The 144,179-nt window shown below is 44.7% G+C and overlaps 1 protein-coding gene across 1 annotated transcript; it reads left to right on the top strand.

The window, feature by feature from the left end:
• Positions 1 to 25,732: 25,732 nt before the first annotated feature.
• Positions 25,733 to 113,919, top strand: TSPAN7 (tetraspanin 7). The gene is made up of 8 exons (XM_064407336.1): positions 25,733 to 25,893; positions 95,323 to 95,511; positions 97,997 to 98,071; positions 99,580 to 99,675; positions 101,437 to 101,592; positions 105,744 to 105,827; positions 112,375 to 112,447; positions 112,786 to 113,919. The coding sequence occupies exons 1-7, from the start codon at positions 25,813 to 25,815 to the stop codon at positions 112,441 to 112,443; spliced, it is 750 nt and encodes a 249-aa protein (XP_064263406.1). The 5' UTR covers positions 25,733 to 25,812; the 3' UTR covers positions 112,444 to 112,447; positions 112,786 to 113,919.
• Positions 113,920 to 144,179: the final 30,260 nt, after the last annotated feature.

The raw sequence follows: 144,179 nt of genomic DNA, 5'->3' as shown, positions 1-144,179 counted from the left end.
TGTTTGTACAGAGATATTTGTAATACATTTGAATTGCTATATTTATATTAATAATGTATCGTTAAACATAGGAGGAAAGTAATTTGAAATGCAGAATGAAGAGAGAGGTGGATACGAAAAAATTATAATGCTGTAAAATGTGGAAAATTGCAATATATTCACAAGGTAACTGAATTAGGTTTTGCAGAATGGCTTCTGCATACAGAACTTTTAATTTTCAAGTGTCTGACTTTGCAACTTGTTTCTTAACATAAATTTTTTGCATGCTTCTGTTTTGAAATGTAATTCTCCATTTTTTTCCCCTGGAGTGGAAAATGATGAAGAATAAATTATATGTAACTGTAGCAACCTTCTGTCCTTGTGAGAAGAACCTGACCTCCAGACACAGATACAGAAGATGGGACTTGCCTCCAGACCCAGACCCCAAAATTTGGTTGTTGCTGGAAAAGCTTTCTACACATGAAACTCTTACCCATCCTACCACTGTAGTCATTGGAGTCTACAGGACTTCCCTGAAATGGGATATCTGGTGAATTCACAGCTCTCCAGTCCTACTAAGTGGCTCTCCAGTGGCAGTAACAGGAGCTGAGGTGTTCACTCCACCTGCAGTACCTGTGGTGGGGATAGGCGTGTTTAGGCGTCTCAAAGTGGAGATAAAGAGCAGCATCTGAACCTGCTCCCTAATCATGGACTTCTGCTGCTCTATTACACACTCGAGGGAACCCCATTTACTCTCCAGAAGATTGTGGGTCTCCTGCTTTTCCTTCAGCCCCAGAGAGACCTGCAGGAGAGAAGAGGGTGTCTGAAACAGCACAGGGTGTCTGGACAGCAGAACTGAGCCCTGAGTGTCCCCTCCAGGCTGGGGAATGGATCCACCCAGCACTCCTTGGGCACCTTCTGGAGACAGGAGGGTCCTGCAGTGTGGGGAGGGAGGAGGGGAATTCTGCTGTTTCACATGGTGCCCCAGAAAAGAAGGTATTCTGCTGCTGTGTGCAGGGGCTGGCAGTGCTGTCTAATCACTCCTCATCATGGAGTGGTGGGATTGTTGTAGCAGCTGTTGCAGGGTGTGGTTGATTGGTGAGTTTAGGGGTTGCTTTTATGTCTTTGGTGCTGGTTATGGTTTATTTAGGGGAAGTGTTGGTGGTGTTTATTTATTTGGTGTTACTGGCAGCGGATCCTTATCCTGAAGCTTGGCCTGATTGAGGGGTTGTTGGTTATATGTGATTGTACAGGGAGAGGGAAGGCCCCTGGTCTGTCTCTCCTCATCACTGATTGCTTCAGCAGAGATACTGGGGCCTCCCAGGAGGAGTAGGATCAGTGGTTTTGCTACAGCCACAGCTTATTCTCAGAAAGCTGATGGCTGGCAAAGAAGCAAGTCTTTCCCAAAGATTAAAATTAAGGGTGATATTTTGGGGACAATACACTTCTTCACAAAAACCTAGTAAGAATTTCACTCTTTCAGACAAAAGGCTTTGCTGCTGCTGAAAATCCAGCTCCCCTCACCCCACGGCAAAACACTGAATATGTGAAAGTTTCTGGTGAAACATCATGATGGTCTTTAGCAATGGAAAGCACTAAGCAATGTAAAATGACAGGGCCCTTATCCACTCCTCCTGAATTAATCAGAAAGTGGTTTAGGCTTTTAAGAGAGGATAATGAGGAGAGAGTTGCTTATCACAGACAAAATGCCATTTGCATGGGTGCCTGACAGGCAAATCATCTTGGAAGTGGTGAGTGTTGCTGTGCCAAGCCCCTGTGCTGGTTTGTGTGATGCTCCCCGAGCCTGGAATGCAAAATCAGCTGCTCTGATGGAAACCACAACTCTGTGAACTATTTCCAGAAGACATTAATGAGATTTTGGTTTGTGTTTATCAGTACAAAATACAAAGCCCAAAGAAGATAGAAGGGGCAATTGCTGTCTTGCAAAAATATAGCTACATCCACAGAAACCAAAAGTTCAGGTTTACCAAGAACTAAAAAATTGGTTAAAAATTATTTTAAATGGGGCACCACATGATTTGATACAAGTCTGGCCCTGTCCTGAATTAGAATGTGCCAAGTTTGTCCATGGACATCCCTTCTTAGTCATGCTCCAGGCATGTCTACAGCACCACAGGTTGATGTTCCGTCACGTGTCCTCTTGGCTGACGAAGACCTGCTGCCACATTCCCAAAATGTGCACAGCTGACAGATGGTCACTTCCATGACTGTGCCATCCAGGAACACATTCTGACACAGAATTGTGTCCTGTTTAACTGCAGATGACATGCTCACCTAGTAATGTTCAGCCTGGAGATGAGTCTTCTCACCCTCTCTATTAATGGCATCCTCAGCCACATGTCACCCCAGCAGCTGAAAGCCTGACTTGTTCTGAAAGGAGATATTAGAACACAGGCTGTGCTTTCTCCCAGGGTGCTAGGACTTTATCCCAGCTTCCTGCAATCAGAGGGTTTGTGTTTCCCTATGCTCCTTCCCAACTGCTGTGTTTAAGTGCTGCTAATGATAGCTTCTGGTACCCTTGATGCTGGGCATTTTCATCAGCAGCTGTGCAGGAGCTGGAGCAGGCTCCTGGCTCTGCCGTGGCAGTGGCAGAGCAGCCAGAGTCAGAGGGCTTGTCTTCCAAGCCTCCTCAGCATGCCAGCTATGAAAGGCTTTATTTTTCTTCATGTGCAGCCTCTACATGCTCAGGGTAGAGAGCAGTTCAGAGGTGTCTGGGAAGTGGGCTGGACAGTGTGCTCCAGCTGGAATGACCCATGAATCCATCTCTGTGTGATGCTGAGCTCAGCTGGGGCTGAGGCCAAACCGTGACTGAGTCTACTCAGGCACCAGCATGAAGCTGAAGCAATAACCACTGCACATTTCTGCCTGTGGTACAAATAATTAATGCCTGACCCCTCGAAAAGTCTCTGGGAAAGTCCCTGCTGTTGTCTACCCTTTTACTTCTCAGCTGCCACATTTCAGACTTTGGAGCCATATTATAATGGACTTACTTGTTATACTGCCTATTAGCAAAAGGCCACTGTGACCTCTGCAGAAAACTATTGGAGTGCTATGAAAAATTCAATAAACTTAGCCATAAAATATGAATGGGTTAAAAATTCACAGTTCTTTGTTTAAATATTTTGTTTTCAGCAGAGCACAGAGCTGCCCATAGTGTGCTATTAAAATACAGTTAGGCAGAATATTATATACTGATGGAAAACCATAACAGCAATAGAAGAAGAGCTGTGGTATGGAACCAAATCAAACCATGTATTTTGTAACAGCTCAAATGCACCCTGACTCTAACTGATTACTACATTACTGCTGTAGCTGCTGCATGGACATGCTGGGAATGTATAAAGAGCAGCTTTCACTGTTACTCAAACCCTGCTCTCTGTGGAATGACAATTTCCCATTTTTCAATCTCCAGCACTCCTTCCTTTCTGTTCACATGTGCTGAATTATTCAGACCTATTTAACTATTTGTCCTACTGCAGCATGATTCATACCTCAAGACTCAACACAGTAACTGTCATACCAAGAAAAAAATACAATGCTGTCCAAGACATCCTCTTCTCAGCTGGTCATCCCTTCATGTTCTAGTGGAAAACCCTTCTGCTTGGTTTTATCTTAACAGCAAGACAGGCGCTTTACTGGTTCAAAGTATTGGGGATTTTCTTCTGTAGCTACTGGGTACAGTATACAGCTATTTTTGTCTCCTATTTTGTTCTTGTCTTTCCCATGCATTTCTCCTAACAAGCTTGGAGCCATACTGGCTGCCATCAGATCTCTTCATTTTTGCTGCTCTATAGTTGAAAGCTTTTCCTATTCCCAGTCTTGCCACTCTCAGTCTGCTCAGAACCACCCCTCTAGTGGAGAGAATAAAGCCCTTTCCAGGTATTTTGGCTTTTCTAGAACAAAAAATATTGTCCAATTTATTTGTTTTTTTCCCCACAGAAAATAAAAAAAAAAAAAAGACTTTTGGCTCTGTGCATAAATCAAGACAAGGGTGGAGCAATAGTAATATTTCTGGGTCTGCCTCTCTGGCCTCTTCCTCAGGGACTAGGTCAGAGGAACTGGTTGATGGCTCTGTGTTGCTCCCTGAATTTCTACATTTATATTTTCTTCCTACAGCTCCTCTGGAAAAAGATATTGCCTGAGGCCATGGCTTTTTAGCATCCTGAATCGTGCCTCCCCTGAGGCAGGGGGATCTCAGGGGCAGCAGCTGGGTTAGGAGAGAATCTGAGGAGACTCCTGGTTCTGCCTCCACTCTGGTGTAAACACACTGGCCTCCTTTTCCTCAGATTCAGCTGCAGCAGCTGTGCTATTTGTCTGGCACAGGGAGGTCACTGAGCCTTTCAGATATTACCCAGTGCTCCCTGAATAGTTATTGGCAGCGCACAGATTGGAGAATTTGAGAAATTATGGGCATTTCTTGAGTTAGCCTCTGTAGACTCACCAAAACTGTCTGCAGAAGAGAAATATCCTGTAGAGAAATTTATTACAACCTTTTGCTGTCTGAACATTGATCCTATCAGGTTTTAAAGACAAGCAGCTGAGCCTGCAACTCTCATCCATTCCCCTAAATCCTCCCTATGACTTTTGGAGTATGAGGGTTGGTTTTTTTTTTTCTTTTAACGGGCTACAAATGTTAGGACCCTGTTGTTCCTGTCTGCAGGAGACATGGGGAATGAGATGCTTCTGAATTCTTCACAGATAAAATGCTGCTCTTCTCTAGACCATGGAAATGACCAGCACACATCAGGCAGAGGATATATGAGAGTGACAGTGGGGAATCCAGCAAATACAGCTCCCCATGGTCCCTGCAGCTCAGGCACTGCTTTTTCTCCATGTTCCTGAGGGAGCAGGACAAAACTGGGAGAAGTGAAGCTCTCTACCCCTTTCCGTGAGCACACACACACAAAAATCCATGTCATGGGTCAGTGAAGACAGACACAGACCAAGCAACACCCATTCAGTGCCACCATGACTGACATATCTGACAATACACAAACCCTCTACTTGAGCCCTCCCCATAGAGTTCAGCCAAATCCCCAAAGATTTTCAGTCATAAATCATTAAAAAAACAGAATTTGTTTTTCTTAGCTTGAAAGGAAATTAAGAAATTGTCAAGAGTTTAGAAGACGGGAATTAAATGAGTTTTGGGGTCAGGTTAATCTTAAGACCAAGCTGTTTGCAGATAGACAGAACCTCCAGGTAGGTTTAATGTAGCAATGTGGGAAAACCACACCATTCAGGGCAAAGAATGGAAGGGAGGAGACAGGAACAAAGAAGGTTCAGTAGTGGGTATAGAGGATGGTGCAAAATTACTCTGTTTTCTAGGCATGCAAAAAGTCTCATATTTCTGTAACATCCAGCTTCAAGTAATAGATACCTTTTGCCATTAACACAGACTTTTGCAGACTAAAAGAAATAGATATGTTTTCTATATAGATTAAGAAACAAGAGTTAAAAATAACCCATAGAGCCAAATAATTCTGAAATTCAGTAATTAAATGACAGTACTTGCACCATACATTAATTTCGGAGCCTGAACAGTAATTAATAGCTTTCACAACAGCTGAAAGACTGCATAAATATTACCTTTTGTTTATGAATTTGAGAAGAAGGAGAGGGACAAGAAGTGAAATGCCCAAGGCCATTGAGGATTTATAGGAGAAGGAAGATGAAAAAGTGGCGATCTTTGGGCACCATCTCCCTGGTGAGCAAAGTGGGCTGTTCTTCCCCCCACTGGAAGGTGAGCACAGACTACCACCAGTGAGCAATGGGGGAATATTCCACTGCTGCTGGCTGCTTTAAACAGCTGCAGGAATGATAGGAAATGACAGTGAATTTTTTGCTCTCCAGTCCCAGGGTCAGATAATAACATCCCCATGCACCACCCCTCTGCAAAGGAAGTGTGGTTCAGTTACCAGCAACTCAGGACAGAGCTGGAATCAATTAGCTCTACATTAAAAACTACTTTTTTTTAGAAAAAAAATCAATGTTAAACATTAATTCTGGGAAGTAAGTTAACTATTACTCAAGAGCAGAACATAGTACAAAAGGACTTTACACACACAGACAAGGTTGTGAATATAAAGCAAAATTCAGGTCCCACTGAAGTCAGTAGGATCAAGATTTTATCTGCTTGGCTTTAATGAATTTAGTAATTTGTCCACAGATTCTTAGCCTGTAGAGGACACCATATGGTTCACCACTCTCATTATTAAAGCATAGGGACAAGGAAAATGATGGAGGGTTTCCATTTCCTAGGACAGGTTAGTAATAACACAATACTTCCATCACCCTGCAAGGAGGTGACATAAGTGCTTCACTAGCCATCCCTGCTAAACCACATATTTCTCCTTCAGCAGTGCTCTCAGAACTGTTATGGCAGTATTTATACTCTGCCAGAATCACTGTGCTGTGAGTAAGAAATGGTTATACAAGCAGACAGCCCAGCAGCTACATGTAACTGTGTGCTCCTCTTCACGTGCACTCCCAAATTTTGTTTTCAAGGGCTGGCCATGGGGCATCTCTGGCAGATTTCTGCCCTCACATGAACAGGCTAGTGGCCCCAAGCACCAAAGCAGAAGCTGTGCAGACAGAGCCTGGCTGTAATTGGGTTTTCTAATTTTAAAGCCATGCTACATTACCACTGGTCAAATTCTTCAGGGCGCTGAAATCGATCCTGCAGTAAAGCTGCACCCACGGATGCTGCCCATGTGATCCTGTTTAAATTGGAGCACCACAGAAAAGACAAACTATTGTGGTCTCTTTTATTCTGCTCTCTACAATGGATATTTTCCAGCCTGGTGGGTTGATAGGAGAGAAAAGCAGAATAATCCTTGACTGTCTTAACTGTGTCAGCAGAAGCCTCTGGTGCAGATCCAGCTACACTGGTGAGAGTTTGTGTTTTCTGGGATAGTTTGACTTGCCCATAAAATATAGCTTTTCTTTCTTTAGGAGCACAAAGAGCAGAAATGGTGATACAGCTACACAGCCAATAACAAACTGTGTTGCTCAAATCACTGTACCTGCACTACTGTGCAAGAAAAGTCCTTCCAGGGCCAGCACAGCTTCCGAGTGCCACGCATCAGCTTTGAGAAACTTGAGCAACTGCTTTAATGTGTGACCAGATCCAGCTGTCACTCACTCCCAGTTCCAAAGGTTATCACCCCCTTAGCAATGTGAGATGAAGGAAATGTCACCTCTTCTTTGGTGGTTCCAAATTTTGTTCCACGGCCTTAGTTGAAGGCTTGCAGGATTGGGAATGGGAGCAGTTGTAGGTGGGTGCACATCTCCTTCTGCTGGCTCTTAAAATGTTGTGACTTTGAACAGAAGGACAGAGCACACAGCTGGAGGCAATAACATCTTAAACTGCTGCAGCAAGGGTTACCATCTGACAAACCCCTTTGTAATGAAACTGTATACGTTGACTTGAGAAATACAGATGTTAACATCATCTGCTAAAGCACAAAAAAATAGGGAGAATATGTGGTAAATTTCCTCTGTGGGCCAGCATTGCCCCAGGACTTCTGTGGCTGAAACCAGGACTCAACCCTGGTGCTTTCTCTTTTGTGCTTTCCCTTTTCAGTCAGTCTCTAGCAAGGGAGGGGTGATGTTTTTCAAGCTTTCCTGTGCTTGCTGTTGAGGAGATCTGCAGACCTGGGGCTTTTCTGGTGCTCACCTGTGTGAGCAGGAACAGTACAACCCTGGGACCTGTTCTGATAGACACCTAAACAGAAAAAGAATGTCTCTGATTACCCTGACCAGTCTCTGGCTGGAAGGTGAGAGTGTAGAGCCAGAAGCAGAAGGGCCAAGAGCAAAATTGCTCCAGTTTAGGGCAGTCAGTGCCTTGTCCCAAAAGACCCTGAGTCCTGCTGAGTGACTGCTTTTGCTGTTACTGACATATTGCAGGGAAAAGAGCCTCCTGCTGCTTCCCAGATGAGACTCAGAGTCCCTCTTGCTAACTTTCCTGCTGAGCCCAGTGAGCTTTGGGAGCTAGACCCCTCTAAGGATTGCAGAGAGATCCCCTGCCAGCAGGAGGGACAGAGGATTCCTCTTGCTCGCTCCCTCCCTGGCTCCCCTCCATGCTGAGGTTGGCATGCCTCTCATATCAGACAAACCCAGACCTTCCTGGGCTGAGGAAAGCACAGAGCCAAAGCTGTTTTCATTCAAGGCACATTTTCCACCTCCTAGTCTTATTATATGGTGAGATGGAAGATGAAGAAAAAGATGAGCTAATGCCACTGCCTTTTTTTAAAAAGCTGCTGATCCTCCTCAGAAAAGCAGTACCTCTGGTGGAATGAGTCATCCAGCATTTCCTACTCATTTCTTAAATTTTCAATGGAGAGAAAGAGAGATGCTCAATCAAAGATACTGAATTAATATCTAGAAGCTTCTAGGGATGCCTTCTGCCCTCTCTAAAAGGCAGAGAGAATTTTCTTTAAGAAGGCTGGAACAAATGTTTCTATACCATGGGCTAGAGACCCGAGAAGCAGGCTGGTGCTGACCTGAATTAGATCATAGAGTCATAAAATATTCTGAGTTGGAAGACACCCACAAGGATCATCAAAATCCAGCTCCTGGCCCCACACAGGACAGCCCCAAGAATCCCACCATGTGCCTGACAGCTCTGTCCAAACACTTCTTGAGCTCTGTCAGGCTTGGAGCTTTGACAGCTACCCTGAGGAGCCTGTGCAGAGCTCAGCCAGGCTCTGGATGAAGAACCCAATACCTGGGTGCTTGTTCATGCTTGGACAATGCCCTCTCTGGAGGTGCCAGTGTAGGAGCCCAGCTCATGGGACCAGCCCAGGGCAGACCCAATGTCCTGTAGTCAGGGTGAGGAATTCTGGCTGCCAGAAGCCCACCCCTCTGTTTCCATCCAGTCTGCTACTCTTCCTCACAACCTGATATGAACAAAGCTAAATCAGGTGGCATTTACCAGTTTGCTGCCTTCCCTTGTGGCTCATCCTGGTCCTTTTCTCCCTTCTCTCTTACCACTGTTTTCCTTCCTGCTCTTCCTCCCACTCAGCAAGCTGCTTGCTTTCCAAGGATAGCTTTGCCCTGAAGGTCAGAGCTGCTGCTAGCAGCTGCTTTATTTCTTATTAGTGTTTGAGGAGTTCCCTCCCTGCCTCCTAGGTCTGCCTGCAATCCCTGCAATGACATATTTATAAAATATCTGCACCTCCAGTCTAACGACACAAACTAGATTTCAAGGCTATTGAAATAACAGGGTATCTTAGCAACAAATATTTATTTTAATAACAGTATTCCCAGCCATGTCAAACAAGCACCTACTTCAATAGTCAGAACAGCCTAGAACATTTTATTTTGTACCACAACCCACCTTCTGTTGGCTCATCTTCACTTTAAAGAGTTACTAAAGTCAATGCCATTGTCCCACAGAGGTTGTCCTCAGTGACTTCCCAACATTTTAGAACAATACCCAAAAGAAGCAGGTCACTGCACTCCTGCTAACCACCCACACAGATTTGATGTGGGGTTTTCCTCTCACTATCTTCTGGAAATTTCTTCTTGTTGCTGGCATTGATCTGCTCAGAGGAGTTGTTGAACTGATTTCTTGCATTGTTTGTTTACTGCATGTCTGAAGTCTGCAGCACTGCAGCTACTCCCCAGCAAGGATCACCAGGCTGATGCCTGCTCTGGTCACAGTCAATCCTTGACTCACATCCTCTCCTTGGAGCTGTCAGGAAGCAACAAGTGACATCCCAGCAAACTTCCCTGCTACTGCTCATCCATGCTGCTCACCCAACTTGCCAGGAGAAACTTTACCATCCATTTCCTCTGAGCCTTATTAGGATTCCAGGAAGGATTTTTCTTTAAAAGAAATTTCCAATTTCCTCTTGAAAATTAGCTGTAGTGGAAACATTCACACATCAGAAATAATGGCTAACATAACCACCTAGCTTTACTGTTTTATTGTCATTGTACATTTTGCAATTACCTTTTCCTCTCCCCTGCTAGCTAAGCCAAGAGACTGACTGTGACATCAAACCATAATTTGTATGGTCATCGTTATAAATTTATGAAAGCAAGTAATAGTTTGTCTTATGGAATAAAATAACACAGCATGAAATTAGAGTAGCTTATCTTCATATTCCTTGGACAGCACATTGTTGCTCCCTGATGGGTTGAAAGCTCTTTCTTTTGATAAACTCACTAGTATATGCCTTTGTACTCTCCTAGAGAGACATTTTAGTGACAGAAACATCCAGAAACATTTTCTCAGCATTGCCCTGTGGAGGATAAATCCAGCCCTTCTTGTCCTCAGCACTCACTGGGGTTCAGGTTTGTTTCAGGAGGGGAATACAGTGGTCATCAGAAAACACAGCCTCTGCTAGTGCCCAGTTACCTGGGGATTGTTGAGCAATGCTCTCTCCAGTTCTCTCTGTTTTTCCATGTTAATTTGTGTGTCAGCAGCAGGGAATCAAGTGGCATCTGAGCAGTTCTACTCCAAGGATCCAGCACAATCCAGCCTGGGCCAGTGGGCATTTTCCTGGCTCCTGGGGATGGTCCAGCACAGGCCAGAGAGCACTTGCTCAGCTCCTAGACACAGCTGCAGGTTCCTCACTGAATTGCTCCACTTCCAGGTTGACTTCAGTCCGTGTATTTTTTCTCTTCCACCTGCCACCCTCCTCCCCCAGTTACAAATGAATGTTTGTGTACAGCTCAAGGAGAAACACCTTTCACAGCTTCATAAAAATAAATGATGTCAGCCTGACACTGAGTTAGTCAGAAGTTCTGCTGAGGACAAAAGCTGCTCTAAAGCTGCCATCCCACAGTGTTTAGCAATCCCACCTGCGCTGGAGGGTGGACCTACTATCCCACAAACTGTGTGCAAGGACAGGGGAGCTGGCAATGACACCCATCTCCCTCAAACAGCCACAGGGCTTTAAAAAGTGTTATGACAAGAATCACTGTTTACTCCCAGATAGCTGAGCACTTCTTGTGCTGAAAGAGGAACATTGCTCACCTCTCATTCTTGCCTGGTAAGGGTCAAAGCCCAGACCAAACAGGTGGTGTGACCTGTGCTGCTCCCCAGACAAGTGAAAGGAGTGTTTTGGGCTGGATGCCAGACACTTGTGCTCTGAAAACAACTCTTCTTCTGATTCTCTTAGCATAACTTCATTAGTGACAAGGACTGAGAGTGAAAGTGACAGCCTCATCATTTGATTTGATTGCTTATTGTGTTAATTTGGTATGGAAGCACTTTGAAGCTATTAATCTATTGATTCATTTTTACTTGAGAACATAATTTGATTACTGTATTTTTTGCATTTCTATTAGCTTTATAATGTAAACCAAGTAGCATGCTTGCTTTTCTGTTTGCTCTATTATTCAGTTTGATAAATTATATAAAAAAAGGCCACTGAGCTGGTTAGGTTAGACCATTCCAAAGACAACCTGCCTAACATGGCAAAGGTAAGTCTGCCCATGTAGCTCTTCTTCCACATTACCCATATACAACATATACAGCTTTGCTCTGTCCAGCAGCACCCCCCACTCCCCTATTCATAAAGCACAGCTGGCTCCTCCAAATGCATCACAGTCCTATTTTCTGATGTGTGAGCCACACTTTTTGCAGCTGCATTAACCAACCTCTGCCAATGTCCCTCTAAGCCAGTACCAGCCCACAAACACACTCCAGTTTTTCTGGGTGGGATTCTTCTCCCCATTCACCCACAGTAGCTCCTCATGTATGCACACACAGCCTTATATATTAGGGCAACCTGAATTCATAAAAGCAGGCAGGCTGTTGGTGGTTTGGGCTGTTTTTAGCACTGCTGCTCAGCTGAAGCAGGGAGAATGAATGCAGGCTAGGCATTTAACTTGCTGCTCTCCAAACACAAAGCACTTTTCACCATTGCCAAGGTGTTCACTTCCAGCCTCAGATTCTAAGGGAATCTGACACCTGTTGTAAGGCAACACCTCTTGGGATAAATTTGCTTTTTATGGGTCTCAAACAAGGAGATGCCATGAAAGCTATAGTGCTGAGTGCTGCTTCATAAACTGGCCTAAATTTAGGTTTTGTTATTTACAGCTAGAGCAGCAATGCATTTCAAAGCACTGGTTGGATTATAGCTAGGAAATTGATGAGAGATCTGACCTTTAAAAATGTGTCTTCTTTGTCTAATGAAAGATAGACACCTATTCTTCCTCTCTCCTGTGAAGGCCAACCTTCACCCTCTGGGCTTTGCAACATCATCACCCTCAGTGATGGCCTGGGAGAATTAAATAAACTTCCCTCTAGAGACGATCAGTGTTTCTTGATCTTGGACACTGACAGTGAGTCATTAATTAGATAATCAGTTAAGTATAAAGCTGGAAATTAGCTGGGAAAACGAGGGAGAAAGATCCCCTCAATATTTGTGCCTAAGCAGACAGAGATCCTGCTCAGCCAGGCTTAAATCCATTTGTGTTTAAGCAAACATTTGAGTGGCCACTGTTTGTTCACAGGGAAATGTGGAGAGGGGTGTGCATCGGTGCTTGTTCATGGACAAATCCACACTGCAGGAATTGTACCAACGTGGTTTAACCCTCACTGTGTGGGCAGGGGGTGTTTGGGAGAGAGTGAGGAAGCACAGAGAGGTCAGGGAACAAAACAGGCAACACTTTCAGTCCAGACCCCTGTGATGGATGCCTGGCAGTGGTGAGGAGGAGGAGGAATCCTTGAGAAGTGGTGAAGTCCTTGGCCAGAATCAAGGTGCTTGTGGTCCTGAGCAGGAGCACAGGATGAAATGCCTGAGCAGGAGCTGGGAGGGTGCAGCTAAGTAAAATTCTTTTTGTGCACTGCCCCACTCTAGCTTTGACCTTAAAGATCAATGAGATGGACTTGTTTGGCTGGAGAGAGAGGCACTGATAACTGTTTAGTACATGGTTCAAAGCCTGACTCCTGTCTGGATGAAATGGACAGCTACCAGCCCTGCTGTCCAGAGATAAGTGTGCAAAGAGAATTGGGTATCTTGGCAAGATTTCTGCTGGAGCTGAATGCAAACTGCAAAGTAATTCATCACTTGCAACTCTTCAATCCTTATTACCCTCCTTGCTATCTTGAATCAAAGTCCTCTTTCTTCCGGAGTTCAGTTCTTACTTTAACTGAGATATTTTTCCTGAAGAGCAACTCTCCAATTTAGGGGCAGGCAATAAATTAATAAGAAGATAGGTATAAATCATCACTCGTGACTTGGAATGGCTCTGCAATTATTCAGGTCTATAAGGCTTAGTTAATGTTTCTAACTTAATATTCTGCCACGAGATGTAATTTGCCTCATACAGGTCATTTAGTAACCTAAGCATAGATGCAGAACTGACAAATATCTATTAAACCAGTATGTCCAGGTACAATGAGGTGGATTTGTCCATCACTAGGTATTATGGCAACACTAAGCAGATGATTTTTGGATAGATAGCCTCAGCTGTAAATTTAATTACAAGTTTGTTATTCTCTTATTGTTATCTGTCTTCCATTGAGCCACGTGCATCAAGAGCTCTCTCACATGAGATTTCTGGGAACAAACAACTAATTTACATTAAGTGGTTTTCTTAGTCATCTGCCTGTTATGTTCCCATCTGGATATCATTCCACACCATGGATTGGGCCTTTTGCTGTGGATTGGAAGTGGCTTGTTGTCACTCAGGGAGCTCATGCCTGAGGTATAAGATACCACTGAGGTCACAAAAACCACAGAAGGTTATAGCAACAATTACCACACCTCCGTAGTTATTTTAATTGAATTGTCTGTGACATTCCCAACACACCTCCATGTCCTGTTGTTTGAGTGTGCTACAAATGGAATTGCACTTTTCATAAGATAATAGCAATTAGCAGAGCTGTGGTTGGTGGTTATTTTAGGCAGCATTGTCTCTGGTGTTAGCCCTCAGTTTTCTTCTCAGCAGTTGTCATGGTGGACCTGAACATGGTCATAAGGTCCTTGACTATAAAACTGGTAAAAACTAGCTTCAGTCCAAAGTGACTTGTCATTAAAAAAAAGCTCTTTCAAGCAAAATCAGTGGGAAAGCACCTACTGGTTAAAGAGAAAAAAGATAAACAGAATTGAAAAGCAAAAGCTAAGAGGGAAGGGTATTCAGTCAAGACCTGACACTCTCTGTTCCTGATCTGTACTTTTCTTCACCACCTTTCTCTAGATAGGAAAAAGTGATGCACTTCTTGCTGCACCTGCATGTTACCCAGGGAGATAAAATTCCTCAATAAGAAATGAAACGCGAGGCTGTACGCTTTCAGAGCTAAGCCTCATGTTTTAAATTCAAACTCCTCACATCTTCAGGCAAAATAACATGCAGCATTTAATCCACAGACTTCTTATTCCCGTGTTTTGAATTAATATTAACCATGAACAATTCTGCTGGAAGAAAAGACTGAACACCAGTGTTGCAGAATACACTCCTGGATGTGTACAGGTTTCTGAAGAGGCTATCAGCATTTCCTGTTCTTGTTTTATTGTGCCTAACTGCAGGAAACTCCCAAAAAATCAGATAACCACAGAGCCTTAAAGTTCCCTTGTAATCTACCTTCCAGACTTAATTTCTCTCTGCCCTCTTTCTACTGCACTTTGGAACAAAGCAGGGCTTTAATAAGTGTTGATTACAAAAATGCCCTGATCCCATCCTGCTTAGATTGCATGAATGGCCTATTGCTAGACTGTTCCAAACTTGACCCTCATTCTGCATCCAAACTCAATGATACAGCCATTCATCAGCTTGATTTTGGCAGTGTTATACATGCCCTCTGAAACATTATTTTTGGCAGGCTCTCAAAGCACGAGTGACTTCCAGCATACAAATCTCATTTGCTGCATCGTCTCCTTCGTGATCCTTGATCAGCAGGAGCTCAGGACCTCGGCTGACTAGCACAGAGCCAAAAATAGTGTGGTTGTCAGTGCAAGTCTGAATGCCCACGAATCTGTGACCTCAGTGACAGCAGTTGGTGTGTGCATCTGTGCTGCTGGTTGTTGGTGTGTGCTCTGGGACTGCTTTTCTCCACCTGTGTTCATGTGAGCTGGTCAGCAGGAGGAAGGTGCCCTAAAAGCACTTGCATCTGGTCCCTAAACTAAACAAATGTTGCAGTAAGTTGATTTGTCCCCCAAGGCCTGTCTGGAGATGGTAAATACAAAGAGCAGGCCCCTCAATCAGGGCCTTTTTTGTGGTTAGAGAAGCAGTAGTAATGACTGTGCCTATTTTTTAAGCTTTGGAAAATTTTAGAAGCATTTCTATTGTTTTTGATAGCCTGGAGTTCAATGTTAGTTACCCCTGTGCTCCCAGTGGGAAAAGGGCAGCACAGGACAAGCCCGGAGATCTCCCTGCCACTCAGATTTTCTTCTTGGAGGACCAGTTCTCAGGCTTTTTCTAAGATTGCTGGATCTCAACTCTTTAAGTTCTCAAAGGCTCCAGCAGAAAGCACAAGGTGCCCTGGGATCCCTGCGTGCAAGGTGTGAGTGTCCCTGCACCAGTTCTTTGGGAGAGCAGCAGGAAGTATTTGACAGCTGCAGTGCCTTGTATAACCCAGCAATACCCACACCCCTGATCCCCTGAAGCTAAAGAAATGCTGTGGGGCTCTGCTCAAGTCCACAAGAGACACCACCAAACACCCCTCTTTAGACCCTCCTGCAGGGAAAAAGCTGGAGGAGCTGCCTGGACATTGGCACTGTCCTTTGCTCCCTCGGAGGGAAACCGCAGGACAAGAAGTGATTCAGCAGAAGATGATGCAGTGCAGGAGTGATTTCCTTGGCAGAGACCCCACTGCAGGTCTAGAGCTGCTGCTCTACAGCACCTTTTTCACTGGAAATGAGTAAAATTACCAGTGTAAAACCAAAACCTTCACCTCTCACAGAAGGCAGATACTAAACACGAAGCCAGCTCAGGTGACATCCCAACCTAGCAGGTAGGAGTCAGCCTCCCTGGCTGCAGCCCACAGCTTTGTTCTTTCAGCCAGGCTGACTGGAGTCCCTGTGCTCCTCAGTGCTCTGAGAGCTGATCCCAGCCCTTGCCAGAGCAGGTCTTTGTGCCCTTTTAATGACAGAAAAAAAAAAAAAGCACTCAGACTGCAAGTGTGATTCTTCACTGAGCTGTGCATATTTCATGCCAGTAAATAACTGTAGTAAAATCTATGTTCTAGGCCAGTAAAATCTGTTTTGTGATGATGAGGGATCAGGCTCAGTAAAATGTATCCAGAAATTAAACAAGTAAAACAGAGCAAACAGCTCTGCCCTATCAAGGTAATTTATATCCTGCTAACCACAAGAAAAAACCCAACCCAACATGCTCATGAGACATCTGGAAATGAAAATTAACTAAAACCAGGCTAACAACATAAACAAGAGAGAAATACAGCCTCCAGATCTGTGTAGCTGAGCCTGATGTATATCACAAACAAGATTGCTTGGGGTTTTTGTTTTTAAAAGAGCACAACAAATCAGGGAGGAAGTTTTCCATTTAAAGTCATAACTTCTCAAGTCAGATATTTGTGAAGGCATAAAAGACAGAAGCACAGAGGAAAAAAATCATCTGCCAAGAGTTCTACATGTATGTTGGTCCCAGAACTGATTGAATAACAATAAAACTTATTTGAGAATCATTTTGGTGGCCAAAATTCACAAATAATATAATTTACAATGTGGTGTATGACGACCTTCAGATTGAATTTAATTTAAAAACTACATATTATCACATACAAACAAAAATTTTGAAAAAATAATTTTAATTTTAATTTTAATTTTAATTTAAGAAATTACCATTGAGCAAGCACATGGTTTCCCTGCTGCAATATTGTCTTACTTACTAATGGCATTTGCTTCTCGTTGTGAAAAAATGTCTGGGTTTGGTGCATTTCCTCTAAATGTATGAGAAGGCTGTACATGCCACAGAGCTGAAAAAAAATCTGGGCATGGTTTTCACCTCATCACTGACCTTGATTATTCTCTTGCCTATCTAGATATGAAATCTTCCTCCAAACTGCAGTGGGATCTGCCATCTGTTTGATTCCCCTGCAGATCTGGGCAGAGCAGTTTTATGATCTGTTTCCATGTCTATAATAGAATTTTTATAAAGGTGGCAAATGCTGCTACTTAAAACACTGGGGGGATGTTGGCTTATTTTTTATTTTCAGTATTGGAAAAAATATCATTATGGAGCTTTCATTTGTTCATATTACCCCCACGATCCCACCAAAACAAACATTTCCTAAAATAATGATAAGCTCAGCAAAGCAGAAAAGTTCAGGTTTTGAATTATATACCATTAGATCTTAAACAGTACTGCCTGCCAAATCCAGACTCCACATCATTTTCAAGCACACAAGTAATTTTCAAATACCACGTTAGTTTTGCAGTGCTGACAGACTAAAATGATCTCCTGCTTAGAAGTTGACCCAATTTGACAGAAAAATCTTCAGGAGAAAGAAAATGTAGAACTTTGTATTTTATTTGATACCACTTCACTGACTACAGCAAAGCTCTGAATGTCAGTAATGCTATCCAGGCATTAAATGCCAAACCCTGCATCAAAACACATCCCAGAAAAAACCCAGAAAGATGTTCCTGGTTCTTTTACTCCTGCACGGAAATGGGGAAGTCTTTCCTTATGGTATCCCTTCCCTGGTGCACCCACCCTGTGTCTTTATTGTCCTGCACAGAAATAACACCATGCCAGGGATTCACAGGGATCCTGGGGGCCCTTGCTGTGCTTGTGAAGCCACCAGAACCCAGGAAAAGGCAGTTTGCAATCTAGTTTGGGTTTGTGTGACTTGTGCAGTCCCCGTAGCTCCTTTTCTTATGTACATCATGGAACTGCCACATGACAGCCTCCCTAAAGGGGTGTGAGGGATAGAATCCTGTGCAGGTCTGCAGGCTGGGCTGGGCTTGGGGAGGACTGTGGAATGCAAGGTGGAAGGAAACCATGAAATGGAAAAAGAGGAGAGTCAGAGAGACTTCATTTTCCAAAGTCTGTAGGTTCTCAGGCACCAAAGTGATGAGTAGGAGACTTGCTGAGTTCTCCTTCCCCACAGGGACACTCCACACAAGTGTCACTGGGACTGAGGGCACGCTTTGTGTCCCTCTCCCATGAGGCCAGCATGACAGCAGGGAGATGTGGGATGCTCTGAACCTGTGGTTATTGGGTCAGAAGCTCCAGAGAGAGCAGGACAAAGAAGGGGGGTTCTTCACAGATTGTTTCCACAGGGTGTGGTTGTGGTGAGGCTTATGCAGCCCTGTTCTTATGTTTTCTTTTGCTATATGAAATTGAGTATTGAATACAAGTGACATCATTAAAAATATTTCAGATGAGTCAATAAACTGTTTTTCTCAGTTCCTGAGTTAACTCAGTCTAATACAGGTATATTTCTTGGAGCTGTAGAAAAAAAGAAGAAATTTTAACAAGTACATACAATTTAGGACAAACGTGAACATCAGAGATTTCAAAGGCAATCAATAAATCAATAAAAATTGTATCAGCCTCCACTATGCAGCCTTAAAAAAGAAAGCCCTAGTTGATTCCCTATTATTTAAAAAAATGTGTATCTCCAGTCTGAGCCTGGATGCAGCAGGTCCCGTGTGAGAGGCCTGAAATGCAGGAATGAGGAGAGGAGAGGAGAGGAGAGGAGAGGAGAGGAGAGGAGAGGAGAGGAGAGGAGAGGAGAGGAGAGGAGAGGAGAGGAGAGGAGAGGAGAGGAGAGGAGAGGAGAGGAGAGGAGAGGAGAGGAGAGGAGAGGAGAGGAGAGGAGAGGAGAGGAGAGGAGAGGAGAGGAGAGGAGAGGAGAGGAGAGGAGAGGAGAGGAGAGGAGAGGAGAGGAGAGGAGAGGAGAGGAGAGGAGAGGAGAGGAGAGGAGAGGAGAGGAGAGGAGAGGAGAGGAGAGGAGAGGAGAGGAGAGGAGAGGTACTTCTGAGTTATCTGCCAGTGTCCAAAAGGAGGATGGGGGGAGCATGAAACAAGATGGTGCTTCCCTGTGCACCTCCCTTTGCCCTGGGCTCCTCCTTTTGCTCAAGCACACAGTGCTTTGTTCCCTGTGCCAGGGGGGCTTTGTGAAAGAGCTGCATGTCCTTCTTGCATTCCTTGAGCTGAGTCCCTCTCAGCTGTGTGTCCTTCTTGCATTCCTTGAGCTGAGTCCATCTCAGGTGGGTGGCCAGCTGGAACCCAGGCATGGCCACAGGCATGGCTGCAATGTGGCAAATGCAGCATTATGAGGGGAGTGCCCAGCCTAAAAGCTCCTCCAGAGGGAAGGGCAGCCCTTCCATCTCCACCAAGGCTTCTCACAGCGTTTTCCCAAAGGCTTGATTCCAGATGGGACACCTGCACCCCTCACCTCAGCTGGCCCCCAGCCCAAGCAGCCCACCCCAGGAGGGTCAGGAGGGTGTGCTCAGGGTCAGACAGGCTGTGCTTGGCAGACTGACACAAACTGAGACACAGCTGTGTCCTAGAGGAGCAGAGCTCCTCTCCCAGTGGCTGAGGGAACTGCTGGATGGCTGTGGAGGAAAGGAGGCTGCTCACTGAGGGAGCCTGACAGGGACGAGCAGTGGGTGTCTCCAGGGAACAGACTGCTCCTGCAGAAGGAAGGGATGTGGGCACAAAGCAAGAAAATCCTCCACAAGGGAAGAAGAGCTGCTTTGTCCACCTCCCAGCTCAGGCAAGCAACAAGCAGGGTCTGAGTGAGCAGTTCTGCTCCATTCCCCAGCATCACAGGGCAGGAATCTGCTCCACAATGAGCAGCTGGACTCTGAGCTGGAGCCAGAGCTCTTGTGTGCTCTTGTAAGAGATACCTGTATGCTACATGCAACAGGCTGTCCTTGAGAAACAAGAACTTTGCCTACACTGGCACTGATGTGAGCACAAGATGTGCTCTAAGTATGTCCTATTTCTTTGGTTGTTTTAAGATTTGTTGTCCTACACCTTACCTGTAATGAATTTTTTTTTTAAATGTTATTGCTTGATACAGCATAATTCTATTTACTAAAACATGCTAGTATTTTGTTGACATTTTTTCTCTTTTCATCACTAACAAATTGTTGTTAGATACGTGGCAGCTTTAAAAATCAGTCATCTTATCTTTTGAGGACAAGAAGAGGACCCATAGTTTAGAGGAGGAGAAGGAAAACTAGACACCATGTAGAGAGAAAACACATTAGATCAAAATCCGTGCATAATTCCTTTCATTATGTACATGATATGATTATGACATGTATGTGACTGAGGACATCCAGAATTCCCTTTCTGCTCAAATAGCTGCACAAGACTTAGGTTATGGTTTCCTTCCCTCTGGAACTCAACCTAAGATGCATACAAGGAAAAGCAAACTTCAGGGAAAAATGAAGTTTTCTCAAACCTGTTTCCAGACTGGAGTGGTCTCTGCTGAAAGGATGTGAACACTCTTGTGGCAGAGCTCTTATGGCTGACACAAAAAATCCAGAGTCTGCAGCTGGGGCAACAAGAGTAGGAGCACCCCAGGAAGAGGTCAGGGTCCTCCCCCATGTGCCACCCATGACTGCTGCCAGAGACAAGGACCAGGACCTGGCAGGTCCTTGCAGGTGCCAGGCTGAGCAGCGTCTTACCCAGCCCAGAAAACACCACACAACAGGAGCCAGATATTCCCACGTCAGCCAGGAGCCAGTGTCTGTCCTACTGGGATTGCTGCAGACCAGAAAAGCTGGGATTTGCTCTCCTGCCCCTGTTTCTTATGCAAACTCTCACAGACCAGCCATGACAATGGGTAACTTCTGCCAGCACTGGAGACCAGGACGAGTTCTGCCTGCTTTTGCTTCAGGGCAGACAAAAGAGAAATCTAGTGGAAACAAATCATGGCACAGTCAAGAAAGGAGAAGGAGGAAAATACAACCAGTACTGAATGCTTTGGTGTTCACAGTTTAACCCAGTGCAGCCCAACCAGACTCCTTGACAGAAGCTAAAAAACAGAAAACCATGGAGGAGGGGGACCTCATAGGTGTTTCTTGGCCACTCACACTGATTTTTCCTGAAGAAGAAATTATCTAATTCCTCCCAAGATTATTGTAAATTATCTACTGACCTTAAGAAAATGTCCAGGTATTCCAGGGACACACAGGCGAGAATCTGGTGTAGTTATTCACAACTAGAAAGAAAAGAAAAAAACAGAGAAAATACAGTGTGACAAACCAATTTGAGTGACTTGGCAAATGTGCAGGGTTAATTGTCACTTTATTGCTAAAGATGAAGATAATAAAATTGTATGGCTCCATTCTTCTTGCTGTGTGTCAAAACTCCCATCATTTGTAGACGTAATAATGCTTCTCCTGAAATAACACAGACCTGCTCTTTATATGCCCTTTGTGTATTTATATGCCCTTTGTGTATTTTTCTGCTTTCTGACCTCTTATCTTTTCCAAGTCCTCCACCCTTCCTCTGTAAATGCTGGTGATCTTAATTTCTCCTGTTATGGTAGTTATGCTTAGTCACAAATTTTTGTATTTTGTAACTTTGTATTTCTGTTCCATTCCCTTCAAGAGGACATCTCACATTACATTTGGAGTAATCAGAAAAGTCATCACAGGCCATGAGAAGTACCTGCCTACAAAACAGCTATAAACTTCCCTTTTAAATCAAGGCATTTTCTGAGAAATATGAAAAGTTATGAAAAGCTTGCTTGTATCAAAGTTATTGATAAAAGACAGATATTTCATGCCCACTCTGAAGGGAAATGGGATAAATGACACATCTTTTTGGCCTAACATTAACGCATAATTCATAAAGCATGAGGTACTTCCTACAAAGCATCCTAAAGACCTTCTTAGAAGGTTTAAGAAAGTTTCCTAGCATTGCTACTTCCTCTGCAAACAGGTACTGCTGCCCATGAGGGTCAGCACCACGATCTCAATACTGCAGAGCCATCCCACGTGTCCTTTATGTTGAATCCATGCTGAATATGAATTTCATCCTAACTCATACCTGTTGCCAAACTCTGAAGCTGACATCTGTGTGTGCTCCCTTATGCCTGTGCTGCAGGAGACTGGGCCTTTCTTTCCAGGTTGTGGCAAATGGAAATACCTTGGTTGCCTTTGTCAACACCACATTCATCTCCTTATAGACATTTTTTCTGGCAAATCATTCTCTGGCACTGGTTTTGTAACCCCACATCTCTTCCTTGGGAACCTATAAAGCCTGAGGCATCTTTAGAAAACACATTTTGGGGCCTGAGCCTGGCAGCTCGGTCCCACTGATGCATCTGCCAAAGCATGCAGCCAGCAGCCATGTGACAAATGTGCCACCAGCCATGTGGCTGCTGTGAGAGCTCTGCTTTTTCAGAGCTGAGTTATGCAGGATGCAGAAGTGTCAGTGGGACCTGCACAGAGTTGTCTGAACACACCTGTGACCTGTGAGTGCAGCAAAAGTATCAGAAACTTATTTTTCCTCCTGCTTCCTGCATTTTTTTCCACAAAGGTTGTGGTTAGTCTGCAATGGAGTGATGCAGGCTGTGGGCTCTGCCAGCTGAGGACAGCCACTGGCAAGTCACAGGGAGACAGGGAGAATGGGAAAAGGACAAAAAACCTCAAACCTCTGCTGTCCAGGAAGTGAGTGTGGATTACAAGCCTGGATGCCCAATAAAGGATAGCAGAGGTTGCTGCCTTTACATTCAACAGCACCACAGCAAACCAGTGAAAGGCCAGAATGGGCATGAAGGCAACAAAACACAACATTTCTCACCTGCTATAATTGCAGAAGGGTGTGAGACCTTTACATTTTACCACCACTACCCCCAGAAAGTAGTTATTTACCCATCAAATAGCCAAGGTCAGCTTCAGGTGAGGATGGAAGATCTCATTTTCACTTTCAATGCTCTGCCAAGGGATGAAGGAGCTCCTTCTAGACTGATGCTTTGCAAACAGACTTACTAAGACAGGATAGTCCCTGTGCATTATGAAGAAATACAAGCTTACAGATTGTAGAAGAAACCCCTGCAAACTGACAGTGTTTTAAAGAAATATTTTTCAAATGACACAGTTAGGCAAAAATGTCCTGTTTTGAATAACTACAAGAATGTTCTCTCTGTGGGGAGATGTGAAGAGCAATTATGTTCCCAACTTTACAGAACTGAAAATGTATTTTGCTTTAGAAAGGCTTGCTTTGATTTTGTTCAAGTAATACTTGAGAATCTGCCCTCCCAAATCTGCAAAACTATGATAAAAATATTTTTAAAAGGTAGATGTGTTTCCAAGCCACACATAAAGGCTAGCAATTGTTCAGTAATTCCATTTAAGCCTAAAATGTTTGATGGCTCAGTGCTCTTGTCATATTTTAATGGTATTTGCTGTAATCAGGCAGATTTTTGTTCAGCTCTGTTCAGACATTCTCATTTTTAATCCAAAATTTGCATCTACATCCAATAAAGTATATCCTCCTTGACTGCATGCCAAAAAACAACTCACAGCTCCTCCAAAGACAGCCTGGTGAGAAGACTGCAGGCTCAGGTGGAGATACCATGGAGCCTCTGGTTCTCAGTCCTCAGGACATCATCCCCTCCAGGGCCTGACATTTGTGAAGAAAGGAGATGTATTTCCTGATGTGGAATTTTCTTCTTGCACCTCTGTTTTCTCTCTGGTTCCCTGGTGCAAAATCCTATGGGTTTTAACAGCACTGTCAAGGGAGGCTTTGTAGGCACTCGTTCAGTTGAGATCCCCACCACATCCTTCGGGAAGACTCAGGGGATGTATCCCAAATTAGGCACTATGGGACAGAGTGACCTAAAATCACATGCTATTGGCGGAAAATGTGAGTCTTTGTCAAAATCGGCATCTACCAAAATACCCATTCTGATTGATATTATAGTTTGTTTCACGCTTTCTTAAAAACACCTGAAGGGGAGGGGAAGTATAACCATAGCTACTGAAATAAATGGCTGCTGTCCCCTGGGCTGTGACAGCAGCATTTATCTTTTCTACAGCCCATGTGTGAGAGGAAGGAAGAGAATTCTCCAGCTCGGAGCTATTTTCTGTCAAAAATCTTAGTGTAATTTTTGTACAGTGAATATTTATAACTGTTGTTAATGTCAATACAATTTTTTGCAGTTAGTGCACTTATTTACATTTTAATGGCCAAGCCAATAAAGATTTATGCACCTGTCATCTGAATTTTCCACAAAAGTGGTGATTGCTTAAAAAAACCCCAGTTTCTCCTGCAGAATACTCCCTCTCCAAACATCTTTTAGATGCCTTCATTGTTTTGGGAAACAGTAGTCTAACAGCTCTAAAAGTCATAAGTTAAACCCAGCAAAATCCTGCATCAGTCTTCATGGCAAAACTTCTGCATATTACAAAAGCACTTGCTCAGGAACCATTTTTTTCTCTCTGTTTTTCAAACACTGTCTCTTGAATGGCAAGGGCTGTTTCATCACTTTCAAATGTCTCAGCTGCACAAACTACATCACTTTTGTAGCTTGAGGAGACTCGCTGTTTAGTGTTGACCTTGTTTTGGTTTTAATGCAGTTAAAGGCATGGTTCAGGTCCCTGCTCTGTGTGCAGGCACACCCCTCAGGAGGGACACACGGTGCTCCAGCATCCACTGCCCTGCCCACATCACCTCCTCCAAAATGTGAAGTACATAAAAAACCCTGAAGGCATCCCCTCTGTGCCTGCCCACGGTCTGGGCACAGCAGCCTGGGCTGCCAAGGCACATGTGTGCCCTCATTCTGGCCATGCTTCTCCTGGGGGCAGCCAGCCCACAAGCCTTTTCTCTCCCCACCCAGAGGAGGCTGGTGAGACCCACACCACTGCTTCGCTGCCAGGGCTCTGCAGGACCAGCTCCTTTTCCATCCCCAGGCTAGCTCGGTTGTTTCCCTGCTGTCCATCCCTCGCTGGGCTCCCCAAGGAGGAGGAGCAGGCTCTCTCGGGAGCTCTGTGCCCTCCCCGGGGTGTGCTGTCACTCCAGGCAGAGCTGAGCCACCTCTGTTCCAGCAAGCTGAGGGTCTCAAAGACACAGAAAAATGAGGTTTCTCATCAGTTTCGCTGGGGTTCAATGTCCAGAGTAGTTTTAGCATAGAGCTCAGATTCGAGGCTGACATGAAGCCAAGGCCAGGCTCTTGTAAGGCACCGTCCATAGGTCACAGCTCTTACAGCCTGCACAGTCACCTGCACCAGAGCTGCAGAAGAGGCACACCACAGGAGGAGAGCTGAAGGAGCCCCGGTCCCACAAATGGCTTCGGGGCAGAGCTCCTGCTCTCAGCTACAGCCTTGCTCAGCCAGACTGCGAGGCTGCGGCCAGAGCACCGTCAAACCTGAGCTGCTTGCTCTTGCTGCGGTCTCCAGAGCTCTGAAGCTTGCGCAACAACACACATTTTAATCGTGACACTGAAAGATGTTTTCTCCCGCACGGGCAATTCCCTCTGCAGCTCCGACCACGCAGCGCCTCCATCCCCAAGCCCCTGAGCAGCCCGAACAACGCCTCCGAGCATCTTCCCGAGAAAACGGGGCGGCCGGGGGGGGCTTTCACCTCATCTTCCAAAACCTCAACTCCCCCCCTCCCCGAGATCTCCCAGTGAATGTCACCCCCGGCAGATGATGTTCGAGCGCGGTGTGCGCTGCCCTCGGCGGCCCGGGGCGGGGCTGGGGTCCGGGGGCGGGGGTCCCGGGGAGGGGATCCCGGGGCGGGGGTCCCGGGGAGGGGGTCCCCGGGCGGCAGCAGCGGCAGCAGGAGGCGCGGTGAGCCCGGCCGCGGCAGCCGGGCGCTGAGCTCACCTCCCTCCGCCCCCCCGCTCCCTTCTCCCTCCCCCTTCCCTCCCTCCTCCTCCGCCTCCTCCCGCGCCCAGCCTGCAGCCGGGATCTCAGTATTATGGCATCGAGGAGAATGGAGACCAAACCCGTGATAACGTGTCTGAAAACCCTCCTCATCATCTACTCCTTCGTGTTCTGGGTGAGTGCGGCGCGGGCTCACGGGCACGGCGGGGCACGGCCCGGCACCCCCGGCCCCACCTGCCCGGGGCTGGGGGGCTCCGGGGGCTCCGCAGCGCGGCTCGGCCGGGGGGGCTCCGCTGGGCGAGCGGGGACGGGGCATGTCCGCCGGAACACAGCTCTGCGTGCACACACACGCACATACATGAGCTTACACGTTCATACACACCCATTTCTATGTGTAAAAAATGATGGGTTTTGCCTCCTCTCGCAGCGAGCACATCCCCCCGAATCCCCGCGGGGGAAAGTTGAAGGGGTCTCCCTGAAAGCCTCCATAGCCTGCCGCCTCCCCGACGCCCCCCTGGCCGGCCGGACCGTGTCCCCATGGCCGGACTGTGTCCCTACCACCGTGTCCCCGCTGCCGGACCGTGTCCCTGCTGCTGAACCGTGTCCCTACCACCGTGTCCCTACCACCGTGTCCCCGCTGCCGTGTCCCCGCTGCCGGACCGTGTCCCCGCTGCCGTGTCCCCGCTGCCGTGTCCCCGCTGCCCGCCGCATCCGAAGCCGCCCGAGCCCCCCGGTACCCGCGCGCAGCGGGGGCTGCCCTCGCCCCGGCCGCGGTACCCGCGTTTCGTAACCGGGCTCGGGCTCCCGCAAACCATTTTCCTGACCCAGATGCATTAATTGAGCTGCCGCGATTGCCTGACGGGCAGCCCGGCCGTGTTTCTCAGGCGACCCCGGGGTTTTCGCAGCGCCCCGGCCTGTTAGTCAGCAGATCCCCGGCAGGAGCCGCGGATCGCGGCGGAGATCGGCAGGTTAAAGACCTTTAATGGCTCACGGTGACAACACGCGATGGTGGCCCCGCTGTGTGCCGTTAGGGACCTGCTCCGCGCATCATCGATACAGCACTGGGGCGGGTTTGTGGCTTCCCAGCCGGGGGAGATGGTTGTGCTCTCGGTTTGGTCGCTGTGCGCTGTGGAAAGTGCCCGTGAAACACACCGACTCAAATCTTCATCTTTCTGCTTAAAAAGGCATTCTAAAACAAAGAATTGCTTATTCATGGCAATAACGTTTGACATCCTTACAGTGAGCACAGGACTCCAGCTGCTTCAACTTCAACTTCATAGGCTTTTTTTTTTTTCTTTAAAACATAACCAAAACACATTTTGCTTATCCGTACTTATGGCAGTACCTCGGTGTTATTGGCTCCCTTGTACCCCCCCCCCTCCACGCGGTGTTTAGCATATTTCTCCCCCCCTCTTTTTTAATAATCTTGGTGGCAGCAGGGGTGTCTGATGACTGAAATGGATAGGAAGCCAGAATAATCTGTTGGGTTTTTTGTCGGCAAGTAGATTCTTCACATTAGTCTCAAGGAGGTGGCTAAGTTAAACACTTACCACAGTTTCAAGATTCATCCTTTCCAGTCCTCAGTTCTCAGCAGATCTGTAAGAAACCCCTCTTCATTCTGTGATGAGTGAGCAACTGCAGGAGTTCAGGCGAATTCATGGCATTTTTTAAAATTGTGTCTTTTTTTTTTTTAAAGTGATCATTGTATCTGCAGCAGCCCGAATAAACAGAGGACTTAGATCAGCATGCCCGTTGAGCTAGCACATTTCACCAACGCTAATCTCATTTAAAAAGAGAGAATTGTACCCTGAGCCAAGCAGCTGGCTGAGGGCATTTGTGCCTCAGGCTGTCAGGATGCCAGGCCAGGTTGACAGCTGGGACCTCGTGGGGTAAATGACACAGCTGAGCTCGGGTTTGGGCTGCAGCAGCGCGGCTGTGCTGGTGGGGTGCTCTGCTGTGAATTCTTTTCCTCTGAACTGTGGCTCAGGCTCCTGTGTCTCCTGATGCTCTCCAAGGGCATGGCCCACTCTTCCAGTTATTTAACATTCGACGGCTGCCAGAGTCTCTGCTTGTCCTCTTCCTTGAGCCTGGAAAAGGAGGAGAAAATCAATGGCTGGAGACAGAATCCTGCAGCCACAATCAAAGGAGAAGAAGAATCATGCTTGCTGTTGCATGTGGTTTCTCAAGGCACCAGCCAAGGGACACCTAGGCAGGTCTCAGTGAGAGAAGACAGCAAAGGATTTGGTAAAGGTCCAGAGCATTTGACAGCGGATTCTAAGTCTTTATCAGTTCTTCTGTGCTAAAAGCAAGAACAAAAAGTAATTCATATTTTTGTCCTCTTTCTGGGCTCTGAATCCATTTAGGATAAATAGGAGCAGGATACAGCTATTGCTATGAGTAGAGCAAAAAACATGGTGTGCTCTGGCTGTATACTCATTTTCTTTTTTTCAGGCAAGTTTGAGAGGTGAGGGATGCATGGACTTCCCTCTCCATTATTTTCTGGGGTGATTTTTGTACTCTTAGAATCTGCTGGCTCCAGAGTCAGTGTAACTCCACTTGAGTCCTTGTGAATTCTCAGAGCTGAAAATATGGGAAGGATTCTATTGGATGAACTATTTTAATTTTTTTTTTCTTGGACTGAGCTAAATACCAGAAGGAAACCATGCCAGCACCACAAATGGCTGGTTTGTAAATTTTTATTCTGACGGCTTTCCCACATTTTTTGGAGAGGTTGTAAGCTGATTTCTGAAGGAGAATGCTCTGCGTTGCTTAGCTGCAGTTTGTATGGGTTTTTTTTTTCTAGCTGTGAGAATGGAGTTGTGATACAACACAGGGCAGAAACCCGTCCTGTGACAGGGTGGTGTGTGGTGGAAACCCTTTGCCTGGTGGGTCAGGTGGTTACAGACGTGAGGGACTGTGGAGAAGATGCTTCTTTGCATCCAGTGAGCTGTTCTGAACCATCATGAAGGACTTCTGTGCGTTTCACATTGTTTATAAAATAAGAAAGTCTCTGTACACAGCATGTTCCCCCAACAAGAGATTTTTTGCCAGGTTTAAATATGAATTGCATTTGTATTTGTGGGACAGATGTGTATAGGTGAAGGCTTTTAGTGTAAACATTAAATGAGGCTGCACAGATTTCATGGGAGCTGCAGGACTGTAATGGGGAGACACAGTTAATTCAAATTTCATACTGCATAGCTTGTTCCTTTCCAAATAGGTTTTGCTTAATGTAACTTGTTATTTTGATAGCTTCTTCTCCTCCCCCTCACCATACTTCCCAACTTCTTTCCATAAATGTATCAACATGGTAAAAAAAATTCCATAAAGAGAGATAACAAGCTTTTTGTGTGCTCATATGTATTGTTATTCATAGAACACATTAAATGCCTAAGGTTACCACTTTTGGTCCTTAAGGGATGTAGTAATAAAAATTCAACAGCCATTTTTTTCCTAATCAGAATTCTATACTGAATGCATCTGGTTTGGAACTAGGAGATTAAAATAAGGTGATAAAAGCTCTGCTTGGCTGTTAGCTATTTTTATTTTTTCCTTTTGGGTATCATAAATTGCTTGCATAGAAATCCGAGATAGAGCCTGTCTTGTTTTTAAGAGAAGATGAATTTTGGATTAGAATTCTAAGTGAATTTTTTATAGGAGAGAGAAACCTTGAAGCACCCCTCAGTACCTTGTATGTGTCTAGTACTTAAGTAACCTTTGATCTTAAAACATGTGTATAATTAATATTTCACTGTAGCCTTCTAAATATGTTTTGTTACAAAATTAACTGCCTGCCTCGTTGTGTTTTGGGAGGGAGCTTTAAGGGTGCATGCACTTGTCCTTAAAGTTACATGGCTGAGGAAAATGGGTTTTGTCTTCCATGCAAAGCTTGTTGTTGCCCCAAATAGGCACCATGGCAAAGTGATTGCTTTCTGATCCCAGGCCCTGTGAGACACTTGGCACTCAAATGAGTGCTTTGTGTGTCCTGTCCTGCTGGAGCTGGGTTTTCTTGCTGTCGGTAAGTAGAGTTTCCATTTAGATAATGTTCCAAGGTGGGTCACTGATCTGAAGAGCACCTTCCAAAGTTTTTGGGGACTACATTAGGTTCTCAGAACTTTGGCTATGTGAAAAATCAGAGCTAAGCTAACTCACTCATAGTTAGTGGTAGTTTGGTTTTCCGAGTTTTTATTGCTTTGAAAATAGACCTGTGCCTCCTGTGACCCCTTGGAAGCTGGCAGGTGGCAGGAGAGAGGTGGGGCAGGAAAGTGTTGCTTGGCTGTGAGGCCACACCAGGGCTGTGACTTTAAAAAGGTGGAAATTTTGTGTTTTCATGTGGTTCCTCTACTTTTAGCCAGTTCCTCTGGGAATGTGGTGTCGCTGGTGAGGAGGTCAGGGGTTCTGGAGATGGCCCCATGAAGGGTGATGGACTCAGTGCCCCTCTGGCAGGGGAGGTGTGGGAAGTCCTGGTGAGTGATTTAAAGTGCTCCCCCATTTTCATCTTCTCAGAATTCCCCAAAAAGGGGGAATTGTGGGTGCTGGGAGTGGCTCTGCTGTGGGACAGGCAGCTCCCACTGTGGCAGGAGGGTGGAGGGGGCATTTCCCTGCCATTCCAGGGGCTCAGAGAGCCGTTTTCCAGGAAATGACTGAGACAAAGAGCGAGTGTGGCAGCCTGCTTGGGAACACAGATTTATGGCTCAACTCCTGACCCATCCTCAAATGCAGCCATCTGAGCTCTGCATTATAATGTGGGATTAAATTTGTGTGTCCCTTTGAGTTACTAGTGGCATTAGTCATCTCCCCTGTAAGTGTCCAGCTGGGTTGCTGAAATAACTGGTTTTCTCCCCAAATCTTCTTTCCAGTGCTTCTGCATTGGTTCCTGTGTGTTTCTGTTCTTTTTAATACCTCTTACCATGCCTGTATTTCTTTTATTTTAATTATTTTAAAATATATGTTAGCAGATGGTTTTAGAGGAAATATTTTGGGAAATTTTTAGCTTTCCCATGTGGCTTAGATTGCTCAATCTCTTGGTGCTTCCATTTCATTGCAAAGTCAACATTGCTATACTTTTAGAAAGAAGTGTTTTTACTCATATGTAGTTACCTGAAATCCCAAAAAAACCACCAAGCTCTCAAAAATGCACATATCCCCCTATCATGACAGATTTGAAGTGCTCCATTGCTCAGGCACAAACCTCATGCAGTGCCTCCTTAAGTCAGTTGTTTCCTGTTCTGTTCTCATAATGATATACATGAAAGATTAAAGATAATGGTGTTTTCTAGTAAGCATAGCCCAAGGTGAATTCTGTTGGCTAAATAAATAACTGGATTTTTAAAAACAACTAAGAAAAGGCTAGATGGTGTTTGAAACCATAACTCCAGAGTCAGCTTCGTAAATTCCTTTTTGGGATGTGTGCACAGCTTGGCTTAGTTTAGTGGGGTTTTGGTTGGGATTTTTCACGTTCTGAAAATTGTGTGGTGTTGGTACAAATTAGCATTTTGCACCTCATTTAATGGAATAATTGACTTTGCTGTTGGCTAAATGCTCCTTCTTTTCTATTTGTGGAGCTGTGCTTGCATCTCAGCCAGTGCCACCCCTCGACCTTGGAGTCTGCACAGGACAGTTCTGTAGTTTGAGGATGGGGACATTTTCGCATTAATGGGTCAGTTTGGACTGGGGAGGGGGATAGTGGGTGACTTGGAAGTTGTTTCAGCTCTGTTTGGGAAGGCACAGGATGCATTCATAACCAGGCAGTGGCAGGAGCCCTTGTTTTTCACGGGGAAGGGCATGAGGCTGTGGGGGAGTGCCACTGCATGTGTAGTAAACATTTGGCTGTTTAGTGTTCCCTCGTGCTCTGAGCAACCTGTTGTGTGCTAAACAGGGTAAATATAAATCCCAGGGAAAGGTGCTGGGGAGGCCTGGTTAGCACTTTTCCATGAAAACAGCAGTGGAGTCCTTGGATGCTGCTTCATTCCAGCCTTGCTTGTCAAGGAAATGGAGGCAATTATCGTAGGTAAACCAAGGGAATTTAAAATGGATCCAATAATCCGATTTTATCTCTGATTCTGTGACTATTTATCAAATCCCTGTGCTGTCAGGGAGGGAAATTAGGTTACCTGGTACCGTTGGTTGTCTCCATCTCTGGATTTTTATCATCATTTCTTCTGTTGTTGCAACTGTCCTACAAATTTACGTGCCAGTGAGTTAATAGATGAATATCTAGAAAGGCTCTTTGTGCATGTGAGCTTGCAGAAACATCTCCTTCAATCTTTCACATGCTGTTTAAGCCCAGTGCCCTGTTACAGAGATGCTGCCTTTGCTGTAGTGCTGAGTCCCTTCTGCAGCCACCAAATTTGCACTTTTCAGCCCTGTTGGTCTCAGTGCCTTGCAAACCTCGGTGACTGAATATTTAGAATAAAATGCAAGACTCCAGAAGTGACTGTGGGGAGCAGATGACAGATATTGTACAGCCATTTTTATTTGCCTGATGTTACTTCTTTAGGCTCATATCTATTAATTAGCTTTTAATCATCTCTCAGAGAAGGGATCCTTCACATGGGCAGAGCAGGCTTCTTTCCATCTTGGCTCTCTCTCAGGGTGGTGGGCAGATGGTTGAAATGTTCTGTCTCTATCGCAGTTCTGGGTTAGGAGAGGGAAGCATTTGAATTTCCCTTGCACTAAAGGGACTCTGAAGCATGGCACACTTGTGTCTTACTGGATTATTGTTACTTCATAGCTGAGCTGGTTCTTGGAGCTCTGGGAGGAGGACACAGGATTTTTAGGAGCTGCTGTAATGAAAGAACGGAAGTTAATGCTGTTAATACTAATTTTGCTCTAATTTCCACGTAGTGTTTTGAAAAATGTTTTCCAGGTGTGCTTTTTTCTTCTCTGTGTTTCTGGGAACAGTACTAAAATCTTTACAAGAAGCAAGCAGCCCCCCCTTCCCTCTGTGTTTCTTGCTTTTCTCTGAATTGCTGTGCTGAGTTCAGTTGGTGTCTGGTCACTGTGTGATGCTGGCAGTGACCCTCTCCCAAAAGCCAGGCAGGATTCACCACATCCACCAACAGCCTGGCTAATCAGAAGGTTGAAATTTTGTCCTGCTATCATTTATTACTGGGAAATATTTGCTGAGAGCTTTGAGGAAAGGTTGGATTTGGTTTGGGCTGAATGTGGATTTAGATGGATCAAACTGAAATGTTATTTTTCTGTTATTGTATTCAAAAAGGGTCTTTCAAAATAGTTTAATTGCTAGGAGAATGTGATGGGGTGAATAATGACGTGATGGGCTTAATCTGCAGAAGGCTCTGGATCTTGGGAGCAGAGTTAAGGAAAAGGTTGGCATGCTTGTAAGATTCTGCAAGAAATCAGAGAAGAGAAAAGAGAGTGAAACCCTGTAAATATCATAGGAAGAGAAGCACTTACATTTCCCTTAAACTGGGAAGAGAAGGAAGCCCCTGCAGTCTGACCCACATAACCACTCAGTGCCTTAATGCCTCTGAGCAGAAAGGATCAGCTCAGACCTGCTGCTGTCCCAGGATTGAAGCTGCCAAGGAGGCTGACAAGTTCCTCAGGATCTTGTTCCTGACCGGATTACGGGCACTGCTTCAGAGAATGCAGCAACAGGAACAGCAAATTGCACTGAATGCCACCAGCAAAGCACATCTGCAGCTCAGCACGCAGGAAACTCTTACTGGAAGGACCTGAGTACATCTCCTGCAACTGAGGATTCAGCTAGGCCATGCTGATTTAGTCATTTGATAAGTTTTAAAAACATTTGTCATTTGGACACAGTTTCTCATGGGTTGGCCTCTATCTGGAGCAACTTTGAAGTGTTTGGAGAGCTCCTTTTAGCATTTTTTGGCAAAAGAATATGAAAAATTGCTCATTTTGTGTGTTTCTGAAAGTAAATGGGAGCTATATCAAAGCCTGATATTTTTGATGGAGGTAGTCTTCTCAATGATATAAAATTAGTGATTTGGAAAATTATATTAAAAAAAATTTTTTCAAATAAATGAGGATTTCCTGAATATGCCAGGTAGCACTGACATTATTTTTTTTTTTTTTTTGTATCTGAACTTGAACTGAGGCCAGTTTGTGGCATCACAGGTTGTGTCATGGTATGTGCTGCATCAGTCCAAGGCTTCAAAGTTGTGTCTGGGGCTTGGAGCCCAACCAGAGGTGAAAGTCTGTGCCAGAGATGGGGACCTGGGGTCTGCAGGCCTGTGTAGCCTGCTAGGATATCCATCTGGACTGGGAATTTTGTCCATGCTTGGAGATAATACAGAAGTGCACGGCCCCTTGCTTGGACTGTCGACTTTGACTGTGACTCAGCCAAAGAAAAGGTGGAGGGCATTGTAAACAGATTATGGAAGCACATCCAAGTCAATTCCAAAAGCTATTCGAGATGGAGTATTGCTGCAGATTTCCTGCAATGGAGAACCCATGATTTTTGTTGCCTTCCCTAACAGTCTCCTGCCCAAAGCATTTTTATTACAACTTGCTGTGGCCACCCCTGCATTAAAAGACAGTCAACACACCAGAAATGTGTCACACTTGTGTCACACAAGTTGTGCCTTTCATTTTTGGGAGAACAGGTTAAAACAGAAGAGGAGACACTTTCCAGGTATGCATTAACAGAACAGATAGAAACTCAATCCTCCTGTTTCACTTCAATAGTACTTAACATCTAACTGGCTCTAATTAGGCTTGGAATGGGAACATAATTAAGTGCATGTCTGTTTCCCTTTGAAAACAAAGAAAGGAAACAAATACAGATAGGTTACCCTCAGCACCTTGATGCTCTCCCTGATGGCTGATCTTATGGCTGGGTTCATTTTCACTGGTGCAGCTGCCCTGTGCTGGATGTAGCATTTATTGCTCTGTGGTGTGCACTGATTGCAGACAGAGCATGGTTCCATTTACCTGCAGCTGATATTATTGCATGTTTTTGAATTTTTTTCAAATTTCCTCTGTTTTCAGGTCATTGATGCTATGCTAGAGCTCCTTTTTGGTACAGCTGAATCTTTGAGTCAGTTAAAGTTGATCCAGTGTGGAGTTGCTTGTTGAGGTCAGCTTGAGCGTTACCTGGAACTGAGTTCCACTTTATACTTCAGGAAAGCTGCTGAGTTAAATTGTGTGGGTTCAAATAATCTAGAGGCTTAAATTGATCTCTCTTGTCCCTGTATAACCTATAGGCCATCTGTGCACCACCTGCAGTCTTCAGGGGTTTGTTTTTTTCCTATGCAAGTGTGACCTAAAACCTCCTGAAGAAAGAACCAGGGCCTCAAGATGTTGGAGAGCTGGCTTTCAGGAATCTTTCCCTATTATTTCCTGGAATATACAAGCCAGCCTTTGGTATATTCTTTGCTTCCTGTTCTCACAAAACAGGAGCTGATGCAAAGGGATTGAATCAGGATTTTCCAAAAGAAGGTCACACCACTTAAAAAGAAAAAAAAATGTAGTGCACAGAGACGACCTTACAGGTTTATTTCTGTCATGGCAGGTAGGACTGGGGCCAGCCTTTCTAGGAGGCAGTGTGACCTTGCTGCAGTTCCTGAATATGTGCAGGATGTCTCTGCAGCTTTCAGAGCACTTGTGCAAAGCTCTCACTGGCAGGATGGGGCAGCTGCTGGATTTGCCCATGGCCTTGTAGATAAATAGTTCCTTATGGAAAAAATACATTCCTTTTTAAACCTTCCCCTACTGGTCTCCAACTTCAGTGATGCTTTCACTGGGCATCTTCCCAGCTCAGTGCCCTCTGTGCCTGCTCAGCACTGACTTCACCCACCCTCAGCTGTGTTTGCTGGCATTCTCACCAGAGAGACGTGCAAGACAGGGCCACTGGTCCTTGTCCCATCCAAGGTGGTCCCTGTCACAGCCAGGGGACAGCCAGCAGCCTCCTGGCCAGCACAAGAGCACTGCCAGGCAGCTGTGGGGTACAGGGCTCTCCCTCTGTACTCACCAGTGAAATTACAAACTGCAGGAGATGTGCTGGACCAGCCAGTGTGGTAATAAACAGTATTTCATCCAGCACTTGTGTCATTTTCAACAGAAACCAGCAACAAAAATAAAACCTCCCACTCCCAGGACTTTTGTGTTTTGTAAGCAACAGCTAGTTGCTTTGTGACAAGATGGTTGTACTCAAAATAGGTATGTCTGTGGTAGAGAAAATTTTCAGCTCATGGAATTATCAGAATGATATGGAAAAGTTGCCTGAGTTCCTGTGAGCTGGTGTGATATGCATGTAATACTCTTTAACACAAAACAAACTTGGTCCCTGTTGTACAGAAACCTGAGCATGCTGCACCATAGCTATTTTTTAACAGAAGTATCAGATTTAATGTGTTCCCTTCCCTCCTGCTCACTGACCTCAGATTGCTGGGGGACCAGGCAGAATTAATCCCTGTGCCATGAAGAATATCCAGTATTAAAGCTAGGAGCTTGGTTGTTTCTTAGAGCAATGCAATCCCCAAATGATAAAGAATATAAGTGAACCACAACAACTTAGTTGATTTCTTCCCTTAATTTCCAGTGTTATAACAGGTGTTAGACCAAAATTAATTCCTATTTTTTCCAGCACTATTGAATATGAAAAATATTTAAAATTGAAGACCTTTAAATCTGAAGGATATAGGAAAGAATTTCATGCTAAGTCTTAGCTCTTAGGCAATCAATCAAGTTATTAATGATAAAAGAATAAGAGCCACCTCATCAGTGATTAGCAGACAGTTACCCAGGTTTTCTTCTAGTACCATTAACCAGCTTATCAGTTGTGCCCCAATCCCAAGGCTGTGTGGCACTAAAATTTCTCTTTTGGAAACATATTTGCTCTACATCATGTGTTAGTGCAATACTGGTAAGCAAAAGAATATGAAATAAAAAGATATTTCAAGAAGAATTACATCAGCTCTGGTTGATGGGCATATGTGGGTGGACTCAGCTTGGTCCAAATGAGAGGTGTAAAATGTCTTAACAACATCATCTTGCTCTGCTTAAATTCAGTGGGAAACAAACATGACCAAATTGTCTCATGCAGTCAGGCAATGGTTTTTGAAACTGTGCTTAATATTCATGTTCAGTGAAACAGACAGTTACCCTGGCTTGGATTCCTCAGAATTCCCACAGACATGTGGTTGGGAGGGTTTATCATTCATTTGTGTGCTGGATATCTCAACAGGATAAACTTTCTTCCCCTTCCTCTGTCGAGTTAAATTCTGCCTCTGGTCTCTGGACTTGCTTTGGTTACCCTGTGATTTTGCAGCACAGCATCATTTTACAAGAAGATACATTATCCTCTGGTGTGGTGGTCCCACTGAAGTTGAGATGGACCTAAATTGTGTTTAAAGTTTTGCAGCTTCTATGAAAACAAAGCCTAAACTAAAAGAATACAAGAACAAAAGGCTTATCTCTGTGTTGATGAGATGGAGTAGTGTGAGACCACACAAGTCAGCTGGTGGAAGAATAAATGCTGAGTATTATGGCTGGCATCATAGGGCATGGCAGAGTGCATGTTATTTGGATTAAATTCAGAAAAAACTGGACCCTGACTGCATCCTGTATAAGATGGGATTTTTTACAGCATTGATAGCTGTATGTGGTATTTTCTCTATTCTTAAGAAGATTGTGTAATTACTTAGAGCAACACTAAACCTTTGGATTTACTTACCAGTGTTAATACTTAAAAAATACTAGTTGGCATGTCCATTTGATAAGACAGAGCCACTGGTGCAAGTCAGGCAATATGTCTAGGATGTGGCACAGCTGTGACTTAGTTATTTGAAGTCCCTAACTGTAATAATTATCATGTTGTAGCGTTCACTTTGACATCTTACTTCAATTGCAGGAGTAGAAAGCTGAAATAATAATTAGGGTTACCTGATGCTGCTTGTAGAGTATGGGAATGCTTCTGAGAAGTCTAATGAATTCTGCTTGTGAAGAGAGATTATGATGGAGCAGCTGGCTGTGTCTGAGCTATGAAATTCATACAACACAATGCTTCTTTATTCTGAATTAGCTTAGACAATGCTCTGAACAAACCTTGCAGGCTGCCCAGTGTCTTGGGAGAGGGAGAGGAGCTGCTGCTGCACGAGAGCAACCCCAAGGTGAGTGGGCTTCCACAGCTGGGAATGATCCACACAACTTTCCTGACATCACAGATCAGGCAAGCCCTTTTGTGGGGGAAAAAAAACCAAATTCCTGTCATGCAGGGCATGGTGGGGGATAGTTTTTCTTCAGGGAAAGAGCTGCACATTTCTGTAGCTGGAGATCCACCTTTATTTGGGTGATCATTTGACTGGGGCACAAGTGTGTTGACACACTTCCCCATGGAGAGGAGACTTGGTGTACCTGCTCAGGAATGTCCTCATCCTCTTTGTGCCGAGTGCCAGGGATCTGTTATCTCCATGGTGTGCTCCAAGTGTGGCAGGCAGGATCAGGTTTAAGTGGTGACCTCCAGTACAAGGTGGTTTGTTTGCTTTTACCCTGCTGTGGACATGAAGACACAGAGGAGGATTTTGCTAATGTGGAGTTCTGGTTTAAGACCAGAATTTTGTCATTTGTGGACTCTGCCAGGTCTTGTGAGTGGGATTGTCAAGTGCTTCTAGGAACTGGACTGACTTATTGGCTCAAGAAGTGTTTCTCCCTAGTTTACTCATGCAGTGGATATTATGACTGCTGCAAAGAGTTATTAGCAGTTTTCTTTGATAAATTGTAATCAGGCAGCTAAAAAGAACGCTCTGTGTGGGTTTGCAGCTCTCAGGACTCTGCTTTAGCACAGGGAGAGAGCACTAGCACCTCCAGGGGCAGAGGCTGTGCTGGGAGGGACAGTGGGGCTTCCCCAGCTCTCATTTAAGGCTAGAACTTGTTATAAGGAGAAGGATATCAGGTAACCTACAGCTTGGAGGAAACTTTTAATTTGGGGATTTCTTCAAGTAGAAGGGAGTTTGTTCATGCTGAGAGCCTATTCTGTAGCTTGTGCTTTCTCTCACACCCCAGTGAGACCTTTCTGGAAGAAATTAATGCTGGCTGCTCTTGGTTTTGTGTCAGAGTTAAATTAAGGCTTTTCACTAGCCTGGATTAAGGTGTATTTTGGTGTTTGGTAGGTGTAGGCAGTGACAGCTCATGGAAAGATGTGATCATTCATCCCAGTGTGCATCTTGAATCTGAGTGGGTGAATGACAGGCTGGTTTTCTTCTGATGGCCCTGTGCAGTTCTATCTAAAATCCCTTGTGGTGGCTGTTGCCCAGCTGGTCAGGGCAGAATGGCTTAAAGCAGTCACTGTTTTGTTCTTACCCTCTCCTATGGCTTGGTGAACAAGAGGGCAAAGGGCTCAGCAGGGACTCAGCAGAAGGCAATTAATTTCTCTGGCATTCCTGGACCATGCTGCTTTTAGGCAGAGAGAATTTTCAGGTTAGCCACAGCATGGTTTCTGTTTCCCACTTCTCCTTCCCCCTGAGTGGGTATCATGTAGGGACAGAGATTGCTCTGCGGCTTAGTTCATGCTTTGTTTTCTTTTATCACCTTATGTGGTGCAGTTTAAATTACACTTTTCAAATGGTAAATTGCTTGGGAAAGACTTCTTAATGCCATTTCTCCTGGCACTTTATTTCATACTTTTCATGCAAGTCGTACCAATCAAGTGTCTGGTGGGGCTGCCTGCTAAGCAGTAACAGATGGCCCATGCTAGTGAGGACAGGAAGGATCACAGGGGTAGGAGCCAGTGTTATCTACATATGTGTTTTGGATTGCATAATGAATGCTTCCCAGGAGGAAGCACAGCTGGCACTGGAATTGCAGAGATCTGATTTTTGATATTCTCGATTTGAAGTCTTGGCAATATGTGAAAATCAAGTTCATGTTGGGCTAGATCAATAATATTGAAATTCTTCTTGGATAAAATCACTGTGCTTGCTAGTTTTCTTTTTTTTTTTTTTTTTTTTTTTTTTTTTTTTTTTTTTGCTTATCCTGTAATTAAAAGTACTATATGAGAGAAAATACACAGAAGAGAGCAGCCAGGTCCATGATGTAAGCTTGCTTCCATGTCTGCTCTACCACAGAATGGCCTGAAAATGGAGTAACCAATGCAAAACTGCAGGAAGAAAACCGGAATTAATCATAGATGGTTTGACCAGTGTTTCCCCCTCTAGCTTGCTCTGGCATTAAAATTCTTGAGTACCATGCTAGGCAAAGGGCCAAAGAGGAGAGGGGATGTGTCAGAAAGTGTCAGAAAGGCTGCCTCGCAGAGCTCATGTTCTGGGCAAGTTTATTCCTAGTGCTGGGCTGGCAGCATCCCCTGTGCTTCGACCTGGTTTTCATCTCTAGCAGTGGGCACATCTCCAAGGGGGCAGGGAAAAAGCATGAATGAAGAAAGCTGTGATCTTAAACACAGTCTGGCAGGCCAAGCTTTGATTCTGCTGAGGTGGCCAAGGCTTAGCCACAGCCACCTTTGCTTTGTGTGTAGCATTATATTGGATGTTTGTCCAGGTGCCAGCTGGAAAAGGCCAGGAGATCCTGGACATGGCCACGTGATTAAGATTTGGCACACCAGGCCTTTCAGAGGACTCTTGGGGTATGTATTGGTACCTGTCTTCTCTTGACACTAAGACACAACATGAATAAAAATGTGAGAAACTTCTTACTGAAAGAAAGAACTTCTTACTATCAGAAAGTCATGGAAAATTCATTCCTTTGTGGGGGTTTTTTGTGGGTTTTTGGTGGGGGGTTTGGAGTTTTTTTGGGGGGTTTTTTTGGGGGTTGTGGGTTTTTTTTTTTTTTTGTTTTTTTTTTTTTTTTTTTTTTGTTGTTGTTGTTGTTGTTGTTGTTGCTGTCCTATAAGCTTTCAGTTTAGAAGATCACTTTTCATTTGGTTCTGACATTTAAATCCTTTTCCTTCCCCTGCATGGACAGAGGTGAGCAGTCCTTGCTGTGTACAAGGCAACCAGGGCTTGTGTCAGTCCTGGGATGTTGCAATCACAGAACCACAGAATGGTTTGGGTTGGAAGGAACCTGAAAGATCCTCTGTTTCCAATTCCCTGCCAAGGACAGGGATGCCACCTGCTAGACCAGGTTGTTCAAAACTCCACCCAGCCTGGCCTTGGACTCTTCCAGGACTGAGGCAGCCACAGTTTCTCTGGGCAAACTTCCAGTGCCTCACCACCCTCTGCCTTCTGTTCTCAGCAGCAGAATAATAACCTGTAGATAAAACACATTACAGCTGCCAAGAGAATGATGTGGAAGATAACCTAAGGCACTCCTGTCAGGATATGCCCTTTTCCTTGGGCAGCTGAGCAAGGGGAAGACCTTCTTGTCAGCCTGCCCTGGAAGGATTTGTCTCACAACTTGCCTTATGAATTTTGCACTTTCCCAGTGCTACCTCACTGTGTTGACTGTGGTTCCTGCTGTCTTGATGTGTGTCTTTTGAGCATAAGCAGAAAATGTAGGCAATGTGTCAGGAAAAACATCCATGAGGAATGCCTCTAAAATGCCCTGGGAGGGAAGAGGAAACCAAGTAAACCAAGTAAAGTGGTGGCAATTCCTCCTCTCCCCCTGGCCCATGTGCACAAACCTGCTTGGGTTCAGGGTAAAGCCAGATTCTGCATTCACTTAAAAGCTTTTTCACCAACAACCTTGTGTGTGGAGACAGGACTAGAAACACATGGCTGGTTACTCAAGGGAAGGAAAGGTAAGTTTATCTCCACTTTCTCCAGGAGACATGGAATATGTGGCTGTGCAGAACAGCATTTCCCCTTGATGGAGGTGGCAGCTGGGCCTTCCCTGGTTCTCCTGTTCCCTGTCAGCTCTGGAGTGCAGTCCCATGGCATTCCTTCTGGAGAACAGCAAAGGAGGGAGCACCTGCTTTTGTACACAAGCTGCTGGAAGGATCAAAGTGTTTAATGATATCTCTTCCTTGCACTTCCCTCCCTTAAGCTCTGCTCTTGAGAAATAGCTCATTAATTTGTTAGTGGCTTGATGAGAAAGGAGGGGGTGGAAAGCCACTAACTAATGGCTCTGGGCCAGGTCAGGTCTCTCTATGGCAGGAGGAACCTGCTCTTCCCCCCCTTGTTCCAGTGGGGAGATCAGGAGCTGATGGTGAGGAAGATGCTTCCCTTGTTATTCCATAGACTAGTTTGGCTGCTGCTCATACACAGGCTGCTATATATAAAATTTCTTCTTCATGAACATGACAAGTTACCAAAGAAATTATGTAAGGGCTGTAGGGCTTACACAGATTCCAAAGTTAACTGCCACATCCCTTCCAAAACTTCACACCAGAGTTTAAATGTGGAACCTGCCTCTCCTTTTCAAAGATCTGTGTGTATATCACAAGTAACAGGCAAAAAGATCTTTATCATAATACTTTGACCTGAGAAATCAGTCTTGCAGACAGATAGAAATTGGCAGGTTCCTTTTGTATGGGTTTGGCAGGCACTGCCAGAGGAAAAAGCAGTCCATCACCTCCTTAGGAAGGAGAATATCCTTGTCATAACACTATCCATTGCTGACCTTGTCTCTGACTCACTGTTACAATGAAATATCAGTTTTTTACCTGACTTTGAAACTGGCAAGAAAACCACAGGAGGATTGTAAAATATAAGTGTTTGGTTCCTGTTGTAGGAAGATGTGGATTTTCATATTACATATTTCAGATTGGTCAGAGGAGGTGAGGAGGCCTGTAGACCCAGAAGATTTTATTATGCTTTTTGTTACATCAAATAATATGTGAAAGATGATTCATATAGAAAAGTTGGAAGAATTTAGGTAACTTAATCTGATGATGTAGGTATTTGAACAAATAACAACTCTAGCATTGTTTGTTTTGAAACTCTCTTTATGAAGGGACATAGTTGCTCATAAATATCCCACTACTGAAGTTTTTTATGTCTGCTCCTGACATACCTGCCAGTGTTTCTGCAGCACACCTGGCTTGCACTTTTGAGGCTTCCAGCTTTAGGAGTAGAAGACAAATGGTGAACAGGTTTGTCTTGAAACACTTAATGATAAAATGGTATATTTGTATATATCTAACCTAAATACTAACATCAGGAATAATCCTGAACATCCTGGATGTAATCCCAAAGTTCACTCTGCTTCTGATGCTTCTAGCAGAACATTTATCCCATTTTCAATACTTCTCTCTGGCTAACCAGCAGGTTCCCTCTGATTTTATGACCTGCTCTACAGGGAATGCCTCATCCTAAACACCATGAGCTCTTGTACTTCCCCTTTTCCTTTTTTTTAAAAAGTGATGAAATCATCTGTCTCTCTCTCTTTGTTATTCCTTCCCTCCTCCCGCCAGTTTAAAGGTTTGCCACATGTTTTTGGGTTGGTTCAGAAAAATTTGCCTCCCCTTTGAGGGCTCCTTCTATTTGAAGCTCTGCCCAGCTTGTCAGAAGTCCAGATGTGGCACTTTTAGGCTGTGGTACAGTCTGGGGATCCAGGCCCTCACTTGCAGGCTGTTTTCCTTGTGCTTTTGTCCTTGCTCAGCGTTTTGGGAGGGATCTGCCTCTTGGGAACTGCTAAAACAAGAGAGGGGGCAGCTGCACTGCAGTGGCAGGGGATCCAGCTGCAGGGCATGGAGGGTTTACACCAGTGCTGAGTAGCACAACCACACTAAACCACACTAAATCCATCCTGTGCCAGCTGTATCTGGGATTTTAATGATCTCCCAATGAGGCTGCAGTTATTTACTGTGGGTGCTCAGTGTGGGAGGCTGCCCTGCCCTCATCAGCACCTGTGTCCTGAGCAGCATTGCACACCCTGCACACCCTCCTGCTGTGCCCTTCAGCTGTGTTGGTTTGGTTTTTTCCTACATTCAGCAGTGTGCAGGGGAGTGAAGAAAAAAAAAAAGGAAAAAAGGCTACATTGCATTTAAAAAAGGGAGGGGAAGGAGTGAGGAGAGGTGAAAAAATGGAAAATAAAAGTGTGAAGTGAAGTGCAGAAGCATACACCTTGGTGTATTGTGAGCTGATGCAGGGAGGAATGGCATCAGCTGAGGCACCAGCACACACAGGGATGTCAGGAGAGCAAACTGGGCTGCACCCCTGACATCTCTGTGCATGCCGGTGCCTCTCCTGTCATGTCCTTCACAACCAACCCCCCCGGACAGCACAGTCTCCTGTGCAGGGATGAACTCTCACTCGCTGTCGGATTATTGGCAGCAGCACCCAGGTATTCCCCAGGGGTGCTGCTGTGGGCAGGCTGCCTGTGGTGTGGCTCACACCGTGCTTTAGTGGTGTCCAAGTGCCTCCCCTGTGCCCAGGCAAGGCAAAGCTCATTCTGAAAGCAAGTGGAGCCCAGGGCTGCCTTGTGTGCTGCTGTGTTATCCTCCAGCAGCAGGCAGTGAGTGCTGCTGGCCTCGGGGTGCCAGGTGGCTCTGGTGGGGCAGCAGCCCCTTGCTTGCCCCCAGAGCAAGGGATTCCTGCCTCTCAACCCCTAATGCCATTGTCAGAGTTTCTCTAAGGCCATAATAACATGCAATAATGCCTTTGGGGTAGGAATTCCTCCTATCTTTCCTTCGGGCTTTTCTTCCTTCAGGCAGCTTCCCCTGCCAGCAGTGAGTGTGGGTGTTGGTGCTGATGGCTGCCTGCTCCTGGCTGTGTGAAATGTGGTGGTGCAAAGATGCCAAAGCAGGAAGGGTGGGCTGGCAGAAAGAGAGAAGGGGGATGTATGGAGCAGGAAGGCAGAAGTTAATGGAGAAGGGCAAAGGGAAACAGGTAACTGAGGTAACCAACCAGTCAGTTGTTGGCCAGTACAATAAGTTAGTGGCTAGGCAGAATAAATCAGGAAGGTGAAAGAGGAGATAAGGCTGGCAGGCATTCTGTTTTATGGCCCTGTTTATTGCTTTCTGGGACATTTCACTTCTGTATCGCTGGGTTTGGTGCTTCACTGTGGAGCCTGTTCATGTCCCTCTCTGCTCCCCGTGCCTCAGGGTGAGGAGCTGCTGCCCCACTGACCCCACTCTTTGGTGGGGGGAGGCAAGGGGAGATGGTGTGGGAGCAGGATAGTTTGTGAGATCTGTGCATCTCAGGGGTTGTGTTGGGATAGAAGAATCCTGGGAAATGGGTAGGGGAGGACATCCCTGTGCTTCTTTTAAATTTGCCATCGTGGCATAACACCCCTTTGTCTCTGCAGCAGAACCAGAGGGGGTGGTGGGAGGGGAGGCAGCGTCACACTGGGGGCAAGGAGGGAAATTTCCAGTTGTGTGGATGCAAAACTCCCATCAGGCCCTTTCCCAAACAGCTTTGTCATGTTGTCCCTCGTGGTGGCATCAAGATTCACAGAGTTTTCACCAACAAATCAACGGTGCCAATGGCATTGGCCATGAACATTGTCATTACAAGGACACGTGTGCCTTGAATCCAACCCCACACATTTGGATATGCCTGTGAGACTATTTTAAAGCTTTTTGTGCAGGAAAAAGGAGTGCATGTCAAGGGTACTTAGGAGACATCTCTGGCTAGAAGAACTTACATCACCTTCTGAGGGACTTGTCACAAAGCCAGCTACAGCAACATCTTTGTCATCAGTCACGCTGCTGTTAATGAGTGTGAACACTGAACGCCCCAACAAGCCAAGCACTCCACTGGCTGCACCCCACGTGTCTGCTCCATGTGCTGAAGGTGTTGTGCAGTGGGACTGGGGCCTTCAGTGCAATCCTGAAGCCAAGGGGTTCCACATGCCCAGTCAGCTGTGCAGGAGAGCAAGCTTCAAGGGTCTTACTTTCCATTCCTATCAAAATTCCATTTTCCCCCACTTCCTTTTCTTCTATTGAATTAAAAAGCCAGTATCACTAATGATCCTATTTTTAAATGTAAGTTTCAGAAATTCATGAGCTGCCTGGGTGGGACAGATCATCTCTTTTGTTTACAAGTGCAAATCATTAAATCTTTGCCATACCATGTACATTGTGGAGTAGCTTAAAGAGATTTTTCTGGTGACATATAGGGACAGAATATGTTGAGATACCCAACAATAGTGAAGTTGAGCTTATGGTGGACAAGTCTGTTCTGAGAAAAGAGGACTGCTTCAGAGCATTTGTACCAATGAACTTCCTTTGTGCTCTGCTTGTTTGTCTGCTTTGTTCTCTTAAACGATGGTGCATTTCTGGATAATTTCCTCTGCTGGTGAGCTACCCCCATCAAGTTGAAAGTTGTCTATTTTTAAAATGCCAGCTGCCTCTCGGATAAAAAAGCCAGTGCTGATGTACCGTTGCTTGCAATGCATTATTCAAAGTCCTTTTTAGACTCTCTCAAATAAAGACCTTCATTAATATTTCAGCGGTCGCTGTGATTCTCTCCAAGGGGGCTCCGTTCCTTTTTCTCACTTGACACCCCTGTCTTTCTCTGTGTAGTGAAGATGATTGGATTTCGAGTTACCTTTGGTAGAGTGAACTCATTGTTTTCTGCAGGAAGTGGATCTCAGAAGAAAATCTGACCTTGAGATTGGTGCTAAGCAGGTACCTGGCATAGGCAGGATCTTATCACAGCCCTCAGCAACAGCAGTGGTTTGGGAGTGGAGGGGCTATTTTGTGCACCAAACACCAACTGTTGTGCACCATCATTCTGATCATTCCAGCTGGCTTTGCTAGCTGAGATGGGAGGTAGGGAGGGGGATTGGAAAAGGGGAATCACAACAGGTTGGATTTCTAGACATGAAGATTTGCTTATGAGCTTTTCTTATGTAAATATTAACTGCGTTTGCACCAATTTCAAAACCACACTAGGGGTTATTTTCTTTTTTCTTGCTGTTAGGTACAGAACCTGGGTTTTGAGAAAGAACAAAGCGATTTCCTCACTTGAGGTACTGGTGGAAAATTGGTAGCAGGCAGGTCTGGAAAAAGTGAGTTTAGGTCTAAAGAAGAAAGGCTGAGGCAAAAAGTATCAGCCATTCCAAACTCACTGCAATATGAGCAGTTTTCCTAATTTATAGGGTGCTTACTTCTTTCCTTGTGACACCACAAATAAAGATTCCTATGGCTTGATTGTGCATGACAGGTTTGGTGCTGGGAGATGAAGATCTAGTGATACAGAGCTGCATAGTAATTTTAAAAGGTAGTTTCTCAATATATCAAGCAATTAAGTGTCTGAAGGGAAGACAAGCATTCAAAGCTGCTGCTCACCCATGAAACAAGAGCAGGAGAGAGAGAATGGCTGCTAAAAATCATTGCTGCATCTTCTGAATGCACAAGAGCTGCAGGCTGGGGTCTTCCCTGACAGTGGAGGAAGGGATGATGAAGAGGTAGATCTAAGTAGAGTGGGGACCGTCAGTCATCAAAGAAATAAAACAACCACAAGCATAGAGGGGATTCACACTGTGGCTACCTGGACACTGTGTTGGCTGCCTACAGCATGCCTGGTTTGCATGTCAGGCAGCTCTTACACTGTCAGGCCTCTTGTCAGGACACTGTGCAAGGGGAATCCTGTGGCTTTGCTTGCAAAATACTAAAAATGCTGTGAGCTGCAGTTGCTGAGCATCCAGAAACTTAAATTCTGCTTTGCTGTTGAAGAAAATGAATATGACCAGGCTGGTTAAGAATAGCTTGATGTTTCTGCCCTGAGTCAGCAGTAAAGTGAGATTCTGGACAATAAAAAAGTCTTCAGTTTCGGGGGGTTTGTGTTTGGGGTTTTTTCTGTGGGTGCTGCTGTGCTTCAAAATATGGTCTGTGTTTAGCTACCTTATTCAGCATGAAATTAAATTTTCTTTAGTTTCATGAGGTGAATGGTAGTATCTGAAAGTTGTAATTCTGCTTTCCCAAAATGGCAACAAGCAGAAGGGTTGCTTGCTGCTTTAGGACCCAAATAACAGCTGCTGTTCTCAGAAAATAAAGATTCTCCCCCCACCCCAGACACACTTCACTGGAATAATTTATTACTTTTCCAGTGTAATTTCTTTAACATTTTTTAAAGGATCTTGGCTCACAAGCTGTTCAGAAGGTACAGGAGAGGACATTGTAGGGTGCCAGGGGGGGCGGAGGGGATGCCAAAGCAACGTTGGAATATTTTGACCAAAATATTGTGTCTTGCTGGGAAAGGGCTGAGGCTGGGCCATGTTGGCAGTAATTCACCATCAGTGTGTGGTTCATAGCCTGGGGCTGTTGGGTCTTGAGGTTTCTGTGGTTGAGATGACCCCGAGGTGTTAGAGAGTCTCTTTTCCCAGCCCCACAATTGAAGAAGTCAAGATTTCTCAGCTCTGGTTTCCAAGGTTGGTTATTTTCTCCTATCTAATACATTCTTCTCCTGACCTGCTGAGCTCTGTCCAGCAGGTCAGTTCATGGCACACTGACAGCACTTGGGGTGGTGTTAATCTTTTATACTAAGAACTACATGTACTTTATTTACAATAAATTTCCAATACCTATCACCTATGTTAGACAGTCTGTCTCTACTCTAAACCAATCCAAAAGTGCCACCATCACACAGAAGATGGAGGCCAAGAAGAAGCAGGAGGAAGGACAGGATACATCCAAATCCCTCCATCTTGCCTCCTGAACCCCCATTCTAAAACCCAAAAATTCTACTTTTTTACCCTTTGACAAATTAACTATCATTCTACTTAAACTCTCATGGCTTGTAAATCTTCACACAAAGCTGGTAATTTTCTCCATTGTCGGAACCCAAGATATCCCTCTGGGTGCCCTGGATGGCTTGAGCCTCTGGCAGGAAGCCAGAGACACTTGGGATTTCGATTTCAACCCATGGAGAAAATTACCAACCTTGTATGAAGAATTACATGTCACAGAAGTTTAAGTAGAATGATAATTAATTAATCACAGGGTGAAAAGTGGAATTTTGGGGATTTTACTATAGGGGTCTAGGAGGCAAGATGGAGGGATTTGGGCGTTGTCCTGTCCTTCTTCCTTCTTCTTCCTAGCCTCCATCTTCTGTGTGATGTTGGCACATTTGGATTGGTTTAGGATAGAAGTAGACAGTCTAACATGGGTGATAGGTATTGGAAAATAATGATAAATAAAGTACACGTATTTCATAGTGTAAAATGTTTACACCAGCCTGGGAGCGGACAGTGTGCCTTTGACAGACCTGGAAGATGGAACTCTGTGGGTCTGAAAAAGAATGTTTTAGATAAGAGTCAATAAACAACCTTGTGAACCGGAGCCGAAGAATTCAAACTTTTCTTCGACCATTGGGCTGGGAAAAAAGGACTCTCGGGGTCATCCTGACCACAGGAAACCTGAGACTCCATGGTTTAAAATCGAAGGCACAGGTGTCTTTGACTCTGTGCCAAGGAGTCAAAGGGTCTCCAGCCATCCAGGGCAGCCAGAGGAATGTCCTGGGTTCCGACAGCTGGGATCCGCCCGGCAGCAGCTCCGGGGCCGGGCGGGTGTCCCTGTGTGCCGTGTCCCTGTCACCACGCCCGCAGCGGATCATCCCGTCACGCGCTCCCAGCTGACCTTAATCTTCCTAATGCGGGATCGCCCTCCCTGAGAGGGACAATAAACAGCCCAGGTTTCCCTGCTGGGGTAAGGCGGTAAGCAAGGCCGTAGCTCCGGGGAGGAAGCGCTCGCAGGGTACCGGGATGTGGAGGATGGAAAGAGTGCCCTGGGGAAAACCAGGAGAGACGGGATTGCTTCCTCTATTCCCTATCGCTGTGCTGGTATATAGCAGTGCTTAATGCTGAGCATTAAGCACTGCTGTGTTCCAAAAGCAGAGCAAAAAAAGATGCTTTAAGCAAGTAATAAACAAATATATTCAACTAAAAGTATAAAACGCAAAGTAGTTCATAAACGATACGGTTACAAAGGTTTCTGCTTAGTTGAACTGAGAGGGGGAATTGTGGGAATCCTTAAAATCAGAGGGTTTTGGGAAAGGTGCAAAAAGCAAGCCTCAGAGACAGCAGAACTGCAATTAGAGCTAAGCAGTAGCCATAAGATTTGTCAACACAAAAGTTATAAAAGAAGTAGAAAGTAAAGACAAATAGAACAATAGTCTGTGTATTAACACTTAGATATTATAACTCCCTAAGCTAAAGAAAAATATATCTAGCAAGATATAAGTTCTTATCTTCATAATAGAGTTCTGTGCATTGTATCTTAAGGCTTACAAGCAGGTATTGTATTCAAAATAAGCAAGAATTGTTTTTACAAAAGTTTTTTGCATTGTTTTTACGTGTGCTTATAGTGGTTGGATGGAACTACCGTCAATATGCTTTTGCTTTGTGTGATTGGTCAAAAGACTTTTAAAGTAAGTTGTAACATTAAGTTAATTATCTGCTGCCAGGGACGTGAGCTGCTGGCATCTTCCCATTGTCATAACCATGTAATGAGGCTGATGCTGGAAAATAAAGCTCCAGACGTGTTCCCCAGCAGTCCTGTCCCATTCATGATTTGTACATGGACCCCCAGCCAACAATACCTACTGTGTGTCCATCAGGGCTTCTGGAGTTAGCACTGCCTGTTGGGAAATTCCTCCTTCTAAGGTTGCTTTTCCTGGCCAAGAAACCTTTTTCCCATTACAACAGGGCTCCCCGAGGTACCTGGACTGGCTGCTGTTTGCTCTTTTAAATCACTGCAGATCTCTGTTCTTGTTCCCTGTCCCAGGAAGGAGGGAAAGCATCTCTTTCCTTTGTGTCCTGGCCCTGCTACTGCTGCCTTTCCTTCAGCAAACTGTTAATTACAATTAAATGCCTGTTACAGTCCCTGTGTAAGTAATAGGTGACTTGCTCCTGCAGGGGCTGCAGAAGGGTCCCAGCCCAGGGGACCTGTCTGAGTGGTGTCTGGAGCTGATGCTCCCATCTGGTTGTTAAACACTGACACTCATTATTTTACCCAAATGGTGGCTGCTGGAGAAATTTGGGCTGTTGTGTTTGAGGTCTAACTGATGTGAGAGCAGATGCTCAAAGAGAAAAATGGATGCTTGGGCCTGCCTGACCTTGCAAATGGCTTATCTTGGGAAACAGGAGACAAATCTCTTCCCAAAGCCCTTTACATTTGCTAATGGTAAATCTTTTTTCCAGCGTGGGAAGCAAGGGCTGTGTGCAGCAGTGGAGAAAAGACAGTGACCAAAAAGGAGAACAGGAGTCCAACTTGTCTGGGCAGATTTTTAATCCAGCGTTTTAGGGGATCAGGTTAGCACATAAAAATTCCTTTTTGTAGCTTTAGCCACTTCTTTTAGTTGTGTGTTTTTGGCAAAATGTGCTACAACAATCAGAATCAGCTCTGGTTAACTCCACATACCACCCAAATTTGGAAAGTTGAAATTTTCATAAAGGGACAAAGGTTTTAAGTCTCTTATGGTGACCTACATGGTTCTATCTTTTTCCTGTCCATTTTCCTCTCCTTCTTCCAAGTCAGTTCAGAAAAAGATCTCTGGGAATTTTTTTGCTGAGCCCCCTTCCTATAGGAAGAAGACTTTCTGCAAGCCTCCTGACTCCTATTTGCTCAGAGAGAGACCAGGGGATTTAGTCAGAAAAGCTGGTGTGGTTGGAGGGCAGCCAAGCAAACTGACACTCACACAATTGGTGCTGCTGATAGAGTGAGACTCTGCTAGAAGTGACTCAGAGGAATTGGCTCATACGTCCTGCAGCTACAAAGAAGTGCTCAGAGCAGAGTGTTGTTGTCAGCAGAACGTCTGGTGATGCAGTAGGTAAACTTGTTTTTAATGGAAACTGGGAAGTAAGGCTTGGAAAAATGTCAGGGGCAGCCTTGTAGGTAGAAATTGAATGCTGTATGCTTGGATGTTTGCAGGACTGTAATGATTATTTAAGAGAGTAGAAAGTTAATTTGTTAATTAAATGTTCTGTCATCTTGCTCCTCAGTGCCAGCTTCTCTGAGTCACCACTTATCAGTCCAGCTTTCCTTCCTACAAGTGTCACAAGCTTAAATTTCTACCACAGCTTGATCTGCATGTACTGAAAACTGCACTCTGCTCATTTAAACCTGTGCAAATATAAATGATGCCTGTAGTGTACCCAGTGTGGTTAAAATTACCTCTTTTGTGGGAGACATGTCAAAATTGGCTTGGATTCTCTTTTGGGAACAGCTGCTGATGGCACTGCAGAAGCACTGTTGGGTTGTGCCAATGGACAAGCAGGAAAGGAGAGTCTTGGCAGGGTTTGGTGGGTCTTTGGGAGCACCAGAGAACCAAATGCTGCAGTGTGAAGCAGAGAAATGGCACATCTCAAGTGCCTGAAGTGCAGTATCTACATTTCCTTCTGGTTTTTGCATCCTTGCCCTGGAGTTGGGGGTTTTGCCAGGCATCAGTGCAGTCCCACGCAGCTGCAGCCTCTTCACAGCCAAGTTTTCAGTGGAGATCCCAGCAGGGAGAGCTTATGGGAGGCTCAAAAATGTAACTCGGAGCAATGAGAAAATCCATGGAGCATCTGTCATGCCGCCTCTTGCCTGGACAAATGTCTGGTTTTAAATCTCTCTCGGAGGATGATTGTTTGGAGCTGAGCTCTCCCAGCTCTGGGGTGCTTTTGGGAGGGATCTCTGGCTCAGAGTTGCTCCTTGCTGGTGCAGCAGACCAGAAAGGAGGATTTTTGCTCCTGAAGCTGCACAAGCCAAGAGGATTTTGCAGAAGGATGCTGAGCAGAACCTCCCCTTCCACTGGCCAGCGGGAGCTGGGCACCTCACAGCCCTCCAAAGATGCCAGAATGCTCCTGCTTTGCTGCTCTCAGCAGCTCATGGCCTCCTGCAAAAGCAAAATCCAGCTTGTTTGCCTCTCTGGCATTAGGGGAGGTGTTGGTTAAGTGTGTGCTCTGCTGATTTACAGCCCCTGCAAGAGCACCAGCAAAAGAGGGCACACCATTTTGCTGTGTTTGTGCATAGCTACCTCAGACAAAGGCTCACAGGCTGAAAGTTTCTTCTAGACAAGAAAGTGAGCCTCCTGTCCTGCAGGCTTTTCAGTATTGCCACCAAGGGCACATTTCACTGGGACAAAGTGGCTCTTTGTGATAAGGACAGTGACAGTGCTATTACCACACAGTAAATTAGGTCTTGGGACTGAAATGAAGCTATTTGGACTTTTTAACATTATTAATAGGAGAGATTCAAAGGCTCTTTCCCTCTTTTCTCTTTCTGCTGTTTTCCCCCTTACTTTCCCATCTTTGCTTTTACATCTGAAATGATTTAAAATTGCCACAGATGGACCTTCTGGGCAGAATTATCCAGATCTGGGCAGCATAAAGAATACCTCCTTGTTCTTGTGCCCATTAGTCTGATGGGAATGAGGAGTGAAACCCTTTGCCAGGCTTTGCAAATGTACCTCTGTGCCCATTTATTTTGTGCCCTGTGGAGTCTTTACCTTCCCTGTGTGTCTTCTGCTTATGCAGGGACAGCTCTCTGGCCAGCTGAGGTCTTGTGTGTTCACACCTGGACTGGGGAAGCCACTCTGCCTTGCAGAGTCTCCAAACCAAGTGTGCAGCAGAGACCTCCTGAAGGAGCTGTGTTGCAATTTCTTCTCTGCCCACGATGCCCAGAGTGAGCCAGCTGGGATGCTGTGCAGGGGAAGGCTGATTTTCTGTGGATGAATCATGGGTTTTATGGTCATTTCTTTGCTCCCACCCTTCTCTGGATGCGTGACTGCTGCTGATTCCCAATGCACAGGCCATTCTCTAGAGATTTATTGCCTTCAGTTTATAGAAATGCTTGTTGAAGTGTGAATCTTGATGAGATTTGCTTAAGTACTAGTACCCAAAGCACTAAAATACTAAATTATTCTTAAAATAATGTTTGAATCATTTAAATAAAAGCAGAAAATAACTTCTCAGGAAGTCCTATAGGTTAAATAGATGAGAAATCTAAGGAGAAAGCTAAGGAGAAGGAAAAAATTAGTTGTTCTGGTTTTCCTTCTTTTGTAAGAAATTGCTTCATTTTGCAAAAGATGAATTGCTTACTAGCAATTCCTGGGGGACCTAGAGAGCCTCAGTGACTGTGCAACTGCTGATGTCTCTGTTTTGCTGTTTTCAGGAGAACCCCTGAGTGCATCAGGTGATTGTCTCAAGGCACTGAGCTCCTCTGTGGAGAGGACACAGCAGTGCCCCTGCACAAGCTCCTGCCCCCAGCATTCAGTGGTTTTTTTGGAAAATGCAGCTCCTTGATTGTGGTGAGAGGAGGACTGACTGCCTTAGGAAGCTGCACAAATATCTGGCTGGAAAGTACAGTCTGCTGTCAGTGCACGACTCTGCAAAACCATAGTCCCTGGCATAATTTGTCCTTAAATGACTAGTGCCATTAACTTTAATGGCTTGCATAATCAAGCTCTCACATTATCCTACCCCACACTGTATTTTAGTTTGCTTCTCATCCTCCTGCAAGCCTGAGGAGAGTGGTGTGTGCTGGATGGCACAGATACAAGTGCCCACGTTCCACTTCTCTTGGCCATTTGAGCACCTAAGAAGCAAGGATGTCAGGCTTACTAAGGTACCCTAGACAACCATTTGAAGCATGTTTGACACTAGAAGTAATGTCAGGCTTCATATTTCTGTTCTCAGGCACTGTCAGCATCAGTAAGAAACAAGAGTTGAGACCAATAGAGGATTTGTGTGATGTGCACCCAGCACTGGGGAATAATGGGAGTGTTGGCCTTGGTCCAGGAGAAATGTGACCCAGTAAACTCTTAAAAGACAGTTTAATCACCCTCTTTATTATGCTGGAGCATACAGGCTGTGCTCAGGATGAATGGCATTTTCATAACTGCTGCCAAAGGAAACATTTTCTGAGCTGTGTATAGTAATTTTCTCTACTTTGGAGTCTGGGCTGGCAGCAGAAGAGGGCTGCCCCTCATCTTCTCACAGGGTGGGTGGCAATGGTGCACCTTGAACTGAACCCTTCACCAGTGATTTCATTCCATCAAGCCTGAGCACAGCTTCACTGCTCTGAACCTTTGCAGAGGAATCCACTGCCTTTCCGTAGTCATAGAGATCAGGAGCGAAATAATAGAGGGGAAAAAAGTTCTGTTTGAAGAAAAACAGCACAGACCATGGATATCGGGATGGGAACAGCAGTGTGGTTGCTTGGCTGGAGGTGCAGTGAGGTGCCCAGGCACCTGAGAAGTGTGGGCTGCTCTTGTAGGAGGGCTGGAGTATGGAGCTCCTGCAGGCTCCTTCCCAAAAAACCCTCAGTAACACCAGAAATAGCACAGTGTCTCCAGGTGGGTTTTATATGCCTCTAGCCTTTTCTCTAGCCTTTGCCCTTCCCTGTGGTTTATTGCTTTCCCAAAATAGGTTTCCTGGGAAAATAATTTTCCATTAGATTCACTCTGAAGTCAGAGTGACAAGCTGTTTATTTATTTAATTGGTTGTGTGTTCCAACCAATAAATTAATCTTCTCTGTGTTTGATTTTTGAGCAAGCAAAGCTAAAAGAAGGGGCAGTGCATACCAGAGATGTGGGGTTCTCTTTTTCATGTTTTATCAGCTCTTTCTTTAAATAAAAAGCTTAATTAAGCCTGTGTTTCTCATTACAGGCTGTGTAAATGTAGCACCTAGAGAACGTGATCTGGGCTTGAGAACAGTTTGCTGTTCCTGTGCAGCTCATAAATTTTTTTATAAGAACAATTCCTGCCTATAATAATTCTGTTATCCCAGGGTATTCTCTTTTGCATCTTCATTCATGGCTCTTGGAGGTTTTCCTGGCGTTCTGACAGCCTGAGCTTCCCCAGCACTCAGACTGTTTATTTCTCACAAGCTTCTGAAACTGCATTAGATTTCTTTTTTCTTACTTTTTGAATCTACATTTGTTTTTTATGCATCATAAGCGACAGTGCTCAGAGTTGTGTGTACAACCCATCTGCACAAAAAAACAAAAATGAAGTATGCAGGGTTCATTAGTCAGATGTGGTGAATGGCTTGAAATGTTTAATTAAAGAATAAACACAAAAGGACCAGTGAATCAGATGTTCACAGAGTAATAGAGGTGGGGAAAAAAAACTTGGTGAATTATCTGCTGTTTCAATGTAGGCTCCCTCATTTGCCCACAGTTAATTCCCACCCATGTTTTTTTGCAAAGACGATCAGTCAGTAAAATATATGACATCCTCAACTTTTTATTTCTTATGGAAATTCTGCTATGCTAATTATTTTGCTTTGATGTTAGGTCTTTTGTCCTAAATCTATTTTAAAGCTAAGCATTGCAGGATTCTACAATGCACCTTTGTTTAAGAATGTAATGCCCATATATTTCTAGTAATGGCATGGTCGTTTTGTCTTAGAACTGAAGCTTTGGAAAAGTCTCTTCCCACTTAGGATGGATCTATTCCCACTTAATTCTTATGAACTGGCTTGCAAAACCAAACTGGTGACGTCCTTGCTAATCAGCCCTTGCAAGATTAAAAAAAAAAAAAACCAAAACCAAACAAACAAAAAAAAAAAAACACACAAAGAAAAAGCACGTGCTTTATGTCTCTTGTCATTGCTGTTAAATTTGCTTGTATTTTTAAACCTTTCCTGACGATTCATGCTTCTTGTGAGCTTCTCATCAGAATGGAAGTTATTTCAGCTGAGCAGAATAGAGGTTATTTCAGCTAATTACAGGGTGACATTATAGCTTGAAATGGAGGATGAGGAATGAACAAGCACTTTGAGTGCTCTGCCCCTGTTCTGTTCTGTGCAGGCATGTTAATAGCTGTATCTGTTAGTATATTTTTAAGGCTGTGTTCAGTCTCAATAGGGTGATGTTTGTCTGTGGGCCTGGCTCTCAGTCTGTTTGTGCCCAGTGTATCTGTGACAATGCCTGCTCTGTGTCTGTGCCCTGAGCCGAATGGATGGCTTGTGAAGGGGACTGGGATGTTGGGCTGGGCTGTCAGAGATGCTCCTCATTTGTATTCTGCTCAGGGGGCCAAGCCACTGAGGAGGAGACGTGCCAGAGTGCTTTCCTTACAAGAGCCCCTGCCCTCTTTAATTTTCCTTTGCACTTCTTTACCCCAGTGAACCTTTCTCTTTTGAGGTGTTGCTGTTCCTGCAGCATGGAGCTTGGCTTTAGATGATGAAACAGATAGGATGTGCAGTACCTACAAACCAGGGAGTTGTTTGGGGCTGGTTTATTTTTGGCTGTGAAATGTTGCATTAGGAAACAGAGAGCTGCATTGAGAGCATCTGGTGCCTGCCCTCTTCCAGGCTGAGAGGGGGGTTTCGTGTGGGCAGAGAAATGTGAAGCACATTGTGGGAGTATGGCCTGTGCAGAGCTGCCTCTGAAGCAATAGCCAGCTCAGCTTTTTAGGGAATGGCACATGCTCTTGGAAGCCCATGAATGAGAAGCTCCCAAAGTGGAGTTGTTTTAAACCAAAACTGCTGGGTTTGCCCTAAATCTAAAAGGCTGCTCATTTGAGACCTGACATGCTAATGCAGTGTGTTTCTCCTAAAATGGTGCAGTGATGCATCCTCAGAGCTGAGGGATGTGCAGACGAGTGCAGTGTCCTCGCCTGCTCTGCTGGTGAGACAGGGGCAGCCTTTGGGAGAGGAAGGATGTTTTAACAATATGAGGTAATTTTGTTGCTGAATTTCATGAGTACCTTCCTGTTCAAGATCTTCTGAGTTTGCTCTGTGGTTTTCTGGGAAGAGGAGGGTGCTGGTTTTACATCCTGACATTTTGCATCCTTCCTTGCTTTAACTGCAGCAGTTTCCAAGTCCGTTGTGCCATGGTCCTGTTTTTGGGACTGCTGATGCAGCACATCCCCATGGCAGGAGAAACCTGCACCCCTGACAGAGCCAGGCTACTCCTGCTCCTCTCCTGGCAGACAGTGACTAATGTAAAGTTCAACAGCACCAACTTTCATCTTCTGCCACGTGAGGTGTCCCCACCAGCGAGAGAAAGGTCTGACTGTTCTGCTGTGGGCTGCAGTCTGTGTTGCTGTCCTCATGCTGGTGTGACTTTTCTCTCCTCCATCCTTCCTGCAGTTCCCTTTTGCCCTCTGCCCTTGGAGACGTCTGTGTAAAGATGAGATCAAACAGTCACCCTGAAAGGAAAACACAGAACAGAGAAAAGGCAGTTTTGGTGAGGGTTGCAGGTCATGTGTCAGGTCGAATCAGTCCCTGATGGAGACAGCAAAGAAAATGTAACATTGCAAGAGCAAACGTGATTTTGCTGAGGAAAGGTTCGTGGCTGGTTTTGATGGCTTCAGGGTCATCTGCATGGCTGCCTACAAACCCTTCTGCACTTAAACTCATGTGGTGCCAAACTCTTTCAAGTGAGGAAAATGGAGATCAGGAGGAGGTTGTTGGACACCGGCCAGGTAAGTGTCTGACCATTTGTGTGAGCCAAGTCAGGAGCAGGACAAAGCAGCTCCTACCTTGGTGTCCCAGGGAGCTCCATGACAGGAATGAAGATGCCCATCTCTTGTACTCTACTATTAATTTTCCTCTGAGCTTCCCATTGTCTGCCCACTTGTCCTGGAAGACAAAGATCTGATTCTAGATTTAGACAGACAGTCAGTTGCAAACCAGGGGTATATTCCTAAAGAAAACTGTTTTCTCCATCCCACTTCCCTGGGTTTTTTGGGTTTTTTTGGGGGGTTGTTTTTTTGTTGGTTTTTTTTTTTTTGGTATGTGCTGGAAGCAAAATCTTGCTTTTTTCTGGAGTTTGACCAGCTTTTGGTTTGGTGGGCACTGCAGGAGACTGGCTATGATGCTACCAGTATTAGGAGAAGAGGAAATTCTTCTACTTGAAGAACATTTTGGATGAAGGCCTAGTAACCAATAGAAAGTTCAAACAAACTCAGCAAACACTTTGTCCTGAAGCTGTGCTAAACCAACACACAGGATGGCAGAGCAAGCCCTTATCTTCCTGGCCTATGAATGAATAAAAGTGACTCCTAATTTCAAACAAAGAGAAAAGTAACAGAAAACCAGTTATTTATTGTATTTTAGTGGGAAGGTGGATCCTGTACACAGAGCTAGAACAACCATGAAGTAAGTCCTGTTACCTCTTTTCCTTCATCATGGATGGATGCAGGGAAGCAAACTGAAAGGCAGCCACATGACAGCAGGTGAAGCAAGGCAGAAATAGCAGCTGGGCCTGTTTGGTACCTAATGTGTTTGGAACTGAGTATCAGAAAGAGAGGTCCCAGCATCCTCTGAACAGAGTGGGGTGATCTGCTGAAGTCCCAAAGCACTGTTGTTCCCACGCATTACACATTTGTTCCTGCTGCAACAATCACCATGACAGTGGAATTTTTTATGTAATTAGCAGGAATGTGATCACCTTCAACCCTGGGAGCAAATGAGCTTCTGCAGCAGCAGCTCCCATTCATGTGTGCACTGCATACCAAGGGGAAGAGGAATACAATGGATTTTATGTGTCTAAGCAGAACACAGTCTGCAACTGGAAATGCCACTTCTTGAGAAGCAATTTTATATGCTGGTGACTGGACTTTTTTCTTTTGAAATTAAATTCCTCTTGGCCCTGCTGCATATTGGGGTTTGGATTGATGAGTAATTTCTCACTAATCTGTGCATCATCTCTGTTTTGCATCTTCCCTTTCTGCTGCTCCCAACACTGCAAATTGATGGCAAGAAGAGAGCATGACTCAAATTGTTACTTGTTAAGCCTTCTGGTTTTATCTCGTATTGGAATTTTGCAATTTGAAAGTAATTCTTTCAACCATAAACTAGACCTGTGCAAATTGATAAACAGGTGAAGTAATTACCCTGTCCTAGCAACAGGCCAACAAATATAGGCTGTGGTACTGCCTGAGCAAAACCTGTGAATTAACTACATTTTAATCAAGTGAAGTGGGTAGCTTGGGTTTGCTGAGGCAAGTTTTGAGTAAAGAATCAGCTGTTTCCCAGTATTTTCAGGAGCCTAGGAAGACATTCTGGAGTTAAACAGGCAACCTTCCCCAAAATGCTGTCCTAACTGCAAGATTTCCAGGTCCTTAAGCGTGATCTCACTGCTTTTTTCTCATACTTCAACTTCTGACTAGACTGAGCCTCAGATGCAGATGTCAGCATGTTCCCAATTATTATGGCAATGTCCTTGAGTGGAGCCATCTCCAGTCAGAAAAATCTGTAGAGTTGAATGTAGCAAAGTGCTATTTCAACTCAAGTTTGGCTTTCTTCCAGCTGACATAGCATTTGTTCCCAAAGTCAGTTCCAGGACAATTTTATTTTTCCGTTTTCTCTTTTTTCTCCTTTCCCTGTTCCTTCCCCCCAAAGCCATTTCAGGGAAGAGAAGTCACATAAGTTGTATTGGCATCTGAAAGATGCAGCTGAATACAAATTCATGGTTATTTTTCAGTTGATATTCTGTGCCATTTTTTATCAGAAATGTTTTTCACAGGCTCATCTATGAGAGGAGGGGCGATATCTGAATGCAATTCATTTGGAATTTTCATATTTAGAAGTTTGCCCTTCTTTCCCCTTAGAGATAGCTGAGTTGTCTGACTGGCTGTAATGTGTCTTTTGGCATTTCTGCACTGAAAAAAATAAAAATGTCTCTGTTCTTGCCTGATAATTCTCTTTTGCTATGAAGAATTTTTGCCAGAATCAACCCATCTTTTATTGCCGTGTGAAGTTTCCAGAATAATAATGGATGCTGACTTCCAAATATTTAGAGTTCTCTAATTAGAAGAAATTATCTCTGTGCTTCACAGTAGGGGAATTGTGTGTGCCTTCCTTGCCCTCCCAGCCCCAAGGGGGCTGGAATGAATGCTGGGGTGTAAGAAAGCAACTCCTGCACCCTGCAAAAGGCCCATGAGCTGTGGGACAGCGCTGCCCTGGCTTTGTAATGTTTTCCAGAGAGGCCGTGCACCACCAGGAGACAGCCCAGTGCAAATGGGCAGATCCCAGACCTGAAATGTAATCTGAAGGGTTCTGCTTTTCTTACTTGCAAGCTAAGCCTGATGTTCCAGTGAGGATGCTACATGAGCTGTTCCTGTCTGGAAGTTTCCCAAGTTGTGTCTTGAAAAAAAAAAGGCTCTGGATCCAGGGCTAATGGTACGTCTTTCAAAGAAGTTTCTCTGAAAATATGCTGATGTCCCATATGGAATAACATCAATGAGAACCCTGAAACATGTTAGGATGCTCTGCTCCCTTGTGTAGTAAAGGTTACAGCCAAAATGTTTTTAGAAGAGAAATGTAAAATCTGTCTGAGACCTGCCAGTGCACTGCAGCATCTTCTCTGGCTGCACTGATCAGGAAGTTTCTGGAAGTGTCAGCATGGGCTTCTGGCTGAGGGGCTGGTGCACAGGCGACTGTTTCAGTGCACACAGACAAATAATCCTGTACTGATTACCTGTACAAGAAATCTCACACTTCCAGCCAAGCCCTGAGCTAGCCCTGAGGGTGCCTGCCCAGCCAGCACAGAGCACAGCCTTTATCCCAAAGCAGGTGTCGAGCATGGGCAGCTGTCTCTGGTGGCTCTGCTGGGGGCTGAGAGTGATATGTGGCTGAAATTTGTCTTCTTCTGCTAATCCCATGTCAGCTGAATCGTGCCCTTAGTAAAAGGCACTTCCCTGCCATCACATTGACCAGACAGCACCAATCATTTGTGATTTAATGGTTGCTATTAATGAGGTACTCAATGCATGTAAACTTCACTGGGGTTTGCGGTAGCTCTTTGATGATGGTAATATCATTGTAGCTCTTTGTGCTTACAGTTGTACAGCTTGAGATACATGGAAAACTGGGGAAAAATGGGATGGGGGGATGTGGCATTCACATTCTCTGAAAAAATCCCTTTGCCCAGGATTTTTCTCCTGGGAAGCTGAGAAGCCTTAGAGAAAAGGGAAACAATTCTTATCTCATTTGCTTCTCCTGTGTTGTGCTCACATGTGGAATGTGTTTAGAGATTGTTTACCTACAGGTGATCGTTTCACTGGATTCTGGTGTGGGTTGTTTTGACTCTTTGGCCTGTGTTGGGACTCTGGAGAGAGTCACGAGCTTTCATTATTATTATTATTATTATATTTTTAGCATTTAGTAAGTATCCTTTTTGTATTCTTTAGTATAGTATAGTATTCTTTAATATAATATAGTATTATAAAATAATAAATTAGCCTTCTGGGGACATGGAGTCAAATGCATCATTCCTCCCTGCCATGGGGTCCCTGCAAATACAACAGGGGGAGAAAGGCACAGGATTGCCAAGGTCCTCTTCCTGCTCCTGGGTATGATCAGCAGTGCTTCAGTGATGCACCACTGCTGTTAATTTACCCTTGTTTGGAGAACTCTGAATAAAATCTATTCCTGTGCTTTGTTACCATTATAGTTTTTCTAATGTTTGATCTGAGTCATTCTTGCTCCAATTTCAGCCCATTACTCCTTATCTGCTGTGGTTATGGAGAACAGATCGTTCTATTGACTTTTGTGGCACGTTTCTATGTACATAGCAGTCCATCATCACCGTGCTCATAGCATTCTCCTCACTAGATAAAAACAATGACATTTGCTGTAATGCCTCCTGACAAGTCCTATTTTCTAGATGTTTTTCCTGGTTTTTGTTCTCTTTTCCTTTGGTCCCCCTTTATTTACTTAAAGTACTCTGTGTGGGAGATAATTCTTCATCCAAGGGCTCAGAGAGCTGAGCAGAGCTGAAGAATGACTTATATTGTAGGTGATGTGGGCTCCTGTATTTAGTAATCCCAGCTTGTTCAGTTTCATAACAGTATGACTTCACCAAGGCAAGTTCCCCTTATAGCCTGCTACACTCCAAATCTTCCTCTGAAGAGCTGTTGTCTGAACAGTCAGAACAGTTTTCCCCATCCTCTCTTTGTTGGTTGCTCCTGAGTGCCTGTAGTAACTATACTTCTGGCCGTGTTGAATTTCAAAGCATGTCTTCAAATGATGAAATAATCTCATTTAATCTTGTCCTCTGGTGTAATTGTGTTCCCTCCAGAGTTGTGTGCCGCAAATTTTAATAAGCATGTCCTCTACTTCTTCCTCTCCTTCACTAATGTTAGCAGGGAATAGAACCAAGAGCAAGACACGCACACACACACACACACAAAAAAAAAAAAAAAAAAAAAAGAGAGAGAGAAGAAAAAAAAGAAGGAAACCTACTTGACATCTCTTTTTGCTTTTATAGTGTCCCATTAATGATACCCATGTGGGTCCTCTATTTGTTGCTGGTTTCATCAAGACTGTGCTTCCTTGGTTGCATATTGGAACATCTGTGAATGCAGCATCCAAGGAAGTGTGGCATGAAGTAAAAACTATAAAAATATTTTTGTACAGAGGTATCTGGAGCCTTCCTGCAGAAGTGAAAACTTATGGGCTACTAATATACTCTCTTCCTCTTCAGTTTGGTTGTAGTCAAGTTGCAACAGCGAGTGATTGTCCAAATAAATGGGGGCGTAAATGCAAGTTCCTCACATGAAAATCTTCATATGAGATAAAAATCATGCAGACAGGTGTAAATCAGTCATAAACATACGGATTTTGGAAGCTGGGAAGTAGCAGACGTTGGAATGGCCATACTCCTGGCTTTAAATGTTCAAAACCAGGTAACTAGGTGCTGGTATTCAGGAAGATTGGCACTGAAAGCTCCCATGGTAAAAGGCCTCGTAGACCTTGAAAGCTAAATTATTTCACAGACTGAAGGCAAATGTAGGTTCAAGTGCTATGTAGGTCCCCAAATCCCTTGCCAGCGTGTGGGTTTTGCAGTAGGTTCTTTTCATAGTGCTTTTGCACTTCTCCCTGTGTGACAGCTGGGGAGATTGGAGATGGGGTGTGTGGCACCGACAAGTGCTCAAACTGAAATAATCCTGAGAAGAGTCTCGGTGCCACTTTCTCTTTGGGTTTCTGATGAGCACAGCAGATGTCTGCAGGGATGGGAGATGCAGGCTCCTGCTGTGAAAGACTGTAATAATGAGAAGCATTTGATGAGCTGACTGCGTTTCATTCTCACTGATGAGTTGATACTTTAAGTATACAAATTATTACAGCAACTTTGATCAGATTTAGTTTAGGTGCAACTAGAATTGATTCCAAGAGAGGCAGCTTGCGTGGATGGAAAAGTAACTAAGATGTGCTATCTTGTAGGCTTTATTTTTCATTCCTTCCTCATCCCTGTTTCCCCATCTACTTAGCACTGATTTTATGTTAAGTATCTCTTTAGAATTGTCTTGTTGTGCAGTCTTTAATGTTTAAGGTTGTGTGGCATCATTTTGGTTGCCTGGTTATCACAAGTACAGGGAAAACATTCTTCTTGTTAATATGAGTCTTACAGAGATACTCTGTCAGAGTCAAATTGCAAATCCATGTGTGCCTTGTTGCCTGGCTCTGTATGGAAAAGAACCTGGGAGACCTGTACAGGGTGAGAAACGCAGAGGCTGGGGCTGATGCTGCCCTTCAGAGCAGTCATTGGGCTGAGGGACTGGAACACTTCCAGGAAAAGGGTACTGATACCAAAGTATCTTCACACATCGCTGCTAATACTGGGAAGGAAAGTGCCTGAGGGAAGGACAAAGCTCTGTAAACAACTCTGAGATGGAAATACGTGCAGCAGCCCTTTCGGTTGCTTTGACCGAGGGCACGCCAGCAGGAAGTCTGTAGCAAGCTGTTGCTTTCTCCAGGTCAAGGAAAACATTTGAGGAATAACCTCCCCATTTTATTTTGCTTCTCATTCTTGGGAAACAGTGGGGGTTGGAGAACAAATATGCAGCAGTTATTGTTTCATGGCCCAGGGAAGGGGGTGCAGCCTGGTAGCTGTGCTGCTCCCTGGTCACTGCCTTCCTGTGGAAGCTGCTGCAGGCAGCAGGTGCCCTGCCAGCTCCGACAGCTCCGGCTCCTCTTCCTCCAAAAGATTCCCCAGATCTGGAGTGGCTTGGAATACACATCCCTTTCTCCATGCCTATCCTGACCTGAGATTTCTTACATCAAGAAGGGCCAGGTGCTCCCTGTCACGACGTGGGGCTGGAGGAGCTGCCATGGGCGTCTGTGGTATTCACATGCCCTCTGAGCAGAGAGAAGCTATGAGAGAAGCAGAGAAAAGAATGATCAAAACAATTCCTATCTCATTTACTACTCCTGGTGTTTGCACATGTAGAATGTGTTAAAAAAGTTGTTTGCCTGAAAGAATTTAGTAATTAGATTCTAATAGAAATTGGTGATGTTAATAGACCTATCTGGTCCAAGCTGTGCGCAGTGTTGGTCTGGAGACTGTCACAATTTAGTTAGTTAGTTAGTTAGTTAGTTAGTTAGTTAGTGATAGTTCTTGTTAGTGTTGTTTGCTCTCTACAACTTCTTGAAGGGAGGTTGTAGACAGGTGGGGGTCAGTCTCTTCCACTGGGTAGCACCGACAGAACCAGAGGACACAGTCTCAAGCTACGTCAGGGAAGGTATAGGTTGGCTATTAGGAAAAAATTTTTCACCAAAAGAATAATAAAGTACTGGGATGCTCTTCCCAAGGAGGTGGTAGAATGATCATCTCTGGATGTGTTTAAAAAAAGGCTGGACATGGCACTTGGTGCTATAGTCTAGATTCTGAGTTGAGGTGTTAGGACACAGGTTGAACTCAATGATCTTAGAGGTCTCCTCCAACCTTATCATTCTGTGATTCCCTAACATTCTCTGCTATAGTTATAGTATAATATAGTATAATAAAGTAATTAATTAGCCTTTTGGTATCATGGAGTTCTGCACATCATCCTTCCTGCCTGTCAGGCATCTAAGCACCGACAGGCCACCACCACCCAGGGCTGACGATGGCTCCAGAGCAATGAAACACTGGCCGTGAGGTGGAGGGGGGGCAGGAGCAGGTGGATTTTGGAGAGCTGCTGGTGGATGTGTCACGGAGCTGCTGCCTTCACGCGGCCCCAGCAGGCAGCAGCGGCCGCCGTGCCGCCAGCCCGGCTCTATAATTAGCTGGTGGCAATCAGCCGCCGCTTGCTGCTGTCACAGGGGCTCAGGCTGGCTGCAGGGAATGCGCAGAGCCACGGCGCTCGTGCTCCAGTGCCTGTGTTTGCGCCGTGCCAAAGCCAGCTGACTTTTCAGCCTGGATTTTGGGCTGCTTTGCGGCTTTATTTTTGTAATTCAGGAGTGGATTGGTCTTTGCTTTCCCCAAGTAAATTCTGGGAGATGTGCTGAAGCATTAACAGGCCTGACAGATATTTCTGTGCAGCCCCTTGAATTTACAGGAAGCGTTCATCAGTTAAAAGACCTCACTGATTGGAATATGTGCAGATCCATTTGTGGAAACAGCCTCAGTACATTCCTTTAACCCATGTCCTTACCATGTTAGCTCTTACTCTGCTTGAGCCACTTGAGAATACAGGAATCCTTATTGGGTTTGAAGTTCCATTTTCTGAAGGCATTTCTTTATATTGGAAGATCCTGGGTCTTTTTTTAGCTAACATTTCTCTCAGCCCTGATCAATTGGCAAAATGATGTACCCCCCTGACCTTCTGACTTGCGTAATCTACCTGAGAAGGAGGATGGAGAAGAGATTGTGACAGTGCACACCACCAAATGTTTCTGTGAGAGCCAAAGCTAGGAAAGGAGGATACCACATTCTGTTCACTCTATTTTTATTTACAACGTGATAAGCCAGGACATCAAGATTTGTACTGGCTTTTAATAGATTTTGGGAGTGCATTTAACTTCAGTTGTTCTCAGTTAAGGTACCTGCCTGCTCTGGCACACTATCTATTTCCATTATTTTGTTCTGTGGTGGTAGGAAATGTGCTTCCTCCCTCTGAAAACTGTTTCTGTTTGGGGTTCTTTTCTGGTATGTCAATTTACAGCATAAGCACTTCTCTGGCAGTTTTTAAGAGCTTGTCTGTGGGAAGGGAGAAAGAGGTCTCACATCTTGGTGAGCAGGGTAGGATCCAGAAGTCTGCATTACGTCAGACTGAGCAAGACTGATTTTGACCTGATTCTATCAAACTCAAATGCTGGCAGTAGGAGCTGAAAACATGAACTCCTTTTGGTGCCTGCAGTTGCAGGCTATGATCAGCCTGCCCTGCATTTGGCCAGAGAGCTGGACAAGCAGTGTCTGGAAGTAAACTGGCCACTAACAAACTTGGGGGCTTCTTTTTTAAGGGTGGGTTTTTTCCTCAGTCTATCAAATAAGTTCAAGTTTGCTTATTGAAGGATTTGGGGTGTGCCCTGACAACCCTCCTTTGCAGCTGTGATCAGCCCATGGAGCACAGCTCTCCAGGTTTTGCCTTTAATTCAAATTATTGGTTTGCATGGAGTCTCCTCTAATGCCTTTGTGCAGCCTCCTGCTCTCCCACACAAGGATAAAGCCATTTCTGTGAAAAGCCCACAGCAAACTCAGCAGGTCTGTGCCTGGATCTCTGTGGTGAGGCTCTGAACCACTAATCTCTCCTGTGGTTGCTGATGTGCATTTGGAAGAGTGAAATGACATCATAAGGCTTTCAGACGACTGTGCAGTGTTATCTTTCAAAGTCAAAAGTTTTTTCTTCAAATCCATACATATATTAGAATCCTGGGCACCTTGTTTGTACCCACCTCTTCCCCTTTGTCTGCCCCCTTTCATGAGTTACTCACTGATTTATAGATAAGTAAGGTTGCAAGGACATTTTGGGAGATTTTTCATGTGTTGTTTATAGAACAAATTTGTTTGGTACAAAAGATAGCTCTACAAAGCATTTGGCATCAGATAACAAGACTGCAATCCTAAGGACCTGCTTCACACCCAAGCTGCCATAACCTGAAGGAATTTTTGGGAGGCAGTACTGCTTGCAGTGTGTGACACTAGAAGTGTCTGCTGCCTGACGTACTGTGGAACTAACGCACAGCCTCAGTGGCTGTATTTATAGCATGCAACAGCCAGACCCAGCACAGTGCCGTGGGATTTCCTCAGTGTTCTGGCTGAACAGAAGGATGGGGACATCTCCTCACGGAGACATTTGGAACTGGAGCCCTCTGAAGCAGTTTTTGTGGGGCCGTGTCGTGTGCTGTGTGTAGCGAGTGTTCGATGCCGAGGCTGCCACAAACCAATTTGTTGCTCTGTTTACCTTGTACTGCTCTGTGCTCCAGAGAGGAAGGGAAAGCATTGGCTCTGCTGCTCTCATCACCTGGGAGAGGGATTATGAGGGGAAGCAGAGCATCCACTGGAGCTGGGGCTGCTGCCCATCTCTCTGCTGCTCACATAAGCGATAATCTCCTGCGTTCAGCACGAAGCATCCGGAACAAAGTGCTGCCCACGCCGCTCCCCTGCTGACACCCATCCTTCCCCTTCCCATCTGCTCGCAGGTTTCCAGGGCATCAGCTGCCTTCCCAGCTGCTGGTCCTCTTCACAGAACACCCAGGTCCTGGGACAAGCTTCCTGAGGAGCTGCCCACTAATCCAAGCCCTAAGGGCTGGCAGATTACCCCTTCAAAACACAGCTCCTCAGCTTTTTGGACTTGGACATTGATCTGTATGTATAACCATTGAATGCAATGTGTAAAAGCATACATGCAGAGCTCCTACAAAAAATAATTAATTTGCCTTTTGCTGTTGGCCACTTTACCAGGCTTCCCTCTCTTCACCTGATCGCTTTCAGCCCTGTTTCAGCCTTGAGTCTTTAAGCCTTGGAGGTGTTTTTCAGTCACTCAGTCTGCCACAGAAACGTTTTTCTCCTCTGGACCTACAAGATTTTCTGCCTGAAGGGAGGCAAAGGTGTAATTTAAACAGCCATAGCTTTGAGCAGGTTCTTGGCCTGCTCCTCAACAAGATGTGCACTGCAAAAGAAGTGGGAATTTTCCCCTTCCCCTGGGACTTGTAGCACTTCCATCTTACTTTGGAGAGGACCCAAGATACCCGTTTTTAAAATTCTTTCTCTCATTACAGGAAAGTGTAAGTGTTCTACATCATGTAACAGATTTTAGCATGTTCCAAGCCTTGTATCCATCATATTGAATGGATACAGAAAACTAGCCGTGGTAGGATTTGAAAAGCATTTCTGGAAAGGTGACATATGGATGATACACGGTAGCTCTTTTTTAACATTTCTATCTCGCCATCCAAGCCCATTTGTGCCTTCACCACCTGTGAACAATCCACAGTTTCAGTCTCCTGCTGCAGTCACCTTGTATGCCCTTCCTCCCCATCACATATTCCAATTCCTGCTCTCAGAACTCTGCTACAGAATGACTTGAAGGGACTCTTGAATTTTGGCAGGAACAGTGTGGCTGCTATAGAGCCTCTAATGCATCCTTCTGCATTTTATTCATCACAGAAGCAGAATTTGGAGAGGGTGGGGATTCTGAACAAAATGTGTAAAATTTTGCTGCCAACAGCATGATAATTAAAGGGAGAAGATAGCAGTACATGTAAAAATATTGTTACATGTGCACAAAGCAGGGCTGATCTTAGTGTTGGAAGCTGGGTGTTTCTGAGCCGTGTGCCTTTAAGACCTACATAACGCTGTTACATTACCTTAGGGTTTTTCTTTTGAATTTCCAGCTTCAGAAAACCAAGCTTGGTTTTCCTTTTTTCCTTCCATCCCCTGACGATGCTCTCAAAACCTGGGGCTGTTTATTTGAAAGAAGACTCCCTGCATGTGAGATATTACGGCGTGATAAGGCACGTTGCAGTAAATAGGGGTAGAATCATGTGGACATCCCTGCCAGAGCTGCCATGGCCGGGTGACTGTCACCTCCCCTTTGCAAAGCCAGCCCCGTCATTTAGGGCAGCACAACTAATTTTTCTCTATTGCTCCCTGACATCTCGTGGCAGCACCAGGTAATGCAGTTAATTGCTTAAAATTTTGCCAAGAGGGTAGCTCTGACATGAGATTTTGAATCTTCAGTCACTTGTCTGGAAAAGAAACTAAGTTAGCTGTTACTGTTGTGTTTTGGAGTGATTTTTTTTCCCCCCTGGGGAAGAACACTTCTCTAAGGAAGGTTTTTGAAGAGGCCAGACCTATCAATAAATTGTAGGCATATATTTATTTATTTATTTATTTATTTATTTATTTATTTATTTATATTTTAATATATATATTTATATATTTATATTTATATCTATTTATATATTTTATATATTTATACATTTTATATATGTTTTATATTTATATATTATGTATTATATATTATATATTATATATATGTATGTATGTATATGTGTGTATACGTATGTGTGTGTGTGTCTCTGCATATATATAAATGTTATACATTAAATTAAAAGCTTGCACTGACATGGTGCATTCTGTTTTAAAGTGTTTCCAGTGAAATTTCAATAAGAACTGCTTTGATGCTTGGAGATGAAGAGGTTGATGATAGCAAATGCTGCGGAAGAGCTGAATGCCGTTGGCTGGCTCTTTGATATTTTCTTGCTCTAACATTTAATTCCCCAAAAGAGTTAGAGTTTTGCTGCTTAGCTTTGAGAAAATGGCCAAGTCTGGGAACAAAATTATGCTGCATTCTGAGCTAGAAAGAAACATAGTTTTGCTAGAAACTACTGAGTATTTTCTATTTCTTTCCTCCCTTTCTTAAGTGCTGAGTAAAGACAAAAATGAGGATAAAACAAACAGAATGGGCAGTAAATGCACATGTTTGTGTGGCAGGTGCAGCAAAACTTAAGAGTAAGACTTGATGATCCTTCTGGGTCCCTTGCAACTCATACTATTCTGTGATTTCTATGATTTCAGTATATGAGCTCACTGCAATTCCAGTTTAGGGGCTTGAGGTTTGTGTGTGGCTGCTAAGAAGGAGTCAGTGAACCTCCCCCTGGTGCTCAAGTTCTGTGTCACTCAGAAATAACAAGGTTTCTCTGTGAGGACCAGAAGTGGATGGATAAAGCTAATAGGAAGGGTGGCTTGCTCTGTAATGGTTTGTTTTCTGTTCACAAGTTCCCCTTGTAATACCTGTTGTTGCCTCCTCTCCGGGTAGGAGCAGGGAGACCTTGGTGGGAATGTGAACTGATAGTGATTAATTTTGTGTGGCACTCTGCAGATTGGACTCCTGTTCCAATTTTAGGTAGAGTGCCTGGAAATCCATCTTTCTTTTCCTCTCCAATCTCCAGTCCCAAGGTAAGAAACCAGCCACAGCTTCTTACCTGTGCAGTGAGTAGTGCTGTATTCCAGAATGGGCTTCTCCACCATCCCTCCTGGTTTTGCACTCTGTGCCATCTTGGCTGTTCTTTTATATGGATGGAGTTATCAGCAGCTTGTCCCATCTTTCTCTGTCAGTTTAATGAGGTAACAGCTACAAGTGTCTTCTTTTTATTCTTTTCCTTGTTTTTTTGGGGGGTTTATTCTTTGCTTTGCTCCAAAGCCCCTCCATCCTGAGTTTTGCCTGAGAGGTTTGCCGCCTCAGGCACAGCTGCCATTTGTTTATCTCCATGACTCCATGGGTAGATGGCCACACATCCCAGCTTTCAGTGCTTGGAGGCAGGGCAGAGCAGGAGCAGCAGCTGCTGCCTGCCCCCAAAGAAAAACTGAGGCAAGTGCCAGGGTGTATGTCCATTGGCACTGCAGGGCTGAATTCTGCACAGAAGATACTTCAAAAACACTGGCTGTGTTCAGCATGTGGGACAGTCCTGTGGCAGCCTGAATTCCACCAGAGACCCACTGTGTGTGTCCCACTGGAATACCTGGGAAGTCCCAGCCTTGCAGTGTCACAGAGGATGTTCTGGAGAGAGCAGAAATGCTGCAGCACAGTAGGAGATAAGGTGCCTCTGAATCAATCAAGCACCTCGTCTTGGAGGGCAGCCCTTGGAGGGCTCTGGCTGATGGAGCCAGGCTGAGACCAAAAGGAGTGACAGCTCCAGAGAAAGGTGTGAGGGCAAAAAAGGAGAGCAACATCAGGGTACCTTGAGCTTATTATCCCCATCCTTTGCTTTGTAACGTTTTAACAGAAATCATGCCATAGGAAGGTGCCCAAATTAGTGTTTCCTTCCTCCTTTGTCCTGTCATTGGTTTGCCATGAGTTTACTCCATTATTTTGGAATTATTTTCCACAGGGACTTTGGTGATAATACCAGAACATTGTTCTAGCTAGGCTGTTACAGAGCCATTTCATCCTTGTTCATGGTGTCAGTGTGCCATCCCATGCAGAAAATAACCCCCTAAAAATTAAAACCTGCACTTTACAGGAATGTTCATAGTCTGAATTATACCCAAGTCCATTGTAGCTTATCAGGTAAAATATTTATCATAGGTGTTTTCCCACTGGGAACGCCAGCTGGACTTGACTAGATGCTTAAATGCTGAGATGTTTTGAAAGAGGAGTCCAGGTTGGTGGCAGAGGCAGCATTAAGGGGCAGTATCAGCCTGTGAACTGCCACAGCATCTCCCAAGCAATAAAACTGCACTCTGCAACCCTTGGTGTTGAAGATGACTGGATCTTAACCTACATAGCAATAGTTTCCTGCTCACCAGAGAATGAGTGATCACATGAAAGTCTGCTCATTTCTTTTGTGGGGAAGGAGTGAGTGCAAAGATCTTGGGTTTCAGTGAACCCAGGGGGACTCTACCTCCTGTCTTGGAGAATGGTGACTCCTTCTTACAAACTGCTCTCCTCTGTGTGGCAAAGAATAGTTTCTCCTGTCCTTCCTGACAGCTGGCTTTTGTGTGAAAGTGAAATGAACATCTTGTGCTGAAGGTTTCATGCAGTGCAGTGGCTCCAAATCCTGCAGCCCACGCCTCAGTAGAGGGGCTGTTTCATGGCACTTCAGTATTGTGTAGCACCCCTGGGGTAGTTACACCAGGCACTTCTGCACAAAAGTACTAATTTTGTGTATTCTATCTGCATTTGCTGCAATTTAGCAATTGGTTCTAAATAGCAGCAGGACAGCTCTGTGCTTGCTGTCACACAGGAGGTATGGCTTGGGAGCCAGTAGCTCAGCTTGTTTGTGCAAACATCCCAGCACTGCCTTTCAGCATCACCCTGGGGCAAATGAGCTCAGGACCTTGCCACCATGGAGCCAAGAGGGGTTTGCTGCTTCCTTCTGTACTGAAAATGCCTCTGCATTGGAATAGATGATTTTGATTTAAAACCTTCATTTAGCATTTGAGAGAGAGATTTTTTTTTCCTGTCTGGTTATAATTGTTAAAGTAGGTCAAGGTTGAGATCCAGATCCCCATAAATCACTTCCCTTTAAAGGCAAATGTTTTGCTTTGTGGCCCAAGGGACTGAAATCAAGTCTGACAGGGCACACAGACCTGCATTTTATTCCTGGCTTTTCCACTGTCATTTTTTTCTCCATCTGGAGAGCAGTGCTTACCTTGCTCTGCATTGTGGGGATTAATTAATCCCTCTATTTGCACAGAGCTTTGCACATGCCCAAACGAAGCGCTGTTATTTTAATTGCCTCGTGGCTCTGTGCAGCCTCCTGTGACAGCAGAGGCTGAGGGACGAGTGGATGGGCAGAGTGACACCCCTGGGCCACCCCCCAGTGCTGATTTCTGGGCTCTGCCTGCCACCTCCCAGCCAGCCCAGATGGAGGGGACACCAGGTGTGACAGACCCCTAGGCTGGGCAGAGGTTTGTGCAGATTTTCTGTGTTTTCTGTGCCCCACGGCTGGACCAGCTGGCGAGGAGTCTTCAGCAGGACTGGCTTGCAGGTTACAGGTTGCTGTTCACTGTCTGCTAGGAATCTGGACATAAATTTAAGAGCCAAATGGCTGCCTTAAGTTGTCTGTTGGTGTTTGGAATCCATGAGGGGACTTGACCTCTGCTTAGAAGATGTCAAACCACCACACGATGACAGTGTAAGCATCACGTGCAAGTGTCTAAGGATGAAAGGTCACTTAGCCATCCTAAATGTACATTATCAATGGTGTGTGTAATCTACCTGGCATTTAAGGCCATAAACCAGATTGTTGTTTTTAGAGGGCCACAGGCTTTGTGTATTTTTTTTGGCAGAGGGCTCTTTGATACACTTGTGATCTCACCTCCCAGAACTGTCTTTGTTTTACTGGTTCACAGTAAAACAGGGGCAGGTTAAAGGTGTAACAAGGATATTACTCAGCTGTACTTACAGCAGCAAGCATTTGCATACCAGAGATTGATTTTTTCCTTCTACAAAAGAGATGCACTAGCAAAGCATGTAGGGCTTCACAGATGGGCTGTAAAAGAACAATAGGAACATTGTAGCTGTGTCTGCTGTGTCATTTCCTTCCATCTTTTCATTTGCTGTCTTGCTCCATCACTCTTCCCTTTTTTCCCTCTGTGTTGTCATTCCCTATTTACTTTGCTGCCTGCTGGCAGAGTTATTTCGAGTGGAAGTGGATGGCTCACATCACATGGTGCTGCTCATGCTGTGGTGCCCTCACCAGCCCAGCCAGCCTGGCTGTTTGGGAGCTGCAGAAAATGCAGTCCACAACAAGGGATGGGAACCCAGAATTTGTTTTGCTGTCATCATGACAGTGGATCCTTTTCCCGTGATGGATTCAGGACACTTGGATGCCAGTGGGAGGAAACAGAATTTAAAAAAACACAGAGGGAAAGGAAAACTCCAGAAAAACATTTGAGTTACTGATCATATTCTTGGAAACAGATTTGGGATGACAATGCTGCATGGACAGAGTTGTCTCTGGTCAGCCCATGGTGACCTGCTGGAGCAGTGGTGTGGGTTTTTCCTTGCAAGGAAGAGGAGTATGGAAAGGACACTTTTCTAAGGGATACTTTTGTTAAGTTTCCTAAGCAGAAGAGATGCTGCATAGGTGTTGCTTTCAGAAAATTCAGTTGAGGCATGAAAGAGGAACTTGTGGAGGAAGCTTGAATTACTCCACTCCAATGAAGAAGAAAAAACAAATCTTGATCATAGCTACAAAACTCCATACAGGAAAACCACATTGTGTCATCATGTTTCTGTGACAAAATGCAAATGCCATTCTGGCCATGAACATGCTTACTGCGTTTTCTGAAAAGATGCATTTTGATCTGGTTACAACTGGATTTCACCCACCTTTATTTTGTCAAGTTATGCTGCATTACTCATTCCTCCTAACTTTAAGTTTTGGTGGCCATGGGAGCTGTGGTGTGAGACCTGGATGTTTGCTGGGAAATCAGAGCTTGGAGCTGACAGACTCAGAGTGATACCAGTGTGTTGTGAGGTGTGGAGTGCTGTCATTTCCATCTTTCTTCACGTGCTTTGCCACAATTTACAGGACTTAATGATGGTATTTGATACAAAGCAGCACCTGTAAGAGGAATAATTTATTATCAGCACAGGTGGTTGTCAATGTATGTGTCACTGCAACATGTACAGACCTGCCTTCTTCATTTACAGCCCTCTAAAGTTCCCTCTGCTTTCTTCTGCCATGGACTCCATTCCACAGAATAACCCAAAGCCTTCTTGAGGGCACTCTCTTGGTCATCAGTTTCCTGTTGGCCATCCCTGGAGCTGCTTTATACCTTCTTGCCAGCATCCCTCATGCTAGCTGCTCTGATGTGAGCTTCTCAAAAAAACCCCCAAAAAACCCAAAAAACAAACAAACGAAAAAAAACCAAAAAAAAACAAAAAAAATCCCTAAAAACCCAAAACAAACAAACAAAAAACCCCAACAAAACCAAAAAAAAACCCACCAAACTAATCCAGTTGCCTTGGGTAATGTTCATTCTACTAATGCACATTGCTACAATAAGAGGAATGACTGTCACTTGAGATAGCTGGAAAAGGAAATGAGGAATTTATTCAGCAGAGTGCAAATTGTATTGGTTTCTCTTCCAGGGAGCCAGCAGGTACCAGTGGTTGGTGTGATGTAGAGAATTGCTTGGTATTGGATCTGTGACTGTGGTCCTCACCATACACATGCTGTGCCTTCATCATTCATTGCTTGCTTCTGTCTCCTTCTGTCCCCAAAATTGGAAGGATAGAGGCTGTTGTGTTTTATTCCCTGGTTGATGGAAGAGCAGTCTTCACACTTTTCCTGTGCATTGTGTCCTGCTGTTAAAAGCTCATGTGAGGCTCTTTCTGCTTTCCCTCTGCTCAGCCAAGCAGGGGACCAGGGCTCCTTTCCATCATCCCTGCCTGGGCTGGCAGTCATGTCCTCACCACACCAGCCCTTGTGCTCTGGTGGTGGGAGGCTGAGACTGCATTTGGGTTCTGCCACCTCCATCTGGGGAAGAAAACCAGTATTCCTGTGCAGCTGGGGCTCCTGGGGTGGGGAGGCAAAGTTCACATCTTGGCTTTCAGCAGAAATGCTCAGGCACTGCCACACAGCTTTGTCTGCTGGGTCAGTTCTTACTGCCCTGGGTTTGGTTTGGTTTGGTTTGGTTTGGTTTGGTTTGGTTTGGTTTGGTTTGGTTTGGTTTGGTTTGGATGGGAGGGAGGAGGTTGGATGGAGTAATCCCTGTGGCCCCTTCCTTTGGCTTTGCTGTTCCACAGGATGCTTTTCCTTGGCTTTCTCAGCCTCACCTGCCCGTGCAGCTGGTGGTGTGGGAGCTGTGAGCAATGCCTGGCTCAGTGGAGGTGTCACTGGAGCCTTTCCATGATCTGCAGTTCCATCTGGCACTCAAGCAAGGCTGCACCATCACTTTCTTACCTTCAGTCACCTCGTGCAGCTCCACACCTGCCAGGTCCATCATGTGCTCACTTGACTCACCAAAGTCTAATTTTAGTCTCCACTTTCAGGATGAGAGGCCTTGGTCAGATGTGTTTGGACCAGGGACCATGACCTGAAGGAGGCAATTCCTTCCAGCAGGATCTGGCTTGGTGTCCCTGCTTGTTCTGGCCCTCACCTGGAGCTCATCTCTCTGCTGCCCTGGGCAGCTCTGGGCTGTGAAATGGGAAACGACCTCTTGATTTTCAGACTGAGGTCCAGAACCAAGACAGGGCCTTAAGCCTTGAATATCCTGAAGTGAGGTTTTGTAGGAGAAAGCCATTTTTGCAAATCACACCAGGTTTATTTGTGAATTTGTATGGAGTGAAGGGAGTGGCTTTGTGCTTAGTTTTGATCAAAATATTTTTAGAAGCAATTAAATTACGCACAGCATTCCTCAGCTTTCATATCCCTGTCAGTCATTAGAAATGTTACATTTTTGTTGTCTTTCACCTCTAAATTGAAATAAAGGAAATAAATTTTATTAGAGTGTCTCTATCACTACCTCTTAAATGCTTGAAGTTGATTCAGAACTGAGTATTAATAATTGCATTGCATTAATTTATTTTTAACTTGACTCTAAGCCTGAAAGCAACCAAGCAGAAAAAGTATTTAATAACCAACAAACTTAGAGGAGCAGAACACATAGCCCAGTGCTGTTAACATCCTTCAGCAAAAAAGATTAAGTACTGCTGTCGTCATTCAAGCTTTGGGGGCTGGGAGGGAGCGAGAGAAGGGTGAGAGGAGATGTCTGATCCACTTAAGGCAAAGTATAAATTGATGTCATTTTAATTTTCTTCTTATAAGATTTACCACTTTACATGTAAATACCAGGCAGCACTGTGGCTATGGTGGATTTCTGATTCATATGGAGAATGTGTTCATCTGCTGGAACTTAACTGATCACACTGAGTTAAGGGGAAGATAATAAAAAGCTATGGAGTGAATAATGGAAGGATTTAAAAATGAGGCATGGGGGGCAGAAGATAGGATACAGAGTAATTTTGGAGGTAAAACTACAGTTGAGATTAACAATATATTTCTGGACATCTGGCTGATCTAAAGTCTGTCTGATGATTGTCTTGTAATTGTTAAACCTGCTGCCTTTATGTGTGGGATTAGGCCTTTTTAAATATGCATGCAAAAGCAGAATGGTTATTGATTCCGTGCAGCATAATTTGTGTGGATCTTAGTTTGGAATCAAATGGAGTTTATTTCTACTTTAGTTCACACATACTCAGATCTTGTTTAGCTTTTTTCTCAAATGCAATGTCAAAACGAGCATCTGGGAGAAGCTTAGTGATAGGGAAAGAGTTTAAAATAAAAGTTACCATTTTTGGACGGATTGATTTATAAAGGAAAAATGAGCATCATTTTAGTTACTAAAAGTGTATCTTCTGAACAGTTGTATTAAATTTAGCATCTAAGAACCCTGCATCTGTATTTAATTCCTTTCACTGCCGCAGATCTTTAATTAAAGACTCCTCTATCTTTGTGCCAATTAGTTTGAGATCCTAACCTTTGTGCTTATGCTTAACAGAAATGGTTGCAGGAGCTCTGCTGACATCCTCAGTGCTGTTTGTAAAGAATGCAAACTCCAGGAAAAACACATCAATATCAGCCCCCATGGAAACACCCGAGCATTTCATTAGCAGCTGTAAGCTGGAGCGACAGTAAGCTGGAGGGAAGGCTTTATTAGGCCAGAGGTGGTAAATGGAAAATTGACAGCAGAAAATCAAAGTTTGGTCATGAACAGCCCCTCACTACTGCAAGCAGCACCTTACTGTTCGTGCGTTTGCATTTCCAGCATGCCCTGATCACAACTGTGTCAGGCTGTTAATAAATAAAAAACCCACCCTTCACGAGCAGGAAAAAACAATATGATGGCTCAGAGCCAGCAAAAGCTGCTCTGCAGCCATCTGCTCAGCATCAGCCCAGCACCAGCCTGCACGCTGTGAGCAGGGAGTACAGATCATTCCCCAAGGCCTGATGGTCAAAATGTCACTGATTTTATGTTCTTTGCTGAGGATATTTAATGTGATCTTTTCCTTACAGCAACCACCTCCACTGGTGTTTTAGTTAGATGTCTATATTAGAAATCCACTGTAAAAATGTTGTGTCTATATTAACAGGCTGAGGGTAGGGAGAATACTTTGATTTGCTGTTCTAAGATGGTTTAAGTGGAAAAAAATGAACACAATTCAAGGGATGTAAGAGGAGGGGCAGATGGATACCTCAGGTTTAGCTTTTATATTATTCAGATTCTGTTCTGTTTTAGTGTGTAAGTCTAGGCTTTATATTAGGGGATAGTAGGCTCTCTTCACAGAGTAGGGAGAGAAAACAATTCCTTCTCCTTCTCTAGCTGGGGACCCTAAAGCATAAACAAGGGTGGACTGAAGAGAGAAACCAAGAAGATGGGACTTCATGGGCTAAAGCTGTAATTGGACAATTAGCTCCAATATGCAAATGGACCAAAACTTATAAAAGTGTGAGACCCCGTGACCTGTCATCCATTTTTGTGGCCATTTTGGGTTGTGCTGCCCAAGGTGAGACCTCTTAATAAATCCCTACTTTATTCTTTAGCTCTGTCCAGTCTCTGTTCTAGGTCAACCTTCACAAGGCATCAAGATTAATGCTGGCATGAGAGTGGTCAGAAAAGGTGATTGTTTATGTAGAGTCACACTTCCATTTAGGCACCTAAAAGTGCTGATAGGACCTGTGGTTTTCAGATGGTCAGGCTGCTGGACCTCTGTGCAGTGAAAGGCAGCCTGTGGAAACTGGGTGCCTGTTTTCTACTGCATTTTGTCTCTTCTGAGTACCTTTTCGCTTTTGAAATGTCCTTATTTACATGCTAGGCTTTTTACATCTCTGCAATCTGGTTTAAGTAGGTATGGAAGCTGCAGCCTCTGTATTTTATCCTCTGCCCTGTGATGCCCATTCTTGGGTGCAGTCTTCATGCTTTAGCAGTGTAGACAACCAAAGTCAACACTGGGTTTTTGGACAAGAGATGGACGAAGGAAATAGAGGACATGGGAGCTCACAACTCTGGTTTAGGGTTTAGATACCTAGAATCTGTTAAAATACATGACTTGTACTCTACAAAGTATTTTCATGGATGGAGAATTCTAAGCCTTCATTTGAGTGTTTCTGCTGTCAGTTAAGGCAATATTTTGTGGGTGTGGGTGTTCTTTGTCCTTGGGGGAGTTAAACACTCTTAGGTGTTAAAAAAGCAAAAGTGATACCTGAGAACTCTGTTCAAGTAATACTGGGTAGATTTAGAGATTCAGAGAGATGGGGATTGAAAGTGCAGCAAAAATTGTCAAGTGTGGCAGGAATTGTCAAGTTGGAACATAAAAGCTGTAAATGAGATCTACCCTTATTCTTTTTTTTCTCAGCAAGCTCTAATTTAAACTGGCTATGTAACCAATTTTACTTGTGATCTGCAGAGTCACATAGGCCATGCATGCTTGCAGAAAGAAAAGAGTTAAGAGCATGGGTGAAACCTGCCAGTAAAGCTGCCCTTAGACCTTGCACTGTTGTGAGCATGACTGCTGCTGCAGAAGGAACCCCCTGAGCAGCCCAGGAAACTCAGGTTTCTGCAGCACTCGTGGTGCCTTCCACACTCATGGTGTAATAATCTGAGCGTGGACAGCTCGAATCATACTCTGCTCCAGAGGAGATTTCATCAGGGCTTTGTTCTGCAGTACCCATTTTTCCATGTGCTGGAAGGGCACAGTTTGCACAAGCATTTTTCATGCCTGCTTTGCCCTGGCAGGTAATACTCATCTTTTCAGCAGCTGGTGCCTTCCATCTGGAATTCCTGAGCTCTGAGACCAGGCTGTGCCAGAGGTCTGTATACATATTAGGACATTAACACATAGGACATTACACAGTTATTCAAGTTCTTTCTGTTTTGCTGTGAAATGTCTGCATTTCCTCCAGTGTCCTCTTTGTGACAGTGCTGGCCATTTTCATCCTCAGTAAACATTCCTTAGGATGTCCCTGATTTTTTGTGACACTCATAGAAGCAAGTCAGCTCCAATGCTTGCAGAATTTCTCTAATAACTCCTGCTGGCACAGGTGATTGCAGCTTCCCCTCTGTTGGCAGCTCCTTTGTCATCAGGCTGTTTCAGCACAGCTTTTTTGTGTTCTCCACGTGGTGCTCTGTCAGCAGGTTTCCTGCAGGGAGCTCAGATGGTTCCTGTGGTATTTCTGTTGTATAAAAAGTGAGTCAGCTTTTCAGAAAGGGTTATTTGGGTTAATTTGCAATAACCAAGCTTCAGTGAGCCTTGCTTTCTGCATGGTTTTATCCTACTTCCTCCTTACCTCTGTCCTTTCATTTAATAAAGCAAGTAAGACAAACTAGAAAAATACTTTTATGTTAATTTTTTTTGTGGTCAAAGTAGGACATCTGTTTAAACTAATAAAACATTGGGGTTTTGCTTCATTTAGCTGCAGAAATGCAGGCAATCCTGCTAATGTTGCACACTGATCATCTGGATATGAAAATTAATGCTGGTTTTAAGTTTTGCAAGGAATATTTTCATAATATTGTTGCATTTTGATGGGATATTGAGAGTTTAAGAAAACGTGAAGATAATACCTTGCTGATAGCTTGCTTCCAGGTGCCACCCACTCCAAGAAGTGGAGGCAATGGTTCATACCCAGTGGTATGAGCCTGTCTGATAGGAGATGTTGCAAGAATATTATTTTATTTTCAAGAGGTGGGCCCTAATTTCCCATTTATATTGGCACTTTATCAGCTTGTACAATGAAAACTATAGCTATATTTACTAAACTTTTTTCCTAATATAATTTTTTTACTTCCTTCTTGTATTTACATTCCTAAACAGCGCAGCTGCTGTAATGATGCATCAGGGGTATATTTACTTATGCTGACATTAAAATATCCATTTGAATGAGAAAATATTTTCCTCAACAGAAGTGTAAATGTGTTTTAGAAGCCCTTACATTTCTGTATTGATCAGCAAATTTGACTAAAGTAAGTTCAGCTTACTTTGTCATGTTGGCATAAAGCATTTGGCTCTGTTTGAGCAATTCCATCGGGGAAGAGGGCAAAGTACATAGGAAGAACATTTTTTCATTATAGTTTAAGCATTGCTTTGCTTTGAGGCATCTCCTGGGGTGCACTTACCTAAGCTTTGTTTAATAAGGCAGCTTGATCTCACAGCGGCATCATTTATCCCGTGTGGAGTATTCCTGGGATGTGTTCTCATCTCGACACCCATTTATGTATTTCTGCCTTAGCATCCAGCCTTGGCTTTTTGCCTCTATGAATGACATGCATCTAAATCTTTAAATCCAGCTTGCTCTGCTGGCCAAAGTGTTCAGCCCCACTCTCTGAGGCAGAGGGACCATCCAGACCCCCCAGTCATCCCTCTCCTGTCTCTGGCAGCACCACACTGCTCTTGGAAGAGATGCACCAAGTCCCTTTCCTTGTCTAGGACATGGATGTGGTTGGCTGGATGTTTCTCCTATAATTTCTCTAGAAAGACACAAAGTGGGAGCTTGGAAGGTAGATGGTAAGAACTTGGTGGCCTGAGAGACAAAGGTTTTTGCCTGATCTCTTGAAATGGTGTAATGGTAGAAGGGGTTAGTTCTAAGCAATTTGCATTTTGCAAAGAACTTTGTAAGTCAGATTGTTTGTCTTTCTTGCTGTGTTACAGAGTGGTATTTTTTTCTTTAATTGACAAGGTGTTCATCTGGTGTTTCTTTCGTGGTGTTTGGGTGACTTACAGGTCAGTGAGCTTCAGCCCTGCTATGCTTAATTCACAGTGTATCTGGAATATCTTTTGAAAATATGCCCCTATTGCCACAAAAAAAGGGGCAAGATTAATTTTTGATAATTTTAGATGTTCACATTTCCTGATGTGGCAGCTTTTGGGATGCTTTCTACTGATCTTGATTCTGGGTTTCTACAGCTGCAGTGCAGCAAAATGCACTGCAAAATGCATGAAGACTTTGCAGTGTAGAAACTCACAACTGATGTACCAAGTTGAGTGTGAGTGAGGTGTGAATGGAAATGCCCACCTGGGAAACTGCCATAAGAAACAGCAGGATAAGGGTTAAAGGAACAGCATGTTTTGCTATAGAGGACCCTTTATGTGAAGTTCAATCAAGGAACCAAACAACAAGAAAATAAAGAATTATATTAGACTCTCTCAGAGAAGTTCCTGTTACTTGTTGGGTTGTGTCTTCTCCAGATGTTGATTTTGGAGCATTCCCTGTCAGTAACACTTAGATGGGAATAGCATGTTTTGGTTTTGGAGAAGCAGAACTTGCTGGCAGGGCTGTCACAGCTGGAAGCAGCCTTTGTTTTCTCCCTGTGAATCCTAGGAAAGTGCACCATTCCCAAGCTTTCACCTCCACAACATTCAGGCAGGAGAGCTCCCCAACAGCCTGGCAAGCTTGGAAACCATGGGGTCCCCCTTTTAAAATAATCCATATCAAAATACAGGTCTAAATAATTCTGTATGTTAATTAAGTAGGCAGATGTGGTCCTTTTGTATGTGCCTGGAGTTTGGAAGAGAACTCTGCTGTGTGTTAACAGTGTGCTTGGCAACATGAGGTGGAAGAGGTGTGTCTGGTCTTTTCCCATACTGTTTGGTGCCAAGGTTTTTAATTTTAATTACTATTGTTATTTTCTTTAATTTTTCTTTAATTATTATTGTTATATATGGATGAGTGTAGCAATTAGATTTTTGTTTCCTTCCTTGCTGGTACTGCTGCTCTGTCATTGTTCCCTGGGCTGAGAGAAGCCTGTTTGGTAAAACACCATGGTGCTGGTGTCATCCTGGATGAACAGTGGGCATCAGCTACAGCCAGCTAGGATGGCAAATTTGGGAGCCTCATCCCTGCCTGGAGCCACTCACAGTACAGTCCTAGTGACAGCTGCTGGCAGGGTGTAGTTAAGAGCTGGTGAAGTAAAAGAGGAAAGCTTGGTAGAGTAATCAGCTAGGAAATTTTATGGCTTGTGCTCAGCCTTTTAAAGTTTTCTATTTTCTGTTGTTAGTAGGTGGTTCCCCAAATTGGAACCTATAAAGAGCATGGATGAGGCTTGAATAAGATCAACTGGCAACAGTGCAAACATGAATTTTACAACAACCAGTCAAATGAAATAAAACAGAATGATGTGTATAATGATGGTAACATTAGCTTTCCTTACTGCTCATATGAATGCTAGTAAGATAAATATTGAATATCTGTAAATAAACCAGCATTATACCAGCATGAAATCCCCCTCCAAACTGTAATTCTTCTTGAGAAAGATGCAGTGGTTTTCTTTAATCTTTTCAACAGGGGTTCTGCAGTGAATCATTTCCTTTAATTGCTGTTCTGAAACACATAACAGGTTTTTTAATGCCTACTTTTTATATTTGTCTTTTTTCTTTCCGTTAATTGCAGTACTTCCATTCAAGCTTGAAAATGAAATTGCTTCCTCAACATATTTCTTCTCTGCTTTATGTAAACATAGGGGGGTTTATTAGCCCAATTTCCAGGGAAGATGGAAGTGCTCTTAGAGCACACAGAGAGGCTTTAGTCAGCTGTTGTAGTTACAGGCACTTTAAAGGAAACTCAGAAGAGCTGCCAGGCAGAGCAAACCTCATCTCCTTCTCTCACTCTGTGGAATTTATCTCGTGCCTGGGGCACTGGAGAGCAGCACCAAAATCCAGTGGGATGGCTGCTCACCTCTGCCTCGCCAGTGCCTGCTCCAAGGGGCTCAGAAAGGCTTTGCAAGTTGCACTCAGGAGCTGTGTGCACCAGAGCCAAGGATCAGATACAGTTCTCCTCCTCCTTTCCTTTAAACAACCCGCTTGCTTAATTTATTTGCATTGATTGCAGATTTGGTTAGGAAGTATGCTCACTGAATATCAAAACCTGATTACAGCTGATGAGATGAACAGGAATAAAGAAGCCTGAAAGTATGTAAAAATTAATGATCTTTCATAGCAATAAGATATGCAAAATCCCATACAGTTTGGTCCATCTGTCATTTAGGACATCATTGCAGCTCTTTCCGGAAAAGAAAACTTGAAGGATTAAGCAGCAAGTGAGCCCCAAGTACTAGATGTAGAAATCTAAAGAGTTTTATTTAAAACCCATGAGTAATCCATCCCTTCTGCAAATCTTATACTGCATCTCAAACAGCAGGAGCATTCCTGCTCAGTTTGGGGGTGTTTTGGTGGCTTTGCCAAAGGATATTTTACAGGCCAGGAGGAGGTTCCTGGCAGGGATGGGGGCTCTGCAGATGGAAGCAGCAGCCACTGCCTCCCAGGGCTCTTCTCAAGGAGCTGGCAGCAGCCCAGCCCCAAATGGCACAGACATTTGTCCCTGTGCTCCCACAGGAGCTGTGGCAAAGCCCTGGGGTGGGATGGGGGAATCCTGCATGATGGCATCCCACAGCTGCTGGACCCGTGCCAAGGAATGAGTTTAAGTTAGTGGGAGAACTATGGTTGAAATCTTTCCTGGTGGCATCACTGTCCTGGTGGAGAATAGAGTTGCAGGTTACTTTTGTCTTTGGTTTTGTAATTGTGTGGTATTTTTTACTGGTTTTGCTGTTGTGGTGGTGGCTTTTGGGGTTTTGTTGTTGCCCTTTTTGTTGCTCAGGTTCTTTTGAGTTGCTTTGGTTTGATTTGATTTTTTGGCTTAGTTTGCTTTTGCTTGGGTTTTTGGTGGTTTTTTTTTTCTTGCAATGTTGTTTTGGTTTTCTTACTAATCAAACACCTGAGTTGAAATGTGTAAGTTTTGTTTCTGCTCTGGCTGATATTTTTTGGTTTTGTTTCAGCTGGAATTTAGCAGTTTGAGTGCAGGCTACACAGAAACTTTTCCCATGCAAGCACATACAGTCACACACACTTAAAGGTATCAGTATTTGAATTAGGCAGCTCTGACATGTAGCAAAACCGAACTAATATATGAGGAATATGCCTTTATTTTCAGACACATTCTCAAGTGAATCCCACAAACAGGAACTCCACTGTCTCAAGCATTTCAGCACCAATATATGTGTATGTATAGGAAAATAAAACACAATTCTGTTGTTTCTTTTAATTTCATCCAGAGAGTTTTGGTGAATGGTTACAGGTTCTAAACTATTTTGAAATCATATTTATAAGCCATGGTGTGAAATTTTGATTCTGAAATCCTGTTGGGATTTGGGGCAGATATTTCCTTCCTCTCTCTAAAAAAGCTTTGAAGTGTTAAAAGCAGCTTCTGGCTTTGGCTTTGGCTCCTGTAGCAGGAGCAGCACATGAAAACCAGAGCTGTACACAAAAGAACAGAGCAGTGAAAACTGTCATGTAGGTGCAGAACCAGAGTGCTGGACCTTGGCTGGAAAAATTGGGTTGTTTTAGGGTAGAACAAACCTTACTTTTGCCATTTTTAGCCTTGTTTAGTTATCTTTTTCACTTCCTTGACTGTGTTGCTGCTCGTGTTTGGGAGGACAGGCAGTGGCTGAGCTGTGGGTGAGAGCAAATGCAGATGGTTTTGGAGAACATGGTTGGTTTTGAACGACTGACCTGGGTATGATGAACTGAAAACATTTTATTTCTCACGTGAGCTGTACAACAGTGCAGTGGAGATCCATCCTGTGTGCACTGCCTCCAAAAGCAGAGCTCCAGAAAACACTGCAGCATGGTGCCTGGAGAACATGAGAGGAAAACATGGGTCACGTGAAAGGAGAAAGGGAAAGAACCAGAAGTGTTAATGATGGAAGAAATGTGTCCTTTCTGAGGGAAAAAAACAAAACAGCCCCTCAGCAGGAATGGCAGTCCTCAGCTCGTTCTGAGTATGATTAGGAGAATGTAAATAACCAGTGATTTTCCATAAAATGGGATCAGGACATGAGGAGCTTGGTTGCAATAATAAAATCCTTTTTCAACTTTAAACAAAACCTTATCATTACATGTGCCCTCAAGCTGATTTTTGGATGGACTGAGCTGAAATTAATGCTGCAGCTGACGACCTTCTTGCCAGAGGCAGCCTGGCTCTGCAGGGATGGAGGCTGAGACCCCTCTGTCCCCCCTTCCCCTTCACAGCTCCAGCCTTTCAGGCATTCAGTGGGACCCCCAGCTCTCCACTGGTGCAGCCCCATCCCACGGTGAAGGGATGAAAGCTGGCACCCTTTGCAGGCTCTGGTTGTGTTGCTGTTTTCCCCTCCTTCCCTCTCCCAGAGGAGGAGGCTGCTCCCACCCTCATCATCCTGATTTGCACCCTCCATGGGTTCATGGCCAGCTCACTGTGTTCCCAGCTGGGCTGTCCTGGGGCTGAACCAGCTCCCTCTTGTCCTTGGAGTGTGATCCCCCCACTGCAGGTTTACACCCCCTCGCCCCTCCTCATCCCCACACGTCTCAGCTCCGGCTCAAGGGGCTCTCCAGCACCTCCTCATCCCGGGAATCCTGCCATGGACCTGCTGCAGCATCACCTCAGCCTCCTGAAACAGCCTCCTCTGGGAATTCCTCACCTCTGGAAATGCACCACTGCCTTGGGTGTGCTGTATGTGTGTGCCATGAGTGCATCCTCATCAACACCGTGGTCAGCTGGCACTCAGAAATCCTTTTCCTCCACTGTTATTTGCAAATTCAGGGGCTTGGAACTGCTGGAATTGGTCCCAGCACCATGACCTTGCATTTGTTACTACTGAATTTATCATCTCACACCACAGTGCCATGTTCTGCTTTTTCTGAAGGTTATTAGGACTGTAGTTGCTTGAATAAAAAATGGTTCTGAAAGAGTTTCATGCCACTGCTGTTGTGGGCAGTGACTAATGAGCTTGTACATCTCTTTTTAATTCTTTTCAAATTTTCTTACTGCTAAATCCAAACTTGGTAAGGCTGTTACACGTGCAGGGAGGAATTTATGTGCTGATTTATCCACTGAAATTACCAAAACTCCTCGACTGGGGTCTCTCTCAGTGTGTTTTCTGTCCTGGTCAGTCCTGAGGAACAAGGGAGCCTTTCCCCTGAAGCCTGACTCAGTCTGGGCTTTGGACACAGTGTGAGTCTCATGGGCATGGATAGCCCTAGAGGCTATTTTTCAGAGTGTTTCATTTTATTCCTTTGCTTTGTTCACATAGGGATTACAGAAGTTTGGATTTTGCCTTGATTTATTAGGAGGCAAGCAAACAAGAGCATTTAAGAAACAAAGTATTTAAGTAGAGGTAGTCTTGTTTCAAAACATTTTATTGCCTTGCATTTTTCATCATTTGAAGTTTTATATCTCAGTAAAATAGGTGAACTGTTTTAAAATTCGAGGCTGAGCCATGTCATGCTGTGTAAACAACGTTTCTGTCACCTCTGTATTGCTACTGAAGGGATTTGAAAGTCGGAGTATGAGGAACAGCTGCTGCATTTAAGCTTCCAAAAACTTTCAGGCCCCACAGGTGAATATTCTCTGGCTGTATCACTTTGCTGCTGATCAGTTCCTTCTGTTCTGTGTACTACCAGACCTCCAAAACAAGCCCAGTTCCTCTGGCTAGGAGTGTGCCTTAGCCTTGCAGAGTGGGATGCTGCTTTTGAAGTCTCCACTCTCCAAGTTCTTTTCCCCGAGATGTTCAGTCATGCATATTTAAAGCTACATTTCAAGAAATTAGGTCTGAAAATTCCCAGCAGAAATGTATTTTTGCATTTTATTTTTATCCAGAGATGACCACATTTTTGTCTGCAAGCTGGCTTAAAAGATACATCAATTAATAGAGCCACTGGTGATTAAACTGTAAAGCAGAATATCTTCTCTCATTTAATGAAGTGCCTTACATAAAAATAAGTATAATTCTCATGATAAAGAACTTAATTTTACTGAGATTTCCAACTTCTTTTCTGAAAGTGCAAGGTGTAATAAAGCTACATCTTCAGCATAAGAATATGGCTGTTTATTATAACTATTCATCACAGGCATGATATTAGTATAGAGATCAGGTCCCAAATGTCCTTGTTCTTCCTGAATCTTCCTACCCGTGGAATGTAATCAATTGTTTCCTTACAGAAAAATTCTCTAAAATAGGTATTTGCACTGTATTAGCAAGAAATCCTTAGTTTTGAGCAATGCTGCAAGGTTGTTTTCAAGTTCTTGTCTCCCCACTGCAGTCCTTGCTAGTGCTCCTAGGACTTCCTGGGCCATGTCCAATTTTTTATCCTGCAGCAAACAAAATTACTGTGATGTTTTCTTCCCTGCTGTTCATTAAATGATCATTGGCCTCTTCTTGTTGCAAGGAGAAGGTTGCACTCACCTCTGTGATTTTTAATCTGTTTTCCATGCAGAGTAAGTGATTCAGTCCTGGTTGTCATTTCTGCCCCAGCCTGCAAGGAAAGCACCATTAGACCTTGGTGTGGGGCTGGTGTGTGGATGGCTGGGGGTGCTGGGAAACACCTGGGTTGTTTATGAAATATCCACTTCCTTTCAGAGGTCATTTAACTCTGGAGTTGATAGAGGCACTATTAAAGTTGGGGATTAGTACACACTCTGTTGTCTGCAGAGTTGGTGGTGAGAAGCCAGATCAGCTCCATGATAATTTGGAATTCACTTTGTCATCTTTGTGACAGACAATATTTTAATTATTTTTTTCTACCAGCACTACAGTTTGACCTCTGAGAACCTTAATCTGATGTCAGCTCACCAGGGACAACTATTCATGTAATCGTAATAGTGTCCCAGCTAGGACAAACACTGAAAATTAAAAACATTATTGAAAAGGAAATAAGATAGTAGTCAGCTCACAGAAAGGAGCTGTGCCAGAACAGGTTGTTAAGCTTGATATCAGTGTGTCTAATCAAAATCTCCTCCACTGTGTTTCAGGGCAGATTCAGTGGTTGTCCCCTGGCTTGAGTGTGCTGGGTACTCAGCTGTGACACGAGAGCAGAGGCAGCATCCCCACTGCTCTGGTTTGCCTGTGCTGGTGTCCCTGAGGATGGTCCCCACAGGGAGGATGTGCACCAGTAGTTTTAATACACAGGGATCTCAGTTCTGCACAGAAACAGCAAGGGCTGTGGTGGATAATCAATGTTGTGATGGCTGCTAGCTCTAGATGGATGCTGAGCAGCAGGGGTCATAGCTCAAAGAGATTCCTGAGGTGAAGGGATGGAGCAAGATTCCTTGTGCTGGACATTCCACACGTGCAACAGGGAGAGAAAACCCTGAGCTTGAAGTGTGGCAGCCTGCCCAGGTGAGATCTCAGAGAGGAATGTGAATTAATATTAGGGCATTTCTCCTTTAAATCCTTTTGGCTGTGTCTTTTTAGAAAGGAATTATTTACATGGAAAGCTGTAGGGAACAAAGAAGAAGAAGAGGGACAGGCCTGAGTTAAAAGAGCAGAGGGACAAAGTAATTATGTTAGGTACTGGGGAAATGTGTTGAGAGATGGTGAAGTCAGGAACTGGAAGACACGAGAACAGTTACATGCAAGAATGGCCACTGCAGGTGTTTTCCTGTAACACAGTGACCTTTACAGGCTGTCTGTCAGTTTGCAAAGGGGCCAGAAATTGTGATTTATTGGCTTGTAACTTGCCTTCTCCCAAAGGTACAGTTGGTGGCATCTTCATTTCGTGTTTGCTCCAGTCCAGTGCAGAGGTGACCCAGGCTGGGTTTGCAGGTGTGGTCAGGATCAGATGTGAGGACAGAGAGCTCAGGTGTGTTGCTGGCTCACAGGCATTGCCATGTTCTGTTGTATCTTGGTTTAATGCTTTGCCCCTGCCTGTGAAGAGCTGACATTGAAGCTCAAAGGAAGATTTGTATTAGTTTTAGTCACCTGCCTGCCTGAAGAGGGCCCGGGGGCTGAGGCAGGAGAAGACTCAAAGCCAGCCACTCCCAGTGCTTGACAAGCTGTAAAGCAAGAACATTTTGAATGTGATCCATTGCCTATTTTGGGAAAGTTATAAAATTTTCAGAGGTAGGCCAGTTATTTTTAAGTCTCTCTGGACATGCTTTTAATGCAGGATTTGTTCTGGATGTTGTCAAGGTCGGACGTTTTCTTCATGAAAAAGTTTCCCTCCTTTGGGGAGATGTCTGGCAGAGCTAATTAGCTGTGTGCCTTGGTCCTCTCTCATTTCCTCACAGCCTGCTAAACCTATTGCTAGACCTTTCAGCTTCAGCCAAGATGGATTGAGATAGCTCTTGTCTGCCTTCCCCTGGCTTCATCCTTTTTATGCCCATTATCCATTTTCTCTGGCCTGTTTGAGGAGAAGGTTGCAGGACAGCTGTGCAGAGACAGCATGCATCTACCAAAATGCAGAGAGGCTGTTGTTTGGAAAAGGAAGTATTTGGAACTGAGGAACTGAAAATACCAACAACGTGGTTATTTTCCTTATATCTGATTCTTTGCTGATGCTTTGAATTTCTTTTTAAGTTGCCCACGTTTTACACTCATTTAGGGAGGTTGAAAATATGAAATGAAATAGAAGAATTATACCTACAGTGAGATAAATCCTCATTAATGAAATTGCCCTCCTGCATCTCAGTTCTGTAGATAAAGAGCTGGTGCAGAGAAATGCTGAGCTCCTCCTGCTGCTTTTGGATTGCTGTAGAAGGGATTGCTGTGTGCTCTACAGCAATCAGGATTGGCTTCCAAGTTTTATTTTGATAAACCTTAGGAATCAAAATTGCTCACATCAGTAATGAACAGGAGGACATGAATTATGTGGACCAGTAAACCAGCAATTCCTGCTGCACATTTATCTTCACCTCTGTAATTGACAAACTTTAAATATTCCATATGGCAGTCCTGAGTATAAATGAGGGCTTGAATTAGGGTTTTGAATCTCTGTGGATGTGAGGTGTAGAACCTTTCATCCCTCCTGTATCAGCAGCCGGAACTTTTGTATTGTGCCACCAGAGCTCTGTGGGTTTTGGGGTGTGAAGACAACAGACTCTTTTAGGAGTGGTGTGCATCCAGTTGAAATGAGTACATAGTGTTTTCCTGCCTGATTCTGACAGAATTAAAGACAGTGCACTTTCGGAAGTTATTTTCTGAATACTCCTCTCTGCAGACTTTGCTGCTGTTACCTAGAAGAAGGGGATTGATAGTTTAATCTTTGTTTTGGCACTATTAAAAGAAGTAATTCTCAGACATTTTTCTGTTGCCTTTTGTTGAGAAGCTGCATGTGTTTAGTATTAGCCCTGATTTTGGGAATGCCCAGCCTTACCAGGGCATCACTCTCCCTGTGTCCTGCAAGGCTGTGGCACATACCCTTTTGTCAGTGCTGTTGGCCACATCTTTGTCAGTGTGTCTCCAAAAAGCAAGTGGAGTTAGAGCTGACAGTCAGTTCTGCTCTATTTCTGTCTGCCTGTAGCTTTCCCACCACATCCAGAACTGCAGGTAACACTGGAAACATCTGTATTGATGCTGAAGGGGGTAAAAGGACTAGAAAGCCTGTCAGACTGAAATCAGTGACTGGTGGGATGTGCCTGTGATACCATGCTTGAGGAGAGGCAGGAGGCAGAGTTGGGGAGGGAGGTTAGTTCACAGATTTTTTTTTTTAATTATTTTTTTAAGCCAGAACAATCCAATTCATCTAGATTGAAACATTCTGTGGGAACATCTTGATTTCAGTGGTGTTTTTGTTAGAAAATGTCCAGGTGGCCCACCTGCTTCATTTCCTGCCATCTCATCAGTCAAGGGCTTCTGGGGTGTGTTTGCTGAGCCTGAGCTCAGAGGCACTGAAATGTGAGACCTGCTAGGGCTAAACAATGTGATTTCTTCTTGTGTGTAGCCTTTACAATCCTTGCCCTACGTGGGTATCTCCTGTGGTTTTGTTTTTTTTTTTTTTCTTTTAACCTTTAAAATTTTGACCTAAATGAAGGTCAGGACTAATAATGTTTTATGGAATGCTGCATCTCTGGTTTCCTGGCTGAGGAAACATGAGTGCAAGGGGCTTCCACTGCAGTGAACTTTTGTAAGGAGGATATCATCTACCTTTGATGAAATCCGGGATGAAATAGCTTTCCAATAATGTTTCAAACTAGAGAAAGAACACAGAAAAGAAACAGAAGGTGCAGGGGAAATCCATCAAAACAGTGTTGGGGGAGGACAGGGTGCAAGCTTAAAAAAGAGATAACCAAAACCAGCACAAACCCCTTGCAAGCCCATTTGTGGACACAAAACCTGTCTGAGTTTCTGGGGCTTGTTGTGATCATAGGAGCTGGTCCTAAGCATGGATGGATCAGGCCAGCCCTGGCTGCTGGCAGGAATCCCTCCTGTGATGTTCTCTGGTTGGGTGTGGATATGAACTTCGCCTGTGTTATCCAGGGTGGGCTATTTCTGCTCAAACCAAGGCTTGTATAAAGTCCAAGGAAAACTTTGGAGTTTTTATCTGAATCAAAAGCATTTGATAAGTTTGTGACAGGCCTTGAAACTTGGGATTTTGGGTAGATGTTCTCTTTTGCTTTCCCTTAAAAACACCAAAAGACAGGATCCCACATGCCTTTACATTTAGGTAGGAGTGTCTGGCAGTTGCTTTTTAGAAAGAAACTTCTTCCTTTTTGTTTTTTTAGGTTTTTTTCCCTTTGCAAATGCTTGTTTTTCTGTACCACTCCAGATGTCTCATTTGGGGCATCGTGGGCTGTGCAGCTGCCAGTTCATTTCTTGTGTGTCTGCTGAGGATCTGGAGTGGGGTTATGACACTCTTTCCTCACAGGCTGTAGCTGTCATAGCAACTCCAGGACAAATCTTAAAATTCTTGCTGGGTCATATGAAGACCAGGTTTTGATGTAGGAGTCACTGTGGAATTTCACTGCTGCTCTCATGCTCCATGTGTGCTGGCTCTTCCAGGTGTTTGTAAATAAAGTTCCTTTGGATGCTGAATGCTCAGAGGGGCTCTAAAGGTCAAAGGCTGGGAATCACTCTCCTCTGACTGCCAGGATATCCAAAATACCTTATACATCTCCTGTGTGATCATTGTCTGGATTGAAACTTTACAGTGGAAAGGGAGTAGGGAAGACTGGAGTGAGACTGCATTGGAGAAGGTGCATTTCCTTTTAGACCTTTCAGGTGTAAAGGGTCATACAGCACCCTGCTTTTGCAATTATTGAGCCTGACCCTCAGGTCACAGCGTTAGGCAGATTTTGGGTCAAAGGAAGGGGATAGAGGGAGGATGTGTGGGCTGATGGTGAGTGACATCAGCAGTGTCTATTCCTGCTGCCTTCTTCTCAGGCCAGCACTGTCCTGGTCTTTCGTCTGCCCATAACTTTCCTGCTTTTAAAAAAAAGTCTAAAAACCAAACCAGAAACCAGTACATTGCTTGTTCCCTAAGTGTATGATGGCACAGAGAGATAGATAGTGATAAAAAGTGTGTCTTGGAAATAAGGCTTGCCTTGGGCTGGAGGTGGGCATTAGTCATACCACTGCTTGTGCTCTGCTGAAGGTCATGGAGAGGTTTGTAGGGAAGTCTTGTGGGTTTTTTGTCTTCATAAGCAAAATTCCAGCCAGCACTGCTGCAACCTGAGGTGCATCTTCAGCGTGTTTTTGTGGAAACATCCCATCCCCTCTGCACCGTGCCAAGCTTCCTAGGGGCTCAGACCTCCCACCAAACTCAGGGGTTTCCTTAAATCCCTGTAAATCAGAGCTCTATTAAGAAGCAGAAGGGGAATAAACCACCAAGAGGCTTTCCTCCTTTTTTCCAAAGTCTGTGTGTGCCATAAATTGAATAGGCCCCCCCTGAGACCTGGGGAAACCAAACTCTTAAAATGCATAGTAAAGGGTTAGTAATTGTTTCAAACAGCCAACTAAAAATGCTTTTTATTAGGAGGCTTGAGCTCCCTTTCATATGTGAAGCTGCCTGTTCATTTTGGCAGTGAAGGCTGCTTTTATGACTCCCTGGGGATGGTGGTAAAACTTTCAGCAGCTTAGGCACAGAAACCAGCCCTTTGTGGAGCTGGAGAAACCAGAAGTTGTTCTGCAGATTTCCCAGTGCCCTGCCACTTGCTCTCAGATTTTGCTGATTAATCCACTTTTATTCAGGACAAGGAGAGGTGAAGATGGTGCTGTGCAGGGATGGGACAGACTGGGCAAGGACATTTGCTGTCTGTGGGTTTGGAGGCTCCTCAGTGATTTTTTCTGACATTCAGCTGTTGGGTGCAATAGCAAGGATTCAGCACTTTTCACACAGTTGCTCTGAAAGATGGACAAGAGCTGGGTTTATTCTTATTGCCAGTGTCAGCAGGAGAGCAGAAGTCTCTGCTAATCCTGTCCCAAAGTGGCAGCAGAAATGCCAAGGAGGCTGATCAAGGGGAGCAGGGGACTCTCAGGCAGAGGACACGTGGAGCTGGCCGTGTCTCTCAGTGGGCAGAGAGCTGTTCCTGCAGGTGGAACACTGCATCCTCCCTTGGCAGTGATTACTCTTAGATGTTTGTCCTTCAGTGGCAGCCTCAGTGCAACAGATGTGGAGTTTAATTCGTCTGTCTGTCCCTCTGGAGCTCGTAGAAGTCTTGAAGTTCCCTCCTGCCAGCAGCATGGCACCAGCACATCCCTGCAGGATCGCTGTGGGCTTTGCAAGGCTTTGGGTGTCTTCCCCAGCAGCTCCTGCCTGGAACCCTGGCTGCTGGGAATTTTAGACTTTCTGTGCTAACAAGCACTGACCCCCAAGAGAACACTGCATTTGACCTGAGGCTGTGGTGAAGGCTTCCAGAATTGAGTGATAAAACTGAGATTATAAGTGTGTCGTTTAAATAGAAATGCATAATATCACATGGTGGAACACTTAAAATTTAAAGCTTTAGAATATAGTGATATATATAAAACAAAATAAACATTTTAAAACAAAAGTTAGTCCTTGTTCTTCATAAGTTTAAGTTGTATTGTATAATTAAATTTTTAAAATCCACATTATGAATGAAAAATTAAGCTATTAAGTTAAAAGTAAAAATAATTTAAATATCATATCTTAATTAGATAATTTATCCTTAAAAAGCCTGGTAAAGAAAAAAATACAACTCAATTTTTAGTATATTAAAGCACTATAAAACCCACAATTTATAAGAGTATGATATGAATAAAAGTTAATAAACACCTAAATCCAAACGAAAAATACCATCTTGCACATTTAACCCCAACCTTAACAAAAAAAAAAAACCAACAAAAAAATAAAAGCACACAAAAAAAGCCAAAAAAAACAAACAAACAAACAAACAAACAAAAAACCCAAAAAACAAATCAAAATAAAAACAAAAATAAAAAAAATAAAACCACAGTTCTGACCGGTCTGTCCCCTTGCTTTGCAGATCACCGGCGTCATCCTCCTGGCAGTCGGCGTCTGGGGCAAGCTGACCCTGGGCACCTACATCTCCCTGATTGCTGAGAACTCCACCAATGCCCCCTACGTGCTCATCGGGACGGGCACCACCATCATCGTCTTCGGCCTCTTCGGCTGCTTCGCCACCTGCCGCGGCAGCCCATGGATGCTGAAGCTGGTGAGCAAACCCCAGAGCCTGAGGAGGGGCTGGGATCAGTTGGGATTCCCCCCACTGTCACTGCAAGGGGTGATAATCAGCACTGACTCCATGATTCACACAAGGCTGATCAATCTCTTCATCATTATTATTATTATCATTATTAAGAAACCCATTGCTGTTATAGACACAATACTGGACCTAATTGGTCCTTTAATTAAAACACCATCACCATTGGCTAATTAAGAACCCACCCTTTGGTAAACAAATCTCCATAACACATTCCACGTGTTCACAACAGCAGGTGCAGCGAGTGAAGATAAGAATTGTTTATTATTCTTTTCTCTGATCTTCTCACAGCCTTCCCCAGGATGATGCCTGGGAAAGTTGTGCCTGTTGCTCTCTGTGGCCAGAGAGCTGCTGCCACACCCTGACAGATGTTGGTGAAACTTTTTAGGCACATAAGCTAGATTTTATTAGTCAATGTTTGTGCCTTTTGGACAAAGGGGGGGGAAAACCCCTTCACCAAAATCAGTTTTTGACTGACTGTGACTGAATTTTGCTACACATGGCACATAGGCCCAAGTGTTTGGAGCAGGGTGGTGCTGCTGAATTGCTCTGTGAGTCGTTCTACAATCATTCTGGTTTTCTGTGAGCCAGATGGATAAATATATTTACAATCATTAAGATGCCCAAAGCATCATGAATGTGAAATTCTTTTGAACTGTATGTTAAGGGGTCAGTGTAATACCCTGATGTGAAATTATGGAATGAATAGTTGGTACCTCATAAAAGCACTCCAGTCCTTCTTTTCTCCTAACATTCACTAGGATACAACAATTCAACCCAAAAAGCAGAGCATTTACAGTATGTTTGGCCTCACCTCAAGAGCAGCAGGGGCTCGAGGTGCACTGAGCCGAGGGGAAGCTGTTGTCCCTCAGTCCACTTTAACCTCTCTCTGTACGAGTTTCTCTGTTCTGACTTTACCAGCCTACTTTAAAATTCAAAATAACTACCTGTTAAACAAACTTACATGATAAACTCTGTTTCTAGGCATATTTAGGAGCAAAATCGTGCATGAGCAATGATTTGAAGGGTGGAAATAGCACTTGAGAAGCACTGAACTTGTGAGAAAGGGCTTGACAGTACAATGCATCTCCTGCTACAGCATTTTGAGACTGGTTTTCTAGGGAGATGGATTGACTTTTTCTCCAGGTTTAATTGCATTTTGAAAAAGAAAGGACATGTTAAAGGGAGTTAATTTCCTCAAATGATGGCAGGGAGGGGAAGGGGAGAGGTGGCAGCTGCAATTCCATCAGCTGGTGGCCAGCTGGCAAGAACCTCACTGCTGTCCCTTGCTGGTGATGGGCTGTCAGGGCATGTGCAGAGGCTTGCTGGAGTCACTGCAGTCCAGATGGAAAAGGGAAAAAGGTGAATGATGATATAAATCCATAAGAAATCAGGCTCTGCTAGCTGCTCCATAACTTCCTTAAAGCTATGCCACAAACACTAGCACGTGCTGTTCCAAGCACGTGGGTTTATTTTCATTGTACGTATAAGAAATATTTCTAAACTTCTTTTCTCTCCTGAACAGACAGTGTTTTGACAGCTGCATTAATTGGACACTTTTTTTTCTAGTTCTGCTTTCACCATTATGCTCCTTTCCTCAATAGCCTTTCATGAAAGCCTAGTTTCCCTTTTTCCACTAAATCCTGCTAGGAATTAATTTAATTTAAAATATTTGCTTTCTTAATTAACTGTTACTTAGCAGGTGGAGGAAAAAGGTAATTTTTCCTCCAGAAAATAAGGTACAACTTCAATTTTACTATCCCACTTTGCATTTTTTCTTTACCTTCTTTATTTCTGCTTAAATATATTTTTAGTACTTGGTGAGTGCCTACACTGAAAGCTCTGTTTTCAAGGTTTATTTAGCTCCTGATCCAAATGCTGCACCTAAAGCCAAATATGGACCTTGGCTCAGCAAAGTATTTGGAGCATATGTCTGGTGTTACTGTGAGAATATTTCCAGTGAAGGCAGTGTTTCAGTTCATTCATTGGAGAAACTTCAGGAACCAGGCAGCAAATCCCAGTCTGGCAGTGAGATAGATAAACACAAACCAAAACACCTGGGGAAGCATATTGAGCTTAGCAGAGCACCATGCAAACAGGAAGGGTCTGTTTGTGTTCCTTATTGCAAGATCAAAACCTGAGGGGGTTGGATTCACCTCTGGCACATGAGTGTGTTTTAATTTATATAAGAATGCTGAGAAACGTGGGAACAGAAATGTCAGAAAAGCCAGTAATTAAGCAATATATACGAGTTGTGAGTTGTATAAACACATGTATTACATTAAGGTCATAACCCGTGTATCTCCTCCAAAAGACCTTTGGTTTCTTAACATCTTTGGAGGGTGCCTAGAGGGGGAAGTTACATTTCATGTGATAATATCTGTGCTGAGACAAAAGCCTGTCATGCTCTGACTTCTCTTGCCTCCTGCATTTTCAGTATGCCATGTTCTTGTCCCTGGTGTTCCTGGCTGAGCTAGTGGCTGGCATTTCAGGGTTTGTCTTTCGCCACGAGGTAGGTGGAAATGTGCTGAGCTGGAAGGGGGTGGGTGGAAATGTTTGCAGCTGGCAGTGCCTCCCTGGGCAGGAGCTGCTGAGGAGTTCCCTGGAGCATGGGGAATGTGCAGGGCACTGAGCTCAGCAGCTCCAGCACATCTCCAGGGATGGGGCTGCTGTGCAACAATAACTTGTACAGCTCTTAAAATCCAGTGCCATTCCAAACGAAGGGATTTAGCCAAAGCTCTTGCCCTCAGCTGCCTGGTGATTTACTCTGGAGCTATCAGGTTTCGTGTGTCCACCATGGAAGATCTTCTTTACTCTTTTACTTATGCTGAGGGCTGCAAAATAGATTAAATGCTTTTCTTAAACACAGCTTTTTCAGCCAGGCAAATGCTGGTTTATGTAAGGTAGAGAAAACTTCTGCATCACACCAGACTTGCTGTTTTGTAAATCTTTTTTTCTTGGGCAGGGGGGAGAGAGGGGGTGGGGAGGGAGTGGGATGGGATTTCATTTCTATCTTGAGAATAAGGAGAGATTAAAAGTAGAGTGAGGGAGGAAACTGGGACAGGAAGAAGCTTTGGAAAAGCGTGATGGTCTAGATTTGTAGTAACACTCCTGCTTTATCCACTGTAATCAGTCTATCTCTGGCTGTAAGTCCAAGGACCCACATGCCACTGGTGCTGAACCAGAGCAGCCCCAGGGACCCTCTTGTCTCTGCTCTTTGTATGAGCTGGTTTTCCAGTCTCCTCTTCTGACATGACTTTTCCATTGCTATAGAGTTTTCTGCTGCTCACCCTTGCAGGCAGTGGATTGTTTTTAATGAGGTGCTGAGGTGGCTGTCCACCTGCTGAGGATTCCCATTCCATCCCACCTAACCTGCAGCATCTCCAGTGTCAGTCTGCTGCCTTTTGGGAGAGGCAGTCCCCTGTGAAGGCCCCAGCCATGTGGGTTGCTCACATCATCTGCTTCCCAGCCCCTTTCCCACCCAAAGTCCCATTCCTGATGATGTTCCTGACATTTTCCAGCTGAGGGACCTCTTGTTCCTTACCCAAATTCCTTTGGTGCTGGGGATACCTGGTCAGGATATTTATGTCTTACTTTGGTGCCACTGGCTTGTGTCCCCAGGGTGTTTGCACAAGTTTTGGCTCCCACCTGGCATCCATGAGCAGGGAGAAGCTTGCAGCCTCCTTCAGACTTAGTGCTGGAACAAAGTGTTTGGGGGGAAAAAGCATAAATCAACACCTTTTTGATAGGCTAAGTCATTTTACAGTATTTTTTTAAACATATCAATTTGCTGGGGTAGTTTTGTTTCTGGTATCTGATATCCCACTGGAAAAATGGAACCAATTATTCCTGACAGTTAAGAGGGAGCTCTGCCAGCTCTAAAAACGCCTTTAAAAACAAGTGGGAAGGGCTAGTTTGGGTGTCTTGTTAGGAGATTTGGAAATGCGCTTGTTTCCTGCAAAAACTGCTTCAGATGTTGTGCTTCTTGTTGCTCATGTGAACTGTTTTTTTCCCTCACAGATCAAGGATACTTTCCTTAGGACATACACTGAAGCAATCCAGAATTACAACAAGAACGATGAGCGAAGCCATGCAGTGGATAACGTACAGGAAAGTGTAAGTCTAAAACTGGGTACTAAAAATTAGTCAATGGAGAAAGCATGGATTTAATCCCAGAATGTGAAGTTTTCATGGCTCAATCTGCAAGCTGTAATTTGCAAGGCAAATAGAGGCTGGCAAAACTGATCTAAAGGAAAAGTATTTCAGCTGAAGTGGTTGCCCAGGATTCCTAAATTTTCATGAAAAAGCTGTCTGATAAAGGCAAGGCCTGTCCCACTGGCTTGTTGTTGGTCCCAGATCTTGAATTAGGTTTATGGGGCAGGTATATTCCTAAAGAACACACCTTGTTCCTAAGGGAATTTGCCAATAAGATCATAAAATGTTTTAAATTTGAGCTGGATGAGACAGGGTTTTATAATCTTGTGTCTTGCATCACTGACAAACTGCAGCAGTTCTCTTCACAAGTGCAGTGAGAGGCTAGCAAAGGAGACCTGGTGAGTTAAGGAAAAAAGCTGGGCATTTTTTTCCCCAGAGGAAAATGGAAGGGAAAACTGCTGAGGTTGGCAGTGAAAGCTGTGCTGGAGGGATGGAGCTTGGTGGAGAAGAGCCTCTCTGAGCCTCAGGGGTGGTAGCAGGGCAGTGGGGCTTGCCTTGCCTTCCAGCAGGGCACAGGGCAGGAGCAAATGCCACAGCACAGCCAAACCAGCTGGGGATGCCACCCACCAGGGACCAAGTCCACCAACTACAACACAGAGTGATGAAATTCACATTTAAATTCCCACTGGAAGCTGTGCCCTAGCAATTCCTTCAGTTTGCAATAAATTCCATGAGCCAATTTCCTTTTACATATGATTGTGACTCGATGAATGGCTGAAATGTCAGTGTAATTGTATCAATGACTTCCAGACTTTTAGAAAATAAAACTGTAGTGTTGGACCCTTCAGCATGGTTGAAACTGTACTCTAACCTGGCTTCTCCTGGTTAGCACATTATTGCAGTGCTCCAAACTGAATATATTCTGCTATTTAAATAAAATTGTCTGTTTATATAATGTTAACCTGTATTTTAAATTTTTTATTCCTTGGAGTTGACCAAACGAAATAGTTCTGCGTAGTTTTTCAGTGTTTCTGTTGTAGGAGAATGTTCATTTCATTCATAGTTCTCTCTTTGCAGGAACTGCATTTATAAGCCCTTTCCATGCAGAAAATTTAGCACATACTTCTTACTTTTGGATCTCTGACTTCTAGCTTAGGATCTAAATCAGAACATCCTTCCCAATTTAGGGTTTTCTAGCTGACTTCCTAGATACACTCTGTGAACATATGGTCTCTTTCTATTCACAGCTCAGTGAATTGTCCTAGAAATTATTTTGGTGAGTTAGAGAGGCTTCACCTTATTGATTTGTACTAGTTTGAACCTCGATGTGTTACATGTAATTCTGTGTAATGCTTTGAGGTCTTAAGGGTCATGTTTAATCAAATAAAAAAGTAAACAAACAACAACAAAAAAAAACCAACCTAACAGACCATCAAGTAAAAAAGATGGGTTTGTGGTTGGACCTTTGTCAAATGTTACAAATAATAGTTCTGCTCATAAAATACCTTCTTTTAGTAGGTCATCTGCCCCCATGTTCTGTAAGTTACATCCCTGGTACTTTTGTAATTGATGGGGCAGGGGTGGTATCAGCTTTTCAAAACTTGAGGTGCCCTGTCATTACTTTGATTATGAGCTTATGAAGTGGGCCGAGATGATTCTGTTCTAGTTCTAATTCTGTTTTATTTGTTTGTGTGCTTTAAACCTGCCTCTTATCCCTCCCAGCTGAGCTGCTGTGGCATTCAGAGCTACACCAACTGGAGCACCAGCCCTTACTTCTTCAAGCACGGCATCCCTACGAGCTGTTGCATGAACTCCAGCGACTGCAACACTCAGGATCTGCGCAACATGACCGTGGCTGCCACTAAAGTAAACCAGAAGGTACCAGCAACCTTGTGCCAGGGGCACTTGTGACACCACCCAGCACCCCAGTGGAGTGCGTGCCTGCCTGCAGGTGCATTTCATTTCAAATGGTTGGTTGATAATGTGCAAGTAAGGCTGGAGTGATGGTAAGGATGGGCTTGGTCCTGCTCTTGCTTCATTTTTTTTGAGCTGGCCTTTCTGAAATCCAGTCCCAGATGCAGCAGGAAACACAGGACTGACAGTAAATGCTGTGCTTGGTGGGTACATTTATTGTGAGTTAAAATCTTTAAAGATGTAGGGCTGCAAGCACAGCCCAGCCAAAGTGACCCTTTCCCAACCCTGGAGGAGAGGGTTGGGAAGACAGAAATAGGATTGAGAAGGCAAGTAGGGAGAACAGGAAGAAAATTAATAATTAGAGAATAAAAATACAGAAAATGCTAAGAAAGGGAAGAAGCAAGAGAAAATAATGCAGCATCTATGCATTAGACATTGTGCTGAAGAAGCACTACTCAAGTTATTGCTTCAAGTGCTAGTGTTTCATCAATTCTTTCTCACTTGAGATTTGCAAGAGAGGGAAGAGTTTGTTGGTAAGAGGAATGATATTGTGGCTAAATCACCATTCTAAGTACCAGCACAGCTTAGTCAGACTTAAGGATTTTCTTTTCTGTTTTTATTTTCAGAGATCTGTTTAAAAAATAGATAGAAGTCCTGAGGACAACAGGGGAAATATGGAAATGCCTCTGTCTCTTCTGTTTCTGTCTTTTTCACCTCAGTCACCTGTGACTCAGAAGGTTGGACTGGTGGCTGAGCACAGCCTGAAATATCTTTGAAAACCAGTCAAGTAGACAACATTTTCTGGCATGTATTGTAAAAGGCAGGCTAGAGGATTATTTTCCACTAAGCCTTTCTTTCTTTCTTTCTTTCTTTTTTTTTTTTTTGCAATGGTTTAATGAGAGCCACTTGTTGCAGATGTGTGGAATGTTGGTGGTGTCCATTGGTTGGGTAACTCACAGTAAGCACCAGCAGAGTAATCTTGCATGAGTATGGAGGGTGAGCCACTCTGTTCAGCTGCTCCTTGTGAATTTGCACTAACTGGATGTTTTTGTGGAAGTGGAAGGAAGGTGAGAGGCAGGGCAGGGTGGATGTAGGGCTTGTGCCAGCACCCACAGGCATGGTGCCTCCTGGGCAGCCCACCCTGAGCCTCTGCTTCTGCTCCCTTCCCAGCAGGAGAAGCTTCCCAGCTCTCTGCTGTGGCTGGTGTTCCAGAGGCTTTGCAGTTCAGCACAGCCCTGCACTCCAAACCTTTCCTGGCTGCAAAACCATTCAGCCACAGTGCACTCCCAGCACTGATCTGGGTTTCCCCCAAGTGCCAGGCTTGCTCTGCCTGCTCAGGGAAATCCCTGTCCACCTGGGAGTTCCTCATGTCTCGGATGCCTGCTGAATTGTAGGAAGTGCCTGAGGGATCAGTGAGTGCTAGTCCAGGGCTAGGACACATTTCCAGCCATTCTTGCTCCTTGCTCTCCTGTCAAATGCACAAGTCACCCAACAGAAAAGCACTGCTGGTTCTTCAGGAAATAGCAAGCAATTACTTAATGTAATTACCTAGAGGAAATTTGGATGTTTGGAAGTTCGTATGGTTTTGTCTCATTTTCTGACATAGCCACGGAAAATCAAAAGTTGCAGATTTCTCTTCAGCTATGGTGAGATCTTGGAGCTGCCCCAGACGTTTGAGCTAAGTGGGATGCTTCTGAAAGGTGCATGGGAATAAAAAGCAAGAAGGAGAAAATGTTGTTTGGCCCTATCCTTTCACTTCAGATAGATACCAAACATCATTGCCTCTGACCCAAGCCCCTTGCTCATCTTGGAAACAGGCCCTTTGCTCTCTGAGTGCTGGAGAAAAAGGAAAATATTTATTGCCTGTCTTGTGGAAGACCCATCTCACCATGACTGTGGAGAAGTATATTTGGATTATATCTTTTGGTGGATCTTGCAAAACTATCAGAAAAACGAGTTCTCTATGAGCTAATCAAATTACTAGCAGTTTCTGAGGACTACTAATGAATTAACCAAAGAGGATTAAACGAATAATATAATTACAGGACTAAAAGACAGCATTCCTGGATTTTCTTTGCCAGTTCTGACCCTAACTTGCTTAGTGACCTTGGGTTAATTATTTAGGCTCTCTGTTTCTTCATCTCAGACAGCACTAATACCTAACTTTAAGGGCTGTCATTAGGATTAGCTAATTAATGTTCATCTAGTGCTTTTAATCACAGTTCTTTCCCAAGAAACCTCAAGAACTATTTCTCTCTAAAATCTTAAGAAAGGAACAGATGCATGGAGTCAAGAGAGATCAGGTGCTTTGTGAACTGTCCCTTCTGTGCTCTGGATCTCTGATCAGCACCCAGAGGTGCTTCACACACTTCTGTCCTGTAATGCACCAGTGGGTGCTTCATGAGCAACTGAGCCATATGTAAGCAAAGTTCTTCAGAAAACAGATTATTGTGGCTTGGGAAAACAGAGTCTTCAAGTGAGGAGGGTGATCAAAAGTCTGCCATTGCATGTTTTGTTGACAAGATCTTCTGTCTCCCTCAAATTACCACTGTGCTTCGGTGTTGCATCTCTCGAAGGCTCTTCAACAGAATAGGTTTCAGAAGAGCTGGGAGAGCATTAAGCCATGTCAGACAGAACGAAAATGCTGCTTGAGAAATCTAATCTCATTGCATAACATGTAGAGCACGCAAACTATAGTTGCTTTATGGGTTAAATAAGCAATCTTGAATCAGACTTACTGTACACTGTGGTAAAACACAGTTGATATGTACACATAAACATTTCAGAAATTAATCAGGACCAGCTGTGCTGGTCCTCAGCTACTCTAGGTTCAGCACTTCATTATTCTCAGGATTAAATGTCTTGCGATGTTATAAAAGAAGTTAAAGAAATGGTACAATTTATTTAATGAATGGCCTGTCTGAAATAAAGAACACTGTTTGTCCTTCTCGCTGTTATTTTTTACAAGCACCTGATGCTCTGAGGCCATCAAGAGTTCTTACAGTGCTTGCAGAATGAGGAGAGTGTGGGTGTAGGTGAAATGTGGAGACATTTCTCTCTTACGGGGCAGGAATCCAAGCTGGGAAAGGCAACTCACTGCTATTTCTGAGTTTTCCAATTTCTGATCAAGTGGATAAAGATATAATGTATAAAACTCTTCAGGACTGGTTTTAAGTCAGAATGTTGGTTATTTGAGGAAGGTGGCAAAAGGGGCTGAGCAGTGACTTTGGATTGTGGGGACAGATAATGGGGGTTAATAATGAAAGAAAAAAGAGATGTGTAATGGTTTTGGTGCCATCTTTCTGTTTTTCTTCACATATCAAGTCACATGTTTAGATTAAATTAGGCACCACAAAGTAGGAGATAACTTCAAATGCTTTTTTGAGGGGTCAAATAGGTGAGGGGAGAAACTTGGCAAACATTATTGTACTGGGGGGGGAAAATCTCAAAAAAGTCTATCCACCAGAAGGGCAGATATTGTATATGAATATTCTGGCCCCAGTCTGAGCTGTGAATTGAGGCCTGAGCAAGCAAGTCAGCAGAGGGAAAATTCAGTTTGGGGAGCAGGACAGGGAATTTTATGTCCAAGGGCAAATGAACCAAGAAAATTCATAAAAAACCCTTGATAACTTTGTTACATGGTTTAAAGTTACATGCTGTTCAGTGCCTTGCCTGGAGTCTTTTGATGGGTAAAGGCAAGCAGAATGCCTCAAGGGACACTTTATTAAATATCTAGAGTATTAGGAAATGAGCATAATTTACTCATTTTTGACATCTGTATTGTATTATAACATTGGTGTATTGTTACTGGTTTGGTTTCAGGTCAAAGCTATATTGTTTTTTAACTGACTTCCTTTAAAAAGACACATAAAAATGAGTGCAACATCACATTTAGATTTTAAAAGTATTGGAATGCATTTGTTTCTAAAAGTAATTGGTTTTGCCACAACTCTACATCATTCACTCAGAATTGCTATTTTTTAAGAAAAAGTGACACTGTTGGAAATTACAGGAGAAATATTGTCTAGCCAGAGTTCATTCTGAATGAGAAATTTGTATGTATGCATTCATGGCAGGGAAGGTCAGTGCAAAGAATGATGATGTTTGTTTTCCAGGGCTGTTATGACTTGGTGACCAGTTTTATGGAGACAAATATGGGAATCATAGCTGGAGTGGCTTTTGGGATTGCATTCTCACAGGTAAGTACACAAACACTCCCCTTCTCCTCTTTTCTTTTCTCCTCTTTTTCCTTACCTGGACTTCCAAGGAAGGAAGGATTATGGAAAGGGACTGAACTCAGCATGCTCATTAGTCCTGAGGTCATCTGTTCATTGATTTTCTTTTTTTCAACTTAAATGAAGTTTCTCCTTGGGAATATCAGTTACGGTTGAGCTAATGACTAGCTCAAGGAAAACAACTTGTCCCTGCACTGGGTCAAATAGAGGTTAACCCAATAAAACATTGGCTTAAATGGAGCATAAATGCTAAGACAAATAGCTTATCCATTGTTTGGGTAGGCTTCTATCTTCTAAGTACTCTTATTTGTTCTTAAAGGACTCAAGAATTCAAAGGAGTGCACCCTCAGGCCTCCCCATCCTGGACCTGGAGCGGACACTTTGTGACCAATTTTATTTATTTTCCCTTTAACACTGAACAGTGAGAAATGTTAAGTCTACCAAAATCAGATTGTTAAACCAACTCCTTGTCTGCACCAAAAGGAGTGTGGCAGGAGAGCAACAAGAGAACAGCTGAGCAGGGGTTTTCTGCTCCATGATATCCAAACTGCATTTATGTAGACAGGAACTGGGGGAAGTATAGCTCTGGTCAGATTGTTCTGGTCAAGAAGGGGCAGGAAAACACCTGCATCTTTCAACAAATGCTCCTTTATACCAGTCACTTCATATGTCACAGCAAGGACTCTGCTGGAAACACGCAGAAATGAGAGAGAGAGAAATGTGCACAATTCAAAACTGCCCCCAAGCTGTGTGGAAAGTGGCCCCACATCCTCTCCATCAGCATGCACACAGCCTGAGGGAGCCCTAAAATTCTCTCAGACTGGCTGACTGCCCTGCCTTGGGCATATCTGGAGGCCTGATGCCCTGTAGCCAAGGTGTTGGATGTGAGCAGGCTGGGGTTTGGTGTGGGTGGAAATGTTGGTTCATCACAACAGAGCATGTGCCTGCCTGTCAGGGATCCAGAAAAGGTGAACAGTCTGGAGCTGTTTGTGCATGGACAAGGGAAGGTCAGGGGTTTTTTTTTTTTAATAGGCTATTCTAATTCTTGTTGAATGGTGACAGCATTGATAATCCTCTCCAGCCTTGATTATGGCTTGATTGCTGCTATAGGACTCCAGGCTCAGGTTTCAGTTTGGGTTCTAGATAGCCAGAAGGCTCTAAAGCATCTTTTAAAATGCCTCCTCTAAAGTTATCCAAAAGAAAAATGAGGTGAGCAGAATTGTAAAATATGCTGCTGGGGGAAAAATTCAGGACCAATAGTGCCTGAAAGCATTTAATGGGTGTTTCAGGCAGGCTGCAAGCAGCAAGGGCTGCAAGGCACTTTGTCCCTGTGGCTGAGGGGGAAAACCAGGTGGGTTTTGGTGTGGTGTTGGCATCCCAAGCTGCTGGTGGCACCAGGAGCCCTGCTGCCAGGTGGGGATGTCACTCCCCACTCTGGGCTCTGGCACTGTGAGGACATACCCAGCTGCTTGGGGTGTTAGCAGACTTCTAAAAAAGAAAAGAGAGAGGCTGCAGAGGGGAAAAACACAGCTCTCCCAGGCTGTGAAGAATAGAAGGCAGCCAGTTGTAATTTACTGAGTAATCTGTTTTGCTGGGCCCAATTAGGGACAGTGTTTACAAATTGATTTCAGGTTAATGTGGCTGGCAGTAATGCCAGGCAGGGCTCCAGCTGTAGGCAAGGTTTTGCTGTTCCTATTGAGAATAGGTTTAATCTAAATAAAAGACAAATTAAATCAGGTTGCTCTTCTACAGTAAAGCATGCTCAAGGGCCTTTCCTTCACGTGATTTGTTAGGTGTTGACTAGCATGGGGAATGTGCTGATGCCCAGAAATAGGGAAAGCTGATGTAATGGCATTGCAAATCTTACAGGCCTGGCACAGACCTCCCCATCAGAGTCAAGAGTTCTTACAAAAACCACTGTGTTGCTGACCTTGTCTGATCTGCTCCTCGGGTTTGAAATAATAACAATAAAATAAAATTTGATGGTTTTTGGACTCGGATGCCAATGTTCACTTCCAGCTGGAATAATTTCCATTTAGCAGGTGCTCTTCAGAGCAGAAAAATTATTGCTGTGTTGTGCCCAACAGAGAATAAAATTATGCAAACTGCATAGATGATGGAGAGCTGTGCCTAGATAAAACTACAGTGCAGGCATTGGCTTAAGGAATGCAAGAGACACTGTCTGGAGGGGTTTATGGGTTGTGGGTAGGGGAGGCTCAGTGCAGTGTTCAGGCCACATTACTCGCTTTGTGCTGAGGGACTGACAATCAGCTGCTCTCCAAATGCTCCAAACCAGTTGTTGGGCATGTACAGGTCCCATCAGCCTAAGAGAAATTCCCATGCAGCCATGGACCCTCTGTACTGTGCAGCACCTGTTGTGGTGCACTAGTTTATTTAGTTGTTCTTTTGCGCTGGGTGATTGGGAATTGGCACAGAATAGTTTTATATTGCCCTGTATAGCTTATGTTATATCACATGGTTTGTTATCCCTTTCCCCATCTCATGGCCTTTCCCTCACCCACCCCAGTACCCCCTGGTGGTCCCTCCCCTGGGTTACCCCTCACCTCACCACCCCTGGTATCCACTGGCTGTGGACCTCTCCCTCTATCCCCATCCTGGGGTATAAAAGTCCCCTGCCACCACGGAATGCCCACTTTCTCCCATGGGTTTGTCCACCTGGTGTGTCTCTTGGAATAAAGGAGAACATTTCCCACGTGGAGAAGGGCATTTCTCAATCTTTTACCTTTATCTATGAATTATTGAGTTGGCAAGGCTCCATAGCTAGCCAGAGTGGACCCCAACAGCCCAGCAGAAAACTCAATAATTCAAACACCCACCTGCCCTCTACTGTCAGCATCAGCATGGGCAGCTCTGGTGCAGACACCATCCCCCTCGTCTGCTCCAGCTCCTCCTCGAGCACAGGGAGGCTGGGACCTGCTCAGGGGTGAGGGATTCACATCAGCACCCAGTATGTGACTTAAATCTGGTCTAAGCCTGGGCTGTTTATGAATGCTGATCACAGTGGATTCAGTGTGGAGGCAGGGCCTGTGACAGAGGCACACCACAGCATGGGAGGCTGACTCAAATAAGTGACGTGTGACACAGAAAATTCTCTCTTTTAAAACAGAGCCAGAGAACTTGCACGTTTGGAGATTTGCATTTTGAGAATATGACAAGGTATTGAGCTAAAAAATTATTCCTGATGGGTTAACCCCCCTGCCAGTTTTGGCTTACCTGACATGCTGATGAATTCCAAGTTAGCTCAACAAATTTCTATTTATAGAAATTCTCCCAAAGAATGAAAAATGGTGACAATACCAAGACCCAAAACAAAATGGATATCCAAATTGCAATTCAGTTGCTTTCTCTTCAGTATAATAAGGTGTAATAAATATGTCATGCAAAACAGCTTCCAGTCAGTGGTAGCTCCTACAGAATAAGTGTATTAAAAAGCCAGTTATTATGTGTACAGGAGGGATAAGACTGCTACAAAATATGCTGTGGGTGGTTTTCAGTGCCCAGAACTAAGATGTACCTGAGATTGCTCCTAGAAACCATGAGAAATTCACTGCATTGCTGGAATGAGAAATTCTGCTTGCTGGAATGACCTGTGGCCTGAGGGCAGTGGGTTTCCCACTTACCTAAACCAAAGAATTTGTCAGCATTTTCAAGTTTCCTGTGGCATGACCATGGTATGGAAAATTCTCTGCTTTCTATATAATAGCTCAGAAGACCAAGATAATCTTAGGGAAAAATGGAAGAAAATAAAAAAGTAAGAAAGAAGACAAATGCAGAACCAAGTCTGACAACTTAGCACTCAAAAATCAAGAGACTAAAATCAAATAAATGAATAAGTGGATAAAAGTTGAGATGGGGCATTTGAGAGGCAATGGGAGTGCAGGGAAATGAATACAGCTCCCAGCAGCAGTTTCTTTGTGGGAATCCTTTAATTCCAATTCTTCTGGTTTTTCAAAGGAGCTGCAGGAACCTGGTGCACAATGGGATAAGGAGCTTCCTCCTGCCTGAAGAGCAGAGGAGGCAAGTGATGGAACAAATGCAGAGAGCAAGGCAGGGTGGAGAGTGCTGATTTGTGCTGCAGTCTGGGAGCCTCTAGCCTGACTGAAAAGCAGAGGACTCTAGTTCTGCCTGTAATGAAAGAGCACCATGAAGAAAATTCAGCAGCTCAGTACAATATTGCCTCTTTTTGGCTACAGGAGGAGCAGTGCTCTTGTGGTTAAATGTGGAAGTCAACACATTGAAAAGCACATGTTTTTATATGCATTCAAAGTGTTTCTAGAATATTTATTATAGCTCTGTTATGTCCTGGTAATACTTAGAGATGCTGAATAAAATGTGTGTGCAATGTCTTGACATGCATGCCATTATTTTTGAAATGCAGAGTTAAACATTATGTCACTGTAACCATTTAAATGCCTAAACCAGCCTAAGGTCAGAGCCAAGAATCAATAAGTGGGTCAAAGATCATGAAGATAGATCCATGAGTAACCTGCCACTTGTCTTAGGAGTGAGCTGAGTAAAACAAAACACCATTACATGCCTGCAGATGCTACAAAGTTTAGACACACTGATTATTGGAGTTACAGCCTGCACAGAACAGGAGAATCCCTAATTAGAGGTGTCTGGGGAAGTCTGCTCCAGTTGAAAGGGGAAAGAAAAGCCTGAGGTTTCCTGTTTGTAGAGGCTACAGCATCTTTTCCCTTGTGAACCTGCTACAAGCAGCAGATTGTGGTTGAGAAGAACTCTGGCTGTAACCTGGGTGCTTGTGATGGGGAAAAATAAACAACTTCAATTTACATGCATTCTTGGCCATTGTAGAGAGGAATTGATTCGGGTCTGGGCAGGAATTTGCTCAGGGAAAATATTTTGGATTAAGTACACTCCAAAGTTTATCTTACTTAAAAATACAGTGAGGCAGAGAGGTAACTTCTGAGTCCAGCCAAGGAAGGTAAAGAAAGACTGAAAGTCACCACAAACACAGAAAAGTGACAGTGAAGGAGGTGGGGCAGGGCCACCCAGAGGCACTCACTCTGCTCAGCCTGTCACAGCATGGAGAAATACACACCACTGTCCAAAACAGAAATCTCATTCTCCAAAATTCACCTGAGCTAAAGAAACAGTGCATGAGTCAGCTGCAGGAGTGTCATGTAACCTATAGAATGTGGTTGGTTTTCAGCAACACCTTCAGCAATTGATTAAATCATCCTCCCAGTGATGAGTAGAAAAGGCAACAAAATGGCTAGAATGTCTTCTTGGTATAAACTGAGATTTTCAGAGCTGAGGAGGGTTTTCACTGTGCGCATATCATTTTGGCAACTAAAAACACAGCCCCTGGACCCTGGTAGCTTTGGTTTTTGTAGGAGATTGGTCAGGAATTGATACCAGTGCCCCACATCTAGTTCTAATCCAGGCAGTGTCATCCTTGGTGCCAAAATCAGGGGTGCATGTGGGGAACAGGAGGGTTCAACCTGCTTTTTAATGTGACTCGGTGCCCTTTTGAAATTCCCAGAAGGGCTCTGGTGGACACTGAAAGAGGAAACTGAACAAACTTCTGGCAAAAGAAGCATGGGCTGACAAGGACTGTGACATCTTAAAGGCAGGAAACAGTTTATCCAGATTTGAGTTAACCCTGGCTTGGCCTTGCTCTGGGCTGGTGCCAGCCCAAATCAAGCAGTTGCCTGGTACAGAGGATTTTGATGATGATTGTGTTAACAAGGAGCACTGCCTGGTCTAGGAGAGGGGACACAAAATCCTGGCGAGTGAAATAGGAAGATCCAGTCTGGATGAGCAGCCAGCCAGTCTTACCTAGGCATGCTCTGGATATGCTCAGGAGTTAATTAATTGACCAACCCCAATGAGAAAAGCGAGGTTGAATTATTTACAGCATATTAACACTGTTGGCACATGAAGGAAGCACTAAGAAATTGCAGTAGACAAAACATTGAAAAGACTGAGTGCTTATTGATGAGTGGAAGCCTGGGATCTGTTTTCAATAATCTGAGTGACAGCCAAGGGAATAGTGAACGACTTTTTAAAAAGTTATTTCCAGATTTACAACGCTCATTTCTACAGTGCTGTAAAGGCAGCACAACCACTGTGGGACATCAGGAAGCTTTTCCATAGCACAATGATAAAGAAGTTAAAGGCACCAGCTCTAAGGGCTGATGGGTGGAGCAAGTGAAATACAGCCTGTAACAAGCTGATACCCACATCAGTTTATTCATCCACATCTGGCTTGGCAGACATTGACAACGGGATTAAAAAATACCAAAAAGGCATGCTGTCTGTCCAATAAATGTCAAAAATCAAGAGGAAAATCCAACAAAGAAAAATAACAGATTTTAATGCTGTTTTTCTAATTAGAGCAGTCTTTAAAATAGGACATAAATACATTGTGCATAATAACTCCGGAACATGAATTATATGTTTACCAATGCTCTGCATTGATATATTTAACTTAAATTCTGTTCTGTCTCTGTCTTGTCTGGAACAGTTGATCGGGATGCTGCTGGCATGCTGCCTGTCCCGGTTTATTACTGCTAACCAGTATGAGATGGTGTAACAAGGTGAGCTTTTCCCATTTTCCAGGTGGTAAAACTATAAAAGCCTTGCTATGTTGTTGTGGCTGTGCTGCTTCTGCTGAAGACAGCGAGCAGGTTTTACATTCTGAGCGTGTTCATTGAGAATTAAGCCTTCCCATGGTCCTCTTTGCTTTAGGATTTTCATCCCTATTTTGTGTGTGGTGGGAAAGAAATAAAAGGGGTGGGGGAAATGCAGTGTTGAATTTCATCATTTCAGTTTTCTGGGGAAGAGAGAGCAAAACACCTGCTGCGAATACCGGTATCAACCAAAGCAACCCACTTGTTGGTTTGTTGTTTTGTTTTTCGGGTTTCTTCCTCTCCAGTCTTTCAAGAAGCGTGAAGTCCAGAGCCTGTGTGAAGACCAGGAGCTGCAGAATTGGAGAAAGACTGCCATGAATGTTATAGCACACACTGTCTCTCGCACGCACGCACGCACACCCCCACGAGCAAGCCCGTGCGCGCGCACACTCGCACCCCACCTCCCGAACTGTCCCATGCGTAGTGTCCCATTCTGTGAAGTTCCACGGTGCCACCCCGAGTGGCCGGGTCCCCTCGGCCTCCAGAGCCAGCCCCCACCCCCGCGGCTCGGCCCAGGACGGCACCGTCTGTATGTTCTTGGTCACACAGTAGTTGCATCGTAAGTTAACAAAGGTAACTCATTAACAGCATTGATCGGGCTGTGCATGTAGTGACTGGAGGGCATAATTAGCCTTTCACCATGGTTAATAAGTGTTGCACACATTCATATAAACCGGTATATGAAATATATATTCTTTTTGGTTTTATCTTAATTTCTTGTTTTGTTTATTGCTTTACTAAGGTTTCCATCCTTTCCCCCTTCCCCTGCGCCTGTCCCCCTCTCCCCAAAAACAAAGGAATCAGTAACATAACATAAAGATACTTGAAAATGATGTTAAAATGTTGTGCTTGAAGGGAACTGTTATTCCTGATGTTCTTCTACATCTTTGATTCTTACTCAGTGTTGTATGCCTAGTGCGTATCCCGGTAGGCTTTGTCTAGTGCATTTTGCCTCGGAACCTGATCCTGTGTAATACTGTTATTAAGCTGTGTTGTTGCTTACTGTGAAGGCAGAAATTTTTGCTCCCTTTATTTTTATTACGTAGCTATGAACTAATTGAACTGTGCTGTACTGCGGCCTTCATACTTTTTTCCTGTTCTTTCTTTTTTTTCTTTCTTTTTTGCATTGAGGTTGCAGCCACCAAGTACATTGTTGAATCAAATCGAAATAAAAACACACACACAGACACACAAAAAAAAATCGCAAAAAAAAAAATAACAGGCATATGAAATATTTTTGGGGGAAAGCAAAAGTTTAAAACCTTTTTAAAAAAAAAATAGGACTTTTTTAATAATGCCTCTGTCTAGCATGCCAACGAGAATGCATTGATATTGTGAGTATTTGTGATATACGTATTAATAAATGGAACCATTACAGATTTCTAGCTGCTTCTGTCTCATTCTTTAGTTATAAGAAAAGTCTTTTTGGGAGGGGGGAAGTGAACATGAAACACCCTGGAACAGATGGCGTGACGTGTCTTTATGTGTTTTTAAACAACTAATTTGCTTGTAAAAGAGAAATGTTACTACTCTGGGACGAGGAAAAAAAAGGAGCTGGAATTGTTTCAAAACTCCTTCTACAGCTGGTTTCACCACGTGACAAATACATACCCTCTGCTTTGCAAGTTTTCTGCTTGTAATTGTTAAAAATCTGCAGTGTTTAATTATCCCATCCTTAGTGCTGTGAGTGATTTTGGCATTAAGCGTTCCTCTCTTGATTTTGGTGAGAAAGGAGAGAAGAGAGCTTTGGGGTTGAGGGGTAGGCTCGTGGAAAGGCAGGCAGTTATCTCTCACTTGAATAAGTGAAATGTCACAGATGTGACAGAAAACCCATGGAAGTTTAAACCTGGCAATTTTGGGCCAAGCCCTTAGCTTGGCAGTGTGGACAGAGAGGGATACTTGAGAAGTCCTGGAGCTTTCTGGTTGTGGGAGCTGTGCAGCTGCTGGAGTCCCAGTCCTTCCTCTGTCTGTCTGTCTGTCCATCCACCAGTGCCACTGTGACCCCTGCCCGGGGGGCTGCCCTGCCTGGTGCCTCCAGCATCAGATCCTGAGGAACATTTGGGTGGTGCTGGCGTGGGCAGTGCACTCCCACTGTGGCAGTTTCTGGGGTCCCCAGACAGAGGAGGAAGGAATGAATCAGACTCCATGTTCTTAGAAGGCTAATTTATTATATTATGATATTATGTTATATTAAAGAATGCTATACCAAAACTATACTAAACTATACTAAAGAATATAGAAGGATACAGACAGAAGGCTTAACAAGAATGATGATGAAAACTCGTGACTGCTTCCAGAGTCTCGACACAGCTGGACCATGATTGGTCATTAAGTTAAAACAATTCACATGAAACCAATCAAACAATGACCAGTTGGTAAACAATCTCCAGACCACATTCCAAAGCAGCAAAAACAGGAGAAGCAATCAGATAATTGTTGTTTTCATTTTTCTCTGAAGCTTCTCAGCTTCCCAGGAGAAGAAATCCTGGTGAAGGGATTTTTCAGAAAATATGGCAGTGACACTCCCACTCACAGCTCTGGAAAGGTTCACAGCCACAGGGGCAGAATCCTGACAGCATGTCTTAAAAACCCCAGCAGCATCTTCTTTAGCTTTATTCAGAGGAAAGGGGAAAAGAGCTTTACAAATAGAGGAGGAATTTTGTCCCCAGATTTAAATCTGTAAAACAGATCAGTAAAACATCTGCCACGAGGCAGCGAGACATGTTTAAAGGTGGAGATGCCAATACAGGTCCTGCATCTGTGCTGGGCAGCCAGGCAGGACGGTGCTGGGGACAAAGCCACCGGGCAGGTCACAGCGCTGACATTTGCAGCCTCTTCCGAGGGCTTGAGAACCGCCACAGCCGCTCGCTGGTTGCTGGGGCTACGCGGTGCTGGAGCGATGCCCTTCTCCTGGAGGCACAGGATGTTCACAGAGCGGTGTTTTTCCATACCAGAAAGAACTGGCCCACCAGCTGCCCCAGTTTCCCTCCTCCATTCAGTGCCGGGCAGGTCTCCCCCTGCCCCTCGGAGGGGAGGGAGGTGGCTGAGGCTGCCACCGCCTCCTTCAGGAGTCACCAGCGACCTTCCGGAGCACAAAAGCACCAGCCTCTCCTCGGTTTCTTTCCCTTTTTTTATGCCCTTTTCATTTTCCTGAAAGAAAGAGCTGTTTGTGCCAAGAGCTGTTGCTTTTGAAGATGCTGATGTTGGGTGACAGGTCAGCAGGTCCCCAAACGTGCCTGTCCCCATTCAGGAAAGCGGAGCACAGCTCAGCTTTAAGGCGTGAGCGTTGAATTAAACCCATTCAGCAAAGCCCTTCAGTGCGTGGTCGATTGTTTCCCCCAGCGCAGCACCACTCCTGCTTTTATGGGGTAGATGTGTTAATTGGGCTCTTGGCAGCTTCCCTGAAGAGGATCCGGCTGCTGCAGGAACTGCCAGGGGCTTCCCTGGCGAAATCCCCCGGCTGGGGCTGGGACCACACAGGCTGCGCTGCCTGGCACCGCGGCATCCCCTGCCCCGGGTGGGGCTGGAGCATCCCCCGCTCCCTTCCCTTCCTCCCTCCTGGGGGGACAACTGGGGTGGCTGATGTAGGAAACAGAGCCAGAGACCGGGTCGGTGTCAGCCGGGCAGGATTTTCCTCCCAGCGGTGAAGCTTGCCACAGGTCCGGAGGTCTGTGCCCCGAGGGGCTATGAACTGAGTGAGCAGAGCAGCAGAGGAATCAGGCTCCTGCTGTGCCGGGCTGGCTCTGGCCGCCTCATCCCTCCCTGAGCTAATTGTGTTCTGTGCAATTAGTGAGCCAGCTGGGCCAGAGAAGGGTGGGCAGGTGTGGGAGTGGAAGCGGATGATGGGGCAGCCAGGTAAGCCCCGGGAGGGGTGGGAGGAATGGGGCATGGCTGGGGGTTGAGGAGAGTGGGGCATCACAGAATCATTCGGGATGGAAAACACCTCTAAGATCAGTCCAGATGTTACACCAGCACTGCCAAATCCACTCTTTTGGATGGAAAACACCTCTAAGATCAGTCCAGCTGTCACCCTAGCACTGCCAAATCCACCACAAAATCATGACAACAGATGAAGCTGGTCTCTGGGAGGAGGAAGAAGGAGCAGCACCTTGCTTTGGTCCCAGTGAGATGCCAGCTTGGTTTGGCTGTAAGGTGGACCAGCAGCCTTAGCTGCTGTGTGTGCTGTCCTGAGCTGCCTCCCAGGGCTGGTTCCTGCTGAGAGGACAGCCCTGAGCCCTGCTGAGAGGCCAGCATGTCGCTGTGAAGGTGATTTTTCACTGTGACAGTGAACTGTGGCAGCTCTTGCTGCTGCTGTGCCATCCTTGGGCAAGCATCACTGCAGAAGAGACTGGCTTTGCTTACAGATCTTGAGGCTGCTGCTCCTTGGAGGACCCAGGCCTGCCCCTAAGATGATTTTGTCTTCTGTGATTCTTCCCTTGACTTCAGTAGTTCATTATGTTGAAGATATTTTAAAACTAGGAAGTTAATTTACTGCAAGCCAAGCCCCTTGCATAAAACACCTGGCATCCCCCTGTGGGGAAGGATTGATCAGGATGTCAGACTTCCATCAGGCCTGAGTGAGGCCTGCTTCACTATGAACCTGTATCACCAAAATAAAGATCCTCCTAAAGATCCTGTATCCAAAAATAAAGATTTGACATAGAAATTATGCTTTTCTGTTTTGTAAGTAAAAGTGTTTTGCCCTCCAAATGTGTAAAGTATGGTCAGCTTTCTGCAAGCTGTTTCTGCCAGCTTGGCCTGCTTTTGAAGTAAAAAGCTGTTGCTTTTGCCTTTTTCTTGTCACTGCACCTGTTCCCGTTGCAACCAGGAAACATTTTATTCAAAAGTCATTTCAGTTTTGTCCAGCATGACTGGAGATATTTGGTGTGTGCAAGCTCATGGAAAGCAAGCTGTGCTGAGGCAGCAAGTCCTCAAGCTCTGGAGTCTGATCTGCTCCCTGGTAGCTGCAGCGTGGTTATTTTTGATGTCTGGAGCTGTCTGTAGGTGGCACTGAGGACTTATTTTAGATTGTGTGATCCTGTGTGATCAATAACGGGAATGTATATTACAGACACAAAATATCCAGGCCAGGTTGGATGGGGCCCTGTGAAGCCTCACCAAAGGGGGGGATGGAACAAGATGATCTTTAAGGTCCTTCCCAATCCAAACCATTCTGTGATTCTATCCCTGGTGCACTGTGCAACAGTGCAACTCCAAACATTCCCAAAGCAACTACAAAGTCACCTGAATGGTATTTTTTATTCACCATACTTGGCCAAGACTTGCAGAAGCAGTAGGTTCCAGGCAACCCCTGGAGGTATTTCCAGAATGCTTTCAGAAGTTGCCAAACGACCAACTTTTCGTTAATCTGGCCATCTCAAAAGCTCTCAGGGCACTAAGAAAAGTCATTTCTGAAAGCTCTATCTGTTCTTAAAATGGAGATCATTCAACCAAGTTAAAAAACATTAATATTTTTTAAACTGTGATTTCCAGGGGGAAAGAGAGCTTTCTGGCTTGCATATGGAGGGTATGGTTTGTGTGTTTATCTTTCTGAGTAGAGAATCAGAAAGTGTGATGTGAGAGAAGATTCATGCCCTGTAAAACTGCTGGGGTGGCACAGGAGAAGGAAAAAGAAGGGAAAAAAAATTCTCCAATCAGAGGGGCTGGAATTGGGAAGTAGCTCAGTCTGATGGTGCATCTGACAGTAGCTCCAAGGTAAGTGGGCTCAGCAGCTCAGCTCTGCAGCCACGGGTCTGAGGTCTGCTCTGGAGGGGACTGTTGCCTGCCAGGACACCTCTTGCATCCCCTGGCTGGTGAGAGCAGCCTTTTGTGGGAGTCTGTAGGTGTCAGACAAGTAGAAACTACTGCAGTGCACATCCAGTGAAATGCACAGCCAGCATCAGCCCACGGTACCTCTTGAGGCTTTGCAGGAGCCTTTGGACCCTGGTGGTTTCCTACTCTGCCTCCCAGAGGCTGACTGCACTTCTGTGGGGTTTGTTTTTAATGTGGTGTTTGTAAGCCATCGTTTTCTCAATAGAGCTGAAAGGACTTGGTCAGGGCTTGTGTTGATTTTTTATATCTTCAGCCCTGTATTTATCTGTAAATAAAAGCAAGCAAATGATTATCCAGAATTTTCTTCATCTTGGAGCACAATGTGACTCAAAGATCAGGTGAATGAATCTTCCTCCCAGGTGTAGGAATGGGTACACTGGCCCCATGGGTTGTTGCTGTGTGCTACTCCTTTTGCCCTCATGCAGCCCTGGTGCTTGCAGGGCCAGGGGTTGCGTCGTTCTGCAGGGGAGGTGGAATTCAGCTCTGGAGGGAACCTGCCTGAGCCTTGTGCATTCCCTCTGCTCTGCCAGAGCAGAATTCTCCGAGGCCTGCCAGAATCAATGCTGTGCCTTGGGGGAGTACAGAAAACAGGTCTCCACCTGCTTGGTGGAAGCAGGAAGGTGTAAGATCCAGAAAATCCTGGCCAGCACCAGGGCAGGCTCGAGCACTGAACTGAGCATAGACTGGCATGGTCCACTGGTCTTTGTAATGGTGGGGTTTCCTCCCCATGCTCATCTGGATAACCTGGCTATTCCCAGCTCCTTTGGACTATGCATTAAGCAGTACAATATGAGAGGGAAATCAAACACAATCAAAATTATCTCTGTGAGACCCATTCAATAAAATAGTTATTGGCAATTAGCACGGATTTTTTTATAAAGAAGTAATTAGCCCTCCTGCCCTGAGCATTAATGAATGCTTTTCATTACACCCCAAGGGGTAGTCAACCCGATAATAATCCACTTCAACACAAATGTTGTTATAAAACAACATTGTTTGACAACAGAGGCAGCAGGACAGTCACAAACAGGAGGCAAGCCTGCTTTAGTGAGCACTGGAGCTGTTCGCACAAAAATGAAAGATCATTAATAATTTCCTTGGATTGGTGCTGTAGACTTGTCTTCTTACCTATGAAGGAGATGATACAAAAAGCAGGGTCTCATTTCCCTGGGTCAAAGCTGAGAAAGCCAATGGATACACAACAGTGCTGGCCACAACCTTCTGTTGATGGTGCCTGCAGAGCCTGGCAGGGTGGAACAGGGCTCGTCTGTGTGGTGGTCTGGAGGTGCTGATTTCATGGTCTGGAGGGGTTTGGCAGCCAAATGGCAGAGGGCTGTGTGCCCCTGCAGTCTCCACTGGTGGTCCACTGCTGTCACTGCTGGTGAGAACACCCCTTCCCCCCTGCCTCTGTTTGATTGTTGGCATTTTCTAGTGAGCTATGTGTTAGTGCAGATGCCAAAATCACATTGGCTTCCCAATTCAGTGGCTTTCCTGCCCTGACAACCCATCACAGCCACCTGGTTCTGCTCAGGGTGGTGAGCACAGCACGGGCAGGGCTCTCTGTCAGAAGAAAGCCCTCGCAGAGTGAACAGATGAACCAGCCCCTGCTCTGGGAACATCCCTGCTGCTCCCCTCTGACCCCTCTGCAGCCCTTGGGACTGGTGGGAACCCCAGCTGAGCAGGGACTGCTGGCACAGCCAGGCTATAAAAGCATCCCTGTTACATTTACAAACCTGAGGGGAACAGCTGAATCCTGCCCTCCTGAGCTCTCAAACTAGGAAGAAGTGGTCCAGGATGACACTGGGGAGCTTTTCCCAGGGCTTTTCCCTGTGGAAAGACAGTGGGTAATGGGAGGTCTAATTAAGGAGGCCAACAGCACACTTGCATGCTGCTGGAAAAACCTTCCTTGCCCACACCTCCCTCTGATATTGCACACTTATTTTCTGGGGAGCCCATTCTCACTCCAGAGAAAAAAAGATGCCTTCAGCCTCTCCTCATTTCCAGCTATCCCTGTGCTCTCATGGGAAGCAATGACAGTCCACCCCACAGTGGGGATGAGGAGTGCTTGGAGATGGTGCCACAGCCCCTGGGACAATGTGTGACACTGGAGTCAGGGGTGACACTGGAGCCAGGGTGATACTGGAGCCAGGGTGACACTGGAATCGGGGGTGATACTGGAGTCAGGGGTGACACTGGAGTCAGGGTGACACTGGAGTCAGGGTGACATTGGAGTCAGCAGTGACACTGGAGTCAGGGTGACACTGGAATCTGCAGTGACACTGGAATCAGAGGTGGCAGCTGGCTCTGGAGCCAGCCCAGGCTGTAGCTGGTAACTTTGCCAAACTCCTCTGTGGTGGGCACGTCTTGGCTGCTGCTCCAAGCTCCATGCAGAGAGGGGAACCCCTCGGGTGAGCAGGAATTGTGAGGATTGCTCATTCTGGAGCTGCCTGCAGCCACGGGGTGGGATCAGAGCACATCTCCCTGGATGTGTCAGGGGAATTCAGCCATGCCAAGGCTGTAGGTGTGAGGGTAGGAACAAACAAGGGCAGAGGACTCCACAGTCCTTGTGGGTCTCTTCCAGCTTGGAATATTCCATGGAAAAAAAAGAAAAAAAATATATAAGATTACTAGGCAGTGTGGAGGCTGCTGGGATCAGTGCAATGAGCACAGAGCTGCATTAGACTTGCTTTAGGCAATCTCAATTTTGGCATTTCATAGATTATGGGTGCCTAATTTCACAGCTGTAAGCTTCTTTGAGCACACATTTGTTTTGATGTAATTACTTCACTTGAAAAACAAAGTGCATGGGGGAAAATATTTTTTTTCATGTGGAACCATAACCATCCTCTGAGGTACCCTTAGCAGGGCTGCAATTCCTACATCAGCCCTTCAGTGCTCTTTTTGGGGTAGGACATGGGACTGTTCAGCTCCTGGGCCAAAGGAAAAGCTGCCTGGGCTGTGGAGTCGTGGGGGTTAAGGGAATGCTCCCACAGAGCCTGGGGCTCCCTGGGGAGGCTGATTTCCACGCTGTGTCATGATTTTAGTATAAAGAGAGAAAAAGGTCCCTCAGTTTAATACTCACTAGAGTTTTATTCTCTGTTATTGCTGGAAAGGTTGGCAGTCCTCTAGGAAAACTTTTACAAGGGGGAAAACTGATTTTTTCCAATGTAGAAGTTTCCAGAACAAGCTGCAATTAGCTTTGAAACATGAACTGGGAATCACTTAACTGCTACATTTAAAGTATCTGTGCTCAAAGATTACATTTTTTTGTAATCTAGCAATATTTTAAGTTAATGCAACTGTATTTGCAGTTTTCGATTTTTGGAGATTTGTCCCTTTTCTTGTTTTTTTTTTTTTGGTTTTGTTTTTTTGGGGTTTTTTTGTTTGTTTTTTTTTTGTTGTTGTTGTTGTTGTTTTTTAATTTTTTTAAATGAACAGATGAAGATTTGATCTTACTAGAGAACCAAGGAAGCCCAGGGCCAGGTCTCCTATGGATGCATACAGTACTGGAGTCCATATTTTCCCTCACCCATTTTTCTGCAATACCAGGAAGGGAAATATTTTCAGGAATATTTGAAGCTTGAAAAGGGGCATTATCCTTTAATGCCATCACAGCAGTGCCAAAAAATACCAACTACTTGTATCTGCAGCCAGGACAGGTCAGACTCTGAGACACAAAGGCTGCTACAAGCTCAGAACCAGGGGGAGTTACGGGGGGTGTTTTGTGTCAGTGGGAGATGCTCACCAACCCTCCCTAGAGACTACCTGCCCCACAAACTCCCATTCACACAGCACCTAAGGAGCCTATCCCACAGCAAAAGCAAAGCCCCTGGGCCAGGGCTCTCAGCCCCTGGCAGCCTGCAGGGGAATCACTGTCCTGCCCAGGATGCTGCCCCTGCCCCTGGGCTCACACATCCAGCACCTCCTTTTCCCCCTGGTTCCCTGCATGGATGGTTTTGCAGGGCTTTAGGAGGACAGCTGTGCCCAGCAGCAAGTCAAGAGCAAAGGCTGACATGGATAAGAGCAAAGAAGAAGGACGAAGACAGATTTGTTATTTTATTTTAATTTTATCCTGCATTGGAGGTTGCATATCGCTGCCTGCCTGTCCTGGATTCAGCTGAAATAGAGTTAATTTTCTCTACAGTAGCTGGCACATGTCTGTGTTCTGGATTTAGGATGATAATAATATGGATAACACACTGACGTTTTAAGTTTTTGCTAAGTAGTACTTACATTAAGTCAAGGACTTTGTATTGTGTACACCTTGTTTTTCTTGGGTTTTCTCTCTCACTCTGCCTTTCCTTTTAATTACAATTATTATTAATACTAGTATCAATAGTAGTAGTATTAATAGTAGTATTTTAATTGTTTTTTTTATATTTTACTTTAATTATTAATCCATCTTCACCCACAGTTAAGTTTTGCTTTTCTTTCCTGATTCTTCACTCCATCCCCCTGGGGTGGGTGGGAGTGAGTGTGTGAGTGGTTGTTTGGGACTTAATTGCCAGCTGGGTAAAACCATAACACTATCCCAGGAGGGTTTCAAATGCTGGACACCCTGCACAGTTACAACAGTCAGGAGGCAAATTCTGCCTGGGGGACAAATGAGCTGTTGTGTTTGTCACTGACTTTTTTCCAAACTGCAAAATCTATGGCTGTGACTGTTCCTCAGCCTTCCTAATTCTCTCTTGCCAACCACTGTCTTGTATTTGAGAACAATTAGACTCTCTTTTTAAATAAGTAGTATACATTTTTCAAGGCCATGCTAGTCCACTGCTTGTGGTCAAACAAGCCATGCTGTGTGCACAGCTGCCCAAAAAGTCACAGCAAACTCTGTCATCACTCTGGGAAAAAAATAATCTGCTTTTAAGACACGGATTGCAACAAGGCACTACATGGAGTGGGGCTCTGAGCAACCTCATTTAGTTTGGAGGTGTCCCTGCTCTTTGCAGGGGGGTTGAACAAGGTGATCTTTATGGTCCCTCCCAACCCAAACCATCCTGTGACTGTAGTTCTATAATTCCATGATTCCTGATGCCTGAAGAAGGGCATATTTAGGAGGTGAAAAACGAGGCCTTTCCATCCCTAGAGCCTAATTTATCTCGTGATGGGGCTGCATCCCTCCAAAGGGTGGCTGTGCAAGGGCAGGAGCAATACCCACCATGTGCTCCTGCCTGTGATGCTCACCCCAGCATCAGCACACCAGGAAGCAGCTGGTGAATGGCCAGGGAGGGCTCATATCTCCCCTCTCACAGCAGTTTTGATCCCTTCCCTGCCTGGTGGAGAGCACAGTTTCACCTGGTGGTGTTATGGGGTCCCAGCACACAAAAGATTTTGGAAATTCATCCCTTCTGCAGCATATCTACTGAAATGCCAGGGGTGCAAATAGGGACTGGCCTGGCTTTTCTGCCATGCTGCAGTCTGCCCAATCCACCTGGGCAGACCTGAGTCATGCTGGGGAGGACACAGCCCAGAGGCCCAGCTGCCAAGGTCTGCAAGAACTACATTTCCCAGTTCAAGAAGTCCAGTCCCATGTTGGTACTGACGGTGCAATTTTCAGCACTGCATTCCAGGACCAAGCTTTTTGTAATTCTTCCACCAATGAATGTTTTCAGCGTTTTGATTTCTAGAGAAAGGTGTGTGTCTGTGCCATTTGGGGAAGGTACTAGTGAGGGTGCACATCTCTGCATCTAAGGCACAGTCTCAAGACAGCTCAACAACCCATGGCTGATTGATTTAAATAATAAACTGAATGTATTAGTGGAATCCTAATGAAATGGCCTGGACCATCTTGAAAGTGGAAGATGGGCATGATACACCAGGCCTTCATGTGAACCATGCCTTCTTTGTTTTATGCAGGTTATTGAGCAGAAGATCCCATGGAAAACCCTACAAACACTTTTCAATTTATCGATGTTCATAATTTTTACCAATTACCCTTCAGAGTAAAAATATGATCAGATAAACCATGCTTAGGTGATAGTTCATATACTGAATATTTTGTATAATGTAAGCATGTGGTGGCACTCACATCTGTGTATGTGTAAAAAAGACAGCTATTATGCCATTTATCATCACCATCATTATCATCATCATCATTGTATAATATACCTGTATAACTTGTACTCTGATTGAAATTGAATACATTTTTTGCCTTATGGGAAGGAAGATAATGCGGCAAGGGAAGGACAAGTTAAAAGTGTCTGGGTGCTTTTAAAGCTGATCTCTGAGACACAGCTCTCTAGGGCAGCAGAGATTTGCTAGTTCACCCAAAGCATGGCCACGCCAGACATTTTGTTTGAGATATTCCCACCCAAAACCATCCTCTGCTTATTCTGGACTGTAAACAAAGTCAGTGCTGAGTTTCACAAGCTCAGGGTTGTGGCATCCTCAGATGTCACCATGGAGCCACGAGGCAGAGGAGCCCTCAGTGCAATCTGACATTGCACCTCCGCGCACCCACACAGGAGATGGAGAGGTCACATTTCAGGTCTGCAAGCTGTGACAGTGTCCCTTTCAGCACTATTGCAGTGACACCTGTTGCACCACCTCTCCTCATTCCCACTTGATGCATTGTGGCGCTGGCGGTGGTGCTGCAATGACAGCTGACAGATCCCCTGCCTTTGCAGAGCCGCTCCTGTCGCGTTGCAGGCGCTTGCTAATCGGATAAAGCTGTTGTTCTGGTGGCGCTCGTCTCTGCTAAACGACAAGCAGTGTTCTGCTTGCTGCCACTTCCCTTTCAAGCTTCACAGCTGTACTTGCCGTTTCACCTTGAGCGTGAATCAAAGTTGTTCTCTCCTCTCTGTGAGATGGCATGGCTGGAATCCCCACCAGCCTTTCCCAGGGACAGCTCGGAAACCGATGGCAAACAAACGGCAGTCGCCTGACCCTGGTCCCAGTTTGGTTCCTGCTGATTGATCTGGCAGCTCCACCAGGGAAAACAAGTTATGCTGGATATCAATTATTTGTGGGTCCACTCCCTTCACCTGAGGAGTGCTTTTAGTCAGGGTCCAGGGATATAAATGAAGGAAGAGCAGATCCCTGTCTCTCCAGCAGTTCCTGTGAATCAGCTCTTACTAATGAGTCTAGGTGTAAATGAGGTACTGCTGAAATGCACAATTAGACACGCTGTTCATCAGGGGAACTTGATACGAAGATTTCTGCACCAAACCCACAAGGTTAAAAAATATTTCTCTTTACAATTAGGATCACAGGTGCAAAACTGAGGATGTAGATCTTTGTTGTACAGATATTCTTCTGCTAAACAAGTTTGTTCACCAGCACCTGAAGCCCAGAGCAGCTCCAGCCTCTCCCAGGCAGGGCTCTGCCCCTCACACCATGTAGCCAGGGCTTGTTCAGGGCTTTTGTGGCAGGGCCTGAACTTTCACACAGCTCAGGTGCTTGGGAGAAAACTGTCTAACCAAGGAAGGGTGCAATTAACAGATTGCCTTTGTTCATGGGATCAGAGCAACGAATATAGAATTTAATAACACAATTCTCCACCTTGGCACAGATAACAGATTTCTCATTTAGTGCAAGTTGGAAGAACCCCTGTAGGACAAGCTCAGTCTCTGGCCAGAGCAGAAGATCCCTGGGTTATATCCAGGGAAGTGTTAGGGCCAGCAGCAATTCTGGGCCACTGTATCTCCTCGTGGGTCACTGTGGGCACCGAGTTTCCAGCTGACTTTGGTAGTGCTTTGAACACGGAGCTGGGAAGCAGCTGCAAAATACACCCAGCCTAGAGCACAGTGCTGTTGGAGGGCTGTGTGCTGTATGAATTTACTTTGTTTACTTTGGAAATCTTACTACAGATCAGCCACCGAGTGTAAAAGATTAAATATAGGGAATGTGGAAGCATGCCATGAAAAATAAATCAGATAAAGGCTTGCTTCTTTGTAGGGAAATGGGAAAGAGCAGTCAGTGTCACTTTTTGTTGGTTTTAGTGATGGGAGTTGAGAGTTGAGAGTGAGGGTAAGAAGGGAAGAACATTACTTCAGAAATTATGCATTTTACATAAATGATCTACCAAAGATCAATGTTCTGCATAAGAAGTCAGAGATTAAAAAAAAAATCCTACATATTTAAAACAGACTTAAAAGAAATAATTAGCCTTGTTAGTCTGGCATATTAAAGAAACCCCATAACTTCAAACTGATCAGCTCTTGACACATTTTGTTTAGCATCCTACAGGCGTGCAGAATGTCTCCTGTTGGGCTACGGAAAACAGAGATACATGGCAGCCTCTGTGTGGGTGCAGAGATCACACTGCGCAAAGCAGAAATGAACAAACACATCTGTAAGGTGGTGTCTAGAAAGCATCAAAAAGCATGTGGCTAGAAACGCCAGAGTAAAGCAGACTGAGGGAAAGTGCACAAAAAACCCAGGGGAAAGGGGGAATCCTTTCCTACAAGGAGTGATAACAAGACAGATTGGATGAATACTTTGAAGACCTTCCAACCAGAAAGAATCACAAGAAGCTCAAAGCAGGAAAAACTGGAAGGTGAAGGTTAAATGTGGAGGGTCTTTACAGGAAAGATAGGAGCAATTTCAAGCAGAGTGAGAAGACCATCTGTCACCTTTTAAGGCTTTCACTTGTGAAAACATCTAGTGACAGTCATAGCTGACCATGGCCACACAAGCAAGCACGGGACCACAAAATTCAGGAAATTTAGTATGAAGATTAAAACTGGCCATGGCAAAATTTCCAGTAAGTGACATTCTGGATTGGGTGCCTGTCATTTAATCCAATAAAGCCAATGAACTTGACAAAGAAAAGCTGTAGGCTGTGAGATTGCATATACCTGAGCTGTCAGGCCCCAGACCAAGAGGGTGCATATCACCAAAAGCTACAACAATAAAAAGCAAAAATTCCTCCCAGGAGCAAGAGGCCAACTGCATCCATAGCAAAGGCACAGGGATGTTCACCAGAAACACAAGGGTATGTCATGGAAAAGATGAACCCTGTTCTTGACACCACCTGCAATGTTTTACAAACCTGAAATTAAAGGATTAAAAGAAGTATTGCAGACAATGAGTGTATATAGCACAGCTTAACACATGAAATGAGAGAAAGCTTCATAACAGTGTACTGGCTGGGCTGGGGTAGGGTTAAATTTCTTCACAGTGGCTGGTATGGGACAGTGGTTTGGATTTGCTGAGAACAGTGTTTATAATACAGAGGTGTTTTGGTCATTGCTGAGCAGCATTTGCACAGAATCAAGGCCTTTTCTGCTTCCCTACTGACACGCTGGCGAGGGGGCTGCAGGTGCATGTGACACTGGGAGGAGACACAGCAGGGACAGCTGGCCTCAAGTGGCCAGAGGGATGTCCTGTACCATATGGTGTCATGATCAGCCTACAGAGCTGAGGAAGAAGGAAGGGGGAGATGTTAGAATGGATCTTGTTTATTTCCTCAAGTCACCATCACATGCGATGGAACTTTGCTGTCCTGGAGATGGCTGAATACCTGCCCAGCCATGGGAAGTGGTGCATTAATTGCTTGGTTTGCTTTGCTGGCACAGAAGGCTTTTACTATTAAACTGTCTGTATCTCAATCCATGACTCTTCTAACTTTTACTCCTTTGATTCACTCCCCCAACCCACTGTGGGAGGAGTGAGTGAGAGACTGCCTGGGGCTCAGTTGTCAGTTTGGGTTAAGCCATAAGAAACAGCAGAGGAGAGAAGGGGCACAGGAGATGTACCAGATCTTGCTTTGACCCTTTGGCAACATCACAGACAGCAGGAAGAAACCAAATTCTTCCACAAACCAGTTTTTTGTCAGAAATTTATCAGCAACTGAAGGACCAAATGAGTGAAGGTGAAGACATCAGCCCTGGAGAGCTCAGAGTCCTCCTGCAAAGGAGTGGGGACCCTTAGAGATTCCTATAGCTCAATGCAGTCCTGCTGGAGGCTCCAGCATGCACAACAGGCACAACAGCTGAGGCTGTCTTGAAATAACCTTCCGGAGAGCTGCAAGAGCCAGAAACACTTCACTGCGCTATTGTAGGCACAAGGGAGTCCTCAGGAATGAAAGCTCCCATTGATGGTGTGCCATGCCCGGGCTGGCAGTGATCAGAATCCCAAATCAAGGAGGACATTGAGGCAGCCAAGAAGATGCAACCCAAACCTCAGCAGAGCCAGATGTCAATCGCAGATGATTTAATTGTGTCTGGAGAAACCAACCGCAAAGGTAGCAAAGCCTGCTGATTATAAGCAACAGTGAACAAGCTGACAATGAAAGGGGTAAACAGGGAAATTCAGAAATTGCAAAGGAGGTTGAAGTAGGTCACACCCAGCCACGCAACTCAAACCACTTGCTAAAGAAAGTGCATCACTCAGATAGAGAGTAATTTTCACAGCTGGAGCAGTGGACATGGTCCCTTCCAACCTCAGCCATTGTGTGATGCTGAGACAGCGAGGACCTGAAGCATTTACAAGCATCATCAGTATTCCTCCTCTTTCACTCTCCTACCACTGCAATCAGGCTCATGCTACAGGGCAAAATGCAGCTGTAAATAAATAATAGGACTTTGCCAAGCTGTGTCAATGACTACAAAATGTTCCATGGTCTGTAGTTCCCACCTTCACAAGTGTCTCTTTCATTAGCATGGCCATATTTTCGCTCTTAAACTATAATCCATCAAACACTGTGACATCTGTTGGTGTGCAGCACAGACTTAACATGCTTGGTGAAGCTGAGAGGATGATCAAGTGCCTCTGCCTTCGGAAAGCTGCTAATCTGAAAAAAAATTAAAAAGAACTGGATGTCCACAAGGAGAACTAAAGAGAGGAGAGGTTGTGTGTCACCCAAGAAATACAGGCTTGAGTACCTGTAGCCTGTAGTGGACTCCACATGAGGCACAGCAAGGATGGGAACCAGTTTGGGAAGATGTGCCAGGCCATGTAGGTCACTGTATGTTCTTTTGATGGCCATCCCCTCACTCTGTGGCATCCTAATATAAATTGCACCTAAATCACTGCATTACAGACAAGGAAAAGACAGGGAATAGCACCTTGGCAGGTAACCACGAGCACCTTTGTTAGCAGGTTGAAAGTCTGGATGAAAAATTATGTCAATTCAAAAGAGCAGCCAGCATTCCACCTGGTAATTGTCAGTGTGTTCAGCTTGATGAGATACAAATGATTTGGAGAAAGCAGAAGCCTCCCATGTGGACATGATGTGCTCTACCTCCAGCAAAAAGGAGAGAGCAGGGAAAGAAATGCAGCCAAAGAGGAAATACTGTAACAGCAACAAACCCTCAAAGTGCAGGGTGGTGTAACTGATCCCCCTACACCAACATTCAGTCATTTAGGGAGTATTCATGAAAAGTGTGGGCACAGTATTTCCCACGACGCTGAAAAGGAAGGAGTGGAAGGGGGAGTGTGGGAAAGCACTTTGCAGTGACTCTGCTCACTGACATTGAAATGGAGAGAAAATAGCCTGGAAGTTCCGGGGTGGGCAGGGAGAAGGACCTCTGTGTCTGCCCTGAAAGGCAGTCAAGTGGGGCTCCTCACCTCGAGGGGCTCAGATCAGGGCTGTGGATCCCCTCCTGCTGCTGCTCCTCAGGGATCCCAAATGTCCCAGCACTGCTCATGCCCAAATACCCCAGCAATGCTCCCGAGAAATAATTCCTCTGAGGCATAAGAGATCTGTGGAGTTACACAAACAGTTTACAGACTTTTAATGTCAGGCTGTGACCACACGTTACCCACAGCTTTTTTAAGTCCAATCTGCTGGGATTTTATCACAGCCGGAGTATCACTGTCCTTTCCAACTACCAAAATCTGACTTCTGAAAAGGCCTCCATCTGTCTCCCATCTTACTTTAATTTACTAAGTTGTGCCATATCCCCATCTGGCTATTGGCTGGAATTTTGTTTTGTTTTGTCCCCTTGAGTTATTCAAGGAGACACAGAGCTGGCTGAGTACATTAGATCATTATATGCCTCTTAAAGTAGTTGTTGGATTTATTTGAATAGGGATTAGCAAGATTAAGAATGTTTTCTTTAAATTACTATAGTAGCCTACAATTTTCAAATGGTAATTTTCTCCATTATATTGATTTGTATTTAAAGGACTTTGATGTTTTTTACTACAGTACAAAGAAGGCAGTTAAGCAATGCTCCTGTGAAAACCAACAGTTTTAGAATTTTGTTCAAGACTGAAATAACAGATGCACAAATCCCATTAAAATTTGATGGAAATTGACCTCACACCTCTCTAAGTTGTTTGAAAAGCTCATTTATAGAACTTCCAGAAGTAGCTTTACACACAATTGGTGTTTCCTACCAAACATTCTTCATACAACTTCACATATTGTTATTCTGGAGGGAAAAATAATCAAAGAGCATTCCTGACACGGTATTACTGACATGGAAAGGTGGCTCAGCCCTTTTGAAAAGTGCTTCAGTCCTTTCCTTATCTGTCTTTGTCTCTCTGAAGTGTTGGGCGTCAGTTTAGCTATCTCTGCTGATTGCATCAACAAGGTAGAGAAGGATGCCTCAGTGTAGTTTATCCTTCTGTTATCTCAATTCCACCTCCAGCCACAACCATTATTTCATAAAAAAAAAAAAACCCCAAACTTTGCTTCTGTAGCTCGAAGGAGCTTTAAAGCAGCCATCTAAGATCCCTTATCAGAGGAGAGCATGTGGATGGAGGGCTGGTTACTCAGGATCCCATCCCATTGATCCATCAGCTCCAGTGCAGGCTGTGCCTGGGGCTGCTCCAGCATCTCCTGGCTGCTCCTGTGTCTCACCCAGGGGGAAATGGACTTGGCTTATGCCACTAGCTTGCATTTATATGAACCCAAGGAAAGCCAAAGGTGTGCCTCTCCTTTCTCCCTCTAAAGGTCATTGAGGTTTGATGGGTTTCAAGGTTTTCTACAAAGCCAGGACCCTTTGCTGTTCGTGCCCATCTGTTGGACTTCAGCCATGCTTGGCATCGACCCTCTGGCAAGTTGGGGTCAGTGGCTGTGTGCAGCACCCTCCTGCCCTCACTGGCACACAGAGAATACCTAAGCTGAGCTGTCAGAAAAAAATGCTTAATTGTTTGCTGCCCAAAGTTCTGTGCAAAAACCAAGTTTTTATTTTATTCTTCTTTCTGGAGGGAGCAAGATGGAGGGAAATAAAGTGCTTAGAAACCCTTGTCTTTCCCAATCATGTTTTGTCTGTCCAGATTATTTAGTCATTCTCTCTGCCCACTCACTGGGAGAAAAAGAACAACAATAATAATAATAATAATAATAATACCTTAATTAAATACTGTAAAGATTAATTAATGTGTTACAGTACCCTTTCTGCATGTTTTCTAAATGGCACAATCATAGTCTCTGTGCTGATAGCAGGCAAGTTCAGCCTCCCCTCAATGTGTAACTACCATCTATTTTAGAATCTGTAAAGTATAAAGTATTCAGTAATTTTTCCTCTCTGTCTCTTTGTATGCATATCCTAATACATGCAGAGACTCAACAGCTCACATTTTTGTAAGAATACAAGCAAATATCCTGCCCCAAAAGTTAAACTGAACCACAGCTCAGCAGCAATCCTTTCAAAAGCTTTTCAATGGCCTGTTCTCTGCCTTTGAACACATCTTTGGCATTCAAGTCCTCAGAAGAGAGGCATTTACTCAGTTTGGATCTGAGGCATTATCAGGTGTGTGCTCTGGATGTTTTAGGATCTGTGAGATCGCACATCACTGCACATCTCATAAAATCAACATTGCTGTGCTCCTGTACTCACAGTACAACTCTGATCCAAACCCAGCTCCTTGTATTGACAGGAGACTGGCTTTGGGGTGTCTCACCTACAATGATGCTCACAGTTTGCCCAGTCTAGCAAAAATAAAACACTGAGTAAGACATTTCCTATGTCCTGTCTTCCTTGCTTTAATATGAACAAAACCCTGACATTTTATGAACAAGCAGGAATCTGTCTGAATGACTCTGCCTAAAATTTCCTCTCCCTCCACTGACCTGCAGTGTACTGCAATCCATGATTGTCTTTGTCCTATCCAAGAATGGACTGGTCTATAGCAATACTGCAAAAAATGCAATGAATTTTGAGAGAATTACTCTTAAAGTGGAAAATAAGCTGAAAAGCACTTCGAGATGTAAGCTATTACATAAAAGCTCAGCTGTTATTTTTATAACTTTATTAGTCATGATTGTTGATAATGATGGAAATGCTTGCCAGGCTTAGAAAAGGTCATCCTTTCTGCTGCAATAGAATCCCTTTTTAAAGGCTGAAGTCTTCATCCATCCAACTCTGTGTTGAATAATTCGAGTTTGCTAAGGGAAACAGACTAATTCAAGCCATTTGTTGATTCTGAGTCCAGGTAACCTCAACAGTTTTCAAACTGACCACCCCATTTAACCAAATGTGACAGAGGGCCAGTGATGTCTAAGACAGGCATTTCCTGTGGGTTGCATGAAAGCAGGCAGGTGGATAGAAAAGACCTTATTAATACTCCCAGCTGAGGGAAAGGGTACAGTGTGGGCATGGCTGCTGTTACACAGTACAAACTCCTCTTAGGTGCTCAGCCTTCAGCCATGGATCTGCAGAAAACCAGGTCTCACTGGATCTTGTCTTCAAACACCTCTTTGTCATTCTCTCTTGATAGCAAACCCAATAACCTCCTAGGTAAAGATTTGAATTGTAGATGACAACACAGCCTGTGATAGCATGTAAAATGAAACTTTGGTGTTATTCATAGCTCACCGAGCCTACAGGGTGTGGCATGGCTTTACCTGAAACCTGCCAAGTTTTCTTTGTGGTGGCACATCTGTTGCCCTGCTTTGCTGCGCAGCGGGAGGCGTTTTGAAAACAGCTCATTAGTTTATTATTGTTGTCTTCACCCTTTCTGACTGTCCCAGTCCCCCGCTTAACTCAGTCTCCCTTTGCTTTGCCTCATCATTATCTGCTTTTTAAGCTGCTTGGCACACTTATGTGCACACTTATGTCCTTTACCCAAGCAATGCCAACCCCTCCCTACGACAATTTCTGAGGCCTGTGAAGATGTTTGTGTGGATCCAGCTGGTGAAGGAAGTTTTACATAACAAAACCTGAAATTATTTCTAAAACTCCTCTGGAAACTGGTTGCCAACAAAAAGATTGGTTTTAAATTCTTTAAGGAAATCATATTCAAAGTCCAAACCTGTCCCTGTTAAATTCAGTTCATGAAGCATGAGACCTTTTAGTTCTACATGCTGGGAATTGATTGTGAGGCAGCCAAACTCACTTATCTATGCCCTCTCTATTTCAGAGGTGACTAGAATTTGTTGAAATTAAACCTAAAATGAAAAGGTTCAGTAAATATTAATTTGTACTTTATGGGAAATTAGGTTGGATTTGCATCTCAGGCATTTTTTCATATCTAGTTATAGTCTTAAAAATGTCATAGCCCTGAAGTTTGTAGACACAGCACTCTCTAAATGAACAGGGGAGAATTATTTCTGAGAGTAAATCAGAAATTCATACACATGAGTAAGTCCTGTGTGTCTGGACTAAAAGGCTTAGTACAGTGTTCCTGTGCTTCCAGTCAACCAGCTATAATTCCTGTGACTCCAGGGCTCCCCAATAAACTGCCTGCACATCCTTTAGGGATGTCCTATGTTCACTGAAATTTTTGACCCAGTAATTCAGAAGAATGAGTTAATGTGAGGAAACAGTGACCTACTTGTGGACAGTTTCCAGGCGAGAGGGAGGGTCCACAAAGCTGATTGGATCCATTACTCAGTGTCACTGCAATGGATTCACCTGGCTGTGCTCCCAAGCCTTCCCTTGTAAACCATGTCCCTCACAGCTCAAAGCAGCCTCTTTGCCAAACGAGTGGTGGCAAAAGTGCTCCAGGGCTTTTGTGCATATCCGTCACAGCTCCAACCCCAAATCAGGAGATCCCAACGACACGAAATATCCACTTTTAGTGACTGCAAATCAGCGAGAGAAGGGTTTTCCCTGCTCACAGGCAGCTCATGTGGCCACCAGTGATTCATTCCCTTCCCACTGCTATCGACCTCACTGCACACCCACCGCTTCTCCCAGTCACGGATATGCACCCGCTGCGGCACATGAAATATTGACGCGATTTAATCCTGAAAAAAAAAAAAAAACCCAAAACCAACCCAAGCTGGATTCCGGTAATTCCAGCTGGGCCATAAAGCCGGGTTTCGCTGCGATGCCGGGCTCTTGCAATCCGGACGCGCGGCACTAGATGGCAAAGCCGCGCCAGGTTTGGCAGCGCAGCAGCCCCGCAGCGGGGCCGGTCCGGGGCCGTGGGTCCGATCCGGTCCCGTGGGTCCGGTCCAGGGCTGTGGGTCCGGTCCGATCCCGTGGGTCCGATCCGGTCCCGTGGGTCCGGTCCAGGGCTGTGGGTCCGGTCCGGTCCGGGTCCGTGGGTCCGGTCCGGTCCCGCGGGCACCTGGCGGGCGGGGGGCTGCGCATCCCCCCTTGCCCTCCTTCCCTGCCTCCCTCCTTCAAACCGCAGAGATCGCGCCCTAAAGATCGGATGCAGCTCAAACACCGGAGGTGAGGGGACTCTAAGGATGCAGACCGGGCTGGTTTTCTTGCTGCTCTTGCTGGTGTTAGCGGCTCGGCTGCAGCTGCCCTCGGGAGCTCGAGGTGCCCTGCAGGACAAGCAGTCCTCGCTCCAAAAGAGATTACACGGCAACTGAGTGGCAAAACTTGTCTCATCACCTAGTTGAACAAAAAGAGATTTACATTTAACAGTCCCAAGTGGGAACACCTCTTCTTTCAATCTCATGTCAGTCTGTGCTTTGGGTGTTTAACTCTGTGACAGAAGCTACCACGGATGCACTTAAGCTGTGAAGTGATTTTATTAGGAGTCTGTTCTCCCTTTTCCCTTTTGTGCAGGTAATACTTATTTATGCTAAAAGGAGTTACAGAGGGAAAGGCAGAATCCTCAGGATCCAGTTTTGGATCAAATAACAAAAACTTTTTAGATCAAAGTAAAAAAAAATATCTTGGGCAGGCCAGTAAATCCCTCTCTATTTTTTGTAAGGGAGTGTCATGGTTTAATTACTCTCTTAACAGGGAGTTAAGGTCATGTCAATAAACTCATCCTCACAACTGCAACACCACAAATTATACCATTTAAGGGTTACCTCTATTCTCCCACCATATCTACCTGTTAGACTCCAAGGATCAACTTAAGTTGGAGATTGCAACATTTACAGTTTCATCAGAGGAGATATCCAAACTTCTCTGTCCTTTCAATGCTTGTGAACACAGGACTGATGGCAGGAATGTGGACACAGGACTGATGGCAGGAATGTGGACACAGGACTGATGGCAAGAATGTGGACACAGGACTGATGGCAAGAATGTGGACACAGGACTGATGGCAGGAATGTGGACACAGGACTGATGGCAAGAATGTGGACACAGGACTGATGGCAGGAATGTTCCTCCTCTCCCGACAGCTGCAGGAGAGTGCATAAGGCTCTGGATGCTAATGGCCATGATGCCACCCTGTTGGAGATGTCCTGTGCATGGTACCCTCCTTGGGAGCAGCTGAGCCCATGCTGCTGAAACATGATGTTCAAAACAGAGCTTTCACTCAGAAAGTTTTGCAGAAGCTTTGATCTTTGTCCCTCCCTTTAATTTTTCTCCCCGTCCTTGCAATATTCAGTCCCCCCTCTCCCTTGCCTGCTGGTGGCAGTCCCAAAATGAGCTAGGCATCTCAGAATGCTCTTCTTTAAATGACTATGCTCTACCAAGTCCCACACTTTGCACTTAGGGATAAAAGGGCAGCAGTGAGCCTAAGTGGGCAGAAGTGCATCTGCTCTTCAGGGCTGAAAGAAGTCAAGATACTTACCAAGTCTAGATTATTCCTACCTTCAGGACAGGACAAAACTAACATGAAAAAAATCCTGTTTTTTGCTGGTGTGAGCTCTTAGAAAGGTGTATCATACTTGTCTTTGGCTATTTAAATAACACTGCCTCACTCTGTGTAAACCAAGTTACAACATGAATGAAAAAAAAGCTATGGATCGTGAAGCAAGTGGGAATGGATAATCAATTTTTATCACTAATATTGTGGGTATGACCAATAACTCTGAATGAGTTATGGAAGTCTTTGCTCTGAGCAGATGTGCCTCCTTTCAAAGCAGTCTCTTTCTGGCACAGTCTTAATAACAGAAAAAGTGTTGATTTAAACATATTAAAACTAAATAAACATGTATTTTGATTGTCCAATATATTTCTTCTTAAAATGTAGGAATATGAAATTCTCAGAGGTGGGCTGGCTGGGGGAGGGACAACAACAATGGATTACAAAAGCTTTCAGCTTTACAGACATGGGTTCAAATCAAGCTTAAGTAAGTGACAGGCAAAATGGGGCTATTGATTTCCTTCTAGTTCCATTTGACTACAGCAAAAACTGGGCACAACAGTGTCTTAACACTGAAAGGGATGGCATCAGCCAAAAGATAAAGCTTCTGTGGGAGAACATTTGTGGTGTTACTTATAGCAATTGAGATTACTGGACCAGCAGAGATTACTAGAGCTGAAAGACATCAGAGAGCAAACTCACATCCCCCACATTTTGGGAGGTGTGTTTGCTTTCTAAGTTTGGCTGTGCCTTCTGGCAACCCTGTGGCCAAAGCCCCCTGCCAGTTACATGGTATTGCAGACATGATCCATGTGCCCAGGTCAGGCTGGGAAACATGTTTTCCTTGCAACAGGTCTGTCAAAGAAAAATATTCACACTGAGTCAAAAATCCTTTGCTGGCCAGGAACCAACCTGCCAGGCAAGCGATAAGGTCTGCTGATTTTTTTTCCTGCCTGTGCACTCGTGCTGCAAGAAAGCCCCAACAGGTCCTTGAAGCAAACGCGGTGGCCAAGGCTGTGTCTCCTTGCAGGTGACAACCCACAAGGAGCCAGGCCTTGCCTTGGCTGAGAGGAGTCACGAGCAGAGCTGTAGCTGGGGTGGACTCACAGCTCCATCAGGACCCTGTACGATCATCCCTTAGGGATCCTTCTTCAAAAGCTCCCAGCAGGCACCACCAGGACCTGGTCATTAAACACCTCGATGCTCTATGGGTGTGTGAGTCAGGTCCAAGGGGCCCAGGAATGAGCACAGGAAGCTCTGTGTAAAGCCTGCTCTGCACTCTGGCTGATTAACACCTGAATGTCTGGCCCAAGGTGACTGACTCAGGACCATTGAAAGAGCCAGGGCTAGAATGCAGGAGTTTCTTGCTCCTATATTGCTCTTCTACCTTTCTGAATTAGGTGCACCTCTCTTGCTGCTATTTAAAGACACAGCAGGGCTCAGTTGAAGGGAATGTGGCTGCCCTCTCCATTTCCTTACATCAGGGGATTTGTGTCAGAAGTTCAGCATTGCCAAATGTCATTTTGAATGATTTCGTAGTTCTAGGTCAATAAACTGCTTACCATCATAGGGGAACTGAACCATGAATTACTCCAGTTGCTACAGTGCATCTTTTTTTGGCCATGTACATAGAATGTCCAGTTCAGGATGATTCTCAATAGCCCTACACTTTCTGATTCACATTTTAAATTAAATATAATTTTCTTGCTTTTTTTTCTAAATGAGCATGCTCTGTCATTATATCTCAAGGGCTACCAAGACAAGAACTTCTCAAGAACTCATGGCTGCAAAGCTCCACTCTTGCTGCAGAGAAGAAAATATCACAGAATAGTGCAATAGAAGGGCAGAGAGCAAGAACCTTCTCTGCATGCTTTTTGTGCTGTTGTTGTTAAATTAAAGGAATAAACACCATATTAATTCAAAGTAGTGACCTCTCTTCAACATTATATGATGATTATGTTCATTTCTTACTTAGTGAGGCTCCACTTCAGAGGAGGAATGGAGTGAAAACCCCTCCCAATCCGGGGAGATCCAGGATGGGAATAAAATATTTGCTGGTGATACCATCTCCAGTGTAGTAGGGAGCAGTAGTATGTGGCATGCACCTTCCCACACATGTAACAAGGGTGGATTCACAATCTTCTGAAAATTATTTAAAACACATGCAATATTATGTTTTATACTCATATATTGTTTCCTTGAAGCCGTAGAAGACAAATGGCCAGTGATGGCAAAGATCCCTTTTGGTGCCTCAGACTGCTGAACGTTGCATGTTTCCCCTCTCAACCCTCCATTTCCTCCAGTTTGAGACAAGGGACACAGTTTATAATTTTTTTGACTTTCCTAGGTGCGAGCCAGGCACGAGGGCTATGATTTACTGTCCAGAGGAGCCTTTCCCTTGGAAGCTGAGGAGCAGCCAGCTTTTGTTGGGAATCCTGCTCAGCCCTACACCCCGCAGCAGGGATGGGAAGTGTGGCAGCTCCTCTGCCCACTCCCATTCCTTCCTGCAGGCACCACGTCATATATCCCTCACAAGCCTGACCACAGCTTTCAGAAACATCCAATAAATCAACAGTTAAAAGGGAAGAGTAGACATGGGGAGCAGGTGCTTATTATGTGTGCATCTCTGGAGAAGAATAACCCACAGTGTATTTCCATGCCCATTTGAAATGGAATACGACCATGACCCTGCAAGTGGCTCTGCTTGAATTGTTCCTGGCATGATGCTTTACTCCTAATATTTTCATTGTCTGCCTCCATCAGTTTTACCTCCCACTGTAGCATTAATTTTGTATGTGAATATGGAGGCTGTGCTTTAAATAATACAGCATATGCTTTTTATTTGCCACGTAGAATAATATTTTTTTGGCTGATTTATGTTCCACCTGGACAAAATTATTTTTTATGAAGGGTTTATTTCATTTGTTCCCACATCCCCAAATAGAAGGGGGAGGGGGAGGGAAGGAAGAGAAGTCTTGTAAACCACCAATAATGATGGACACAAAAATCTGCTTTGAAATACAAATTTACTGCAAAAACAGATTCTCTCCAGCCATGTAAATGAAAAAATGCTGTTGCAATAATTTTAAGGCTGCAAATGCATGTAACTACTGGAGAGAGTAACCTTCAGTCTCTTGTGCCATCCCTTACACAATGCTGGGAGGATGGAGAAATCACTGACAGCTATAAGCTATTCCAGTAGAACAAAATTACACATATGGCCACAGCATGGATTTAATTTAGCTCTTTTTAGAACTTCATCAAAGCCAGGACAAAACCCTGTGGTCTTTTGGTTTAGAGATTTGCCCTAGAACTTCATAGGCTAAGCTGCCAAATCTACCTTATTTCCAGTTTTCACAAGGACTGTGGAAAAATATGTTACTTGCCATTGAAACAAATTCATTTCAAGCAGATAATCTGAGTCTCAATTAAAAAATAATATATGATGCACCTTGTGTTTTACAACCCTAAAAAATTGGCAGTATTTTTATGTTAATCTATCACCTACAGAAATATGCAGTATGAATAGATATATATTTTCTTAAAAATAAATGTTATATGCAGTCCTTAGCACAACTTTGTTCTGATTTTGACTTCCAGCTTTTGGTGCTTTTTGTAGAGTAACTAAATATTAATCCTACAAATTCATAATAGTCATAGCATCCGGGAAGCTCTGGTACTATTTTTGGTTGTAATAGTCCTCTTTAACCACACAGCATCCTCCAGCCAAAACCACACTATAATAGGAGTGCTTATAATAAGGACACAACGCCTCCATGTCAGCTCTGAACTACAGAGCCAGGAAAAGTAGGATATTCTTTCAGAGCAGCTTCTCTCTTAATACTGAATGTAAGATGAAGAGATAGGACTTTCACAGGAAAATTCTGCTGCTTCTAGTCCCACCCTCTCAGTCCCCATCAGACGGCAGAAATCCAATCTGGTGTCTTCCCCTCGGCATTTTCTGGCAGCAAGCAGCTTTGTTCCCAGGCAGGTCCCCTCCTCTCCACACAGAGCTCTCCTCCAGCCCCTCGTCCTGCCATGTCCCCAATTCTGGCTCCACCAGGAAGCTTCAGTGACGGTGGCCACCTTTGTTCTGCTCCTTCTCGTGAAGGAAGAATCCCTGCAGCAAGCCAGGCGCTGAAAATCAGTGACTGCTTTACAACGAGCAATTACCATTTCCAGGACTGCATCAACGCGTATTGTACTTGTTTCACCACCTGGGCAGCCGTGGGCCTTCCAAACAAAACCAGAGCTGCCGTTTTCGCTCCGGCCGGGCGGGATGGAGGGGCAGCTCCCGCGGGAGCGGCGGGAAGGGCGGCAGTGCCAGGGAAGGGCGGTAGATGGAGCCGGAGAGGCGCGGCAGAGCCCGCAGTCACCTGAGGATACCTGCGAGATCTCCCCCTCCGCTACAGCGGGTTGGAAAATGTGCAATTTAGATTTATCAGCTCAGGAGGGAGATTCAGATAAAAACAGTTGAGCTGGTGAGATTATTAAATGCAGAGCCCCATGCTGAGACGATGCTCGCCTGATGAAGGGGAAATAGGGCATCGGCACCCGCTCAGCTGCACCCAGGCGGTCACACGGGAGCGAGGTGATGGAAGGAGGGGAACCCCGGGGACAGAGACCTTCCTCCACCCAGGAACATCTTCCGGGACCTTGAGATGGCACCCCTGGGATGCAGCAGGAATGGTGAGGGTTTGGGTCAGAGCGGGAAGCACAGACGGGTATTTCCTGCTGCCAGCCCCGGTGTATCAGCCCGGTAGTGTCACAGAAAGGTGGTCTCGTGTATTTAATTTTATCAGGCGGAAGAACTCTGATATATGCTGCGCTCAGTTCAGCGCTCCCGTGCAGATTTACTCGGCGCTTTAGCATGCGTGCTGCCTCGCTGACAGAGATTAAAGGCTCTCCTCAGAGCCCCAGGTATTACGCTCAAACGTATAAATCAGGGCTTAATATATAATATTTGTCCATAAAAATATATCACAGTGGCATTCGTTTGACTATCTGCATATTAAATACCATTACAGAAAAGTCCTGAGCTTATTGAGGATTACTTTGCTACACCAGTAAAGTCTCCTGCCATCCTAAACAGGTTTCTTTCCTGCCAGAGCGTGGCCGAGAGGCAACGAGGAAGGGGCAGATGTTGCTGTCAATGTTCATGACCCCAGGCATGCCCCAGCCACGCAGAGCTGTGCCAGGAGCACTCTCCCAGGCAATCCCTGTCTCTGGATCGCCGGCACTGGCCAGGCAGGGCAGGGATCATGGTGGAGATGACACCGCAAACCTCCAAAGGAGAAAATTGCATGATGTATCACCACTCAGGAGCACCCGCCAGAGAGCTGTTTAGAGCGAGATTACAGTCTCAGAGGAGACTCTCATGCCTCTTGGTCACAGGGTTACTAAGATGATGCAGTTGCAACTTGTATGCGGGAGGTAGGAGGGATTTAAGCGATGGCCAGAAAGAAAAGCTGGATCAAACCTCCACAAACCATGCTCAGATTAATCCAGATTCCTGAGTCCCCAGCTTTGAGGGGCTTGAAATCAGCCAAATTGGATCCTTTCCCTTGAACAGAAGACAAAAACGGCGAGGGAGAGGATAAAGTTTATACTTGGGCCACAAGTTTATGAGCAGCATTTTAGAATGAACAGAAACAAAGCTCCCCAAAATAGGAGTTTGTGCACTACAGAGGTCTCAATCCTGCTCATGCCAGTTCCATATTAACACAGCTATACAGATTTCTCTGCGTTTGCTGCTGACTTATAGAGACACAAGGGAGAAAAAATCAGACCCAGTTGCAATCTTTTCCCCTTCATCCTCTTCATATTCAAGCTCTTTTTTTTTCTTCTAAATTCCTATTATTAACACAGGAGAAAAAGAAAAAAAAAAAAAAAAAAAGAATCCCTGGGATCCCTGGTGCATCCTTGGAGTGGCTGCAGCCTCATCATGGATGACTAGACAACCGCCACTGTGCCACATAATGAGGAGCACACATGCTGCACCGGGAGATACTAATGAGGGAGCTACAGCCCCCTTAGCCCTCTCCAGTAAATCCGTGTCTGCAAGCCATGTTTTATTTATCAGGCTTATTATGGCAGCACTAAGGAGCCATTTGAAAAGGGCTGCTGCTGTCCTGGGCACTGCACACTGCAGTGCCTGCTCACACCAGCTTCCAGGGAAGATGGATGGGGCTGGCAAGAGAGAGGGGAGAGGGATGCTATGCACACACCGTGCAAACAGCCTGTGGCAGCATTTATCCCACCGGCTCCTTTAAGGAGGAAGAGGATTCGGCCTGTTTCGACCTCACAGCACTAGCTAGATGATCCCAGACCCTGAAAATACAGGGTAACTGGCAAACAGACTGAAGCTGTGCATGTAATGATTTCCAGGAAAGCTGAGGAAGCAAGGATTTGACAGACCTGGAGAGACCCGGGTGCAAACTGCAACCAGGCAACTCAGAGGCACTCCGCAGGAGCTCAGCTGCCTGAGGCAGCTGCCTACCTGCCCAGGATCCCACTGTTCCTGATCCCACTGCCAGCAGATCTCCTGCTGGATCCCACACTTTTCACCAGGTACTGCTGGTGTTCCTGGCAGTGTGTGGTCTGGCGCAGATCTCTGTGTGTGCCAGAGGGAAAAGGGATTTACCACCACCGCTGCCTCCTCCAAACATCCTCCTGACCCCGCTGCACATCCTCAAGGAGGCTTCTGTGCACTTGGGAGAATCACTCCACTTGCAGAGGATCGACAGAGAGAGGAGTAAAAGGCAGCTAAGTTAAAGACAGGAGAGAGATGAGTAAATCTTTGCAAAACTTACACTGCAGGTCTCAGCAGGGCTCAGACAAATTGGTCTGCATTCCTTTAATATATTAGATTTCTACTTACCCTGTTCATTAGCATGTTAAGCTACAAGGGCTGATTATATGAACCTCATGGAGAGGCATCAATTAAGATGATAAATTTACATACATTCCTTCTGGATGAGAAATGACGGGTTTCCCTGGTTCAGTGTTTGGTACAACTGGACTCGCTTCCAGAAAGAGAAAGAAGTGTTAAATGAGTGCATCTGTACTGCTCCCCGAAATGATGGGAGCAGTTCACAAGTTTGAGCAAAAATACATGCCAAGTAGGAATAGAAGGAAACAACTCGCAGTTTCCAAGGCTGAACTCTAATCTGCCATGTCACATTGACAACAGATTATGAGAGGAGTGAAATTCCCAAGAGATGTTGCCCTTACAAGGCTGGCCCAAATGGCGCTCCCAGCCTGAAGAATGCAACATTAAATATTTGCACATATTTATCACTTCTTGCCCGCACAAGATCTCATCTTATTTTGCAAACAGTGTGCAGCAGAACAACTTCATAGCCACCAAAGTGTAGCCATTTCTGGTCTGCAGCGTGCCAGTGGCACCTCTCCTGTGCCAGCACGTGTCTTGGGAAAACTGTGAACAAAGACGGTTTGTTATCCTGTTGCCACTGAACAGAGAAATTAGATAGGCCTCGCAAATGGTATGAAAACCCACTCAAGCTGACAGAATCATCTGTCTTGACTTGAAAAACACTGCACAGCTGCTAGTGCTGCCAGAGGAGACAGGCCAGCAGCAGTTCTGTTCCTACAGCCAACCTTTGTAGCACTAACCTCAGCGTTCCTGGGGCTGAAGACTGGTCTGCAGCTAAGTCAAACAGTTAATGCCATTAATAGCTCAGAAACAGGCACAGCTAAATAGGAACAGCTACAGCTCATCCCTGATCCTCTTCAGGAAGAAGAAAGAAAGAAGGCCCTTGTCCACAAAGGGCTGAACACCACCAGCCCTCATTGATTTCAGGGAAAATTAAAGGTTTTTAGCTAATGTAGTAACTTTTATGTGAGTTCTGCTTTCCTGAACAGTGGAACCAAGTTTATTGGAGCAGAAAGGTGCTCTCACCTCACACTGCTTGTGCATCAGGAGTGCTGCACCCAGCTGAGG

This window comes from Passer domesticus, chromosome 2 (genome assembly GCF_036417665.1).
Source record: "Passer domesticus isolate bPasDom1 chromosome 2, bPasDom1.hap1, whole genome shotgun sequence".
NCBI classification, from domain to species: domain Eukaryota; kingdom Metazoa; phylum Chordata; class Aves; order Passeriformes; family Passeridae; genus Passer; species Passer domesticus.
Note: the sequence above shows the minus strand (reverse complement) of the source record. Positions and strands in the feature narration are given on the sequence as shown.

Bases quoted from the DNA above. Each gene is read 5' to 3' on its own strand.
- TSPAN7 (XM_064407336.1), top strand. From the start codon at position 25,813: ATGGCATCGAGGAGAATGGAGACCAAACCCGTGATAACGTGTCTGAAA. The intron at 95,512-97,996 runs GTGAGCAAACCC...CTGCATTTTCAG, and splicing joins GCCCATGGATGCTGAAGCTG to TATGCCATGTTCTTGTCCCT. The intron at 105,828-112,374 runs GTAAGTACACAA...TGTCTGGAACAG, and splicing joins TTGGGATTGCATTCTCACAG to TTGATCGGGATGCTGCTGGC.